The sequence below is a fragment of the Homo sapiens genome, chromosome 6 (assembly GCF_000001405.40).
Source record: "Homo sapiens chromosome 6, GRCh38.p14 Primary Assembly".
NCBI lineage: Eukaryota > Metazoa > Chordata > Mammalia > Primates > Hominidae > Homo > Homo sapiens.
The window spans coordinates 105,084,813-105,206,708 of record NC_000006.12 but is presented as its reverse complement, the minus strand read 5'-3'; the positions used below and the strand labels follow the sequence as shown (position 1 = coordinate 105,206,708).

The 121,896-nt window shown below is 40.5% G+C and overlaps 2 protein-coding genes and 1 long non-coding RNA gene across 9 annotated transcripts, besides 3 other annotated features; 2 read left to right on the top strand and 1 right to left on the bottom strand.

Annotated features, from left to right (window-relative positions):
* Positions 249 to 449: a silencer, noted in NCBI's record as "peak5993 fragment used in MPRA reporter construct". NCBI's record gives its function as "represses an SCP1 promoter by STARR-seq MPRAs in K562 erythroleukemia cells {active_cell/tissue: K562}" and the evidence as "EXISTENCE:reporter gene assay evidence [ECO:0000049][PMID:32103011]".
* On the top strand, positions 26,695 to 48,809 carry POPDC3 (popeye domain cAMP effector 3). 5 transcript variants are annotated; one of them, XM_047419251.1, is made up of 6 exons: positions 30,454 to 30,516; positions 32,022 to 32,159; positions 42,946 to 43,046; positions 44,549 to 45,284; positions 46,890 to 46,998; positions 47,958 to 48,809. In XM_047419251.1, exons 4-6 carry the CDS (start codon positions 44,800 to 44,802, stop codon positions 48,237 to 48,239), a joined length of 876 nt encoding a protein of 291 aa, XP_047275207.1. In that variant the 5' UTR covers positions 30,454 to 30,516; positions 32,022 to 32,159; positions 42,946 to 43,046; positions 44,549 to 44,799; the 3' UTR covers positions 48,240 to 48,809. The 5 variants fall into 5 exon arrangements, 4 of the variants coding, with proteins under 4 accessions (NP_071756.2, XP_047275207.1, XP_047275208.1 ...); XM_047419252.1 differs by lacking the exon at positions 32,022 to 32,159; NM_022361.5 differs by lacking the exons at positions 30,454 to 30,516; positions 32,022 to 32,159; positions 42,946 to 43,046 and adding an exon at positions 26,695 to 26,876.
* On the bottom strand, positions 36,764 to 69,022 carry POPDC1-AS1 (POPDC1 antisense RNA 1). The gene is made up of 4 exons (NR_037157.1): positions 68,786 to 69,022; positions 59,329 to 59,433; positions 40,007 to 40,165; positions 36,764 to 37,978 (listed from the first exon to the last, which is right to left on the bottom strand). It is a non-coding gene; the product is annotated as a POPDC1 antisense RNA 1 (long non-coding RNA).
* Positions 69,514 to 69,623: a silencer, noted in NCBI's record as "silent region_17427". NCBI's record gives its function as "represses an Ori minimal core promoter by ATAC-STARR-seq in GM12878 lymphoblastoid cells {active_cell/tissue: GM12878}" and the evidence as "EXISTENCE:reporter gene assay evidence [ECO:0000049][PMID:35858748]".
* Positions 69,552 to 109,887, top strand: POPDC1 (popeye domain cAMP effector 1). 3 transcript variants are annotated; one of them, NM_001199563.2, is made up of 8 exons: positions 69,552 to 69,740; positions 73,121 to 73,357; positions 77,206 to 77,330; positions 81,131 to 81,318; positions 82,054 to 82,162; positions 89,841 to 90,008; positions 90,882 to 91,023; positions 105,496 to 109,887. In NM_001199563.2, the coding sequence occupies exons 2-8, from the start codon at positions 73,132 to 73,134 to the stop codon at positions 105,618 to 105,620; spliced, it is 1,083 nt and encodes a 360-aa protein (NP_001186492.1). In that variant the 5' UTR covers positions 69,552 to 69,740; positions 73,121 to 73,131; the 3' UTR covers positions 105,621 to 109,887. The 3 variants fall into 3 exon arrangements, with proteins under 3 accessions (NP_001186492.1, NP_009004.2, NP_671488.1); NM_007073.4 differs by lacking the exon at positions 69,552 to 69,740 and adding an exon at positions 70,041 to 70,116; NM_147147.4 differs by lacking the exon at positions 69,552 to 69,740 and adding an exon at positions 70,361 to 70,508.
* Positions 69,634 to 69,753: a silencer, noted in NCBI's record as "silent region_17426". NCBI's record gives its function as "represses an Ori minimal core promoter by ATAC-STARR-seq in GM12878 lymphoblastoid cells {active_cell/tissue: GM12878}" and the evidence as "EXISTENCE:reporter gene assay evidence [ECO:0000049][PMID:35858748]".

The following is a 121,896-nucleotide window of genomic DNA, read 5'->3' as shown; positions in this document are numbered from 1 at the left end:
ATAAGTCAAGTTAGCTGCACTCTAGGAGGGTCGAAAGTTAGCTTCCAGTGTGATGGTCAGGTGAGACGCAATGGTGAGATCAAACCAAAATGCATGAAACAGAAGAAGAAACTTTATCACTTACAGACCCAGAGAGGTTAGGAGGGCTGACGAAAAGTCTGGAGGCAGCAGGGAGCTCAACCATCGGGTGGTGAGTGAGAGAGAGGCGCTGTGGGATGACGCCTTTATTAAGGCCCATGAGCCTTAGCAAGTGCGTTTTCCCAAGGGAGTTGTGGATTGGCTAATTTAAGGAAAGCACGTGAGAAGAGGGAAACTTATTTGAATGACTGGTGTTGACCACTAGGTTTTATCGAGGTTAGCAGCTGTGGAGGTTTTGGGTGAACAGAATGAGGAACGAGTGGGCTCACTAGTATACAACCACATAGGGAGGGGACGTTTTAACTGGGCCAAGGGTGGTGCAGTACCACTGGGTTTGAAACAACTTAGGGCTAAAAATGGATGCGGAGGCAGCAATGATATTAAAGTTATAACAGAAACACAGTCAAACACATGGTTCACTGAGATTCTAGGTTAAAAGCAAGTCAATGCTTCCAAGAATCACCTGTTTTAGTAGTGAGATCTGAGGGGAAACACCTTCAAGGCAAACCAGCAGTTGCATACAGAGAAAAAGGAGGCTTAGAAGAGGGGCTTTCATTAGAGATGAAGATGTGGGAGCCAAGGAGTATGGGTGCTAGTGATGACCACAGGCACAAGGAGAGTGTGTAACAGTAAGAAAAGGACCAAAGATGGAACCCTAGGCAACACTGGCATTGAAAAGGAAAGCTGAAGAACCAGGGAAAGAGAAAGAATAGGGAAAATTAACCTGCCCAAAGTATCACAGCCATAAGAATTGCAGATATAGGCCAGGCACGGTGGCTTACGCCTGTAATCCCAGCACTTTGGGAGGCCAAGGCGGGTGGATTACCTGAGGTCAGGAGTTCAAGACCAGCCTGGCCAACATGGTGAAACCTTGTCTCTACCAAAAGTACAAAAATTAGCCGGGTGTAGTGGCGGGCTTCTATAATTCCAGCTACTCAGGAGGCGGAAGCAGGAGAATCCCTTGAACCCAAAAGACAGAAGTTGCAGTGAGCTGAGATTGTGCCACTGCACCTGGGCAACAAGAGTGAGACTCTGTCTCAAAAAAAAAAAAAAAAAAAAAAAATGCAGATATACTGTTTGGGAGTACTTGCAAGTATATTTTATTCCATTCCATTGTCTACCAAATGAAAGCAGAAACCATAGTCTTGAAATCTACCAATAATAGCCTTCAAATGCTTGTCTGGGGAAAAAAATTCAGCAGTCTCCTATCTATCTTCAAAAACACAGGAAAGGCCACTGTCATTAACATAACCTCAAATACAAAGGAATATTAGATTATATCAATGATACCATGGTTATTATGATACGACTAAAGTAACTGGCAGTGGCAGAATGTCTATATAAATTATTAATAGTTGCTATCTTAACTCTGATTTTAAAGTAAAAGATTTTATGTTCACTTCAGGAATGACTGAGTCTTCAGAAAACAATATTTTTAGGAATAAGTTTCTTCCACTCTGCTGTCTTAAAAGTATAAAACTTTTGTTCAGTGTTTTTTATTTGCCCCACAGATAAATTCATCTCTATATCCTATATAACAAAAGAATCACTAGCTATATCTATGGATTAGCTGATAAATGAAATCACGTGATCTCTGCCCTGCGGAAATGTGAGACCTGCCTACTCTGAGAAAGAAGGCTTGTGGGAATCAGTTCAAGAGGTCACTGTAGGCTCTGCTTTCTTTTAGCAGTTGGGGATGAGATACCATGAAACACAAAGACATAACATAAATAAAAATGATAGCGCCTCCTTAATCCAAATAGTTTCTGATAAGTCTTCAGCCAATGAAAATGTCGTGGGGAAAAATACACTATTTTACATCAGATTTTTAAATAGAAAATAGGAGTAGGCTGTGTATCTTGTATGAGAAAGGAATGAACAGATGTAAAACAGGCAACCATATGAAAAGCCCATTGGAGAGAACTGGATGATTAATACTGTACAAACAGGTTGGGACAGCATGATTGATCTCCATCTCAGAATGAAAACCTATGATGCAGAAAATGAGGTTAAAATGAAAAATGAAGGAATCCTGACAAACAGCAGAATAATGGATAATCTGTGTTTAAAGTAAGGACATAAATTAAAATGTAGAACTGAACTATTCTTTAAAGGAATTCAAGAATCTACAGACAAGTCTTGGTGAGTAAGCAGACGTGAAATGCTTCCTTAGAGAACTTGGAATTTTTCTCTAGCACAAGACAAACCATAGCTCTTGAATCAAATGACCCACTGTATTTCTTAGTAAGATGATGATGCTTTACTAGGAAAAACGACAAAAAATGTACAGAGAGACCAAAGGCAAGGAATGGAAGCCACCTAGATTTTTCTTTGTGGTAGATGCAGAGGAATAATTTAGGGTTCCCAGGAAAATAGTTGTGCTCAGATGAAATTATTTGCAGAAATTAAATAAAAACAAACTAGAACCAAATGATGTTTGATAATATTCCAATAACATTATTAATAATCAAAAGATCACCGGCCGGGCGCTGTGGCTCACGCCTGTAATCCCAGCACTTTAGGAGGCCAGGTGGGCAAATCACTTAAGGTCAGGAGTTCGAGACCAGCCTGGCCAAAATGGTGAAACCCCGTCTCTACTAAAAAAGATGAAAATTGGCCAGGCGCGGTGGCTCACGTCTGTAATCCCAGCACTTTGGGAGGCCAAGGCGGGTGGATCACAAGGTCAGGGGATAGAGACCATCCTGGCCAACATGGTGAAACACCGTCTCTACTAAAAATACAAAAATAAGCTGGGCGTGGTGGCAGTCACCTGTAGTCCCAGCTACTCAGGAGGCTGAGGCAGGAGAATCACTTGAACCCAGGAGGTGGAGGTTGCAGCGAGCTGAGATTGCACCACTGCACTCCAGCCTGGTGACAGAGCGAGTCTGTCTAAAACAAAACAAAGCAAAACAAAAACACAAAAATTAGCCAGGCGTGGTCTTGCGTGCCTGTAATCCCAGCTACTTGGGAGGCTGAGGCGCGAGAGTCACTTGAACCCAGGAGGCGGAGGTTGCAGTGAGCCGAGATCGCATCATTGCACTCCAGCCTGGATGACAAATTGAGACCCTGTCTCAAAAAAAAAAAAAAAAAAAAAAAAAATCACCTACCAGCTGCCAGGCAGGGTGGTAGGTATGACTTTCCTTTCTACAGATGGAGAAACAGGCTTAGAGTGGACAGTCAATGAAGACAACTGTCAGAGAATAGGATTAATTACTATATGGGTCAGACTTCTGATGGCCTAAAGGGCACAGTGTGCTTCATAATCCTACAGTATATCTTAAAGGGAAGGAGTGTTTTCCTACCCTTAGAAGAATAAGTATCTTCATTTCCCTATTCCCATTTCTCAAGATTAAGACCATTAGCTTTCTGGAAAAAGTTATTAAAAGGCTACAGTTTCATTCTGTTAACACTTTCTGTTAGCACAAACCTTTTTTAAAAAAAATAAGAGCAGCATCAGGTAGATCTTTTCTTTATTTACTTAAATTTTGTGGCTATTATATTTCACTTTAATTTTTTGTAATATAAAATTTTATTGAAGTATATATACAGAAAGTACACACATAAAGGATACAGTTCAACGAATTTTCACAAAATGAACACACATATGTATAAGCTTTCAGATAAAAAAGAAAAATAGAACACAACCAGATCCCCTGAAGTTCCCTTGTGCCCATTCGCTGTCACTAATCTCTCAAGGGTAACAGTCACCTTGACTCCTAACACAATTGTCTTAGTCTGTTTTCTGTTTCTATAACATAATACAACAGACAGGATAACTTATAAAGAAAAGAAATGTACTTCTTACAGTTTTGGAGGTTGGGAAGTCCAAGAGTATGGCATCAGCATCTGGCGAGGGTCAGCCCGTGACAGGAGGGCAAGAACAAGGGAGCCAAAGAGAGCTCGCCTTTATAACAAAGCCACTCCCACACTAACAAACTCACTCCTGTGACAGTGACATTAATCCATTTATGAGGGCAGAGCCTTCAATAATCCGTTAATCCATTCATGAGGGCAAAGGGAATAACTTTCTAACACATCAACTTTAGGGGAACACATTTAAATCAAAGTGACAATAAATTAGTTGTGTCTGTTACTGAACCTCATATAAGTGCAGTTGCACAGATTTACATATTACTATATTGAGCTTCTTTCATTTGATGATCTCTGTATTTATGAGGATTTATGGATATGGTTATAGTTTGTTCATTTTCATTGTTATATGGTATTCCACAATTTACCTATCCTACCATTAATAGATATGTGTTGTTGTTGTTTTCAATTTTTGACAGTTAGGAAAAATGCTGCTATGAATACTTCTATGTCTTTTTGGCAGATATGTGGGAGTCATTTTGCAATCATTCAGATACTTTTGAGGACTTTGAATGGAACTTAAAAGCATACAGTTTGTCTTTTCAATGTGCATTCCTCCTGTGTTATGTACCTAGACAATATATCTTGCACATGGTCAAATGATAAATCGAGGAGTGGAATTATTTTTTTTAATTTTAATTTTAATTTTGAGTTCTGAGGTTCATGTGCAGGATGTGCAGGTTTGTTACACAGGTAAACATGTGCCATGGTGATTTGCTGCACCTATCAACCCATCACCTAGGTATTAAGCCCGACATGCATTAGCTATTTTTCCTAATACACTCCCTCCCCCAACTCGACCCCCCAACAGGCCCCAGTGAGTGTTGTTTCCCTCCCTGTGTTCATGTGATCTCATTTTTCAGCTCCTACTTAAAAGTGAGAACATGTGTTGTGGCTTTCTGTTCCTGTGTTAGTTTGCTTCCAGCTTCATCCATGTCCATGCGAAGAACATGATCTTATTCCTTTTTATAGCTGCATAGTATTAGGAGTGTAATTATTAATATATACTCTGATCAACAACGTAGGAAGGTTTTTTATCATGAATTCAATTTATTTAGGAGTGTTTAGGTATTTCATTTGTTTTTGAGTCAGTTTTGTCAAGTTATAGACACACTCCTAGGAAATTATAATCGTAATTATGACAAGGCTGGCCATAATTGATGGAGCTGAGTGATAAGGTAGAGGTGTTCATTATTTCACCCTCTTCATTTTTGTATAAGTTTGAAATTGTTCATAACAGAATTTTTTAAGGTTCCCAGCAATGAGAACCAAGACTTACATATATTTTATAAGTATACTTTTGATCTACTTAATAGTTAATTTTAAAAATTAAAAAGTGGGCTGGGCATGGTGGCTCATGCCTGTAATCCCAGCATTTTGGAAGGCCAAGGTGGGCAGATCAGTTGAGGTCAGGAGTTTGAGATCAAGCTGGCCAACATGGTGAAACCCCGTCTCTATTAAAAATACAAATATTAGCCAGGTGTGGTGGTGTGCACCTGTAGTCCCAGCTACTCAGGAGGCTGAGGCAGGAGGATCACTTGAACCTGGGAGGATGAGGTTGCAGTGAGCCGACATCATGCCACTGCACTCCAGCTTGGGCAACAGAGTGAGACTCTGTCTCAAAAAAAAAAAAAAAAGATTAAAAAGTGAATTCAGGAGCCAGGTGAGGTGGCTCATACCTGGAATCCTAGCACTTTGGGACACCAGGGCAGGAGGATTGCTTGAGGCCAGGAGTTCCAGACCAGCCTGGGTAACATAGCAAGACCCTGTCTCTACAAAAAATACAAAAATCACATGCCTGTAGTCCTAGCTACTTGGAAGGATTAGGCAGGAGGATCACCCCAGGAGTTCAAGGCTGTATTGAGCTATGATCATGCTCAATGACTACACCCCAGCCTGGGCAATACAGCAAGATCCTGTCTCAAGTAATAAATACATACATACATACACACATAAACTCAGCATTGACAATATAAACTTGATACAACTTCTTAGATAATTTGGATACTTCCCATATCTATGTTTCCAGGGAAATACTTGGCAATTTTACCTTTGAAGATATTTCAAATACTTTTTAGAATGAAGTGAATATGAAGAAATTATTTATGCCAATTGCTAAAACATCATCTAGCAAAGAATTTTAACAGCATGAAAAATGTCAGAATCTCCCATCTTCTTGCCAAGACCAAATTCTTAAGTCCTTTAATGCAAACTCGGCCTCTTCTGAAAATAGACACTAACACTCACAGCAATTCCATGTACAATTTCCTGTCTCGATTTCCCTGCTACATACCCACTACAATGCATGTCACTCCCTTCAGAACCGGGACCTCACTGTATTACCTTTATATTCGTGATCCTGCTAGAGGACCTGGCCCACAGCTTACTGTCCATAAATGGAAAGGTTAAGTATTACATTATGCCAGCTCCCACCTTCTTCACTGGCTTATGCGGAGACTTAAAGGAGATGATGAAAGTAAAGCCTTGTAAATTGGATGTCTAATTGTGCTTACATCTCTGCCCCACGTAGAAAGCAGACAGTTCTCTTCTTTTGATTTTTCTTTTTTTTTCTTTTTCTTTTTTAACTTTCCTATGGTGCTGAAGTTCTTATCTTTTGAAAGAAGTTTCTTTGAGTTGAGGAGGAGGCTCCTTCCCTCACCCAGTCCACCACCACGGGCCGATGGAGAGGCTCTCTGCTTTCTTTCTGTCTCTTTACTCTCGGCTAGTTGGGTCTGCCCAGAATGGAATAAAGAGGCTGAGGTCAAAAGAGCACATGAAAAGCCCGGGCTTGCTGCCACTCATGCCACGGCTGTCTCTGCAGGGACATGTTACTCAGATTATTTTGGCATGAACTGTCACCATGAGGAGAGTGGTGGGAACGCATGGGCAGGTGCTATATCATTACTAAAGGGCATAAAATAATGGGGATTATTCTCTGTGGCCTTATTCAATTTAAGGTACAGCCATACCTTGAAGATATTGTGGGTTTGGTTCCAGACCACCACAATGAAGCGAATACTGCAATAAAGTGAGTCACACAAATTATTTGGTTTCCCAAGCATATAAAAGTTATGTTTATACTATACTGTAGTCGAAGTGTGCAATAACATTATATTTAAAAAAAAAAACAAGGTACACACCTTAATTATCAAATACTTTATTGCCAAGAAATGTTAAAGATCATCTGAACCTTCATCGAGTTGTATTCTTTTTGCTGATGGAGGGTCTTGCCTTGATGTTGATGGCTGCTGACTGATGGAGATGGTGACTGCTGAAGCTTGTAGTGGCTGTGCAATTTCTTAAAATAAGACAAAAATGAAGTTTGCTGCATCTCTTGACTCTTCCTTTCAAAGATTTATCTCAGCAGCTAATGCTGTTTGATGGCATTTTACCCACAGCAGAACTTCTTTCAAAATTGGCCGAGTGCAGTGGCTCACGCCTGTAATCCCAGCACTTTGGGAGGCCAAGGCGGCGGATCACTTGAGGTCAGGGGTTCAGGACCAGCCTGGCCAACATGGTGAAACCCTGTCTCTACTAAAAATACAAAAATTATCAGGCTTGGTGGCGGTCACCTGTAATCCCAGCTACTCGGGAGGCTGAGGCAGGAGAATCACTTGAACCCGGGAGGTGGAGGTTGCAGCGAGCAAAGATCGTGCCACTGCACTCCAGCATGGGCAACAGAGCGAGACTCCATCTCAAAAAAAAAAAAAAAATTGGAGTCAATCCCCTCAAACTGGCCACTGCTTTATCAATTCAGTTTATGGAATGTTCTAAAACCTTTGTTATCACTTTAACAATGTTCATAGCATCTTCACCAGGAGTAGATTCCATCCCAAGAAACCACTTTATTTGTTCATCCCTAAAAAGCAACTCGCCATCCATTCAAGTTTTATTATGAGAGTGCAACAATTCAATCATATCTACAGTTTCCACTTCTAATTCTAGTTCTATTGCTATTTCCGCCCCATCTGCAGGGACTGCCTCCAAGACTCTGAAATCTTGAACCCTTCAGAGTCATCCATGAGGACTGGAATCAACTTCTTCCAAACTCCTGTTAATGTGGATATTTTTACCTCCTCCTATGAATCATGAATGTTTTTTTTTTTTTTTTTTTTTTTGAGATGGAGTCTCACTCCATCAACCAGGCTGGAGTGCAATGGCATGATCTTGGCTCACTGCAACCTCTGCCTCCTGAGTTCAAGCGATTTTCTTGCCTCAGCCTCCCAAGTAGCTGGGATTACAGGCATCCACTACCACCCCCCAGCTAATTTATTTTATTTTTTATTTTATTTTTTGTATTTTTAGTAGAGAGAGGGTTTCACTATGTTGGCCAGGCTGGTCTTGCTCTCCTGACCTCAAGTGATCTGCCCGCCTCAGCCTCCCAAAACGTTGGGATTACAGGCCTGAGCCACTGCACCCGGCTGATTCATGAATATTCTTAATGGCATTTAGAATGGTGAATCCTTTCCAGAAGGTTTTCAATTTACTTGCCAGATCCATTGGAAGAATCACTACCTATGGGAGCTATATCCTTGTGAAATGTTTTTTTGTTTTTTTTTTTTTTTTTTTTTGAGACAGAGTCTTGCTGTGTTACCAGGCTGGAGTGCAGTGGCATGATCTCGGCTCACTGCAATCTCTGCCTCCCAGATTCAAGTGATTCTTCTGCCTCAGCCTCCCAAGTAGTTGGGACTACAGGTGCATGCCACCATGCCCAGCTAATTTTTGTATTTTTAGTAGAGACAGGGTTTCACCATGTTGGCCAGGATGGTCTCGAAATGTATTTCTTAAATAATAAGACTTGAAAGTCAAAATTACTCCTTGATCCATGGATGCTATGTCAGCAGGCATGAAAACATTTATATCCTTATATATCTCTGTCAGAGCTCTCAGGTGTGCGGGTGCATTGTCAATAATCAGTCATCTTTTGAGAAAGTTATTTTTTGCTAAGCAGTGGGTCTCAACTATGGGCTTAAAATATTTAGTAAAGCATGCTGCAAACAGATGTGCTGTCATCCAGGCTTTGTTGTTCTGTTTATAGAGGACAGGCAGAGCAGATTTAGCATAATTCTTAAGGTCCCTAGGATTTTTGGAATGATGAATAAGCATTAGCCCCTAACAAGAGAGTCAAGCTTTGAAACCAGGCATTGACTTCTCTTCTCTAGATGGCATCTTCTTCCAATAGAAGGCTGTTCTATCTACATTGAAAATCTGTTGTTTAGTGTAGCCACCTTCAACAGTGATCTTAGTTAGATCTTCTGGATAATTTGCTGCAGCTTCTACATCAGCACTTCCTGCTGCAGCTTGCACTTTTATGTTATGGAGATGGCTTATTTCCTTAAACCTCTTGAACCATCTTCTGCTAGCTTCACACTTTTGTTCTGCAACTTTCTTTTTTTTGTTGTTTTTTGATTTTTGGTTTTTTTTTGAGACGGAGTCTCGCACTCTCGCCCAGGCTGGAGTGCAAGTGGCACCATCTTGGCTCACTGCATGCTCTGCCTCCTGGGTTCACGCCATTCTCCTGCCTCAGCCTCCCGAGTAGCTGAGACTACAGGCACCCGCCACCACGCCTGGCTAATTTTTTATATTTTTAGTAGAGATGGGGTTTCACCATGTTAGCCAGGATGGTCTCGATCTCCTGACCTTGTGATCCTCCTGCCTCAGCCTCCCAAAGTGCTGGGATTACAGGTGTGAGTCACCGTGCCCGGCACTTCAGCAGCTTCCTCACCTCCCTCAGCCATCATAGAATTGAAGAGAGTTAGGGCCAGCTGTGGATTAGGCTTTGGCTTAAGAGAATGTTGTGGCTGTTTTGATCTTCCATCCAGACCACTCAAACTTTCTCCATATCAGCAATAAGGCTGTTTCACTTTCTTATCATTTGTGTATTCACTGGAGTAGCACTTTTGATTTCTTTCAAGAACTTTTTCTTTGCATTCACAACTTGGCTAACTCTTTGGTGCAAGACGCCTGGCTTTCAGACTATCACACATTTTTTTGAGACTGAGACTTGCTCTGTCGCCAGGCTGGAGTACAGTGGCGCCATCTCAGCTCGCTGCAACCTCGCCTTCTGGGTTGAAGTGATTCCCCTGCTTCGCCTCCCAAGCAGCTGGGATTACAGGCATGTGCCACCACGCCCAGCTAATTTTTTGTATTTTAGTAGAGATGGGGTTTCACCATGTTGGCCAAGACAGTCTCGATCTCCTGACCTTGTGATCTGTCTGCCTTGGCCTCCCAAAGTGCTGGGATTACAGGTGTGAGACACTGCCCCCTGCCCCTATCACAAATTTTGACATGCCTTCCTCACTAAGCTTAATTATGTCTTGTTTTGATTTGAAGTGAGATATGTGACTCTTCCTTTAACCTGAACACTTAAAGGCTATTGCAGGATTATTAATTGGCCTAATTCCAATATTGTTATATCTCATGGAATGAGGAAACTGGAGGAGAGAAAGTGAGTCAGGGGAAAGGCTGGTTGATGGAGCAGTCAGAACACACACAACACATTAAGTTCGCCATCTTATGTGGGTGTGGCTTGTGGTACCCCAAAACAATTGTAATAATAACATCAAAAATCACTGATCGCAGGTAACCATAACAGACATAATAATAATGAAAAAGTTTGAAATATTTCAAGAATTACCAAATGTGAAACAGAGACAAGAAGTGAATACATGCTGTTGAAAAATGATGTCAATAGACTTGCTTGAAGTAGGATTGCCACAAACATTCACTTAAAAAAAAAAAAAAGGCCAGGTGCAGTGGCTCACACCTGTAATCCTAGCACTTTGGGAGGCCAATGCAGGTGGATCTCTTGAGGCAACCTGGCCAACATGGTGAAACTCCGTCTCTATTAAAAATACAAAAATTAGCCAGGTGTGGTGGCAGGCCCTGTAGTCCCAGCTACTTGGGAGGCCGAGGCAGGGGAATCGCTTGAACCCAGGAGGCAGAGGTTGTAGTGAGCTGAGATTGCACCAGTGTACTTCAGCCTAGGTGATAGAGCGAGACTCTGTCCCCTGCCATAAAAAAAAAATGCAGCACCTATGAAATGCAATAAAGTGAAATACAGTTAAGCAAGGAATGCCTGTATCTTCTTCCATGTTCAATCTTTACATAGAAATACTACAAATCTCTACATCTCAACCTCTCTGATCCCTTTGTTTTCTTTTGTTCTTTGACAGGTCTCTTTCTGTCACCCAGGCTAGAGTGCAGTGGCATGATCGTGGCTCACTGCAGCCTCGATCTCCCAGACTTAAGCAATCCTCCCACCTCAGCCTCCCAAGTAGGGACCACAAGCATGTACCACCACACCTGGCTCATTTTTTAATTTTTTGTAGAGACAATTTCGCTCTATGTTGCCCAGGCTGGTCTTGAACTCCTAGCTTCAAGCAATCCTCCCTCCTTGGCTTCCCAAAGAGCTAGGATCACAAGTGTGAGCCACTGCACTCAGCCTTTGCTCCTAATGAGATAAGAGAAACTTGAGAGAGAACTTTTTATTTCTCCTTCCTTTGCCCTTCCATCTTCAAGACAAAATAAAAGAGTGAATATTATATTTCACAGGGATATGGAATTATTGCAGTTAAATTTGAGGTTGGTATTTAACATTCCAGTTTGTAATTTAAATTGATTTCTCTGTGCAGCTCAAGAAACAAAAGAGATTTTTGGAATGAATTCCAATGGAGTTCAATAACCAGCCATACTGGGAAGATTTTTTTTAAAGCCCCAAGTAAGAAGTAGTCCATACATACTGTTTTTGAGCTGTTCAGATGAATTTTTATGACTTCTCCTTTGTCTGGTAGATATTTGTTTTTCTATGTGGTATAAAGTGGATTAACTCAAGAGTTTTACACCCAGGAGCAGCTAAAGGATAATTTAACATTTGAATATACTGACGTCCTTAGGGCCACTTCTCTCCTTCCCACCACTGTGACAGCTCTACTTTTCATTTCCTCCTGTTGTGATTCTGGCCACATTCTCTCATCCCACCCTGAATACACGTGCACAATTTTGCCAACTCTAGATCATAGGAGCTGATCATATATCCTTGTAGCTCAGAAATGTTATGATAGCTTCCACAGAGGACCTCCTCAGCCCCGCTTTAGCCCCAAGATCAATTTACTCTTTAAGCCAAAAATCTCAGTTTATCAGGAGAATCATGCACCAGATACACTTTATAAAATGTACCTGGCTATCACATATATCTTACTTGAAGTGTGTCGTAGGGCCACATACATGTTGACAAGCTCTGTTTTCTTTCTCAACAGGTCATTAGTGTTTTCTGAAAAACTGGAGAGAGAAACAACCTCTCTTCCCACCCCTTTCCACCCATCTCTGTTCTCTAGGTCTACTTTGTCAGCTGAGTGCTGGCAGAGAATTGCTACTGGCTGTCTACACACATGGCAACCAGATCTGACCCATTTGTTTCTGTGCCTCTGAGATGGAGAGGAAGTAGGAGCTGTTCAAACTTAAGATTAGTTGCTTTGGTTCCCATTTCCAGTGTAAATTGGTTCATTTTTGTTTTCTTCTCTCACCCATTTTAGTTAGTGAACAGAAGGTCACACAATGAAGAAATTCATATGTCCTGAAATGGTATGTGTCTATGCAAATGTATGTATATTATATGTGTTGTTTAGGTAACTTAGAAAAAGCATACTTGAAAGATAAACCAGTAAGAACCTGGAACTGATGTCCTGTAACTTGTTTTCCTGTTGCATTAAACATTGACTACAATCACATACTTGTCAGTGGCCAACTGAATCCAAAAGCAAAACATGCATAGCGTAGGCTAATATAGTCCTTTCCCAGATTCCAGAGAACAGCTTGTGGTAGCTCTGTTTCATTAAAGGAAGGTTGGCTCTGTTGCAAGAATGGCTTGCTCATTCTGCTGATGAATTAGTTGTATTAATGTGCCAGAAACCAAACAACAATCTGGGGATGATTTCTATAAAACTTGGTGTTTCATTGAAATGTGATTAACACAACCAAGATTTTTTTTGCCCTTGCTACTGTGAAATAACTCAGAGTCAGAGATTGAGTTCATAAGGGCTAATCTTCTGTCCACATTTGAAGAAGTGTACCCATCGATTTTCCTTCCTTTGTGTATTAGTCTGTTTTGCATTGCTATAAAGAAATACCTGAAGATTGGGTAATTTATGAATAAAAGAGGTTTATTTTGGCTCACAGTTCTGCAGATTGTACAAGAAGCATAGTGCATACAGAAGCATAAAGCTAATGCTTCTATGACGGCCTCAGGAAGCTTACAATCATGACAGAAGGCAAAGGGGGTCACAGGTGTTTCACATGATGAGAGATGGAGCAATAGAGAGGGAGGGAGAGAGGTCCCAGACTTTTTAAACAACCAGCTCTCACGTGAACTAGCAGAGTGAGAACTTGCTCATCACCAAGGGGAGGGCACCAAGTCATTCATGAAGGATCCATCCCCATGACCCAAACACCAGGCTCCACCTCCAACACTGGTGATCACATTTCATTCCAGTTCAACACGAGAACTGGAAGGCATTAATATCCAAGCCATATCACTTTGGATACTAGTTTTTGAGAGAGCCATAAATAAGCCTCTTATTTTTTCAGTTTGAAGATTTGTTAGTGAGGATCAGAGTTTGGAATCTGCCACATCGGAGAGTAATCTAGGGATGCAGCATACTCAGGGATCAACAACTATGCACATTTTGTAACAAAATAGCTATAAGACAGATACTGACTTTTAAAGCTGTGCTGTGGCAAGTCAGAAGCTGTAAATATAGCCTTGTCTTTATACTTTGGGAATCAGTAGAGGATTGTGGTTAAATACTCACACATGGGCATCAGGATGACTCAGTTTTAACACTGCCTCTATCACTTTAGATTCTACTGGGAACTGAAGCTAGATGCTGGAGACTGCTCTATGTGTCAATTTCTCATCAACCAACCTCGCTAAGAAATTGAACAAGATAGTTTAACCCTTTTCCTGTTTAGAAAAAAAAAAGTGCGGCTCGCTGCCAGCACTCATTTAATTTTATATAAACATGCTCTTTGAGGCTGAAGCACATCTGACTGGTTTTCAATGTGAAAATAAAATATAAAAACTGTTCTTGGAGTTATTTCTAAACAGAACTAACAACAGAATTGTCTATTTTGGAAAAATCAGGTTCATCAAATGAATCTTTGGCCAACAACTGTTCGAGAATGATGCTAACATCCTGTGTAGGAATACTATGTTTTCTAGGATTTGACATTTTTAGCAATTTAGAATTACTGTATTTTGTATATGGAAATACCACTACTAAAAACAGAATGCTATAGCTGTAATCCCAGCACTCTGAGAGGCCAAGGCGGGCAGATCACTTGAGGTCAGGAGTTCGAGACCAGCCTGGCCAACATGGTGAAACCTCGTCTCTCCTGAAAATACAAACATTAGCCGGGTGCAGTGGCTCATGCCTGTAATCCCAGCACTTTGGGAGGCCAAGGCGGGTGGATCATTTGAGGTCAGGAGTTCGAGACCAGCCTGGCCAACATAGTGAAACTCTGTCTCTACTAAAAATACAAAAAATTAGCCGGCCTTGGTGGCGGGCACCTGTAATCCCAGCTACTCTGGAGGCTGAGGCACGAGAATCGTTTGAACCCGGGATACAAAGGTTGCAGTGAGCCAAGATCGCGCCACTGGGCAACAGAGTAAGACTCTGTCTCAAAACAAACAAACAAAAAAACGCAGAATGCTATAAATAGAATGATACGTTTTGTTTCCAAAGTTGATATACTAGAGTGATGTGAAAATAATAATAAAAGCAAGACATTTAGTGGCCAAGTTATCTCAGGGTAAATGCTGCTGCTCTTAGCACTGCTGGCAAGTATTCTCAGGGAAAAGGGGAAAGGGTTTTAAGTAAAGCTCCTAATTCAAAGTAAGTGCTCAACAAATGGTAGCTACTCCTACTAGCTGCCTAACTATTAAATGAATATAATAATTATACTTTAGGTGATAGTAAAGATTTTGCACTGAGTCAGAGGAAATAGTGAGAATTTATCTTATTTAAGTTAATGTTAATACACAAATTCATTTTCTCCATAATTCACACGCCTTATTCATTGCATTAGTAGATTGCATTTAAAAAAAAAAACACCACTTAGTGATCTGAAACAGCTGATGTACAGGAAGCTTTCTGAATCAAGCTGACTCAGAAGGTGGCAAAACAACTCAGTGTTTGGGTACAGAACATGATTTCTATTTTAAATATCTTAATCCTTTAGACTTCAATTTCTTTACCAGCCAGGATTTGAGATGGAAGGAGCAAGGAAATTCATCAAATTGCCCTTCCCTGATTCTCCATCAAGTGGTGGAGCCAGGGGTAAAAAGAAAAATTATTGATTCAGGTTGGGGCAAAAGTAATCCCGCTTTTTGGCATTACTTTTAATGTCAAAAAAACTGCGATTACTTTTGCCCCAACCTAACAGATAACCCCCAAATGTGTATTTAACTACTGTGCTATACTGCTTCCTACTTTAGGATAAAGACAGGCCTGTGCTAGAAGTTCCCAACCAGCAACACTCCAGAAGAGCAACATGGTACAGTGGTGAAAGGTGTGGCTTCTCAGAGCCTGCTGCCTGAGTAGGAATCCAGCTCTGCCACATGTGCTGCTGTGAAACCTTGGGGAAATCAATCTTTCTATGCCTGAGCTTCCTTATCCAGAAAAGGCGAATGGAAACAATACCTGCTTATAAGTTCACAGGAGGATTAAATGCCTTAATACATGTAAACTGCTTAGAATGGTGCCTGATTATAAGCGGTTGTTATCTACCTTATTGAGCATATGGAAAATATCCTAAGGTTTTAGGTTTTTTTCTTCATCTGTTTCTTATTAGATCTAAAGAAACTTGCCCATTTGCAACACATTTTTTTCTTTGTTTTAAAAATCTGGGGATGTACCTTTTATCTCATACATTGACTACTTCAAACACTGCTCATATATGTTTTGCTGGATTTTTTCTATTTCATAGGGATTTCCAGTGATTGAAGGAGATACTTCTAAATCAAGTTCTCTTTCCTTGAGGCCTATAAACGTTATTTATCTTTGGGGCAATGGTTCCAAAATCACTAAACTTAAAAAAAGAAAAAAGATTATAGGAACTGCTTTGTAAGCTGCAGAGAACTGTAAAATAGTAAGGCAAACTCTTACCCAGGGGAATTGCAGTTTATCGTGGAGCTAGGCCCAGCATTTCAGGCAAAAATTAAAGACAGTTAAAATTACCCCTGAAAATCCCTTAGAATACAGGACAGTTCTGTTTTTCAGTAAGTTCACGATAGTCACTTTTTTCTTCAGCGTTGGAAAAGATCACATTTCTTCCATTGAACACTTGATGATGTGATTGTCTTGTATGTAAGCATCTTTTGTATGAAAAAATATATACAAGATAAACCAAGCATTTTCTATATACCACCTCACTTACTCCTCATAATGACCTTATGAAGTATTATTATTATTATTATTTTGGAGACAGAGTCTCAATCTGTCGCCAGGTTGGAGTGCAGTGGCGCAATCTCGGCCCACTGCAACCTCCATCTCCTGGGTTCAAGGGATTCTCCTGCCTTAGCCTCCTGAGTAGCTGGGACTACAGGCACACGCCACCACACCCAGCTAATTTTTGTATTTTTAATAGAGACAGGGTTTCACCATGTTGGCCAGGATGGTCTCAATCTCCTGATCTCATGACCCGCCTACCTCAGCCTCCCAAAGTGCTGGGATTACAGGCGTGAGCCACCGTGCCCGGCCATGAAGTATTATTATTATTCCTCTTTTACCTTTTGAGAACTGAGGCAAAGTAAACTCCTTGCCAGTGATCACCAGCAGGCAAACTGTGGAGCAGAATCTTGTTTTCAATTCTCTTAGCCATCGAAGCCCCTACTTTCCCTCTACAGAGTGCTCCCGTGGCCTAGCATCACTGTTACATGGCATTGAGGGATACAAGTTGCCTTTTCCTCTGCTCAAGACTGCTTAGTATCTATTGGAGGAAACACTGAGTTCAGAGCTCCTCAACTTCAATTCAAGACAATACGAAGTAACTGGAGACAGTCCAGAGAAGACTAAGGAACTGATTTTTCTGAAAGAAGTCCCAAGAGGGATTCTGTTTAAGAGTGGAAAGATTTAGAGTGGAATAGAAGGCATTACTGGGTTTTAGGTCCATAAATAAGTGATGCAAGGAAGCTGAGGAAGAATCAGCGCTGGCAGCCTTCCCTGTTTGGTTGCAATCCTCCTTGAAGATGGGCTGGATGGGCGCCCTACAAAGACATCTTTCTATCTGGCGATTCTAGGAATCCACCCCCGGACATCACTAATAAATGTGGCAAAGTGAGAGAGATCAGATACACTCAGCTGATTCCTGGAAAGCCTGTATAAAGGGGGAACAGACATCACTGTCTTCCTCTCATTTAACGATGAGGAAATGAGACCCAGAGACACAATTCACAGGAAAAGTGACTGTTCAACAGGAATGTTTTCAGGCCAGGCAGCCCCAAAGGAGCTGCTTCACATGTGCAGGGTTCTAAGGACGCTACTGAGTGAGAGAGGATACCACTACCTACATGCCAAGTGTCCAGACCTCCCCTCCTGGCCTGGAGGAAGTGCAAGGAGGGTACTTAGTCACCCGAATCAGTGGGTTGGTGTGACGAGGGGGTTTGTCAGTTGTTTCTGATGGCTGGTGCCAGCTACCTGTGACCACCGGACAAGCCCATCTCCTCTATAGAAATAGGCTTGTGAAGGAGACCAATTACTCGAATTGCCTGGTCCATAATAAAGTCAGGATCCTTTCTTGTGGCCTTGCTCTCTCTAAAGAGTTCTTTGTCTTTCAATTGCTTTTATCGAATTATACATATAGTTCAAGATTAAAAAAGGAAAAAACAGAAGGCGTAAAAAGATAAATATCACTTCTAATATCAAAGATCATATATTTAATATATATAATTTTTCCTTAAGAAACTCATATATATAAAAGTCTATCATACAGATAATGGTAATAACAACAATAATGAAATAAACTATGTGCCAGTTGCTGTGCCAGTGCTTAATTTGCATCACCTTGCTTATAAAAGCCAACCTAGAGAGGAAAAGTCTGACACTTCCTCCAGGTCCAATCTAGTATGGCATCTTTAAGGGGTCAGACACTTTTTTTTTGCTTTTCTTGAAAAAAAAAAAGAAGCTAAATATCTAATGATGCTTAACATTTAAATCATCTTATCATCTTAATTATAGCCTCCGAGCTTGCGGTTAATATTAAAACCTAAGAAGAACCAATGCAAATTAACATGAGTGATAAGCCTCTGATCAGTAAGGCCCCTCTGGGCTCTAAGAATATGAAAATTCAAAAATTGCCCACCCCACTTAACCACCAGGCCAATGGTAAAATTAGCAGCCTGATCTCAGAACTGTTTCTAGAGCTTGTGTTTCAGCCACACTTTGTTTTGATGATCTTCTGTAAGATCTACTGTTCTTTTTAGTTCTGTAATTTTTAGTCTTGTAACTGTTGAGGGTTTTTGTCTTGTACCTGTTAAAGATGATACTGGTACAAATATTCTATAAACATTTATGAAAGTTATAACTTTAAAAAAGCCAACATGTCTAAACAAAAATGTTTTCAACTACAATTTCTTAATAGAATTGGGTTTGAAGCATACTATAATATGGAAAAATAATCAATAAAAATCTTAAAGTCCTTACAGAGGAATCCACCTTTTCATCTTCTTGTTTTCTCTTCACTTTTGTTGGTTTGTATTTCTATTTTTCAATGACTTCCCATTTCTCTACTAATTCTGAACATTAATTCTCCCCTCTAGAACTCATATATAATTTGTGATTCAAAAATCCCTTTAGGCTACTGAATTACTATTTTTTTTATTTTATTATTTAATATATTTTGAGACAGGATCTCGCTCTGTTGCCCAAGCTTAACTACAATGATGCAATCACAGCTCACTGCAGCCTCAACCTCCCAGGCTCAAGCCTCCCATCTCAGCCACCCAAGTAACTGGGACTACAGGCGCACACCACTGCACCCGACTAATTTTTGTGTGTTTTGTAGAGACACGGTTTTGCCGTGTTTCCTAGGCTGGTCTCAAACTTCTGAGTTCAAGCAAACCACCCACCTCAACCTCCCAGGGTGCCGGGATTGCAGACATGAGCCACTGGTGACCGGCCAGGCTACTAAATTTCAAAATGTGCTTTCTTAATGAAAACCTTAGCAACAAGCCAACTATTACTTATAAGGTAGAAAATTAGACATATTCCATTCACCACTCCCACATATTAAAGCAACTTCTACATCAGAGTGACTTCATATAGTAGTGTGCTTTACTGAACTGCATCTCAAAAGGTTTCCTATTCTCCTGACTAAATCTCCGGCTCAGGTCCTGCTGCCCTAAGGCCTGCTGGGCTCCTACCTACCTAAAAAACAATTGTCACTCTCAGTTCTGGAAGCAGCTCTGACAGCCTTGCCTCTGACGTGTGTGAAGAGGAGAGAAGCTCAAGGACTTTCTATGAGCAAGATTGCAGGAAGAGTAAGGAAGTGGATGGAGTCTTTACAGCAACAAGAAGTGCTTTGATCTATAGCTATGAAATGGACTTGATATTTTAATGAGGGAAAGAGTCAGCTTCTGAGACCAAAAAAGGAGGGGGGCAGATAGATGGACACTGAAAACAAAAGCAAAAGGGTTAGAAACAAATTTAGTCAGGAAGACACAAGACTGGTACATTGAATATGAAAAACATTGCAGAAAGAAATTAGAGAAGACCTAAATAAATGTTCATGTATTGGAAGACTTAAGATAGCAGTATTACCCAAAGTGTTTTACAGATCTTTATAATTCCTATTAAAATACTAATGACCCTTTTTAAGATGTGGAACAAATCATAACATTCATATGGATTGCAGGGGACCACAAATAGCCAAAACAATCTTGAAAAAGGAAAAAAAAGTTTGGAAGACTCATAATTCCTGATTTCAAAACTTACTAGAAAAAAAACAAAAAAATTACTAAGTAATCAAAACAGTGTGGTACTGGCATTAAGAATAGACATATAGGCTGGGCAATGCGGTGGCTCATGCCTTTAATACCAGCACTTTGGGAGCCTCAGGCGTATGGATCACCTGAGGTCAGGAGTTCAAGACCAGCCTGGCCAACATGGTGAAACCCCGTCTCTACTAAAAATACAAAAATTAGCCAGGCATGGTGGCACGTGCCTGTAATCCCAGCTACTCAGGAGGCTGAGGCAGGACAATCGCTTGGACCCAGGAGGCAGAGGTTGCAGTGAGCCAAGATCATGCCACCGCACTCCAGCCTGGGTGACAGAGTGAGACTGTGTCCCCCCCAAAAAAAAAAAGAATAGACATATAGATCAATATATGGAATAAAATTAAAATTGAGAGTCCAGAAATAACCCATATATCTATAGTCAGTTGATTTCAATAAGGGTGCCAATATCACTCCATAGGAAAAGAATAGACTTTTCAACAAATATTGCTGAGACAACTGGATATCTACGTGCAAAACAATGAAGTTGGGTATATATAAATATATAAATATAGATACAAAATGTATCCACAAGATATACACAAACTAACTCAAAATAGATCAATAAACTAAATATAATATTTTAAACCATAAACTTCTAAAACTCTTACAAAAAACATACGGATAAATCTTCATGACCTTGGATTTGGCGATGAATTATTAGATATGATCCCAAAAGAAAGTACAAGCAACAAAAGAAAAATAAATACATTAGAAATCAGCAAGATTAAAAAACTTTTGGGCATTATGGCCAGGTGCAGTGGCTCACGCCTGTAATCGTAGCACTTTGGAAGGCCAAGACGGGGGGATTGCCTCAGCTCAGGAGTTCAAGAACAGCCTGGGCAACACGGTGAAACCCCGTCTTTACTAAAATACAAAAAATCAGCTGGTGTGGTGGCATGCAACTGTAGTCCCAGCTAATCAGGAGGCTGAGGCAGGAGAACTGCTTCAACCCAGGAGGTGGAGGTTTTAGTGAGCCAAGATTGTGCCACTGCATTCCAGCCTGGGTGACAAAGTGAAACTCTGTCTCAAAAAACAAAACAAACAAAACAAAAAACTTTTGGATATCAAAGGACGCTATCAAGATAATGAAAAGACAACCCGCAGAAAGAGAGAGAACACTTGAAAGTTATATATCTTTTTTTTTTTTTTTTTTTTTTTTTGAGACAGAGTCTCACTTTGTTGCCCAGGCTGGAGTGAAATGGCATGATCTTGGTTCACTGCAAGCTCCGCTTCCTGGGTTCAAGCGATTCTCTTCCCTCAGCTGGGATTACAGGTGCCCGCCACCACGCCCAGCTAATTTTTGTATTTTTAGTAGAGATGGGGATCACCATGTTGGCCAGACTGGTCATGAACTCCTGACCTTGGGTGATCCTCCCACCTTGGCCTCCCAAAGTGCTGGTATTATAGGCGTGAGCCACCATCCCGGGCTGAAAGTCATATATCTGATAGAGGTTGTCTGGTATCCAAAATATACAAAGAACTCTTACAACTCTACAACAGAAAGACAAGCAACCCAACTGAAAAATTGGCAAAGGACTTAAACAGGCATTCCTCTAAAGATATGCAAATGCCCAACAATCACATGAAATGACATTCAACATCATGAGTCATTAGAGAGATGCAAATCAAAACAATGAGATACTACTTCACACCCACTAAAATAGCTATATTTTAAAAAAAGAAAATAATAAGTGTTGCCAAGAATGTGGAGAAATAAGAACACTCATACATTGTTAGTAGGACTGCAAAATGATACAGTTGTTATAGAAAACAGTTTGGTAGTTCCTTAAAAAAATAAACATGGAATTACCATATGACCCAGCAATTCTTCCCCTAGGTGTATAGCCAAAAGTATTCAAACAAAAACTTACACACAAATGTTAATAGCAGCACTATTCACAATAGTCAAATGGTGGAAATACCCAAATGTTCATCAACAGATAATGGATTAACAAACTATGGCATAATAAACAATGTAATATTATTTAGCCATAAAAAGGAAGAAGTTTCTACATGCTACAATGTGGATTAACCTCAAAAACATGATGCCAAGTGAAAGAAACCAGACATACAATGTCATATGTTGTATGATTCCATTTATATTAAATATCTAGAATAGGAAAATCCATAGAGACAAAAAGCAGGTCAGTGGTTCCCAGGGGAGAAAGGGGAATTGGAAAGTGAAGGCTTTATGTGTATGGAGTTTTCCTTTGGGGGGATGAAATGTTTTGAAGCTAGATAGAGGTGTTTGGTGCACAACACTCAATGTGCTAAATGTCACTGACTTGTACATTTTGAGATGGTTACTTTTATGTTATGGTTATTTTACATCAAATTTTTTTTTTAAAAGATGGTTGGCCGCTAATGTACAACCCACTGCAGTCGTTGGCAGTTATTTTATAAATGTATATTTGCTGACAGATATTTTCATAATCGTCATTATGAATCAGGTTATAAAATAAATTATAAATTAAATTTTAAAGATTATAAATGTTAAATTAAAACAAATTATAAATTTTTACAAAGCAAAAGAGCAAACCAAAGAAGAGAAAAAACTGAGAAAGAGAGGGAAGAGAGGCAGGAAACATGAGAGAAGAGAGAGAGAAGGAGGAGGAAGAAAAGGAAAATGCAAAACAAGAGAGGAGAACAGGAATATGAAAGAGAGTTAGAGCAAAAATTTTAAAGTTGGGTAATATCAGGTGTCACTGGGGGTTGTGAAGAAAGGAGAGTGCAGGAAGGAGCACTCTCCTACATACCTGGTAGGGATATAAATGGACACAGACACTCTGGAGCACGATTTGTCAGCAGCAAATAAAATGAAAATGAACATACTCAGAGCCCTACTTCTGAGCATATATTCTGGAGAAATCATCACATATGTGTCCAAGGAGCATGCACACAGCATTTGTTTGCTATATCAAATGCTAGAAATAGGCCCAGTGCGGTGGCTCATGCCTGTAATCTCAGCACTTTGGGAGGCCAAGGCGGGTGGATCACTTGAGGTCAGGAGTTCAAGACCAGGCTGGCCAACATGGTGAAACCCCATCTCTATTAAAAACACAAAAATTAGCCAGGTATGGTGGCAGGTGCCTATAATCCCAGTTACTTGGGAGGCTGAAGCAGGAGAATCGCTTAAACCCAGAAGGCAGAGGTTGCCGTGAGCCAAGATTGTACCACTACACTACTCCAGCCTCGGTGACACAATGAGACTCTGTCTCAAAAAAAAAAAAAAAAAACTACAAAAAACCTAAATAGTTAAGAGGATGGATGCACTGTGATATGTTTGTGAAAACAAGTAAAAATCTAAGCTGTTGGAACTTTAAAACATTTTGAGCCTTAAGGGAATCTGATTATGGGATCTGAGTCACATGTAAACAGGCAGCTATAAAGTAGGCAGCTGTGACCTTTTGTTTTTCTGATTAAGATTAGCCTTTGTCTTTACCTATGTTGTTTTGTAAAATGTTATAAATGACTAAAGGGTACCAGGGAAGACCCCTTCTCTCTTAACTGTTGATCTTCATTATAGAGTAACTTCCCTCTTTCCTCTCTCACACAGACTTCATGACTATCACATTGTCTAAGATGGAATGTTAAATACACTCTTTTAAATAGGAAAAGAAAACAAGCTGTATGGAAAAGAAAACAAATTGTAACTAATTAAATTGTTGTAAGTCATAAACCAGCCTTGTATAGAAAATGTTATAATCCTACTAAGTTTCTTTGTTTTCTGCTGGTATATGCAAGATCTTAACTTTGGAGCACTAACTCCATTCCTTTGGAGTCTGTGTTATCTGAATGGCATTCTCAGCTTTTCACTTGGAAAAATGCTTTTAAACTGGATTCTGATCCTTTCCATTATTTCAGGTAGACATACTAATAATATAATAGTATATAGTCATTTAAAAGAAGAATTTTATATATACTATATATGTGAAAAGATAAATGAACTTCAAGGTATTTTGTTGTCTGGAAAAGAAAGTTGGCAGATACAGTATAATGCCAAGCAATATATCTTAGTATATTGAATTATATTCATGTATTACTTATACAATAAAATGTATAATAACAAAAAATGAGGGATACAGAGAAAGAGAACTCTGCCATGATCAAGGCAAGAAAATACATGTGAAGGAGTAAGAAAGAGAAAAATCAGAATGCAGCAGGGCAGCAGTATTTAACACAAAATTTTCAAAGAGGGATCGCACTCTGTATATACTCTCAAAATTTGGGTCGGGGGGTGCATTTAGGAGTCCAGGCATGGATTAAGTAGATCCTCTGCTCAGGGTTTCACAAAACTGCAATTAAGGTGTCATTGGTTTGTGTTCTCATGTGGATGATTGACTGGGGAAAGATTTACTTCCAAGTTCACTTAGGCTGTTGACAGAATTCATTTCCTGGAGTTTGTAGGACTTCTTGCTGGCTGGCTATGGGCCGGAAGCTGCCTTTCAGCTCCTAGAGGCTGCCCATGGTTCCTCACCATGTGGACTTTCCAAGCATGGCCACTGCCTTCATCAGGCCAGACCGGACAGTCTCTAGAGAGAGTCTGTTCATAAGAGACAGTCTTTTATAATGTAATGTGGTCATGGGAGTGATATCCATCACCTTTGTTATATTTATTTTCAGAAGCAAGTCACAGGTCCCAACCCCTCTTAGGAGGAGGGGATCTAACACAGGTATGAACATGAACAGGTACTGGGAATCAGAAACTATTGGGGCCACTGAAGAATCTGTCACACAGGGATATCTTTGTTGCATTGAGACAGGAAAGCTATTTTAAGATGGTGTGGTGAAAAAGGATAAAAGCTCCTTACTCAAGCTCTAGCTTATCTAACTCTCAGTCAATAGGTAACAAAACACCCAAGAAGCTGTTAACTGCAAGCTCCTATTTCAGAGGGCTAGGGACTTCCCCAGATCCCCGCCTGTACAGTTAGACTTAAACTCCAACCTACATTTACCCCTTCCTCACTTTAATGCTAAAAATTACTCCTGGGGTGGAGATTTAAAATGCTAATGCTACATATGATGTATGAAAAAGCATATTGGGCCACTGTGCAAGCACTAGAAAAACTCCTCCTATAGGTGCCCTGATGTAACCCTCCCCTATAGAAAGACCCTATAAAACTGACCCACACACTATCCTCAGAGCAGTCCGTTCCTTTGCCTTTCTTGGTGCTGACTCCCTTGCGCACAAGCTGAATACACTTTCCTTTGCTGCTATGTTTGGTGATCTCTGTTAATCTCTATCATGGGAGATCATAAGAATCCAGGGCAACAGTAACAGCTTCTGAGTTTTTAAATTAAAAATAACAGTAATATAATCCTTAAATTTTTAAAATGTAGGACACTAAACAAGTAAAATCTAAATCCAGAGTACATCTGACCTCAAAGTTCATGGGCTTCTCACTTCCCTGGCCATAGTTTAAAGGTGTGTGTGTGTGTATATATATATATATACATATATATACACACACACACACACACACACACACACACACACACACTATGGACTACATCCAGTTCAAACTGGATTTCCAACATTTGAGTAAATCCCTGCAATGAAGAGAAAGAGCAAAGGCCTAGGAGTCAACTGGTTTCTAGCCATTTCTGGGGTGTAAGAATATGTGTATTTCTTGATCCTCAGTTCCAGCATCAATTAAAGGGAGTTAATTTTACCATCTATATTCACTGTTTTTGTGGTTACCCTGGGGCTCAAAAAAGACACTGATTGCTCAATAAATTCTTGTTCCTGGAGTCGCTGTTATCAATATGGTTATATAAAATGAAAGCGAACTAGAAGACAGGAGATGACATTCTTAAATTAGTGGCGTGTTTTACTGGTCGTCACCAACCCTCACATTTGTTTCATCACAAAAACAAAACAAAACTTTGCTAATTGCAAAGGAAGAAAAAATGCACCTGATCATTGCTTTAAAATTGTATGCATTTGGTTATTACTGATATGAGCTTTTTGTCATTTGTGTTTTTAAATTTTTTCCTTTTATGATTGTCTATGCCCTTTACTCATTTGCTTTTAGAGATGTTCATTGATTTGAATATAGATATTTTATTTTTCATGCAACAGTCCGTATTTATTGGTTGGGTGCGGTGGCTCACATCTGCAATCCTAAGCTTTAGGAGGCTGAGTCAGGAGGATGCCTGGGCCCAGGAGGTCGAGATTGCAGTGAGCCGTGATCACCACTGCACTCCAGCCTGGGTGACAGAGCGAGACACCATCTCTAAAAAAAAAAAAAATACTATATTTACCTCTCTCTCTCTCTCTCTCTGTCCAATACACCCTAATATTCCCGTCCCCACTATGGTGATTTACCTCTTCATTTTGTTTACGGTGTGTGTGGAGCGGGGGTGAGAGAGCAGGCGTGCAGTTGCCTTGGTTCAGCAGCCAGCCCATCGCTCCTGCCTAGTGTGACTGTGAATACTAGGTGTATGTTACAACCGGGAGCGGTGTACACTCGGGGAACCGCATCTTTGGAAACTTCGGTCCGTAGCGGCCGCTAGGATTCTCCGCAGCCCCGCACCCCGGTGGCCGAACCGCCTGCCCCGGCCCAGACGCAGCCGCCGCGCCCGCCCACCCGGCTGCGCCCCGGGGCGCGCGCCCGTGCCCGGCACCCGCCCGCGCCGCCGCGCCGCTCCGGAGCCCGCTGCGGTCACGCTGCGCCCGGCGCCGCAGGGTGGGCGGCGAGGCACTCACGAGGGGGACGCTGAGGGCTTCCGCGCGGGCCACCCGGGTCAAGCGCGCTCCGCCGGGAAACTTCTGCGGGCGCCGGGCTGAAGCTCCGGGCAGGGCTGGGAAGGAAAGGTAAGAAGGTGAGCCCGGGGGCGCTGCGTCCGCCGCCTTCCGGTGCTGTCCGCACCCTCGCACCTCGCGGCCGCTTCGGGCAACTTAGCGGGCGCGGCTTCTGCTGGGCCGCCGACCCCTGCGAGCGCTTGCGTCTCGCTGCCCCGCGCTGCCCGCGCCGCTCCCTTCCCGGCTCCGGTCAACTCCGCGCCCTGGGGTCCGGGGTCTGGGGTCCCGGCTGTGTCGCCGCTCACAGCTCGGAGGTCTAGGGGATCCTTTGCTGCGGTTCCTATCCGCGCCGACCCCTGAAGAACGCGAGTCGTATGCCCTAGAGGCTTCTGGGCGAATATTCCTCCCAGATCTTTTCCTGCAGGTCCTACTCTGGCCCCAGGCACCCTGGAGCCGAAATAAACAGGCCAGTTTTGCAAGGGAGAAAAGCCGTTCCTAGGGGCCCTTGTCAGTCCTGGGGAAGTCATGCCAGCGCCGGGAGTTTCCTTCCCCCCTACTCCCGCCCCCGGTCTGTAAGCAAAGGGCCTGACTGGTGTCAGTGCTCTCACACTGTTCTCACAGAGTTGGGGGTACAAAAAAGCTGCCTCATCAAAGGTCGCGCGGACCTGTTTTCTCCATTTGGGGATCCCCCTGCCAAAAAAGAAATTTGCCAACCCCTAAATTGTCTTATCACCATGTCGGTTACAGTGGTATAGTTTTGAGGGTCTGTATTTTAGGCAAAGATGAAAGGCACAACCAAAATACAGTAAGAGGGGCAGTGCCAAAAATTTAGCCAGAAGACATTTGCAGAAAGTGAAAAATTCTGTTTGTAAATAATAAATGGAAAAGTAGAATTAGAAGCCCACTTTTGGACGCAATTTGATTTACTAAACTTCGTTGCTTCCTGACTTTTCACTCTAATTCCGGTAGTTAGATATTTTGAATTTGCAAGCCTACAAACTGCAATTGAGTTTTATAGCAGCCTTAAAAAATTATTGTTGCCTGTTCATACTAAGTTTAGTGGCTATTTTTTTTCCTTCTTGTTTTTAATTCTACGGACTGTTGCATGAAAATATCCTCTTGTGAGAGTACAATAACTTGGCATTGTTCTTTGTGACAATAGAAAACCAAACAAGAACTACATGAGACAGAAAATATAAACAAAAAATTGGATCTCAGTTTCCATATTCGCAAAATGAAGAGCTCTGGCTGATCCCAGATTCCAGATATCTCTGAGGTTCTGTCCTGAAAAATCTGTGTGTGTGTGTGTGTGTGTGTGTGTGTGTGTGTGTGTGTGTGTGTCTTCAGGAGTTTGGGATACAAATATTAATTGAAATCTAAGATATTCTCTGTCCTCAAAATTTTATACATTTAAATGGGAAATATTTGATAGTTGAGTTTCTTTAATCATATCAGTCCCTCAAAATAGCTGAATCATGGTGCATCTTCTGCCTCTAAATGGTTACATTCTATGCTATTAAATAAAAATGTGTCATGGGAAACAAAAGTCCCATACTTTTCACCACAAGACTGACTAATACGGTTGACACACTAGAGCACTGATGCCTGCTTATTTTGAAACAGTCTCCAGGAAGAATTAAGAATGTTATGAAGCATTTGCTACAGTATGTGAGCATAACACATAAGCAACATGGCAGGCAAGAAATTTCAAAACTGCTTTGGAAATATCCATGATAGATCTGAAAGTCTGTAAACTGCAGTTGAGATCACATTTTGTAATTATGGTCATTGGTCAGTTGGGATTATGAGCTCCCTCGAGAGAATGTCCCTCCAATTAATAGAAGAGTATATCGAATCACCGATTCGATTGTTTTAAAGGAAGAGAGAAAATGTTTCTCCCTTTTATCTAAGTAGTTATAAGAAAAAGTCTTACAAGGAAAATTACATCAGGTGTTTTCTAAATTAAATAAATAACCGAAAGTTCCTGACTGAAATTACCTATAAAAATGCAGGGTCCTCCTCCAACCCAGAGAATCCAGGGATTGATTCACACAGACTTTTAGCGAGACTTTCTTACTTTGTGTTCTTCAACAGAATAATAACCTCCAGTGACTCTGGCACACTGAAATTGGCTAGGATGGGATCATGAAGGAAGGTGTTGTGGGGTAGTATTGGAAGGACAAGCAACTGGCTAAGCTTACAGAAGAATCTCCATCCCTCTGAGCTTCATCTTCCACTCTGAACAATGCTGACAATAGTATGTAGGTTTCAGAGTTGCTGTGACTCCTAAATGGATCTGTTTTAGGAATTAGTACCTGCACAGAGAAAGAGCACAGCTGATCTTGGTTCTTCCTGTCTTCTTTGGAAGGTGTTTGTTTCCTAGCTGAACAAATTGCAGCTGAACTGTAGATAACAGCTTTTGCTTTTAATTTCAAAATTCTGTGTGGCAAAATCTTGATAATTGTTGAATCTGGGTAACAGGTATATGGGAATTTGTTGTATACTATTTTCTCTATTTTTGTATGTGTTCAAAATTATCAGAAAAAAATTTAAGTGTGAATCTGAAAAAAAAACCCCACACTTTGAGTTATTTCTAGTCCAGGATTTCATTTTACATTGTCTGTTTCATTTTACATTGTATTTTTTAATTAGTGAATATTTAAATATAGAGAAATATAAATTATGTACTATATAGGGAGTGGATGGGCAGCGACTGGTCCTGGAGAACAATCCATGGCAGTCTTCAATTTTTTGTGTGGAATATTTTTTATTATGAAACAATCTAAAGAAAATATGACAGTGTTGATGGTTGTTAATTCTGGTTGTTGGGTTCATGGATTTTTTTAAATGTTTATATTTAAAATTTTTTTACATTGGTATAAAATCACCATATTGTTTCCCAAAATCATTATAAGAATACAAATAATGCAGCTGTTTTTAAAAAGGTAAAAATAGTTTCTATCCCACTATCAAGATATATTCATCTTTAACATGAAGTGAAAATCATTGCGTATGTCTTTCTATTTTTACACAAATAGGATATGTTGGTCGGGCTTGGTGGCTCACGCCTGTAATCCCAGCACTTTGGGAGGCTGAGGCGGGCGGATCACCTGAGGTCAGGAGTTTGAGACCAGCCTGGCCAACGTGGTGAAACCCCGTGTCTCTACTAAAAATACAAAAATTAGCCAGGCGTGGTTGCGTGCGCCTGCAGTCCCAGCTACTTGGGAGGCTGAGGCAGGAGAATTGTTTGGACCTGGGAGGCGGAGCTTGCAGTGAGCTGAGATCGCGCCACCGCACTCCAGCCTGGGTGACAGAGCAAGACTCTGTCTTAAAAAAAAAACGATATGTCAAAAGATTAAAAAGAAATGCTTTTATAAAAAATAGAATTGTTAAATAAGCAGGAGGCCATTAGCCTGAGTCTTTCTCCCTACTTTGAGTCCCTGTGTGAAAAACTAACTTTGTACATAAACGAACAGAAAACTAACTCAACAGTGTATTTTTTGTAATAGCCAGGTTTCAGCCAATCACAGGCGGCCAGCTCATCACATTATGCCCAAATAAAGCAGATGCAGAGCTGTAGCCAATCGAGTGATTTTGGTTTTTTACTTCTGTCATCAGTGTATAAAAACTGCAGCTCATGCTGCTGGATAGAGCTCTGTGAACCTCTTCTGGTTGTGAGTGCTGCCTGATTCGTGAGTTGTTTGTTGCTCAGGTAAACTGTTAAATTGAATTTATCTAAAGTTTTTCTTTTAACAGGATGATACTATATATGCTTTTTAAAATAAAAAAATTATATTTTAACAGAAGAAACTGTAGTGAAAGTGAAGGAATTGCTGAACTTGACATCAGTATTTCTTCATTCTTAGAGATAAACAAGTCTTCCAAACTAAGAGAAAAGTTTCTGAATACATCTTGAGATCAAGATTTTTTAAACATACATTAATTTAGACAGTCAGAGGCTCCCTGTTATAAAGGATGGAGCACTGGGCACTCTTACATTACCTATAGTTTCACTTCTACTCATATCCCAGTTTTTATTCTTTCTTTCTTTATTTATTTTTTGAGACAGAGTCTCACTCTGTCACCCCAGGCTGGAGTGCAGTGGTGCGATCTTAGCTCACTGCAACCTCCGCCTCCTGGATTCAAGCAATATCCCTGCCTCAGCCTCCCAAGTAGCTGGGATTACAGGCATGCACCACCATGCCCGGCTAATTTTTGTATTTTCAGTAGAGATGGGCTTTTACCATGTTGCCCAAGCTAGTGTCAAACTCCTGACCTCAGGTGATCCTCCCACCTCTCCTCCCAAAGTGCTGGGATTACAGGCATGAGCCACTGCGCCTGGCCTATTTTTTATTTTTTTAATTTTGGAGACAGGGTCGCATTGTGTCACCCAGGCTGGACTGTAGTGGCATGATCACAGCTCACGGCAACCTCAGCCTCCCAGGCTCAAGCAGTCCTCCCACCTCAGCCTCCCATGTAGCTGGGACTACAGGCATGCACCATGGCACCCAGCTTTTTTTTTTTTTTTTGGAGAGTTAGGGTCTCACTGTGTTACCCAGGCTGATCTCAAACTCCTAGGCTCAAGGCATCCTCCCACCTCAGCCTCCCAAAGTGCTGGGATGACAGGCATGAGCCACTATACCCAGCCCCAATTTTAAAAATATGTTTATATTGTGAGGATCTATAACATTTGCATTGTGTTTTGTAAACTTCATTTCAGATACAATTTTTTTTTTTTGAGATGGAGTCTTGCTCTGTTGCCCATGCTAGAGTGCAGTGGAGCATTGTTGGCTTACTGCAACCTCAGCCTCCCGGGTTCAAGTGATTCTCCTGCCTCAGCCTCCTGAGTAGCTGGGATTACAGGCGTGTGCCACCACGCCCGGCTCATTTTTGTATTTTTAGTAGAGATGGGGTTTCACCATGTTGCTCAGGCCAGTCTCGAATTCCTGACCTCGTGATCCACCAGCCTCAGCCTCCCAAAGTGCTGGGATTACAGGTGTGAGACACCACGCCTGGCCATTTCAGATATAATTTAGTCTTAGTTTTATAACTAAATGAAATCACGATGAATCACTGGTTCTTTTACCATGGCATCTCAAGTATCAACTTTTGATTCATCCTTTGATTGGCTAGATTTTGTCAGTGTGTCTGTTTGTTTCCAAGAAGGGCTCATTTCCTGTGTCTTTTTATGTTTGAAATGCCCATGTTTCTTTCCAGACAGTCCCTGACTCACAATGGTTTGACTTAACCATTTTTCAACTTTATAATGGTGCAGAGACAATACACAGTCAGTATGCTCAACTTTCGGTGTGGTTACACCCAAGTAAACACATCATCGTCATAAATTGAGAAACTGTAAGTCAAACGTGTGTTTTCAACTTACGATATTTTCAGCTTACCATGAGTTCATTGTACATTGGGGAGCATCTGTACTTGAATGACCATTTGGCTGGCTGTACCATTTTTGAGCCAGTTTCCTTACCTCCGGATTATATAGCCTTCGCTCCATTCACTGCTAGCATCTAATGTAGCTGTAGAGAAGTCTAAGTTTGGTTTCAAAATTTCTGGCTGGGCGCAGTGGCTCACGCCTGTAATTCTAGCACTTTGGAAGGTCAAGGCGGGCGGATCACTTGAAGTCAGGAGTTCAAGACCAGCCTGGCCAACATTGTAAAACCCCATCTCTACTAAAAATACAAAAAATTAGCCGGGTGTGGTAGCGCCTTTAATCCCAGTTACTTTCGAGGGTGAGGCAGGATAATCGCTTGAACCCGGGAGGCGGAGGTTGCAGTGAGCCAAGATTGTGCCATTGCACTCCAGCCTGGGCAACAAGAGCAAAACTCCATCTAAGAAAAAATTTCTTCCTTGCAATTGATTTGCTTTTTCTGCCCGGAGTCCTAAAGTATCCTTTATATTCCTGAAGTGTAGTAATTCAGGCTATATCCTTGTTAAGTTCTGTATCAATTTTTCATGGAACCTGGTGCATTCCTTCTATTTCTGTTCTTTCTATTGGAATAATCTGTTGTTCTTAATTTCAGGGTTTTTTTTTTTCCCATTATGAATGCTTTTTCTTTCCAATTTTGTAATTCTCTACTTCAAAGACACCAATTATTCTCACACTGTCTCATCTTTATTCTCCATAATGATTGTTATCTTGTTTTAATTTCTCCTGTTTTCTTCATTCACTGTACTTGTCAAAATGATTAAAATGTAACTGATTTATAAATGAAAGTGTAGCATGGTATAAACAGAAGCAGGTTAGATATGAGGATATTTGGATTCTAACTCGGCCAAGTCTTTCTTAAAGAGGTTTTCTTGCTTGAAAAATAGGAAAATAACTACCCCTTCCTCCTGCCCCCAGTATTTTTGGAGCTATGAAATAATATACATGTAGTAGTTCACACAGGTTCTGACACAGGGTTGCTACTCAACAGATGCTGGTTATTATTACTTACTCCTCCATTCAAGATGCAGGAGGGGTGGTGTTAGAATTCAAGTTCCAAACACATGTTACATTATAATTGTTCTGGAAGTCACAATGCATGAAGGAGAGCTAGTACCTTTTCCTCTATGTTATAAAGAAAATTTAACCTCCATGAGAAAAAGAGATAAACAGAAGCACTTTAAAACATTCTGTTTGGAATTTATTTTGTGGAATCTCAGCTTATTTTCTGTTGTTTGAGTTCATTTTCAAGTTTATATTAAATCTTGGTAATGCATGGAAACCCACCAACTAGTGGAGCATCCTTGATCAATACTTGGTCAGATATGAAAGGAAATTTAAGATAATGATTCTAATCTCATTAAGACTTTAGACTGTTTTAAAATGTAGCATTTCTTTAAAATTTAGTATGCAACAACTGACTTTTTTATTATACTTTAAGTTTTAGGGTACATGTGCACAACGTGCAGGTTTTTTACATATGTATACATGTGCCATGTTGGTGTGCTGCACCCATTGACTCGTCATTTAGCACTACGTATATCTCCTAATGCTATCCCTCCCCCCTCCCCCCACCCCACAACAGGCCCCAGTGTGTGATGTTCCCCTTCCCGTGTCCACGTGTTCTCATTGTTCAATTCCCACCTATGAGTGAGAACATGCGGTGTTTGGTTTTTTGTCCTTGCAATAGTTTGCTGAGAATGATGGTTTCCAGCTTCATCCATGTCCCTACAAAGGACATGAACTCATCCTTTTTTATGGCTGCATAGTATTCCATGGTGTATATGTGCTACATTTTCTTAATCCAGTCTCTCATTGTTGGACATTTGGGTTGGTTCCAAGTCTTTGCTATTGTGAATAGTGACGCAATAAACATATGTGTGCATGTGTCTTTATAGCAGCATGATTTATAATCCTTTGGGTATATACCCAGTAATGGGATGGCTAGGTCAAATGGTATTTCTAGTTCTAGATCCCTGAGGAATCGCCACACTGACTTCCACAATGGTTGAACTAGTTTACAGTCCCACCAACAGTGTAAAAGTGTTCCTATTTCTTCACATCCTCTCCACTGGACCTGTTGTTTCCTGACTTTTTAATGATTGCCATTCTAACTGGTGTGAGATGGTATCTCATTGTGGTTTTGATTTGCATTTATGTGATGGCCAGTGATGATGAGCATTTTTTCATGTGTTTTTTGGCTGCATAAATGTCTTCTTTTGAGAAGTGTCTGTTCATCTCCTTCGCCCACTTGTTGATGAGGTTGTTTGTTTTTTTCTTGTAAATTTGTTTTGAGTTCATTGTAGATTCTGGGTATTAGCCCTTTGTCAGATGAGTAGATTGCAAAAATTTTCTCCCATTTTGTAGGTTGCCTGTTCACTCTGATGGTAGTTTGTTTTGCTGTGCAGAAGTTCTTTAGTTTAATTAGATCCCATTTGTCAATTTTGGCTTTGCAACAACTGACTTTAAATGAGTTTTAATGGCTGGGCACAGTGGCTCACGCCTGTAATCCCAGCACTTTGGGAGGCCAAGATGGGAGGATTACTTGAGTCTGGGAGTTTAAGACCAGGCTGGGAAACACAAGGAGACTCCATCTCTAATATAATAAAATAAACGAAATAAGTGTTAGGTAGTTTATTTGTAGATAAGGTGTATTTTTAGTTAGTAATATTTAAAATAGATCACAGTTTTGAAAACTGGACTTAAATAGTGTTAACATTGGAATTTCACTAAAATGCAGGCTCCATGAGGACAGGTTTTTAATTAATAATAATAATTATTATTATTATTATTTGAGACAGAGTCTTTCTCTGTCGCTCAGGCTGGAGTGCAGTGGCGTGATCACAGCTCTCTGCAACCTTGACCTCCTGGGCTCAAGTGGTTCTCCTGCCTCAGCCTCCTGGGTAGCTGGGAATACAGGTGCATGCCACCATGCCCAACAAATTCTTTTAATTTTTTTGTAGAGCTGGGGTCTCACTTTGTTGCTCAGGCTGGTCTTAAACTCCTGTGATCAAGCAATCCTCCCACCTCGGCCTCCCAAAGTGCTGGGATTATAGGCATGAGCCACTGTACCTGGCCCTGAATTATTGCATATATTAATTCACAATATTTTTAAGGCCATTTGAGAGCTAATGATACAGTTAATTATGTTATAATGCATGTTTTGAAAGTAAGCATTATTCCAAAAAATTGACGTATTAGGGAACGATTTGGGCATAATACAACTTTCATGTTTGCTTACGCATGTTTTACCCAGAAAAAACAATGGGTGAATTCATTAAATTGCAACTAGCTGACCTAAGCCATGTAGGGATACACAAAATGCAAAATGCAAAATGCAAACACATACCTCTCAAACATCTACCAGCTATCTTGGTTTGCCATGTATTATTTTGAAAATTTACAGTTTGCTATCCTTTCACACTTGTGAACTTTCCTATATAAAAACATGCTCATTCTAGGATTTAAGGGCTGAGAAAGAGCACAGTTTTTATTCCTTCTTCCACCGCTTCACCATAACTCACAAATGGCAACCATTCCCATTCCACCTCCCTAGCAAGTTTTTGGCCTTTTTTTAATATCAAGTGCCATATTTGTGTATTTTTAACCATTTAAGATAGATAGATGTAACTGTGCTATTGTTTTTATTAAATTCCTATCTTTTAAAGAATGTGCCACTGATGAAGATTTTAAGTGTTATATCACTAACCCCATTTTCTTGTGAGCCCTGTGGTTGTTATTGCACAGTTTAGTATAGTGCAGTGACTGTTTAGGATCACATATGTTGTTGTGTTACAGTGGAATTGACTCTAGTTGATTAAAGTGGCGTAGAAGTGCTATTAAGTGTCATGTTGTTGAGACAATAAGCGTGATATCTACATCTGGCATTCTCTCTACTAAAAGAGTCCTAATGTGACTCCCCTGACCCAAATGTGTGGTCCACCTGGTTATTTAGCCAGAAAAAAAGAAAAGGCAGAGATTATGGCCAATTAACTATCATACATGATCTTGTTAGGGTTGTTTGCCAGGAAGTAACTTGAAAACTTGATCTAAACATAGGAAAAGTGAGTTCATTTTCTGCATATAGGTCACTTAGAGTAAAGGAAAGCAAAGGTGTCCCATTGATTCATATAAAGAAACGACTGCTTAATGTATCTAGTTTCTCTTGCATCTTTCATCAGGAATCTCTCTTCAGTAAACTTACTGCATGATGTCATAGCAGCTCATCAAAAGGGAATGGCTTCCTGCTTATGCCTTTAACCATTTCCAGGATATGGAGAAATCAGAAGAACTTGAGCAGAGCCTGTCAATTATTTAAAACCATCTAATGGCAAGCTTGAGAAGTAGAGACTTTACTGCTGCTTCTTAAAATTAAGGATTTTCACAACTATAGGGCTGAGTGACTCAACTGGTAGGACCTACCCTCCTATCCCTCTGTGCCTCAAAAAACTGTAGCTTCTTAAGAAGACATTTAAATTATTTAATCTAAACTGAAGAAAGAAAATAAGAATGTTGTTGATTTGTTTTGTTCCAGTAAGTCCAGATATTTATTGAAATTGTACATGTAGCAGGATATTTCGGTGGTAAAGAGAGCAGACACTGGCATCTGCCTGCCTGGGAGTGAATCTGGGCTATATCTTCGTGTTTCCCTAGGCAACCAACTTAACTTTCCTAATACCTCAATTTTCTTATCTTTAAAAACTGGACAATAAAACTATCTGCTCAGTAAATGCTAGATGCTAGTAGTAGCATATGAGGATCAAGAAGATGACAGCTGGATATTGCCTTCCCAATGCTGAAGTCATCTGGCCTTGGTGGCGTCACACAATTTGAAGAAATAGAGTTAATTCTTTTGAGTTTCTCTGGGCTGTATTTTGAGGGTCAATCTCTGAATATATGTAAAACATTAAGTATTTGCCCTATCTTTATGGCTCAATGTTACAAAGAACTGACTGATTTGAAGGTCAACCATGAAAACATGGTATTCTAGGAATTTTGGAGATTGGTATATCAATGTCATAACTATTCTGGAAGTTGCCCATGTGTTCAAATGCTTAACAGTATGGTGACTACCTGACTATGAAAGGAAAACCTCTTCAGTGACACTGGGAACCACAGTGAATTTAATGTAATTCCCAGGGTCTCTCATAGGGTCTTGTTTTCCAGGTTCTATCAAGGAATGATTCTCAGCTGATTTTCCTGATTTAAATCTAGCAAGGATTGAGTGTCTTCAGCTTCACAGATCTATATTCTAATTCTATTATAAAATATAGATTATTAATGAAAAGCCTCATATACAGTGAGCACTTATAACTGTTTATGTGTGTGTTTAGTTTTCTGTTGCTGTATAAAAAATGACTACAAACTTAGCATCTTAAAACAATAAATATTTGTTATCAGTTTTTGTGGATCAGGAGTCCAGGCACTGTTGAACTGGATCTTCTGCTCAGGACCTCCCAAGCCTGCAGTCAAGGTGTCAGACACACTGAGCTTCTTATTTGGAGTTTGGGGTCCTCTTCCAAGCTTCTCAGATGGTTCACAGAATACTGTTCCTTGAGGTTATAGGACTAAAGTCCCAGTTATCTTCTTTAAGCTCATAGAGGCTGCCTGCCGTTCCTTTCCTTGGAAACCCCACAGGCAGTTCACATATGGATGTTTGCCTTCTTCCAGTAGGAGCACATCAATCACTCTGACATCCAATCTCTCTCCAGTCCTATGATGGAGTCCTGTATAACTTAACATAATCATAAGAGTGACTATTCCACCACCATTTGCCATATAATGTTACCTAATCAAGGGAGCATCTATCCCATTCCATTCACAGGTTCTGCCCACACTGAAGGAGAGGGAATGATACAGGGCATGTATACCAGGAGGTCAGGAATGTTGAGAGCATCTTAGAATTCTGCCTACCACTGTATGTGATAAAATGAGAGATCAATCATGGGTAGAGATAAATGTGATGTTAGCTGAAACATGAGAACAGAAAAAAGTCCGGTGTAGCCTGTCGGCATGTTCTCTGATTTCTTCAAGTCTCAAGGAGACTCCAAGATCTCATTGATAAGGGGGATCAAAAGCATGCTCCAGCCTAAGAGATTAGTGGTACATGAAGAGTCTCCAAGTATTGTGTGAAAGCAAAGGCTGGTGTGAATATACTCTGGAATCCATATCAGAAGATGAAATGAGAAAATTAAACCATGTAATATAATTGTTTGGGAAAGGGGAACTGTCCTCAGGCAAAAGGAAAAAGGTGATACTTCCCTTGGTAGGATAAAGGAGCCAAGTGCTGTAGTGGGGTTGGCCACCCCTGTAGGCAGAAACCAGATGGTGACATCTATGCTTTGGGTAACATCTGACTGATGGCAGCATATGAATGTTGTAACCAATACCATTTACATTTCCATCAACACTCTGTTCTGAATCTTGGATAATTCTTCCACATTTATACACTTATGCATTATACATATGCAATGTTTGCATAGCATCATGCCAAGTCTTTTCATTTCTTCTCTCTGTTACTTGAGAGACTCTAGACCAGCACTGTCCAATAGAAATATAATGCAAGCCACATAAACAACATTTTTTTAAAGTAAGAACCAGTGAAGGCAGCTTTAATAATAGGTTTTACTTAACCCACTATTTCTAAAACACTGTCATTTCAATATGTAATCAATATAAACATTAATGACATATTCTTTACTTTTTTTTTTTTTTTTTTGAGGCTGAGTCTCGCTCTGTTGCCCAGGCTGGAGTACAGGGGCATGATCTCAGCTTATTGCAGCCTCTGCCTCCCAGGTTCAAGCAATTCTCCTGCCTCAGCCTCCCGAGTAGCTGGGATTATAGGCACCCACCATCACATCTGGCTAATTTTTGTATTTTTAGTAGAGACGGGGTCTCACCATGTTGGCCAGGCTGGTCTTGAACTCCTGGCCTCAAGTGATCCATCCTCCTCAGCCTCCCAAAGTGGTGGGATTACAGGCGTGAGCCACCATGCCCAGCCTATTCTTTACTTTTGTACAGTCTTCACAATCTATTGTGAACACTTTCATTTCTCCCTATGCTCTTTTTCAATAATCTTAACAACCCTAGTTTTTATTTAGCATTGACCTGTGTGATAGTAACTGCTAAATCTCTCTCCCTTTATCCTACCCCTTATCCTCTGCTGTAAATTCTGCTACTCAGAGCATCAGATTAAACATGGCTAAAACTGAGTTCCTTTTTCCTCTGACTTTTTCCCTAACTTCAAGATCTTGTATAACCCCAAAATGTCTTCAACCCTTCTTCGTTCCTCTGTTTCAATAGATCCTTTCACCTCTTCCTCATAGTCTAATACATGCTTCCCTTTTTTTTTTAATTCAACATCTAAACTGTTGATTCAGGAGCTTTCTGATTTATTAAGCCTTATCCCAAGCTTATTTCAAACACTGTTTTTCTACCTGTGCACTCTTGTCTTTATTAGTGAATGTTTACTAAAGACCACTTTGTGCTAGACAGAGGAAAATTTCAAATATATTTATATAAATATATATATACACACACACAATGCTCTATCAATAAAGCTGTTATTCTACACACACACACACACACACACACACAACCATCTATGTTCATTTTTTTAAATGCTTGAATATGTAACCCAACTGAAAAAATTAAAAAATTGTGATGCTTTAAAAAGGAAAAATATACATAATGGTCAGTATGACACAATCTATGATGGAGGCTATGTAGACAGATAATAAAGGCCATTAAAAACTCAGCTTACAAGGTGCACTTCAGGCCACCATGGTCAGGGAAGGCTGCTGCAAAATTTCCACAAGCTTCATCCCTCTTGGACTGATGAGTGTACGGAAGGAAAACGTCTTTTCACCGAGGTAAAGGATGGAAGTGAGAACACATGAAGAGGAAATGTACCTTTCTGGCTCTTTAAAAACAAGGATTAAAATCCAGATCCTTTATTCTGTGGAATGTTCTGGTGTCTCTTTTCCCTCCCCCACCCCCACCTGTCACCTCCTTCCTATCTCTTAGATTTGTTCGACACTTCTTAACCCTGGTTGAACATCAAAATCCCTGGGAAGTTTGTGAAAAAAATTCAGTGCCCCGGCGACAAAACAGGCCAGTTAAGTAACAGTCTCTGGAGCTGGGCCCCAGTCAAACACCTGGTGTTAAGACCTGCAGTCTTAATTCAGTTCTGCCACTCGGCTCTATATTTTGACCCATGTTTGGAATCATCTTCTACTCCACATCATACAGAGTCATGTCATTTTAGAGCTCTTATGATGTTGTCCAATTCTTTCATTTTACCAATGAGGAAACCAGTCTAAGGAGATGAAAATCACATAGCTATCTAGGGATACAGCTAAGACTAGAACCCTTCTCTTGGGTGGAATCTTAGTTCCATTATAAGCAATGTGACATTGAACAACTTAGTTTTTTGCTGAATTTAAATTTTCTTATGTGTAAAATGGAGATAATAGTACTTTCCTCCTGGGGTTGTTAAATGAGATAATTTTAAAAATATGCCTGGCACATAGTTGCTGGGTAAATGTACCACCTCAAGGACAAGTCAAAAAAACTAAGAAAATGATAATTTAGCTTAGGGAACACATGCCAAAGTTGAGAGCTGATCCCAATTAATGAGTAGAATATTGATGGAATTTTCAGTTTGTGGGTTGCTTAGCAACCAAAACTCACTCAATACCACTGACTACCCAAGTTGTTGTTTTTAATCAAAGCAATAAACTGTTCTTAAGGAGTTCAAGGTTGTGAACAGACAAAAGGATTCCCTTATGCATTTGGGGTTGTGCCAGGCATTTTGAAAAAGTGATGCCCCAGCTCCTCTGTGTTTTTGCACTTAAACATCTTGGACATTTGGAGCCCCCCAATTCTGTGCCCATAGATGACAGAAGATGTTACAATATCTGTTACATTGGATAGAGAGTGAGAAGGGAGAAGGCAGAGTGCTTGCACTTCTGTACCAATGTATTAAGCCAAACTTATTGAGTGCTAAGGCTCAGAAATACAAAAGCATTTGTCTTTGCCCCTGCTGCCCCTGAGAATTTCAGTCTAGGAGAGGAAACCAGTCAATATTGAATAATACAGCAAATTATTCATGAGCGGCTCTCTGTGTCTCCAGCAGTATTCTAAGAGTTACAGACTGAACAGTACAAGAACTTATAGGGTAAGTCTGAAATATCCATGGTTAGGATTTTTATTTTCTTGGCAAAGCAGCCCTGGAAGAATATCCCACTTGGGTTCCCCAAAACATTAATATTTGATTCACAGTCTTGAGAGCTGGCACTGAATGTTGGAGAGGGTCTAAAGAGGGGCGGACGGGAATTGGAGCTCCATGCCACCACCTGTTTTACCTGAAGCCAGAGACTCAACCAATCTGTGCCCTTCTTTTCTCATTTGTAAGCTGGACATGATGATTTAGATTCTGCCTCCCTCGTGGCAATGAGATAATAAATGCAGAAGTTCTGTTGCAATAAATGCAGTTTCTAGCTAATTTGCCAGCAGGTTTACTTTGCATTTCATTGAGCATCCTTGTATCTTCATTTACATTTCCTATTCCTTTATAACTCGTAATCTTAACAATTTAAAGAGAAAAAAACCCAGATGAGCTTGGAACAACTGTGTTTATTTGCACTTAAGTTTGTCTTCATCATTTGTAGCTCAGTGTGCTAACTTACTTTGCAGTGAAGATCAACTCTAGTGCTTAGGAAAGAAATCCATTGTGCCACTTTGGCATGTCAGCATTTATTTACGCAAAACATGACCTCAGGCTTACAGGCCTTTAAGGCAGACAGCTGGTTGATGAATCATGTTGGACATTCATATAGTGCTGCTGGCACATGTCAGAAGGACACTCCTGCTCATCACCTGCCCCTGTCAGTTCTTCCACTTCTAATAAAGCATATCTGTTTTGGTGACCAAATAAAAACACAAGTGAAGAAGGGCTGGGTGTGGAGTAATTTAATCAGGGCAAGTCAGCACGCTGCATTGAGCAGTACAGTATCAAGGATAAAAAGATGGTTTGGTAACAGCTGAATGAAACGAAGTAGATTAGTAAAGATGGAAGCACAGTTCCCCTTATAATCATAATGGGTCATGACCCTGGAATGCAGAAGCCCCAATATATCCTACAAATCAAGATTTTTAAGGAGACAGGATTCCCAGAAGTTCCCTTCTGAATTGCCACGAACGTTTTACATGGCCTTTCTCTATTAGCATCATTTTAACATTTCGCTGAGGATTATAAATTTTTAAGGAAGTTCAAACCAAAGTTCAGAGCTCCACTAGCAAATCTTTTTAAACTGGCTTTCGTGGGTGTGTTTGGTATCCTGAAGAATTGATTGATTTAAAATACCCTAGTTTTGAAACAGCAGGGAGACTGACATTTGCAGCCTGGTATTTTGCAGTTCTCACTACTCATTGTATTTGAACAATAATTTTTCTTTGTTGTAATACCCAGTAGAATAAAATTTTGTGCTTTGTTTAAAAGAGGAGAAATTGAACATGTTCAGGATGCTGGCCTGTCTTCAATTTCATCACCATCATCTCGTAGATTGATTGATGGGGAGAATAATTAGGGATATGCAGCATGTTTGAAATGTATTTGAAAACAAGCAAAAACAACAATATGACTATAAGTTGTAAGTCTAAGCTTTTTTTTTCTTTTTTTTTAAATGATTCACCTGGCAGTGTTCTTGAAGTCATTACTTACTGAGAAAAGAATCACTATCCAAGATGAAAAATCAGGAACTTCAACAACAGCTCCTTTATTTCCATTTCTACTTCTGTTGGTGATTACACTGTTCCATTTTTTACTCCAGCTAAGTCATTTTCACCTCTGTATTTTTTCTCCTATGGGGCAAGATCTGTGATATCTGATAGTTTATTAACAGGTGTGCTGGAAATAATCTATTTCAAAAATAAAACACTAAATATAGCACACAAGTTCAAGGCTTTTGAATGTTACCATGGTTTTAAAAAATCAATGTCATGAATGCTTTACACTGAAATCATTTATTGTTAGGAAACTGGGTGGCAAATGATACATATATCCTGTAGCTCTGTCATCATGGCTAATGCTCTCCTGACTCAGATTACATATTAGCATTTCCACCATATGGCTGAAAGGGTAGAGAATGTATGTGCAGAGGAACAGAGTTGGTAATATTTTTGACCATCTGATAAATAAATATGTAAGTAACAGGAATATTAATATTTATTTCATCATATGATGCAAGCTTTAACCTGAAATAACCACTAATACAACAAAGTAGTACATTTGTTTCTCAAATAATTTCAATCTAATTTATTAAATATTTCCATAGTCAATTAATGCTCTTAGAATGTGACTTCTAATTATGTTTCTTATGTTTATTGATATAGTAGGGTTCCTTATCATGCCAAATTTAAAAATCTTTCCTGAGAGGCCACACGATTGGACCCAGCATATGGGCATGAGCGCCAAAGTTCTGCTCTGCCAGTGACCACTGTGTGGCCTGGGATAAATTACCTGACCTCTCTAAGCCTCAAATTAATGTGTAAAGAGTGAATAATCTATTATCAGACAGTATCCCTCAAAGGGTGGGCCATGGAGGACCATGGATTAACACATCAGAATCACATGGGGAGCTTAAAATACAAACATCTGGGCCCCACCCGCAATGATTCTGGTTCATGTATCTGGAAGCAGTCCATGAATCTGCAAATATATATATGTATTAATACAGAGTCTTACTCTTTTCGCCTAGGCTGAAGTGCAGTGGTAAGATGATCTCGGCTCACTGAAGCCTGTCTCCCAAGTTCAAGTGATTCTTGTGCCTCAGCATCCTGAGTAGCTGGGATCCCAGGCGCACGCCACCACGCCTGGGTAATTTTTCTATTTTTAGTAGAGACAGGGTTTCGCCATGTTGGCCAGGCTGGTCTCGAACTTCTGGCCTCAAGTGATCCACCCACCTCAGCCTCCCAAAGGGCTGGGATTCCAGGCACACGCCACCTCGCCCGGCCCGCATTTTTAGTCACTGTCCCGAGTGATTGTGAGGTACACTGAATCACTCCCATAGAGACGAGATTAATATAGAGCACTTAGCTACCTTGAAAAATATGTAGCTAATTTTAATAAATATACTTTTTATACCATAGAAATTTAACACCCAACAGCATTTGTGCTTAAAATACTCTAACTTCATAGAAAATGGGAGGTCAGCTTGCTAAGTAATGCTGCTGATCATTAAATATACCCCACAATTCTCCTTTTTGTTTAATTAGATCCTTTATCTTTTTTTCTCTTGCATAGGAAATACCAAAATATTTGCAGACTGGATCCAAATCAGGAGCCCAGATGAACTTAAAGAAGCGAGCATGGGATTCTTAGTTTTTCAAGATCCGTACACACGAAGCCTTTAATCAGCATCAACTCCAGTGTCCGTTTTCTCTGGTTTTGTGAAGACTGCACAAAACTCTCATGATGGAGAACCAAAGGACTTAGTTACCTGTTTCAGTGTCATCTAAAGTCAACTGAAAAGTGAAGCAGGCAGTAATACAGCCATGGAAAGAAATTCAAGTTTATGGAAGAACCTAATAGATGAACACCCAGTCTGCACAACCTGGAAGCAAGAGGCCGAAGGAGCCATTTATCATCTTGCCAGTATTTTATTTGTAGTAGGTTTCATGGGTGGCAGTGGATTCTTCGGGCTCCTTTATGTCTTCAGTTTGCTGGGGTTGGGTTTTCTCTGTTCTGCTGTCTGGGCTTGGGTAGATGTCTGTGCAGCTGACATATTTTCCTGGAATTTTGTACTGTTTGTCATCTGCTTCATGCAATTTGTTCATATTGCATATCAAGTTCGCAGCATAACCTTTGCCCGAGAATTCCAAGTGTTGTACAGCTCCCTTTTCCAGCCCCTGGGGATCTCTTTGCCTGTCTTCAGAACGATTGCTTTGAGCTCTGAAGTGGTTACTTTGGAAAAGGAACACTGTTATGCCATGCAGGGGAAAACTTCCATTGATAAACTCTCCTTGCTTGTTTCAGGAAGGTTTGTACCTTTGGTGCTTGCATGTCTTTCCTCAAGTATTAGTTGTTTGTGTTTCTTTCCACTATATTTTTCCATCTCAGTATCACATAGTCCTGGGTGGCATTTAGCACCCTGAGGCTTGAGGAAGTCTTTGATACTTGAGTCACAGACATAGCCATTTAGAATATATGGCATTATTTACTTGAAGCAGAAAATAATCAAGAGCCTTAATATTTCATCTTAGAAATCAAATTACATAAAGTATGAATTTGTTTATGTGATATGATATTTGTTTCCTAATTACTGAAAGTCGAGAAGAGGATGATGTCAGCTTGAATTAATAGAATACTTATATTGGCGTGCAAAATATTTTAAAGACTCTTTGATAGGGCTTTCTTTTAAGTAACAGAAAACATTTAAATTTTATTATTATCTTTTTTTCTTCAGTAAATTCTAGCAATTGCCCATGAGAAGCAGGCTGGGGAGACACTTCAGGAACATATATAGAAATCTAAACTTTGAAAACAGGCCAGGTGCGGTGGCTAACACCTGTAATCCCAAAAACACCTGTAATCCCAGCACTTTTGGAGGCTGAGGCAGGATAATCACCTGAGGTCAGCAGTTCAAGACCAGCCTGGCCAACACTGTGAAACTCCCATCTGTACTGAAAAAATAGAAAAACAAAATTATCCAGGCATGGTGGCACATGCCAGTAGTCCCAGCTACTCGGGAGGCTGAGGCAGGAGAACTGCTTGAGCGTGGGAGGCGGAGGTTGCAGTGAGCTGAGATCGCGCCACTACACTTCAGCCTAAGCAACAGAACGAGACTCTATCTCAAAAATAAAATAAAATAAACTTTGAAAACAAAGTTTGGGAGAGGAAACAATAATGGGATTACTCATGGTTTTCAAAAAGTTAAAAATGTGGCTTACAGGCCAGGCGCGGTGGCTCACGCCTGTAATCCCAGCACTTTGGGAGGCCGAGGCTAGTGGGTCACTTGAGGTCAGGAGTTCGAGACCAGCCTGGCCAACATGTTGAAACCCTGTCTCTACTAAAAATACAAAAAACTTAGCTGGACATCGTAGTGCACGCTTGTAATCCCAGCTACTCAGGAGGCTGAGGCACAAGAATCGCTTGAACCTGGGAGGAGGAGGTTGCAGGGAGCCCAGATTGTGCCACTGCACTCCACGCTGGGCGACAGAGTGAGACTCTGTCAAAAAATAAATAAAAAATAAAAATTTGGTTTACAGAGGTATTTGCAGAACTCCTCTATGTTCTTAAATGTTTCCCTACTTAATTTAAAATCTGACAAAGTCCATTAAAATGTTTTATTGAAGTATAATATGCACACATAAATGGACATATATAAATGTACAACTTGATGAATTTTCTGATGAATTTCACTCAATATTCCAGAATCCTGACTGTATAAGGAACATGATAACATGAATCTTACAGGACATTATGTCACTTATTATAATGTATGAATTTAATATTTTGCCTTTCAAAATCATAAAGGGCAAGAGTCATCAGGGATCTGAAATACACTTCCTCTACCCCCCACCCCTCCCCAATTATGTGCTCTCTTTCTCCTTCCCTTATAAATGTTGTTCTTGTGTTTTGATAGGATCAGAGTGACAGTTGATGGCGAATTTCTGCATTACATTTTCCCCCTTCAGTTCCTGGATTCTCCTGAGTGGGATTCACTGAGACCCACAGAGGAAGGCATTTTTCAGGTAAGGGATACCAGAACACACAGTTAGCACTCCCTCTTTCAAACAGATGTTTGTTTAAAAATAAGTAAACAAATAAACAACAGTGGATAAGACAAGAATATTTTAAGACTTTGGAATGTACTTTGCAGCATACATGACTTTCCCAATTCTGCTGGACTCTTGATGATTAATGCCACTTTATAGGTCCAGCGATGAGAAGAACAGGTGCTACATATGACAGGAAGGAGGCTGTGATCAATACTTTAAGCTTTACTTTGCATAACTGCGTATTTAGGAATTAAAATATAATTGAGATTTGACTAAACACTGCTAATGCGACGTCTAGAAAACATCAAGAACAAAAAACTGCACTTACTAAAAAATAAATGATTTTTAAAATTTAAAATGCCAGTGGATTTCAGTTGTTTTACAGCAACAGAATGCTAAACTTACTGTCATTACTCTGCTGCCACGTCTGGCAGTTTTGAAAGATAATCATTTCAGCAGGTTTCATTTATTTTGTTACACAGTTTTCTAACAAATATATGTGTGTATGCAACAAACTCAAATATGTATGCAAATTAGGTATATAAATTCTGTTTTCTACTGCAGAAACTGCATTAGGGTTAAATGTCCACAGTCTTCAGAAGTGACTTGGAAATATTTCTGTAACATCAGCCAACTTTTTTTTTTTTTAAGATCAAGTAGTTCTCCCTTCAATAAAAGAAATGTAGATACTGGAACTTAGAAAAACAGACAGATTGAAGATGGCTAGAACATTGTGATTATTCATATTATAAATTACGTATGTAGTAACGAATTTTGTAGTTTCTATTTTTGCAATATATTGTAGGTCAGTGGGCTTTTTCAACCTAAAAAAAAGGCAGCACGTGAAATTAATTTAACAATTGGGGTACTAAAAATGTGGCAGAAGTTTTCTTGCTTCCACATCTGTTTATGTGTGGTCTTGTGTTTTTTAGGTAACCCTCACTGCAGAAACTGATTGTCGATATGTGTCTTGGAGGAGAAAGAAATTATATCTGCTCTTTGCTCAGCATCGCTACATCTCCCGCCTTTTTTCAGTGCTAATTGGCAGTGACATTGCAGATAAACTCTATGCCTTGAATGACAGGGTATATATAGGAAAAAGATATCACTATGATATTCGGCTACCCAACTTCTATCAAATGTCAACTCCAGAAATACGCAGATCACCCCTGACACAACATTTTCAGAATTCCAGACGATACTGTGATAAATGACATCAAAGTCTGAAATTTATAAGTATAAAAAAAGACTCTCTCTTCATCATTCCCCAGTGAAATAGCAAAATACAAAAAAAGAGCTCCCTAATGTTTTTATAAATCAAATTCAGAAGCGAGATGCCATTGCCAACTGTTTTATTCCTTTCAACAACTGCATTGTGAATAAACTTTACAAATTTTTCTTGTATTTCTCATTGTTATAATTGGGGAGGGGGTGGATAACTATGGGCAGTTTGCCCTTTTCTGCATCAAAACTGGGAGAATGAAATTCCACTTTCTCAATTCTTTTCTCACATTTACTCAAATGCATTGTCTTGCCCTATAGACTCAGGAGTTGCTTCTCAAGAAAGAGCCAGCAAGTATTCTCAGCCTGAGGGTGGGTTGCTACTGTCCACATAGGCATTTCCGGAATTCACTTTTTTGCTACAACCTCCAGTGAAAGCAATTATTTATTTTAAATGTGCAGTTACTTGATGCGACTAAAAAGTAGAATAAATGCAAGAGATAATAATATGTGAATCTTGAAGCCTATTTTATTGCTACAAATAAAATAACATTTAAAAAGAAGCATTTCCTGGAAAACAAAGCTGCCTGATCATTACTAAGTCAAAAGAGTACTCCTGAACCAATAGTAAAAATGTTGCACGGTGTTTCAGTTTCACGTGTTCAGCAGAAAGAGCTTTCAGTGGTGTGAATGGGCAGCGAGGGTTCACAGGGAATGCTCAGCCCACCGCACAAACACAAGGGTCTGCCTCACAGCGAGTGCTTCAGCTTTGTGAAGAGCTTAAGAAAGAACCCTAGTTGGAGATCTGATCCCTTCCTTTGGAAAACTGGTTTTCTGAAGATCACATGCAGACTATGTTCTTTGATACAGAGATACATTATCAAATATTTAACAAGTGTGTATTGAGCACCTTCTATGGCTGACATGGGCATGGGGATACATCAGGTAACAGATGGAGATCCCACCCCTCATAAAGCTTACATTCTGGGGATGCGGGAGACATAATAAAGTAAATCAGTAAATGTTTAGAAGGTGATAGTACCAAGGGGAGTGATAAATTAGAGAAGGTGGGTAAGAAAGGGCATTGCAATTTTAATAGGGTGGTCAAGGAAAGTATCCACAAAAAGGAATGTCTGAATGAAGACCTGAAAGAGGCAATGGAAGAATCCATGCAGATATCTGAGGGAAGAGCAATTTGGGCAAAGGGGACAGCAACTGAGCAGGCCCTTAGGCATGAACATGACTGGCCTGTTCCAGGAGCAGCTGGAAGGCTAGTTTGGCTGGCACAGAATGAACAGAAAGTAACCGTGGGCAGACTGGGTAAGGCCTAAATAAGTCATGGTAAGGACTTTGATTTTTTTCTAAGAGTGACCAGAAGCCATTGTAGGGTCTGAAGTAGAAGAGTGATATGATCTGCCCCATGGTTTAATAGGATCACTCTGGCTAGCCTGCTGAGAATAGACTAGGGGGAAGAGAGAAAAGAGTGGACTTGGAAAGTAAAATGAGGATTAAGAGTGAGATGCCTGCTAGACGCTGAAGTAGAGTAGACAGCTGGAGATATGAGCCTGGAGTTTCAAAGAAAAGTCTGCGCTGTAGAGACAGCTTTGGGAGTATTTAGCATATACATGGTATTTAAAGCCATGAGTCTCCATGAGATGGCCAAAAGAGTGAGTGTAGATTCAGAAGAAAAATGGTCTGAGGCTTACCTTGGAGCACTCCATTGTTAAGGGGACAAAGCGATGGGGGAAGAATCAGCAAAGGATCTGAGGAAGAGCAGCCAATGAGGTAGAAAGAAAATCAGGAGAGCCTGGGATCCTGGAAGCCAAGCAAAGAGAATTTCTGGGAGAAGGGAGTGATGAACTGTCTCAGATGTGGCTGAGAGGCCTGAGAATGAACCATCGGGTTAAGCAACATGGAAGTCACTGGGGAACTTAACAAGAGCAGTTTTGGTGGAGTGAGCAGGAACAAAAACTCGACTGAAGCAGGTTGAAGGAGAATGAGAGGCAAGAAGTTGGAACAGTAAGGGTAGGTAAGTTTTTCAAGGAGTTTTGATGTGAACTGAAATAGAAATGATCAGTAGCCTGGGCAGAAAGTGGGGTCAAGAGAGGGGGTTGTTATTGATTTTCAGATAAGATGGTGCATTTGCATGCAGATGGAAATAATCCATAAGTGAGGAGTGAACTGCGGGAGTGATGACCTTGAGCAGGTGATGGGATCCAGTGGCCTTAAAGAGAAATATGGACAATTCTTCATGAATGAAAAGAGAAGAGTATCTGTGAGAGTAGTTGCTGGCAAGTGGGAGATGTGGTGAGAGATTGTGAAAGTTCTCCAGTGATTTTCATTTTCTCGGTGACCTAGGAAGCAAAGTCAGCAAGGAGAACGGGAGAGGAAGTACTGGGGTTATGTAAAGGACGTTGCTTTTCCTGTATGTTAGCATCTACCATAAGTGGGACAATGTGACAAGATGTAAATCATTAGTCTGGATGAACTACTGAGCTATTCAAGTTTAGCATGAACTAAAGGAATCACTGGAATGGTTTCTTCTATTTCTTGGCCACACATTGCCATCATGGGCAGCTCTTCCAAGCAGACACGAAGGCAGCTGTCTGCCAGATGCAATCAAAGGCCTTCAGGAAGCACCCACTGGCTTGTCAGTGGGCTTTACAATGGCTCTGGGAGAAATTCATTTCTTGAATCTTTAAGACTTTGAGATATTTATAAAGTATTAAAATGCAGAGCATCCCAGGTAGAAGTCACATCTTAAGTTAGTACTACCAGGTAATAATTTTACAGGGATTAATTATCAGATAGCTTTCTAACCATTAAAGTCAGCAGAGAACAAAGCCACATAGAAATGGGATGTAGACTTTTGGCTCAACTCAGTGGCAGAGGGGACAAGATTTTATATGTAAGTTTCCCAGAAATCTATTTTTACTATAAGGAGAAAGGGGTACAAACATAATGGGATAAAGGGATACTGAAAGAGGAGGTAAAGGGATGCTTTGAAACTTCACAGTCTTCACTTCTGTATAGGGCTGGCACTGTTCCTTGGTGTTAACAGATATGCTATTATCCAATACCTAGGTTTGCACTCAGGTTTTCTCACTTTATTAAAAAAAAAAATCAAAAACCTACAGTGACTTTTAGGTAGCTGTATTGTATGTCTGGTTTGAAATGTCTAGCAAACCACATACTATCTCAAAATAATCAAACCAGATGGAAAGCAGAAATGACACATATCCTAGAAAAATACCTCTGACCTCTGTATCATAGTGCCCCTAAAATTTAATTTTTATTAAAAATTGGGCTCATTTTAGTCTTAGCCTAATTATTTCCATCCTTTGGTTCTCTTGTCATTGATAAGAGTGCACTAAGATGAGCAACAGCTTGTGTTCTTGTGCTAAAAATGCTTTATGGCTTTGTATACAAGATCTGGATATTCATAAATAAATGGACTCTTTGTTCAAAGAGTCTTAAGAATTTCAAGATGGAGATGGCAGAGCATTATGCCAAGTGCGGGGCTCTTGTAAGCCTGGAGCCCTTTGTGACTGCACAGGTCGCATGCCCAGGAAGCTGGCCCTAGCTGAGTTGTTCCTAGACTTTAAGAAATTGGGGTGACTGCCTTGTGATTTTCTGTCCTAATTTTCATGGTCAGGAGGGACTCTGAGAAGTAGTGAGTCCGGGAAAAGAGAGTGGCTTTGGCACAAAATGAGGCCGTAAACACCCCACACCCCAGTCGCCAAAGCAAGTCCCTGGAGGCTGCAGGCTTCTCTCTTGCATGGCCTTTCCTTTACCTGCATATCTGGAGGCTTCCCATCCCCATGGGGCTATTCCTCTGAACTTGATTTGACCCCTGTGCAAATATGAGAAAGGATCAGTGGGATTTGCCTTGGACTCTGCAGCCCCTAGGAACTCATGGTCTTGAGATTAGTCTACTGTAAAGAATAGTATGATGCTCTCTGAGCACTTACAGCTTGAAGAATTTTTCTCTCCTCTTCAACAGGGGAGCAGAAGGAAATTCATTTGCTCTCCGCTCATCTGGATAAGCTCTGGATGCCACATTGTTACACTGCTCAGACCCAGAAAGGCAGAATTAACAGGGCAGTTACAAAGTGAAATTTCCTCAGCTGACAAGAGCCATAAGAAAAACAAACTAGGCAGACAGTACATATTATTGTAAAAGCAATACGTTTACAATTTTATGTATGTGAGATGCTTGGTTTGACAAAAGCCATAAATATACATGCAGCATTGGATGGCACTTTCTAATCGGGTTCCATGTTCTTCCTATACTGCACATTGTTAGAGAAATTAAACTTCAGAAATGATGTGCCAATTTAGTATTACTTGTTAGTAAAAGACAGTTTTTATACAAGTTAAAGAGATCAATGGGTCCAATTAATTCCACTGTTTTTCTTCATTCTACTAAAATTTAACGCATACATATCAATCAAAAATACAAATAAGCATTAGTATGATATAGACCTATTATAATAAAATGCAGGTTTAATTTGATAGAACTGTGTATTATTTCAAGACCGGAACTCTCACAGCTGTGAAAAGATGCAGCAAGACTGAAACACTGGTTACTTTAACTCTTAGTCATCTCATCGTAAGTATTACCATGACTGTAATGCTGAATTGTACATTTGCATATAATATCAGCATGATTTGAACATAACTTCAAGTTTTATTGCTATGCTAAATTTGACTAGTTTTAAAACCTACTAGCTATTAAAGATTGGCAGGGAACTTTAAAACACTTTTCTCCCTAAGAACTGATAATTTGTGTCTTGAACTGTAATTGTCCCCTTTTTTCTTTTATTCCAATTCAAGCTTTAGTGATCTTAATAAGAGTAATTTTATTTTATTTATAAGATTCTAAAATATTTGTTTTTACATAATTTCATAGAATTTTAGCTCCACTTGATATAATATCAAGTGTCTCAGGCCATCAGAATTGAGATTACTACTCTTATTAAATGTAAATTTACCTCACAAATTATATAATTACAAAACAATGTCTTACATTTATTTAACACTTCATAGTTTATGAAGCACATGCCTACATGTGATTTCATTTGCTTGTTCCTTGGAAGGATCCCATTTTATGGATAAAAATCAGAAAGACTGAATCACAGTTAGTAAACAGTGGTGACACTCAGCTTAAGCCTAATTCTTCTAAATCAGTGTCCTTGCATTTTTCATGCTGCACTGACCATGTTCTTGACTGTGTTCCTGACTTGGAGAGTACTAAAATGTCCCCAGTCTGACTTGAAGGAAAATTCAATGCCAAAATGCTAGTTACACATCTTCCAAATCTGTTAGTGACAGCATGAGGAAAAATTATTCAAACATGAACCTTTCTTCTTTTGAATCATCAGCAGTAGCTTGAGCTCAAATGTGGTTTACAAGTAAAATGTGTCATTAAGTGTAACTCTATTTTAAATGGCTATAAGTTTACATAATGAAAGAACAAGGCCAAGTTTCTTTGATGCAGTTTAAATCAGTTTTTAAAGTTTTGGTTCTGTCCAATTTCATTCAGATATTATCACAGCTCAATTGAGGTCTCTCTCTAGGTATCCTAGAGAGAAGCCTTCATTATCTCAGCCCATCATGTTTTATGTGCCATCCACTCCTTCTTATAAGAAAATTAATTCAGTGCCCCTTGTAGTGCTACTTCTCTTTCTTCTCTCAGGTAGAATAAAACTTTATGTACAATGAAACGTTGTAAAAGCTGAAGTTTTTTCAAATAGCACCAGGTAAGGGTTCCAAGATGTGGAAGAAATTTTTGGTGTAATACAAGTGGGGTTTCTGAAGAACAGGATATTACTGCAGAATATAAGTTGGTTCCTTTGAGATAAAAGTTTAACCAATGCACAAGCACAATGTCCATCTTATGAGAAAAGGAATTCTACTCTGAAACTCTTCCACTAGTCTATATCTTCTTCACTGTTAGAGAACAATGCCTGGCACATGGTAGCTGCTTTGTAAATATTCATTGCATAGAAGGAAATTAATTGCATCTTTATTTTTGAGACAGAGTCTCACTCTGTCACCCAGGCTAGAGTACAGTGGTGCCATCTTGGCTCACTACAACCTCTGCCTCCTAGGCTCAAGCAATCTTCCCACCTCAGCCTCCCCAGGTGCTGGGATTACAGGCGTGAGCTGCCATGCCCAGCCAATTGCATCTATTTTTGTATTTGAATTTTAACATTGAATTCCCTTCTCAAGTTGATTTCAATTATGCAGTGCCACTAGTAGTTTCTCATGAAATAAAATGTAAGAACTATAATAATAGCATTTTTTTATGATATAGAATTATTATTTCCTTAAATGACTTTCAAAGTCACATTTTTTCTTGCTGATACTGTTGAAGTGAGTCTGAACAGCACTTGTTCAGGATGCACAGTTATTAGTCTTTAGGTTCCAAGATCATTTATTGAATTGAAAATCTACAAAATGATTTTTGCTTAGAGATTCTTTGTTGGGAATGTTAAAAGGTAAACTTAGGCAAAACAAAATTTTGAAGAGTTTATTTGGGCAGACAGCAATTCATGAATCAGGCAGCACTAGGCTACAAGTGGTTCAGAGCTTCACTGTAGGGGGACAGGCAAGAGAGAAACTTATAAGGTCCAGAAGCAAGACAAAGAAAATATACTTCAGTGGTTAGTGTGGAAAGTCCCTAGTTAGAGGCTGGTTGGCAATTTCTGATTGGTTAAGCTTAAGTTTTGTTTTACTGTTTACACTGGGCTTTGGTTTTTTTACATAGGAGCCCAAGGCACTGGAGCCACCTCAGCCTAATGGCCTCCCAATTAAATTTTCTTTTTTAACAGAAACATGTAATGGATTATCATGTCCCTCATAAGTGCAGTCAGCCCCCTGTATGTGAGGGTTCCACAGCCACAGATTCAACCAACCTTGGATCCAAAATAAAATGTAAGGCCTGTAATAATAGCATTTTTTTTCCTGCATGATGTAGAATTACTATTTCTTGGAAATAATAATTTGGAAAAAATTTAAAATAACAATACAACACTACAAATAATACAAATAAAAACAATATGGTATAACTATTTACATAGAATTTCCATTGTATTAGGTATTATAAGTAATCTAGAGATGGTTTAAAGTATATGGAAGGATGTTTGTATGCTATATGCAAATACTAGGCCATTTTATATCAAGGACTTGAGCATCCTCAGATTTTGGTATCTGAGGGGGTCCTAGAACCAATCCCCCACAATACCCAAGGATGACTATAATTCCATTTTAAATGATAAATTAAATAATATGGCTCTCACACCCTTTTCCCAGGGATGGCAGAAAACAAACATTTGATCCTGCCATTTAAGAGACATTTCTACAACCCACAGAATGGAAGAAAATATTTGCAAACTATTCATCTGACAAGGGATTAATAACCAGAATATATAAGGAACTTAAGCAACTCAATAGGAAAAAAATCAATCCAATTTAAAAACGAGCAAAAGATCTGAATAGACATTTCTCAAAAGAAGACATGCAAATAAATGGCTGGCAGGTATATGAAAAAATAGTCAACACCACTAATCATCAGAAAAATGCAGCTCAAAACTACAATGAGGTATCATCTCACCCCAGTTAAAATGGCCTTTACAAAAAAGGCAGGGAATAACAGATGCTGGTGAGGATGTGGAGAAAGGTTGGTGGGAATGCAAATTAGTACAGCCACTATGGAGAACAGTATGGTAGTTCCACAAAAAATTAAAAATAGAAGTAACATATGATCCAGCAATCCCACTGCTGGGTATACGTCCAGAAGAAAGGAAATCAGTATATCGAAGAGAATCTGCTCTCCCATGTTTACTGCAGCACTATTCACAATAGCGAAGATATGGAATCAACATAAGTGTCCATCAACAGATGAATGGATAAAGAAAATGTGGTATATAGACAAAATTTTCAGCCACAGAAAATAATGAAATACTGTCATTTGCAACGACATGGATGAAACTGGAGGACAATATTTTAAGTGAAATAAGCCAGGTACAGAGAGACAAATATTGCATGTTCTCACTCATTTGTGGGAGCTGAAAAAAAAACTGAATTCATGGAAATATAAAGTAGAATGATGGATACTAGATACTGAGAAGGGTAGTCGGTAAAGGGGATATGAAGTGGAATCATTAATGGATACAAAAATACAATTAGATAGAATGAATAAGATCTAGTATTCAGTAGCACAATAAATAGGGTGACTATAGTTAACAATAAATTATTGCATATTTTTAATAACCAAAAGAGTGGAATTATAATGTTCCCAATACAAAAAAATGATAAATGCTTGAGGTGACAGGTACTCCAATTACCCTGACTTGATCATTACACATTGTATGCCTGTATCAAAACGTCACATGTACCCCATAAATATATACAACTATTATGTACCCATAACAATTTTTAAATGTTTTAAAAAGATGTTTCTTTCCATTTTAGGCAGTTATTATATTTTATTTTTTAAATTGTATTTATTTTTGCAATGAGGTCTCACTCCATCACCCAGGCTGGAGTGCAGTGGCACGACCCGGCTCACTGCAGCCTAGAACTCCCAGGCTCAAGAGACCCTCCCACCTCAGCCTCCCCAGTAGCTGCAACTACCATGGTATGCGCCACTACACCCAGCTAATATTTTTTTAAGAGATGGGGGTCTCGCTATGTTGCCCAGGGTGATCTTGAACTCCTAATTCCTCCCTGGATCGAATGCAATGTTGCTTGGGTAGTTGGTCTCTGGGTATCTGGGCTGATGGCACCTAGAGTGTGGTTGGCTCTGCTGCTGCCTCTGACTTGGAGGCCTCTGCATTCTTCCCCTATTGCTACGGTCTGACCCCAAGCATTTCCCACCTATCAGACCACTCAGTGTTTCTGAATGAATGAATGAATTCTGAATGAATCTCATGGTTAAACCTTCCCTCTGCTCCACCAGCTCTTTCCACTCCTTCCAAACGTATCTTTTTCAAGTTGTTCCTGTTCCATCATTAATCAGCTAGACAGGACAGGGGAGGAGAGGACGCTGGTGATGGGGAGTATGAGGGTGGGCTGTGGGGTGGGGTGTCACTGTCATGGTGAGACGTCACCATAATTCTAATAAAGTAATATGACCTGGTAGAATATTAAGTGTCACTTTGTTATTTATTCTATTAGAAAAATAATGTATTATAAACAAGTTAGAATAGAAAAAAGAAAAGACAATCATTCCACTATCCTAACCCAATTTCTATTAACATATTGGTATACATTTCTTCTACTGTTTTCCCCATTCATAATAATTTAAGTTGTAAAACATGATTTTTAAAAAGATTTACTGTTTGTTCTATTGGAGAATTTACCGAGTTCCAAATATATGTAAATCATGTGCTAAGCACCACGGAGATACGAAAGATAAATCAGATACACTTCTTATCCTCCAGAAACTTTTGACCTGGAGGGAGAAAAAGTCTTTTACATAAATATGTAAAAGGTAGCAAGTAATAAAGGCCATAACAGAGATAGAGAAAAATGGCTCTAGGGAATCACACATCTGTAGCGTCACCTTAAAACAGCTGGGAATCACATGCCAGCATGTTAAGTCATCAATAATGTAAGTACTGAATGCCAAGTCATTAATAGCAATATTTTATTTTTCCCATTCAACATCAATTTTCTAGGTATTACAAGTTTTATTTATTTATTAAACCAAGTCATTTGAAACCTTCAAAACGTGAAAAATTTCCTGATTCACACTGTAATACTCTATTGCTTTTAGATGCCATTTTCTGAGCTTATAATATATTCATACACTTCTACTCAGATGACTTAGTGTGGCTGAAAGATATTAAGAAATTCTGTGTTGTGGCATGCAGTAAAACTGCATAATAGTTCTGTATATCTCGTATAAACCCAAATCATCTTCTGTCAGAAACTGCTCTGTCCAAAGTACTTCTATTCTTCCCATACTCTAAAAAGAGATTCAATGGCTCTAAAATCTCTTTTTCAAAGCATGATCTTTTTGTTCTTTCAGGGGAATGTGTGAGGGTGCCCTATAGTTTTCAAACTAAATAGCATTTGCAATCACTTTGTGTGGTTCTAAATTATATCAAATATGTTTGATCTTGGATTAGAGAAATGTTTCATCATGTTTACCAATTTTTTATGCAAAATGCTAAAACTGCTGGATGTGGCTCATAAATATTTTATTAGGTTTTATATATGTATTAAACTAGAGAGGTGTCTTATTTTCATGAATTTATTACAACAATTTAAGTAGTACTAATAATACAAATTTGCATTTAAATAATTCTTTTCTCCTGGGAACTGAGTGCTTTTGCACATCAATTAACGCCGGATGGCAGCGTCATTATTCCCAACTTTTATTTTATTATTCCATCTTTATGATGTGCTGCTTTGGGTTTTTGTTTCTAGCCTTATGTCAAATTACTTGGCTGGCTATTATCAGGCCTCCTATTTGCCTCCCAAACCAGCCTTTTTGGAGGAGTAATTGTATAAAATGATACAGAACTCTATGTCACATAGTAGAAACTCTATGATAATTGAAAGTTCTGCTTTCACCAGATAAAGATTAGAAGTCCTTACATGGCTTCACTTTTTTTTTTTTTTTTTTTTTGAGACAGAGTCTCGCTTTGTCACCCAGGGTGGAGTGCAGTGGTAAGATCTCAGCTCACTGCAACCTCTGCCTCCTGGGTTCAGCAATTCTTCTGCCTCAGCCTCCTGAGTAGCTGGGATATAGGCGTCTGCCACCACACCTGGCTAATTTTTGTATTTTTAGTAGAGACTGGCTTTCACCATGTTGGCCAGGCTGGTCTTGAACTCCTGACCTCAGGTGATCCACCCGCCTTGGCCTCCCAAAGTGCTGGGATTACAGGTGTGAGCCACTGTACCCAGCCTATAGCTTCACTTTCAGTCAATCAAAATCTTATCTATACCACTAAATTACATACTATTAAAAATTGCCAAAAGTTATTTTTCTACCTTTAACAAGTTTTCCTTTCTAACCACTAAATACCTCATATAAAGAAGTTGTTTACACACTAAATAAAACAGTACCTTTAAAAGTGTTGTCCTCAGAGACTAAATGGTTGTCAGCATTTCTCTTCTCTGAAAGTGGACATGCTTGAGATTTATAGATGGGCTTTATAGGTCTGCAAATTCCTAGAAGTTCCCAACAGGGAAAGAACAAAAGACAAGAGAGGTTGTCACTATAGATGGCGCCAGACATTTGAATCTGCCCTTCTTGGGGTATCTACCTAGGCCCCTGATCCAGTTTTGTTTTGAAGATCCTATCTGGCCCAGAGATTGAATCCTTCTGGTTACAGGTTGAAGCTTCTTAGAGAATTGAGTGGAATTCAGGGTCACTTCTCTGATCCTCTTTTCATACTTACCTTTTTTATTTAAAACACGATTTTGTTATGCCTGCTTACTTACAATAATTTCCTTCTCTTTGAAACAATTTCCAAAAGGATTAGGAAACCCTATGAAATGCTTCATCTGTGGCCTTTGTTTGTTATAATTAATATTTAAAACAAATATTAACAAATGTAATTCTTCTCTTTCAGAAGAAAAGCTATGTGAAAAAGAATAGACAGAGGGAAGATCAGGCCTCTGGTTTCTGACAATATAGTTACTGTATGCACATTTCTGCCAACCCCAAGATGGTGAATTACTGTAACTTAGCTCTGCCAACTGCCCAGTTTATACAATCTAGACTGTTGCATATTTCATGAGTTTGCTTTTGAAGCCAGTATCTTTTTTTTTTGAGATGGAGTCTCGCTCTGTTGCCCAGGCTGAAGTGCAGTGGCACGATCTCAGCTCACTGCAAGCTCCGCCTCCTGAGTTCACACCATTTTCCTGCCTCAGCCTCCCGAGCAGCTGGGACTACAGGTGCCCGCCACCACGCCCAGATAATTTTTTTTATTTTTAGTAGAGACAGGGTTTCACAGTGTTAGCCAGGATGGTCTCGTTCTCCTGACCTTGTGATCTGCTAGCTATTCCAGGGAAATCCCAAACTACTGGAAATTTTAGCATGCATCAAATTCTTATAATGTATAAGCAAGTTTCATTTAAAATACCTTGTGTATTCTGTATTCCATCTATTTAAAACTGGCAAATATATAGAAAAATGAAACTACATTTTAGCTACTTCATGTGTTCATAGGATAGTTCAACTATTTCTTCAGACTAGGGAATTTTGGTGATTCAAATTCATTTCCATTAAACAATTGAACTAGAATTCAAATAATTTTTATGAATTGTGAACCATGTGCAGGGCACTATTAGGGGCATACAAGAGATATGCAATTATGCTACCAAGAACTAGATGCTAGGCATTTTAAAAAACATAATCTCTAAAAGTCAAAATCATCTTGGTAACTATGAGTTATTTTCCCAGTTTTATAGACAAGTAAATTGAGGCTCAGAAGAGATAATTATCTGAATACACATACAGCCTATTAAATGTAAAACCATTGTTCAAATCCAGCTGCTAATTCCAAAGCTACCACTCTTTGAACTGCCTTCATAATTCACTATCTTCTTAAAGTTCGGGGTCACTTTTTAAAATTTTGGTGTTGTGTGTGTGGGTTTTTGTTTTTGTTTTTTTTTTTAGACCGAGTCTCGCTCTGCCGCCAGGCTGGAATACAGTGGCGCAATCTCAGCTCACTGCAACCTCTGTCTCCCAGGTTCAAGCAATTCTCCTGCCTCAGCCTCCCGAGTAGCTGGGACTACAGGCATAAGCCATCATGCCCAACTAATTTTGTATTTTTAGTAGAGACAGGGTTTCACCATGTTGGCCAGGATGGTCTCAATCTCTTGACCTCGTGATCCACCCGCCTCGGCCTCCCAAAGTGCTGGGATTACAGATGTGAGCCACCGTGCCCAGCCGTGTGTGTGTTTTTTAAATTTTGTTTTGTTTGTTTGCTTGCTTTTTGAGACAGGGTCTTGCTCTGTCACCCTTGCTGGAGTGCAGTTATGTGATCACAGCTCACTACAGCCTCTACGTCCCAGGCTCAAGGGATCCTCCTGCCTCAGCTTCTGGAGTAGCTGAGACTACAGGCGCCAAGTCGCCATGATGGCCCATTTGTAGAGATAGGGTTTTGCCATGTTACCCAAGCTGGTCTCAAACTTTTGGGCTCAAGCAAACGGCCTGCCTCAGCCTCCTAAAGTGCTGGGGTCACAGGCATGAGCTACCACGCCCAGCCTGTGTGTCATTTCTTTTAGGAGCTGTGAAGCCTTTTGGTGAAAGTTTATTGTCCAATGATTAAACTGTTACATGACTTTAGGGAGCTTCTCCCTGAATTTAACATTAACAGTATCTGGACACTGCATTTTTTAGACGGCGGGACTTGCAAAACAATAATACAAAAGTTTAGGCCCTTTGCTTTGAGATGTTGTTTCCAGTTTTCCATCTAGCAAAAATATAGACCTGTTGAGTGCATAACCTGTTTGGTTATTTTGAACAAATTAAGTAATTGAATCAATTTATAAAGTAAAAAACACACCTATTAGAATGGCTAGAACTCCCCACCCCACCCTACAAAAAAATGATAGTATTAAATGTTAGTACAGATGTGAAGCAACAGGAACTGTCATTCATTGCTAGTGAGATTGCAAAATGGTGCAGCCACTTTGGAAGACAGTTTGGAAGTTTTCTTACAAACCTAAACATAGTCTTACCATATGATCCTAGGTATTTACCCAAATGAGTTGAAAATATGTGTACACAAAAAACTCCACACCAATGTTTATATATGTTTAGACATAATTTGCCAAAACTGGAAGAAACCAAGATGTCCTTAAAATGGTAAATGGATAAATGAACCGTGGTACATCCAGTAATAAAAAGATATGGGCTATTAAGACTCAAAAAGACATGAAGGTTACAATTGATACCACAGAAATAGAAAAGATCATAAGACACTACTATGAACAATTATATGGCCACAATTGGGTAACCTAAAAGAAATAAATAAACAACTAGAAACAGACAACCTACCAAAACTAAATCATAAGTAATAGAAAATCTGAACAGACCAACAATGGTGAGGAGAATGAATAGTAATAAAAAGACTCAACGAGAAAAGTAAAGGACCAAATGGCTTCACTAGTGAGTTCTACCAAATATTTAAAGCTTCAATCTTTAACTTTTAATTTAACGTCAGTCTTTCTCAAACTCTTCCAGAAAGCCGAAGAGGAGAGAACACTTCCAAACACGTTTTATGGGCCCAGAATTACCCTCATACCAAAGCCAGATAAGGACACCACAAGAAAAGAAAATTACAGGCCAATATCCTCAATGAACATAGATGCAAAAATCCTCGACAAAATACTAGCAAACTAAATTCAACAACACATTAAAGATTTCACACACCATGATCAAGGGGGATTTATCCCTGGGATGCAAGGATAGTTCAACATATACAAATAAATAAATATGATACACCACACTGACAGAGTGAAATACAAACACCATATGATGATCATCTCAGTATCTGTGGAAAAACGTTTGACAAAATTCAACATCCTTTCATGATAAAAACTCTCAAAAGGAATGTTCCGCAACACAATAAAGGCCATATATCACAAGCCCACAGCTAACATCATACTCAATGGTGAAGGCTGAAAGCTGACTGGGCATGGTGGCTCACACCTGTAATTCCAACACTTTGGGAAGCTGATGTGGGAAGATCACTTGAGGCCAGGAGTTTGAGACCAGCCTGGCCAACACAGTGAGCAGTGAGATCTGTCTCTAAAAAAATATGACAATTAGCGGGCTGTGGCAGCACACAGCTATAGTTGCAGTTACTCAGGAGGCTGAGAGAAGAGGATTACTTGAACCCAGAGTTCAAGGCCACAGTGAGCTATGATCATGCCACTGCATACTAGACTGGGCAATACAGCAAGACCTCGTCTCGAAAAAACAAAGAAAAAGAAAAAGGAAAAGCTGAAGTCAGGAACAAGACGAGAGTGTCTTGTCTTCTATTTAAGACAGTACTGAAAGTCTTCGCTGGGGCAGAAAAAGAAACAAAAGCCTTCCAAATCAGATAGGAAGAAGTAAAATTGTATATTTGCAGAAGACATGATCTTATATATAAAAACCCTGTATACTCCACCAAAAATTATTAGAACTAATAAGCACATTCAGTAAAATTAAAGGATATAATATCAACATGTGAAAACCAGTTGTATTTCTGTATATGAATAACAACCTACCTGAAATGAAGTAGCAATCTCATTGACAACAGCATCAAAACAATAAAATATTTAGCAATTCATTTAACCAAGAACATGAAAGACCTATACACTAAAAGTATAAAACATTGATGAAATAAATTGAGGAAGACACAAATAAATGAAAATATGTCCTACGTTCGTGGTTCGGAAGGATTAATATTGTTAAAATGTCTATACTACCAAGAGTAATCTATAAACTCAATGCATTTTCTATCAAAATTCCAATGGCATTTTTCACAAAAATAGAAAAAAAATCCTAAAATTCGCATGGAACTACAAAAGGCCCCAAATAGGCCAGGCGCTGTGGCTCACGCCTGTAATCCCTTCCAGCACTTTGGGAGGCCGAGGTGGGTGGATCACTTGCGGTCAGGAGTTCGAGACCAGCCTGGCCAACGTGGAGAAACCGCGTCTCTACTAAAAATACAAAACCTAGCCAGGCATGGTGGTGGGCACCTGTAATACCAGCTACTTGGGAGGCTAGGGCAGGAGAATCACTTCAACCCTGGAGGCAGAGTTTGCAGTGAGCGGAGACTGTGCCACTGCACTCCAGCCTAGCCAACACAGTGAGACTCCATCTCAAAAGAAACAAACAAACAAACAAACAAACAAAAACCCCAAATAGCCAAAGCAATCTTGAGAAAGAAGAACAAAGCTAGGGGCATCACATTTCCTGATTTCAAGCTGTATTACAAACCTGCAGTAATCAGAACAATGGTACCAGCATAAAATCACACGTCTAGACCAATGAAACAGAATAGCCCAGAAATGAGTCCATGTGTTTATGATCAAGTAATTTTTGATGACAGCACCAAAAATATACAATGGGGGAAAGATAGTATCTTTAATAAATTGTTTTGGGAAGACTGATTATTGGACCCTTATCTTATACCATTCACAAAAATTAACTCTGAATGGATTAAAGACTTAAATGAAACCATAAAACCACTAGAAGAAAATGTAAGAAAAAGTATTCTTGACATTGGTCTTGGCCATGACTTTTTGGATATGATACCAAAAGCAAAAACAAACAAGTGGGATTCCATCAAACTTAAAGGCTTCTGCACAGCAAAGGAAACAATCAACAAAATGAAAAGGCAACTTATGGAATGGGAGAAAATATTTGAAAACCATATCTCTGATAAGGGGTTAATATCCAAAATATGTAAGAAACTCATATAACTCAACAGCAATAAATAAATAAATAATAGGTAAAGGACCTCAATAGACATTTTTCCAAAGACATACAAATGGCTAACAGACACACGAAAAGGTGTTCACCATTACTATCATCAAGGAAATGCAAATCAAAACTACAATGAGATAATCACCTCACACCTGTTAGAATGGCTACTATCAAAAAGACAAGAGGTAACAAGTATTGGCCAGAATATGAAGAAAAAGGAGCCCCTGTGCATTGTTGGTGGGAGTGTACACTGGTATAGCCATTACGGAAAACAGTATGGAGGTTCCCTGAAAAATTAAAAATATAATTACCATATGATCCAGCAAGCCCAATTCTAGGTATATATTGAAGGAAATAAAATCAGTATCTCAAAGAGATGTCTGCACTCCCATGTTCATTGCAGCAATATTAACAACAGCTAAGACAGGGAAACAATGTAAGTGTCCACTGAGGAAGGAATGGATAAAGAAAATATGGCATATGTACACAGTGAAATATTATCCAGCCATAAAAGAAGGAAATTCTTTCATTTGTAACATGAATAAAAATGCAGGGCTTACACTAAGTGAAATAAGTCAGAAAGAGATAGACAAATGTTGTATGACCTCACTTATGCATGGAATCTAAAAAAGTTGAACTCACAGAAACAGAGAATACAGTTACCCGGGGCTGAAGGGTGGGAAAACCGGGGAGGTGGTCAAAGGGTACAAACTTCCAGTTATAAGATGAATAAGCTCTGGGGATCCAATGAATGGAGTAGTGACTCCAGTTAGCTATACTTTATTTTATAACTGAATTTGCTAAGAGAGTAGATCTTACATGTTCTCACTACACACATAAAAATGGTAACTATCTGAGGTGATGGATGTGTCAACTAATTTGATTGTGGTAATCATTTCACAATATATACATACATCACATTAAAAAAAGAAAAGGCATGGAAGAAACTTAATGCATACTGCTTAGTGAAAGAAGCCAATCTGAAAAGGCAATACATTATATAATGCCAACAATAGGATATTTTGGAAAAGGCAAAACTATGAAGACAGTAAAAAGATCAGTGGTTGCCAGGGGTGTGGGAGGAGGATAGACAGAGGGATGAAGAACTGCAGCACAGTATATTGAGATTGTTCTGTATGATACTGTAATGGTGGATACATGACATTATACATTTGGCAAAACCTGCAGAATCTACAACATGAAGAGTGAACTGTAAAGTAAACTACAGACCTTTGTTAATAATGATGGATCAGTTTGAGTTCTCCCTTTGTGACACACATACCACACTAATGCAAGGTGTTAATCATGAGGGAAACTATCTGCTCAGTCATCTGTAAACTTGAACTGCTCTTTAAAAAAGTCCATTAATTTTTTAAAAATCAAAAGAAATGTAAAAACAATCAGTGAGGATGGTTGTCAAACTGGTCAGTGAAAAAGTTAATGCAACAATTAGTGAGAGGAATGTGGGTTCAGAAACCAGTCGTGACCAGAACTGTCTGCTATGAGAATGTATCAGAAACTGCTATAGTCTCCATGCAATTAGTAATAACAGTTGAAATAAAGTCTACACTGATGTATACCATGGGCAGATTTGTAGATAAGGAATATAACGCTACTTACTGTTATGTGAGTACTTGTTTTTTTGTTTTTTGTTTAAGACAGAGTCTCACTCTATTGCCCAGGCTGGAGTGCAGTGGTGTGATCTCGGCTGATCGCAACCTCTGCCTCCCGGGTTCAAGCAATTCCTGTCCCTTAGCCTCCAGAGTAGCTGTATTACAGGCATGTACCACCACACCGGGCTAATTTTTGTATTTTTAGTAGAAATGGGGTTTCACCATGTTGGCTAGAACTCCTGACCTTAGGTGATCCGCCCACTTCAGCCTCCCAATATATGTGTACTTTTAAAACAAGTGACTCCCTCAGATCTTGTTTTATTTTCACAAAACTTATTCTATCTGAACTTTGAAGTCTCATTAAGGTTTTATCCAACTGGTAAAAGTAGACTAGGATGCCTATAGAGAAATAAAGGTAAAAATAATTATGTCAATCTAACACTAGCCAGAGTTTTTACAGAGGAGACAGACTGCCTTGTATTTTGTTATTCATGCTTCTTACCCTTTTCATTCTACACGTATGTGCAAATTAGCTCCTTGCTTCATATTAACTTTCAAAATAGCGCTCGGAAGCTTTCAATCTGACCTTTCTGTGGCCAGCAGGAGGAGACCAGGGAGCTTAAGGCATTCCCATATCCTGGGCTATGTGTTTAGAATTCTTGCTTTGAATTTTATAAAGCTACTATTCATACATCTGGGATAAGAAATTAAAATACAGTAAGATACTCATTATAAATAACGGTTTCAATCCTAGATGGGTTATAGTGAGGGGATTAGGTTTTTTCCAGTCTTCACTTCCTATAGAACACAGACTCAAAGAAAACACAGACTCTGTGAAAGGCTAGAACTCAAATCTTATGATAACTAATTCAGTGCTCTTTTCATAAAAATGTGCAATCTTTATAAGATCTACATGCCTTACAGGTATCCTATCCTGAAGGTAAGGAGTGGGTGTGTAATAGGTGACAATATATCTAAGTTACTTATAACACTGCCTGACACAAAGTATACTCTATGTGAGGCATCAGTAAGCTTCTTCTGTAGAGCCAGAGAGTAAACATTTTAGGCTTTGTGGGCCATAAGGTTTCTCTTGTAACTAATCAAAGCCGCACTGGCAGCATGAAAGCAGCCATAAAAATGAACGTGACTGGGTTCCAATAAAACTTTATGGACACTGAATTTGAATTTTATATAATGTTCACATATCATGAAATATTCTTCTTCTGATTTTTTCCAACCATAAAAAATGTAAAAATGGGTATACAAAAACAGGCAGTGGGCTGGGGTTTTGGGGGCATAGCTTGCTTTATATAATTAGTAGACATTATTATGATGTCTATAATATCTTTCTAGAAATTATTTTTAATGGTTGTTTAAACATAGAGTCTGTTTCTATGTTTTTTATTTTTAATGGCTGTTTAAACTGGTAGGAGAGGGGGGATTCAAACCCAGCTTGTGTGACATCAAGGCCCATGCTCTTTCATAAACAAGACTGTCTGGATGTTCTATAATTTACTTAGTCCCCTGTGGTTAGAATTTAGGCTATTTCCAATATTCATTATTATAACTCACCCTCCAGTGAACATCTGTGTAGTTAAGTCTTTACGCACACATGTATACCCACACCTTAAAATGTATTTAGTGGTAGCTATCAAAACAGCTGGTAGGGACGTGGGCACACCTGTAATCCCAGCTACTGGGGAGGCTGAGGCAGAAGAATCGCTTGAACCCGGGGGGCGGAGGTTGCAGTGCGCCCAGATCGCGCCATTGCACTCCAGCTTGGGCAACAAGAGTGAAACTCTGCCTCAAAAAAAAAAGGCTGGCAGAGCATCTAGAAAGAAACAGACTCTAAAGAAGTAATCTCAAAAAGTAATCTTTTATGGTTATAGGAAAGTTCAGACGTATTAGAAAAGGAGTTTTATAAATACAATATATATACATAGAACTTATGTCCCAAACACCATTTTAAGACCCTTATATATAATTACACCATTTAGTCCTCAAAACTATACTATGAAGTGCAGGTACAATTATCATAATTATCATCATCATCATCATCATCATCATCATTATCCCCATGTTCCAAAAAGGAAACTGAGGCACAGAAGGGCTAGGTAACTTCTCCAAGGTCACACAGTAAACTGGTAGGAGAGGGAGTATTCAAACCCGGCTTGTGTGACATCAAGGCCCATGCTCTTTCTTACTAGGCTGCACCATCTCTTCAACCAGAGACTTGTCCAGTGTGCACCTCCAGGTACTCTTTATAATGTACCTTCACACAATCGGTGGTGGTATTTTTTATATTGAGATCACATTTCACATGCATGAACGATCTCATAATCTAATAACTGATGCCAATTTTAACCAATAATGGGACACTTTTGGTGGAAACTGGGTACCCATCTAACCTTCCTCTATTGTCCTACAAGACAACTCCCAACAACGCCAATTCTTTATTAAGTTTCCTTGCTTTTCTTACCCAAAATAGTTGTCCAGTGAACAGTAAAAGTTGATCGGAGCATACTCTCATGTCTTATTTTCCAACGTATGGCCCAAATCTACATTCAGGTAGTGCTTTGCCTACGATGGAGGGCCTTGTACCGCCTGGGATTGCTAGTTTCGGTTAAGTACCCCTGTTTGAAAACAAAAACAGTGGCGCGTGTCAGAAGTCCCTCCCGCGCGGCCTCTTCCCCCTCTTCCTCCGCAGCAGGAGGCCTGACCCCCGCGTCCTGCACCCGTGTGGACCAAACGTTCAGCCTCCCCCGCCACAATCGGACGGGAACTCGCGCGCTTTCCGGGCTATTCCCTGTTTGTGCTGAGTTATGGGCGAATCTCCCAAAAAGGAGATATACGAGTGGGTCGTCCAACTTTGAGGGGAAACGAGGATTCTCTTTCTCATTTTCTCTCCTGATTTCTCTCCCTACCCGGACCGCACTTCTCGAATTATCCCCGTAAGGAGGAACGACGAATGCCGCCGGTCCCACGAGACTGCCGCCCCCCACTCATGCCCAAACAAGGATAGAATCTTGTAGCGAGGCGACAAGAAAATAAATAAGCGGGCGTTTCAAACCGAGTCCTCGGGTGTGCAGACCCGCAGCGGAGTCGCGGGAGCGAGGTGGGAAATCCTGGCCGCGGCGCCGGGCTCCGCCCGCCGGGGGGCGCGGGGCGGCGGGCGCATGCGCGTGCGCGGTGCGGCCCCAGCCCTGGCTGCCGCCGCCTGCCGCCGCCGTCGCGATGCCTATTTTAGTCAAAGCGGCTGCGGGCTTGGGGACCCGGCCCGGGCAGCGGAGCTTCCGGACCCGCCGACCCGCCGAGGAGCGCGCGTCGGGCTCCCGTCGAGCAGCTGAGCCCGTGTGCCCCGCGTCCCGCGCCCCGAAGCTGCCGCTCCGAACTTTGGTCGGCGCTGCCCAGGCTCCCCGCCAGGGACCAGCCGGGTAAGGATGGGAGGCGCAGCTGCAGCCGGCTTTCCCCCCGCGCCGGGTTGTGTGCGGCCTCGCGCTCCCCTGGCTAAATCGGGAAGCGAAAGTTGGATCTCAGCCCCTCGGGGAGCAACTTTGTCGGCCCTGGCGGCAGCTGCTTGTTCTACGCGCCCGGGCAGCCGGGGGCGCCGCCCTCTGTCCCTCCTCGCTGGCCGCGCCCTCGAGGGGCTCCCGGCCCTTGGAGGCCGCCCTTCTCCCCGGGTCTGGGCGCTGCGGCCACAGAGACCCTCAACGGTCAGCGGCCGCCGCTCAGGTCAGGCAGCCCCAGCGTCCCCGGGCCCTCGGCCCCACCGAGTGCCGGCTCCCGCGCTCTGCGGCGGCAAGCCCCTTGGTGAGCTCCGTCTCTGCTCTCTCCGCCGAGTCTCCGGGGTTCCTCCTCGCCCCCTGTAGGGCCGCCTCGAGCCGCGCAGAGCCTGCGTGCAGCCGGGCGCGCGGTGTCGCCCACTCCGTCCCCGCTCGGAGAGTAGGGTGGGCCACGGCGCTCACTCCTCACCCCCGCGTCCCGAGAGCGCCTGGCCGAGGAGGACCGTTGCCACGGACCCTCCTCCTTTAAGGAGCGAGGTCAGAGGGCCCCGGGAGAGCGCCGATGGCTGGGGACCCGAGGTCCGCGCCACCCACCCGCAACCTCCTTCCCCGAGCCTTTGGGAACGGGTTGTTGGCCAGACAAGTCCCAGAAACTGCCTGCTTTGAAGCATGAATAAGTGCGAAAAGACTCTTAGCAATGTAATGCCATTTGCCATTCGGGAGATGTGCGAAGATTCAGTTAGAATTACAGAATGAATTAACTCGACTAGCAAGACGCTCGTTTGCAGTTATCTTTTTCATTTTTTTAGTTTGGTAGAGGTTTAATGTTAGTTTCAGCATTTAGCTATTTAGCCCTACAATCACCTATTTGAAAAACGATAAACAAAACTTTACTAGTATAGGTAATTTAAGGACTTCAACTTTGATGATCTGATGAGGGAAAAATAATTTCTCTTGATTTAGTCAAAATTAATCTGAAAAGTTTACCAATTTAGCAGTCTAACCTTTCTCTTTCCACCTATTCTCTGTATAAGAATTGTTAAGTGTAAGCCACTTAACGATTAAGTGGTAATCAAAGTAAACTGATCTGATCAATATTTTCGACAATAGGTAACTGGCATTTCACAATAGACAATTATATAGATATATAGATACATATATCTATATATATCTCTCTCTCTCTTTAATAAGGTGTCGTGCGTCAAAACATGTTTAGGATGACCGTACCTTCTAAAAACTGCTAATAATATTTTCTGGTTCTTGGGTCATAATAGTAGTTTTCCTGTCATTTTTCTTGGACCAGAAATTGGTACTTTTAGTGTCACTTTAAGAACTTGTAAAAGCCTGATATTGAATTATAGTGGATTAATAGGCAATACAGGTGAAATTGGGTGAACTCGAGGGGCAACATGTATTGATTGATTGATTATGTAAATGTGTATTATAGAACCATAGGCTATTAAAGTTTTCCCTATTCCAAGGAAGAAACAGACCCGAGGAGCAGAAGTGGCTTTCCCTGGCTTATGTAGCACCCTGGTGGCTTGTGGTGTAGAACCTCACTCAACCTCAGGAAGGCTAGGCACTCCTCTGGCTTTATTACTGAGATCTGGGGAGACGGAACAGTGATTTCTGAAAGTGTTTATCAGGTTGACGTTCCTTCAGAGTGGCTTTCATCCCTGTCTCAGTGGCCTTCTCTACAGAGGCTAGGCCTTGGAAGTACATAGATGAATAAACATTGTCCCTGCCTCCTAGAGGACAAACAGGACAATGGGAGTGTAGGTACATTCTACAGTGCTGTCGAAATGATAGTTATTATTAACCTATGTAATGCTAGGGTAGGTGATGTTGGGTTATGAGTGATAGAGGATACCTCATATCATTCTCTGTCCTGCAGAAGTTACGAGATTCATTCTCGTTTGGCCTTGAAAAGCAAATTTTGTATAAATGGAGTTATTAAAATAATGATCTTCCCCCCCGCCATCCTGATAGGCTTATATATTTGCTGATTTCAGACATTTGGAAAATAGGTGAATTTTTGTTTCTTTCCTTTTTGTAGCAAATCAATATCTAAGTCAACTATTACTATTAATATTTATGAGCTATTTCAGAATTATGTAAAAAGATCTTCAGTTGACTTGATCATTTCATTCACAATTTGTAAATTGGTGTGCTTGTTTTTTATCATCTTTAAGCTGTGGAATTCTTTCACATTTGTCTGTTAACATCCTTTCAAAATACCCATTTTGTACCAATTAATTATTCTACTACCTAAAACCTTTAGTATGTTAAGAACAAGCAGTAGAAGAGTAAGATTAATTGCATGACCTTATTTTGAAAGAAATACATATTTCTAAATTTAAATGTATTTAGGGTCCCCATTTGGAATTTTGCTGAAACAGAATAATTCATATAATCTGTAAACCTACATAGTGTTTGGCAAGGACCAAATTTGTGCAATTAATAATAGAGTGTTTTTTAAGGACCGGAGACCGAAGACAGGTAACATAGGAAATGGTTTTATATAAGCATGTGTAAAATGTATATTCTTTAAATGTACTTGCTATGGATTTTCATATGTATAAGTAAACTGGAAGTTTACTACTTTTAAATTTGTGATATGCTACCAGGTAGAATTATTATGGGAAATAAAGTAGAGATTTAAATAAGACAATAAAAGTTTCATGTTGTATCTCTCTGTGTATATATAAATGTTTATATGGCTATATATTATTTGCATATATGATAATGTATTATGTATGTATGATACAGTGATTTAATGGTGGTATAAAAATAGAGCCTTCTAAATATCCTAAGCCTTCAAATAGATGTGAGGGTATTCATATTTTTTAAGTATTCAAATAATTAGTTTTCTAGTTATTTTTCCTGTGTTTGGATTCAGTCACCAGTGGGAATTTGATGGAAGACTAGACTAAATAACTTTGTAATTACCATGGTTTATGAACATTGGTGATTATCTTAAAGACTAATTCCCTCACTCCTCCCTTCCCTACAAGTGTTTATACGTATATATGTGCCTATGAGGGAATAGTTTTGCACTATGCTAAGTATTTTATGTATTTCATTTCATTTGATCATAAGGCAAATGAGGTATTATTACCATCTTTTAACAGGTAAGGAACTGAATACATTTAATATGTGACAGAGTTGGATTTGAATCTGGGTCTGTCTAATTCATAAGCACTAGAGAAGTCTATTTAATTCACAGAAATAATTTTGGTATAATACCTATGAAGGTAAAAAGATACAATTGCCATTTTTACGATTTTACTTTTGTTTACTTGTTTTTACAGGAATTTTCAAAATGAATTATACAGAGTCCAGCCCATTGAGAGAATCAACTGCCATAGGTTTTACACCTGAGTTAGAAAGTATCATACCTGTGCCTTCCAATAAGACCACTTGTGAAAACTGGAGAGAGATACATCATCTGGTTTTTCATGTAGCAAATATTTGTTTTGCAGTTGGGTTGGTTATTCCAACTACTCTTCACCTTCATATGATATTTCTTAGGGGAATGTTAACTCTAGGTAAGATACCTAACTGATACTTTATGTAACTTTTCTGTAACTGACATAAGATGGGCTTTACATTGAGAGCTTCAGAGTATTCTTTGTCAGGCCCATAGCAAGCCAAAAAATGTAAGTCTTTGTTAATGAATTAGCAGTATATCAATTAGCTTAGAGCATAGGCCTTCACATGCCATATCTCTCCCTTACTTACTTTGTTTATATGTGCTTTCATATGTTGTTTAGGTTTTCCAGATACCAGAACATTCATTCATGTGTAAGAGTATGAACTTTAAAGCCAAATTGTGTGATTCAAATCCTGGTTCTATTTCTTGTCAACTGTAACTTGGGCAAGTGATTTAATCTTTCTACTGCCTCAGTTTCCTCATGTATCAGATAAGGGTAAAAATAATACCACCTCCCAAAGTTGTTGTGAATTAAATGTGTGTCATATATATATTTAACTTGGAATATTGCCTGCCCATAGTAAGTACTGTATAGTTTTAACTATTATTACTTGAAAAGATATTTGCTGTGGGCAGTAAAGAAACATTGGGAACAAAAACAATTACCAGATACAGTAGTTCAAATAAAACAAATTTTTTTTGGTCCCAGTAACCCTGATGAAGCAAGTTAAATTGATTCACATCAGAACATTAAAACAATTGAATCTGTTATATTAGCCAGTGATTCTTGACAAATTATTCTCTATGTGATTATTTCCCTGATGGCCCATTTATTCAGGTGCATTTTTTAGCACCTGTGATGTGTCCAGACAAAGACTGAGGAAGGCCGTCTTCATCCTTGAGAAAGACACTCTTGTGGGGGCTGGTGGAGAAACAGATGGGCAATCCCAGTATGGCGTATCAGATGCTGGGATGCAGGTGTGCACCCATTATCCAGGGGGACACGGAGAAGGTGATAGGCTTAGTAGGAAGGCAGAGCAGGGTCCCGCTGAGGAGGTGACATGGGACCTGGATTTTGGAAGATGAGCAGGATTTATCTGAGTAAATGGGTATAGTATCCAAACAAAGAGCACAGAAGAGAAGGAAATTGAGCATATTGGGGTGAACGTAGAGTAGTGCATTGTGCTTAAAAATATAAATGGGCTGGACACAGTGGCTTACGCCTGTAATCCCAGCACTGTGGTAGGCCGAGGTGGGTGGATTACCTGAGGTCAGGAGTTCGAGACCAGCTTGGCCAACATGGTGAAACCTTGTGTCTACTAAAAGTACAAAAATTAGCCAGGCATGGTGGCAGGCACTTGTAATCCCAACTACTCGGGAGGCTGAGGCAGGAGAATTGCTTGAACCCCGGAGACAGAGGTTGCAGTGAGCCAAGATTGTGCCACTGCACTCCAACCTGGCGACAGAGCTAGACTCTGCCTCAAAAAAAAAAAAAAAAAAGTGATAAATGACAAGGAAAAAGAGGCTGGAAGGTTAGTAGAAGCTTGTGGGACCTCTGTGGCTGTGTGACCTGTGAGTAAGGTGAGGATTACAGCAGTAGGAACAGGGAGTTGAATGGAAAAAAAAATACCGTACCCTATAAAAAAGCAAACATCAATTATGAATTTTAAGACAGAGTTTTGGAGGTGGAATGAACCAAAGATATTATCAAATCTAACACTTTATTCTGTAAATGCAGAAAGAGAAATCTAGGCCAGGCATAGTGGCTAACGCCTGTAGTCCTAGCACTTTGAGAGGCTGAAGTGAGAGTATCTCTTGAAGCCAGGAGTTCAAAACCAGCCTGGGCAATGTAGTGAGACCTTCTGTCTACAAAACATTTAAAAATTATCTAGGCATGGTGGCATGCATCTGTGGTCCCAGCTATTTGGGAGACTGAGGTGGGAGGACGGCTTGAGCCTGGGATGTCGAGGCTGTTGCACTCCAGCCTGGGCGACAGAGCAAGACCCTGTCTCAAAAAAGAAAAAAAAATTTTAAAAAGTGAAACCTAGACAAGTAAAATGACCCATCCAAAATTAAGATGGAGAAAAAATGGCCAAACCAGGACTATAATTCAGGTCCTCCAGTTTTTCTCTATCCTCCCATTATATACCTTGTCTCCTTTAAATTAAAATATTTTAAATTGCTTCACTATTTGCTATGAAATATTACTTAAAGAATATTTAAATTTTTACATTTTGGGCTTTATTCAGGTGCATCAAATCATTCTTATGAAATAAAAAATTGCAAGTGAGTAACTTTTAAAGTGGGTGGTTAGCTTTTGTGAGTATGCGTGTGTCAATGATTTATATCTTCATGATAGTTTTATTTTAAATGTATATACTGTATTAACTCTCCTATCATAAAATTGATCAAAAGAAACTGGGGATATTTTATATAAGGTAAGAGAATCAATAAGAAAACACAGGAAGATTCTCAGAGATAAATGGATAATCACCAAGGGAAAATTCAGATGGCTAAAACATTTTGGTAAAATATGCAGGCTCACCAGTAATCATGGAAATGCAAAATAAAGTATACATAATTCCTCACTATCAAATTAGGAGTTTTCACATTTTATAATACAGTTATGCATCGTATAACGAAAGTGGTCCCATAATATAGTACCACATGTTCACCTTTTCCATGTTTAGATATATTTAGATATACAAATATTCACCATTGTGTTATAATTGCCTGCAGTATTCAATATTCAATACAGTAACAAGCTGTACTTTATTGGTTTATACCCTATAGTGTAGTAGACTATGCCATCTGGGTTTATGTACGTATAGTCTCTGATGTTCACACAGCAACAAAATCATCTAACGAAATGTTTCTCAGAATATATCCCTGTCATTAAGTGACACATGACTATACTGACAACTTGATATTAGCATTTCTAACTAGTAGGATTGCAAATTTGTACAAACCTTTTGGAAAACAATTCTTCAATATTGTAAAAAACTATAAATTTCATTCCCTAGATTCACCTTCAGGTAATCCAGACTAAGTAAACAATCACAAATACAGAAAAATTTGTATGTATAAAATTTTTTTTCCACTTGTCAAAAATTATACCCTCAAAATATTGTGTTTCCGGCAGTAGGGGGATGGTTAAATAAATTATGGTTTAATCAGCTGCAGTCTTTTAAAACTATGCTGGCAAAGAGTTTAATGAAATGGGAAAATCACTGGAATAAGTCAAAAAGGAGATTTTAAAATTGTATGTGTGCTAGGTTTGCCATCAGGTAAAACTGTATGAAAACTCTGTAAGGCAGAATTAAATTATTTGATATTTAATGGCTTTCTTAAAGTAGTAGAATTATGGATTTTTCCCCTTTAAAAATATTTTTAAACTTTGTATTTCCTATATATTTTTAATACAGATTTTATTCAACAAAGCATATATTTGGGGTTTTTTTGGTCACTGGACAAAAAACAAAATGAAACAACATGATATTTGGCTTAGGTAGTTCTAAAATGTGTTTGATTTACAGTAGTCCCCACATCCATGGATTCACTTTCTGTGGTCAACAACAGTCCAATAATATTAAATGGAAAATACCAAGAATAAACAATTCATACATTTTAAATTGCAAGACATTCTGAATAGTGCGATGAAATCTTGCAGTGTTTTGCTATATCCTGCCTGAGATGTGAATCATCCCTTTGTCCAACTTATCCCCACTATCTGTGTTACCCACCCAGTGATTGCTTATTAGCTGTCTTGGGTATCAGATCAATAAAACGTAGTGTTTATAGAGTTGTATACTATCCATGGTTTCAGGCGTTCACTGGGGGTCTTGCAAAGTATCACCTTCAGAAAAGGGAGGACTACTGTATATATAGAGGATATCAAATTTATTAAGCTCCCCACTTAGGCTCTTCTAGATTATCTAACGTGTTAACTTTGCTCTTCAACAGGATGTACCCTTTATATCGTCTGGGCCACTCTCTACCGATGTGCCTTGGATATAATGATCTGGAACTCTGTGTTCTTGGGTGTCAACATTTTGCATCTGTCGTATCTTTTATACAAGAAGAGACCGGTAATTATTAAAATTAATTAATAAGGAAGTGATTTTAAAGCTAAAACTTTGAAAGGTACTTTGTTCAGAGTTAAGAGTAAGTATCTAGCATATTTAGTCACTTTAATATAATTTCTCTGAAGTTTAGGCTTTCTGTTTACATTATGCCTGAAAGTGAAACATTTTAGTACCACGAAATTTGTTCTACAAATGAGTTTTTAAAACTTTAAAAATCATTAGCATATGAGAGAACATGAATAATATTTTCCTTTTTAAGTCATATTACTTGATTTTTTATATTGATATTCAGATGTTAACCTGGAAATATCATTGCCCAGTTATAAAATTACTTACTAATAGGCAACTTCTTAAACATTCTAATGATTTACAAATAGTTCATGCTATTTTTTAGTGTAATAACTGTATATTTTTCTAATGCCCAAAATATTCATCTAAGGAAGTCACCATATTTGGTGGGTTGCTACCAAAACACCAGTCTTTAACTTTTTCTTTTCAACTCTGATTTATCTTGTATTTGTTGATCATACCAAGAATAGAAAGAGTAGGAAAACAGCAGGGGTCCTAGAAATCACCCCATATATATCTACTGACTTTCCTAAGCACAAACAAACATTCAGTAAAGTAAAAGATATAATGCTTGCCTTAATCTTATGTTTGGGGCCAGATTTGCATGTAGAAAACTATCAGAAAACAAGATGATTCATAGAAGATTCTAATTTGAATGATGCAGATGATATATAATAGGCATTCAACTAGATTGTAACCTCATCTAAACATAGTGAGTCAGTCTGTGTTGTTTTACTGTAATATTCAGTTTTTTCCAGGTTATGCTATGTAATAAATCTCAATGATATATAACAGCAAATGGGCTTTTTTTCTCACCCACCTTGTATCTTGCCTCTGGCAGCTATGTGTCAGCTGTGATTCTATTCTATGCATCTCATTCATTTAAGGGTCTGTGCTGAAGCAGCAGGTTCTATTTGGACCATGCATTCTCATGGCAGAAGAAAAAGTACTGGAGAGCAAAAGAGAAACACCCAATGTCTCTTAAAACTTTTGCTCAAAAGGGACATATATTGTTTCTGTTCATATTTCATTGGCAAAAACAAGTGACATGGCCCAGTTTGATAATATGGGGCATGGGGTGGAGTAAGGGGATGTACAGTCCTCTTACAGAGGTTGGGAGCAGTGAATAATTGGAAACAATAATCTAACACACTTATTGTTGTATCCACTTTTCCTGTCAACCATTATTGGCACACAGTAGGTGCTCAAAAAAACCTTTGATGAGTAAATGCTTTCAAAGAGGAAAAGTATTAGGCAAGGTGCAGTGGCTCACGCCTGTAATCCCAACACTTCGGGAAGCCGAGGCGGGTGGGTCATCTGAGGTCAGGAGTTTAAGACCAGTCTGGCCAACATGGCGAAACCCTGTCTCTACTAAAAAATACAAAAATTAGCTGGCATGGTAGTGCACACCTGTAGTCCCAGCTACTCAGAGGCTGAGGCACAAGAATCGCTTGAACCCAGGAGGCGGAGGTTGCAGTGAGCCGAGATTGTGCCACTGTACTCCAGCCTGGGTGACAGAGCAACACTTTTGTCTCAAAAAAAAAAAAGAGAGGAAAAGAATTAAGAGGGCTTCATGAGGCTGGGCGCCATAGCTCATGCCTGTAATCCCAGCACTTTGGGAGGCCTAGGTTGGAAGATCTCTTGAGCCCAGGAGTTCGAGACCAGCCTGTGCAACATAGACCCTGTCTCTACAAAAAATTTAAAAATCAGCTGGATGCGGTAGCACACACCTGTAGTCCCAGCTTCTCGGGAGGATCACTGGAACCCAGGAGTTTGAGACTGCAGTGAGCTATGATCACACCACTGCACTCCAGCACAGGCAACAGAGCGAGCTCCATCTCCAAAAAATAAATACATAAAAAGGGCTTGATCTGAGAGTTACGGGATGAGCAGATCATGAATAAATCATATTAAATGCTCATTAATAGAGCTTTGGAGTAGAGGAGGTAGATAATGATTGCATTTTCTGAATGTCAGAACTTGCTGGAACCCCAAAATGTAAGGTTCAGAAGTTGCTGATATGATCATAGCACCAAATAGGTAAATCGCTTAGTGTCTGTGCTTTTGTTTCTTCTCATACTATAAATCTACTTTTTTGAAAAATATGAATGCTGGATTTTCCTCAAAATGAAACAGCAGGACAAGTAGGAGCACTGCAAATGCTATAGTGACATTGGTTGGAGCAGCTGTCATGATCTGGGTCTATAGGCTTCGTATAGTGCCTGCCAGAGATACAGTGCAGTATGGTTTTCCATCCACCCAATTAGTATGACTTCCAGAGACTAATGCTGGGCCCAAAGATGGGGCATGACCTGGGCTTTGGAGAATCTGACAACAGAAATGATTAAGCCATTTTGTTTTTCTCTTCCTCCAGTAGCCAGCCTTATTTGCCAGTGGGTTCTCCATTTTACAGAGTTCATTTTAGCTTACAATGAAACTTCTACACTAAAACTCTTTTACACCCTTTTATTTTTCCTTCACTTTACTTGAGAGTATATAAATGTGAAGCAGTGATTGCAGCTGTGCATATTTGTTTTTCTATATTGGTGCATTAAGTAATTACATGGAGATAAAATGCTTAATGTATGTGTTACCTTTGTAAATTTGTTTCCTCATTGATTCCTATTTTGTGTTTATTTTCTTGCTGCCATATTTAAAAGTTAGTAAATTTTTTGTGTGTGTGAAACAAAAGGTTTCACAGAAAAGGTTTTCTGTTATTTATAGAAGGTGCTAAGATTGGGAAGATGAATGTTGTGACAACATTGAAAACCTAAACAGTTGCATTATAGCTAATAGGAAGAGGTTATGATGAATAGTGCGGATCTTCCCCTTATGCTCTGAGTTCAGTTTAACTGCAAAAGTTTTTTGATTTTTTTTTTTTTTGAGACAGTGTTACTCTGTTGCCCAGGCTGGAGTGCAATGGTGCGATCATAGTTCACTGCAGTCTCAAACTTCTGGGCTCAAGTAATCCTCCCACCTCAGCCTCCCAAGTACCCAGGACTATAGGTACTAATTTTTTTTCTTTTTCTTTTTCTTTCTTTTCTTTTCTTTCTTTCTTTTTTTTATTTTTATTTTTATTTTTTTTTGATACCGAGTTTCGCTCTTGTTGCCCAAGCTAGAGTGCAATGGAGCAATCTCAGCTCACTGCAACCTCCACCTCCCGGGTTCAAGCAATTCACCAGCCTCAGCCTCCTGAGTAGCTGAGATTACAGGTGCATGCCACCACGCCCAGCTAATTTCTTGTACTTTTAGTAGAGATGGGGGTTTCACCATGTTGGTCAGGCTGGTCTCGAACTCCTGACCTCAGAAGATCCACCCGCCTCGGCCTTCCAAAGTGCTGGGATTACAGGCGTGACCACTGAAAGTGCTGGGATTACAGGCGTGACCACCGCACCTGACCTTTTTCTTTTTAATTAGAGATAGAGCCTCACTGTGTTACCCAGGCTGCTCTCAAACTCTTGGGCTCAAGTGCTCCTCCCACCTCAGCCTCCCAAAGTGCCAGAATTACAGGCATGAACCACCTCACATGACCTAACCATACCCTTTTAGCATCTGAAGTATAAACTTCTATCACCATTTCACTTGCTGTGTAAGATTCTATTGGCCTAAATACAGAAGGGTGATGGTATATATCAAAGATTTGTTAATTATCAAAACCATATTTAGACCACAGAAGTCAGTGTTTTGGGATTGCTGCTGCATTGGTGAAGCATCTAGTCATTGCTGCATTTCAGGTAAAGATTGAAAAGGAACTCAGTGGCATGTACCGGCGATTGTTTGAACCACTCCGTGTGCCTCCAGATTTGTTCAGAAGACTAACTGGACAGTTTTGCATGATCCAAACCTTGAAAAAGGGCCAAACTTATGCTGCAGAGGATAAAACCTCAGTTGATGACCGTCTGAGTATTCTCTTGAAGGGAAAGTAAGTGTTCTGTGGAAATCAAAATTCCTAGTTTACCTTTAATCTTTTCATGGCCTCTGGGAAGGAAGTGAATGGGAGGAAATGTTGCCAATGAATGGAGAAAGCAGTCACAGAGTTTGTTGTTGGTGGAATTTTTTGCTACAACTATACTTTACAATGCTATAGAGCAACATGTTAAACCCAGGTTGAGTGTACTGCTCTGAATCTTGATGTCAGGATTTCAATTGCAAGTATTTTAACCATTTTTGACGTTTTATTAAAAATATGAGTCAAAATTGTAGTGGATTTAAATTAGACATTGAAATTCAAAAAGCTTATGCATGCTCCAGAGTTAATTTGTCTTGAATATCACAAAAATACAACTTCTAGGAATATCAGCCTTTTGGGGAGAGAGTCAGTCTCTGTTGTGCTGGCATTGTTATTAATAACACCTCTTTCCCTCTCAGAAGTGTGCCAGTTAGAGTTACAGATTATATGGTCACTTCTGTTAGAAGAGCAATAGTAACCACTAGACAGCATACCTCTGGCTCAATACTGGACACTGTTTTTTTCTTTTTCTAACGTTATTTTTTGAAATACTTGTGCCTCAAGAAGTGCTTTTAGTTATGTCCATCATCTCTGTGGAATTTTTAAAACTGTACTACAAAATAAAATCGCATAAGATGATAGCAGTTTTAAGGATTATCATGGTATTTGTGAAATATTGCTTTTATTAACATTAATTTCTGTTATCAGAATGAAGGTCTCCTATCGAGGACATTTTCTGCATAACATTTACCCCTGTGCCTTTATAGATTCTCCTGAATTTAGATCAACTCAGATGCACAAAGGTGAAAAATTCCAGGTATGTTTTCACATGATTTTTAAGGAGATTGAAACTAGTTTGCATCTCATTCAGAATCCAAAGGATATTAATAGAAACACTGCTATGAATTATTGGGGGGAAAAACAAGTTACCATAGGGCATATATAGTATTGTCTCTTTTTTTTTTTTTTTTTTTTTTTGTTTGAGACGGAGTCTTGCACTGTCGCCCAGGCTGGAGTGCAGTGGTGCAATCTCGGCTCACTGCAAGCTCCGCCTCCCAGGTTCACGCCATTCTCCTGCCTCAACCTCCTGAGTAGCTGGGACTACAGGTGCCTGCCACCACCCCCGGCTAATTTTTTGTATTTTTAGTAGCAACGGGGTTTCACCATGTTAGCCAGGATGGTCTCAATCTCTTCACCTCATGATCTGCCTGCCTCGGCCTCCCAAAGTGCTGGGATTACAGGCATGAGCCACCACGCCTGGCCTAAAAAATACTGTATATATGTACAGAAAATGTTATAGAAAGATATATTCTAATTTTGTCATAATGTTATTTCTAGACTGTGTTTGCTTTTTGAATTTTTTTTTGCTTATTTGAATTTTTATAATTTTTTCTATAGAAAACATCTTATGCTTTATTAGCGAAAAGGAAAATGTGAGCTGTAGATAATCAGTGTTCTTAAACCAAGTAATTGACATTTATTGAAGAAAACCAGAAAACTGGCTTTGCCTTAGGGAATTTATTTTGTTAATTCTTATGAATGAAATGTAATCACTAAACTCTTTTTACTTAATGAATATGTTTAAGGGGAAAGAACGAAGTTCTTCGTAATGGCAATAATTTGAACATGGACTACTTAGTGTGATTCCTTTTGTGTTAAAACAAATTGCTCCAGCCGGGCACGGTGGCTCACACCTGTAATTTTGGGAGGCTGAGGCAGGCAGATCACGAGGTCAGGAGATCGAGACCATCCTGGTTAACATGGTGAAACCCCGTCTCTACTAAAAATACAAACAATTAGCTGGGCGTGGTGGTGGGCACCTGTAGTCCCAGCTACTCGGGAGGCTGAGGCAGGAGAATGGCGTGAACCTGGGAGGCGGAGCTTGCAGTGAGCCAAGATCACGCCACTGCACTCCAGCCTGGGCAACAGAGCAAGACTCCGTCTCAAAAAAAAACAAACAACAACAAAAAACAAATTGCTCCATTATGTGACACTGTTCTGATTCTTTCTGTAAGTGTCCAGCCCTCCTATGTTATTCATTCACCTTGTTATTGGAAGGAAATTAACCAAGAAAATAAATGGGTGAGAGTTTCCTTTAGTCTCAGCCTCTGGATTAACAGCAGTAAGGTAATATCCTGAGAATGGGATTGCTTGTGGGCAAGAAGGTAAATCTATTTAGGTAAGAAATGGAAACGAAGAGGCTATTACTACCTGAGGGAGGAAGGAATGTTAGTGTTTCTTGATGACAGAATCTTATTTTAGAGTCTCATTTTGAGATGTTATACAATTTGGGATGCCACAAAATTGGAGATAAAAGAACACTTTTAGACATACAGTTTAGTTTTTATCATTTACGGTGGTTTCAATCCTGCCCTGCTCCCGCCCTTCCTGAATAACTGGCCTGAGTAATCATGCAGCTTGTTAGTTATGTGCATTTACTAAAAGGTTGCATATAGATTCACTGTTATGCAACATTCTTCCCAAGCTGGCTGGACTTACAATGCAGAAGGAGACAGCTAATGCTGTGTCCTGGCTCCTGTCTTTACACTCTCACCTTGTTGTGAGGGTCAGCTTTGATGTGAGATTTATGTTCTTAGTTTATCTTTAATCACCGCGATCTACAAACGTGCAGGGCCGCATCTTCTTTCTCTCCTTCTTTGCTGTGACCTTTTTACAGTTTCTTCTTCCAAAGCCCAACATTTATCTTTTGCCTGTATTTCTCTGTGTATAGTAGCAGGTGGTTTTGTGTGATAACTATCTCATATAATCCTGAAGAGACTGGGATTTGAGGATGGGGTGGGAATTGAACCTGCTTTGTTTCCAGAATCAAGTGGTTCCCAAGAGGCCAGAAATACTAATATACTATCTTTTCTGGACTTCAGATTGTATTTATAATTAAGTCAACAAAAAAGGAATTCCTACCACTAGCTACAGTTCTCTTTCTTCTTGGGGACTAGGGATTGGATTTTGGTAGTTGAGAATTATTCCCGGTAATTAGAAAGATTCCAAAAACATGACCAAAATTTTATAGTGCCATAGCTGGATGAAGAAAATGTGTTCAGCTTTTCCTAATGCCAGTCAGCTTTTCTCTGCATAGAGTCTCGTGTGGCATTTCCTGATTGGCCAGTAGATTAAAACTAGCATCATGAAGCCTGTGTCCTGTATAGCTGGAGCCATCAGAGTAAGCCCTTGGGAGAGACTGTACTTTGATTGTTTACAAAATGTTCCTGTTGGCAGATCCTCAAGAGTAATAAATAGCTGTTACACATCTGTGTAGGAGTATGTATATTGCCACTTACCTATGCAAGTTCCCAAATGAAAAATGTCACATTCTCCCAGAGCCAACTTCTCACTACCTGTGTCAGTGGCAGAGGACGCTTGATCATCAGCCATCAGGCTTCTCCACCCTCACACTTTTTACCTGCTAAGCTCATCTTTCCCTAACTCTGACCAGTTAAACATGTTCGATGAGGATCTACTTCCTTTGAGTTTCTCTTTCTTTAAATTCGTTCTGTGGTCAGGGTGCTCATGAATTGTACAGTACGATGAAAAGGAGGAAAGAGAAGGCAAGTGGACTCAATGACTGTCCCTTGAGATTGCATAGCAGGTGTTGCTCAGGTAAATATGTAGTAATTATCATGATAATAAGCATAGTGATAGAGCTGAGAAAACAGATTCTGAACTTACAGTTTGTTATCCCTAGGTACTTATAGTGATTTTGGTACTTATAGCCCAGAGTTGCTGTTTATAACTATTGATAGAATCTTGAGTAGTATTATTACAAAAGATGAAAGTAGGCCAGGCGCGGCCGCCCACACCTGTAATCCCGGCACTTTGGGAGGCTGAGGCGGGTGGATCACCTGAGGTCAGGAGTTTGAAACCAGCCTGGCCAACATGGTGAAACCTGGTGTCCACTAAAAATACAAAAATTAGCTGAGCATGGTGGCAGGTGCCTATAATCCCAGCTACTCAGGAGGCTGAGGCTGGAGAGAATCACTTGAACTCGGGAGGCGGAGGTTGCAGTGAGCCGAGATCACACCCCTGCACTCCAGCCTGGGCAACAGAATGAGACTCCATCTCAAAAAAAAAAAAAAAGATAAAAGTAGTGTTTTGTTTGGTTTCTTGTTCTTTATGTAGATGTTTTATATTAAGTGAGCTTTACTGTTTGCAAGCTTTTCTTTTGTATTCTATCTCATGCTGCTGCCTTCCCATAGCCAATAGCATGTCCTGGTGTTGCAAAGCCCAAAAATCAAAGTTTTATTGACTTCAAGGGGAGAGGGATGTCTTGCAGGCATATGTCCATGCTCTTGTAAAAGAAATGAACACTAAGTTTTAATGGTATTGAAAGAAAACATTATCTTAATATTAAGTAAATATTTTGGTGGAGCTGTGAAACAATTTCCTCTGCCACTTTTGAATCTGTGTTATTTTAGTGCTTAGGAGAACTCAATAAGCATCAGTGGAATAGACCACTTCTAGGATATTTTAGTGTTTGGTATATGAAATGCAGTATGATGCATGCAAAAAGTATTAAATTATTTCCTTAGGACAGTCAGCCAGTCCTATTGCCACACTGCGGTTTCTGATTCTAGCACATGTGGCAGATCCCTCAGAGACCTTTGTTTCCTACGGTGGAGCCCAGTGTCTTCTCTTTATGACAGGCTGTAGAATTGGTTTGGAATCTAAAGGGAGGAACTGATCCAGTACCTTGTGGTAATCACGGCAAACCTGTTTGCAAATGCTTAGTCTAATTCTCGACCTGAAAGATGTCCTTTTATGTATTCTGTTGCCGTATTTGCTTTTATTTCTTCAGTAAAATTCTTCACAAGGACTCAAGCATAGCACTACTGAAATGCCTAATAAGAAGTAAATTTATTTTATGGAAACTTTTAAAATTCTTATATTGCTTTATAAGATATTCTCATAAAAAATACACTTTGCTTGACTGTTGTGACAGGAAATCATTAAATAAACTGTCTATTTGGTAGAAATGAAACATTAGGAATCAAGTAAAATGACCTCAGTCAGCACTCTAACTACTGGCTTCCAACCAAATCCATGTTTTTTTTTTTTTTTTTTTTTTTTTTTTTTTTTTTTTTTTTTTTTGAGACGGAGTCTCGCTCTGTCGCCAGGCTGGAGTGCAGTGGCGGGATCTCGGCTCACTGCAAGCTCCGCCTCCCGGGTTCACGCCATTCTTCCGCCTCAGCCTCCCAAGTAGCTGGGACTACAGGCGCCCGCCACTACGCCCGGCTAATTTTTTGTATTTTTAGTAGAGACGGGGTTTCACCGTTTTAGCCGGGATGGTCTCGATCTCCTGACCTCGTGATCCGCCCGCCTCGGCCTCCCAAAGTGCTGGGATTACAGGCGTGAGCCACCGCGCCCGGCCCAAATCCATGTTTTTATGGGCCTGTAAGTTACTCATATGAACTAAGTACGGCTTATTATTTGAATACTATTATTTTATATTCAATAATAACTTAAACAGGTCGAAAGTAATTTTTTAACCATCAATAAAAAGTGAATTTGCTAAGGAAATTACAGTGTCATTGTAAAAGTTTCATTGCCTCAGTGGAAACTTGAGGTAATTCAGATGGCTGAAGAAAAGTTAACAGCCTTATGTATCATCTAAATATAATTTCTTCATCTCATAGATGATTTCCATCTCCTCTTTTAACTCCTTCACCCACTCTTTTCCAGAGTCCTGGGTGACATCTTTGCACAACGAAGGAACATCAGTCCTAACTGTCTTTAGCACTTAGGTGCATGGCTGGGCCCTCATGAGGACACCATGCTCACTTTTCTGTTATTACTCCAGGAATATTTTTCAGTTGCCTTCCATTTATGCACCCACCTCATACCGTCTGTGGGAATTCCCCAGGGTCAGTTTGCTTATACTCCTCTTCCTGTAAATCTTGCCATGTTTTTGATCCTACTTCTTTATTAGCAGCCTCCTCCACTAGAATGTAGGCTTCATGGCATGTGTTCAGCCTTTCTCTGTATGAGGGGCTCTTGATGGACTGCACAGCCAACCTTGTAGTCACTAGGCAGAAATACTTTCTATGAAATGGTATTGATGAGTATTGGGTGTATTGGGTAGATTTTGACCTGGTGGGAAAATAGATTTGGGCTGAAAGTCAAAAGTGCTCACTTTACCACTACTTTTTTTTTTTTTTTTTTTTGAGAGGGAGTCTCACTCTGTTACCCAGGCTAGAGTGCAGCGGCACGATCTCGGCTCACTGCAACCTCTGCCTCCCAGGTTCAAGGGATTCTTGTGCCTCAGCCTCCTGAATAGCTGGGATTACAGGCGCCTGCCACCATACCCAGCTAATTTTTTTTCTTTTAGTAGAGACAGGGTTTCACCATGTTGGCCCAGGCTGGTCTCGAGCTCCTGGCCTGAAGTGATCGGCCCATCTTAGCCTCCCAAGTAGCTGGGACTGTAGGCACATGCCAGTATGCCCGGCTAATTTTTGTGTGTTTTGTAGAGCCACTCTACCACTAATTAATATGTGTTTGTGAGTTTTTTGGTCCTTCTCATTTGGCATCTGAAAAATGGGGAAGAATATTACTTGTCTTATTTTAAACGGATTTTTGAGGATCCACTTACATGATAGATATGAAAGCACCTTAAAGTTTAAAAGTACATATACAAAGTGAGTGGCATTATGTGCTATTGTCACCCCCAGTCATTCTCGACCACTTTCCCCTGTTCTATAGTTGTCAAAACACTTACTGCCACCTGAAATTGTCATATTTCTTTATTAATTATCATCCTTCTCCACTAGAATGTAAGCTTCATGGGGCAAGCATCTTGTCTTTCTTATTTACCATTGTAACTTCATACCTTGAAGAGTATCTAGCATAAAGTACATGCATAGTAATGTATCGAAAGAATGAATGAAATTTAGTGTTTCATCAAGTCTTAGATGCTGATGCATTTCTTAAAAACAAATACGTTTGGTTTTGGAAATTCCTACTTTTGATATAATAAATAAACACAAGCTTTTTTTCCTAGGAATGTTGACACCACTTTTTAAAGTAGCCAGACATTCTTAATTTGCCAGCAATCAGATTTCAGCTTGTTGAAGTAAGGAGACAAGCTGGGTTTTTCATTTTCTGTCTTGGTAGATGTACATATCCCCTTGTCCTCTGAAATGTGTTTACTTTTGTGACAAAGGGGACAGAGCTTCTTTAGAAACATTTGCTCTGAGGCTCAGATAGGACTGGATGTCAGTTTAATGGACATTGGTTTTTGCCTACTGCGGTATTTGTGTTCATTTGTTTTGTTTTTGTTTTTGAGATGAGGTCTCGCGCTTGTCACCCAGGGGTCTCCTGCTGCCACTGTATGATCGAGTGTAGTGGTGTGATCATGGCTCGCTGCAACCTCGACCTTCCTGGGCTCAGGTGATCCTCCCACCTCAGCCTCCCAAGTAGCTGGGACTACAGGCACATGCCACCATGTCCATCTAATTTGTGTATGTTTTATAGAGCCAGGGTTTTGCCATGTTGTGTGTTCATTTGCTTAAGTCCTTCATACAACAGTCATGCATTAAGCACCACTCCATGTTGGAAGTCAGGCATTCAGACAGACGTGAAGATACACAATCCCTGCCTTCACAGTGCTTGGAACAGGCAGATGTGTCAGCTGATGAGCTTGGATTTAATGATAGGATTTAAGCCATAATGAAGCTTGCAGTTGTGTTAACTGATGGAAGTGTTAACATGGGAAGAAGGGCTTCCTGGCACTGAATGGTGAGGGCATGGCCCCTCACTCTGGCAAAGGGATTTATTTGAGGGATACTTGAGCTCTGTTTCGTGCAGTTATAGTACCTTTCTGCTTTCCTACATACAATACTGAAGGAAAGGGGGTATGATTTCCAGCTCTGAGCTAATTTGGGGATGTCTGTGAATATCTCTAATGGGCTACCCTGGATCTAACCTTGAAATGTGACACTCGAGAAACACCTATGACAGAAGGACCCTCACCAGCCGTATTCATCAGCAACAGCCGAGGGCCCTTGAAGTTTTCTCAGTCTTTAGTGTATATTTGCAGAGATGGATGGGCAGAAGGTCTTTCACAACTTGCCTCATGAATCTTAGTTCATCTGCTTGAAGCTGTATTTTTGAACTTCATTGTAATGTACAGGGTGTAAAGAAATATTTCATGTAAGTCATATGTCCAGTGGCATCCTCAGTTGAATACATGCTCCAGCAGCGGTATCAATACAGTGGCCATTCTTCTGTCACCAGACCTCACAAAACAAAACAACAAGGAAACACAGAGAATTTGCTTTTATTTAGTCTGCAGATTGCTTTTTTAAAAAACATAATTTTATACGTGTAGAAGCTTGTGTGCATTGAGTCTCCTTTTTTTTATAATTTGACAAATCATTGCTATGATAATGTCCACTAAATCATTCCTAGTTTTCTAAATCACTATAGTCATAATTCATATACATAGATGTACTTTATTCTTTGCATGCTTGTTTCTTTGGCAGGTCACCATTATTGCAGATGATAACTGCAGATTTTTATGCTGGTCAAGAGAAAGATTAACATACTTTCTGGAATCAGAACCTTTCTTGTATGAAATCTTTAGGTATCTTATTGGAAAAGACATCACAAATAAGCTCTACTCATTGAATGATCCCACCTTAAATGATAAAGTAAGTGTTCTCTGAGTTTATTTTGTTAAATAAATATGTATATGAGGTATATTTCACTTTATGAAATATGTTTTCCTGAATTTTTAGTAACTAGCCATATGTTAAATGTACTGGGGATACTTGTAATCTTGAGAGGAGAAAGTATTTTGTAATGATTAGATTTGCTGTTACTTAGTAAGGAGTCTACAATTGTCAGGGACTAGCATTTATGGTGATAAGGCACCCTCTTCATCAAGAGCATTTTAAGGAAGATGGTAAAGGAGTAAGAGGGGGTGGAGGATGGAGTAAGTTAGGGAGGACAGGGCAGCTGGAGGTTTGCAGACAGAGAAAGGCTGACAGACCCCAGCGATCAGGAAGTTGGCCTTTGAACCCTGCTGTCTTCCAGTCTTGCATATCTTCAGGTCAGGCGAGAAAGTGAAAGGAGAGGTGTAGAGCTGCATAGATCTTCAGCAATTTGCAATTTGATCTTAATTTTCCCGTATCTTTTTAGAAAGAAATTAAAATGATTACAAGAGAGAATTTTTAAAAACGTCGTTTCTGTGATAAGTACTGTTACCCAGTGACAATTGAGTATATGTGCCCTTTCAAAATCATCTTATCTGGACTGTTTATCAAATTAAGCTGGTGCTTATTTCAGTTAATTATTTAGCTTATTATAAATAGGCTACTAAGTATATTTGATTTTGTATAATATATTTATAGTAATAGCTAATAATAAAAATCATAGCTTATGTTTATTGGCCACCTAATATGTATCAGGTATTCTTTTTTTTAAATGCACTAACGTATTTCTAGGAAAAGTACATGCTGCTTAAATGGAATGTATGATTCAACTCCCATAATTCTCAGAAAGCTTAAAACTTTGCTTTGTAGAAAGCCAAAAAGCTGGAACATCAGCTCAGCCTCTGCACACAGATCTCCATGTTGGAAATGAGGAACAGTATAGCCAGCTCCAGTGACAGTGACGACGGCTTGCACCAGTTTCTTCGGGGTACCTCCAGCATGTCCTCTCTTCGTAAGTTATCCCAAAACTGATACTACTCCAGAGTTCTGATGGGTATCTCTGGACATAGACAAATGACAACTTTGATTAGAAAAATAACTTTGCAGGTAACTATTTGAAAGGCAACCTAAAGGTAACAATAAAAACAATCAAATTTTGTTTAGCATTTCCCCCATATTGCATATGAGCTAAAAGCCAACTTTAGAACTATTATTTCTGTTTCAGAAATTGAAATTGTTCACTGGTTTTGCCATATACTTTGCTTAAATAGTGGCTCACTGGCTGGGCATGGTGGCTTACGCCTGTAATCCCAGCACTTTGGGAGGCTGAGGCGGGCAGATCAGCACTTTGGGAGGCTGAGGCGGGCGGATCACGAGGTCAGGAGATCAAGACCATCCTGACTAATACGGTGAAACCCCGTCTCTACTAAAAATACAAAAAAAATTAGCCGGGCTTGGTGGCAGGCGCCTGTAGTCCTGGCTACTCGGGAGGCTGAGGCAGGAGAATGGCGTGAACCTGGGAGGCGGAGCTTGCAGTGAGTTGAGATCACGCCACTGCACTCCAGCCTGGGCGACAGAGCGAGACTCCGTCTCAAAAATAAAAAATAGTGGCTCACCAGAATACTCTAAGAGTCCACATGGTTTGATTTTTTTGCTTTGGTTTTGTTTGTTTTTGTTGCCATTTGGCTTTGTTACTTTCATGACTTTAGTTAGAGTGAAAGCCTAGACCCAGAAATGTTTTACTAAATGGTAGACAAATAAATGCTGGGTGTTCTGCTGCTGGCTGGTTATCTCAGTATGAGTGCCGTGAGTTAAAAAGTGACTGAGAAATGGATTATTCCCAAAGATGAAGGAGATCACTCAACACCCTTGTGAGCTACCTCATTCACACGCCTGCCAAGAGGCACATTTTCCGGTATTCTTCCATAGTTTAGATTGTTTCAAAACATTTTAAGTAACACAAATAACCCAGATGTTGAAAATTAGTAAGTAAAATGAGAAAAACTAAATTAAGAATTAAATACTTTAAGAATTATTCTAAGAATGATGGTATAAAAACTTTGAACAAATTCATATGAAATAGCAAAAAGGCAGACATTCTTCCATTGCATGAATTAAAAACTATTCATATTTCCAATTGTATTTTAAACCAAATTAACTTTTAAAAAATGCAAACACATTCAACAATTCTTTATGTAAATGATTTGTAACTTTGTATGCCTTTAGATAAATTATATTAGGGATTTTAAGTATTGCATAGTCAGGAGAGGCTGGAATTTACAAGGCCATATAATTGGTGTGTAGGAAAGAAAAAACTTTACTTCTTCCTTTTTAGGGTTGTTTTTTGGCTGGACCTGAGAATTAAATTGACATAAGATAGATTAACAAGAGAAAAGGATACAAATTTAATACAAGTTGTATGAGTTTGTGTTAAAAGCTCATACAGGTTTTACATGGCACAGAAGCTTTTGTAAGGAAATGAAGACCTAAAGAAGCAATTAAACAGTTTATAGTGAATTGGACAAAGAATAGTAAGTTATGAAAAGGCAACTAAATTGTGTTGGAAGACTTAAAGACGAGTTATTTTAATAAAGGCTTGTACAGAATTCTCTCTGCCTCGACATCTTGTCCTTGATGATAAGCATGTTGTTTTCCTTTTAATATTTTGGGAGATCACCTTTCATACAAGAATTTAATCTCCTGTTTTTTTTTGTTTGTTTTTGTTTTGTTTTTGTTTTTTTTGTGTGTGTGTGTGGCGGGGGGGATGGGAGTTGGTCTCACTTTGTCACCCAGACTGGAGTACATTGGTACAATTACAGATCACTGCAGCCTTAAACTCCTGGGCTCAAGAGAACCTTGTCTCTATAAAAAAAAAAAAAATGCCAGGCATCGTGGTGCAGGCCTGTAGTTCTAGCTACTCAATAGGCTGAGGCAGGAGGATCCCACCCGCCTCGGGTGCTGGGATTTCAGGCGTGAGCCACTGCACCTGGCCTGCATAGTAACTTTTTGAAGGTATTAACTAAAGCTCACATGAAGGTCGGGTGCTGCACTTCCCTACTCTTGGGGCTCAGCCAAAGGACTAGCTGCCATCTGGGTCACTGCCATTGTAACTGCAGAAGGAAGACAGTCGTGGCAGATTCACAAGATGGCTGGCTGTTAAAGCTCCTGCTCTAAAGGAGCAAGTACCACTTCCATGCATGTTCCCTGGGCCACAGAAGTCACTTGCCAGAACCAACATCAATGGATAGATCATTTAACCCTTCTGCAGGGACTGCTCAGGAAGGGCCTAGTGAGAAACAGCAGGTGGAAAGCTGGACTGTAACACAGTCTACTACAGCGGGTGTTAGGTCATTTTATAGATGAGGAAATTGGGAATATGAGATGCTTATTCACTTGCCCCTCTTCCATGGGGGCTGGTTCTGTGATACAAACCTAGGGATCCTATCTGATTCCAGAGCTCATGCTTGGCCAGGCACAGTGCCTCACACCTGTAATCTCAGCACTTTGGGAGGTTGAAGCTGGAGGATCGCTTGAGCCCAGGAGTTCAAGACCAGCCTGGGCAACATAATGAGACCCCATCTCTACAAAAAATTAAAAAAATTATCCAGGCATGGTGATACATGCCTGTGGTCCCATCTACTTGGGAGGCTGAGGTGAGAGGATTGCTTGAGCCGGGGAAGTCAAGGTTGCAGTGAGCCATGATAGAGCCACTGCACGGAAGCCTGGGTGATAGAGTGAGACCTGTATCAAAAAAAAAAGAAAAGAAAAACAAAAGCTCATGCTTGTAGACCAGATTACCTCTGTGTTTTTTTAAATGCAAGTAACAGTTGACTAGTGTTTTTCCATATACAGGTCACCTTCACATCTGTTCTTGCATTTGAACCGACAGCTATGTGAGCTAGGCACAGGAGCTGTTATTATTTGCCTCTTTGCAGATGAGTCCACCTAGAGTTGGTGAGAAGGTAGTGACTTGCCCCAAGCCACTTTTTCTCAACTCCCACCTACTTTTCTGGGGAAACCTGTCATCTCCTGATTCCTTCCTTGTGATCAAGTAGTGCTGCAGATAGGTTTTCATAGATTGGTTAATGTAATCCATTTCAATTAAAATTTTTGCCTTATTCTTATCACTGGATTACTAGGGTTCTACTTAGGAATGTGTGAAATTATCCAATGATAATCTCCAGTGTCATTTAGCTTTTAGTTAGATTACTTCAGAATTACAAGCAGTGTCACTCCATACCAAATTAAATATACCTTATGTATTTCCTTAAACCTTTTTACATTGTTCCACCTATTCATTAACCCAAATCTAGGTCGATTTAAACATTAACATGCATACGAATATTTATAATTATTTTTCGAATCACGATCTGAACAGCATGTGCACATCGCATTCAGCCACTACACCTCAGGGCTCCCTTTCCATCTCTCTCTGTCTCTCTGTCTCTGTGTGTGTGTTTCTGCATATGTTTTTGTTTTGGTTTTTTGGTTTGTCCTGTAGAACAACAGATTCTTAAATGTGCATATGAATCACCTGGAGATCTTATTAAAGATCCTGATGTAGCAGGCTGGGGTGGGGGTCTGGGAGTCCACAGGTCTAACCAGTGCCCAGGTGATACCAGTGTGGCTGGTCTGTGAACTACACTTTGAGTAGGAAAGCTGTAGAATTTCCCACCTTCTGGAATTTTGCTGAGTTCATCCCCATGGTGGTGATTATGGTGTTCTTGTCTTTCTCATCTGCCGGTAGTTGGGTGTAGAAGTTTGCATAAATTCTGGTAAAGGCACTACTTTAAAGATCTCAATCAGTAATGCGACAAATATACTTCATAACTTTACACAGCAAATGTTCAGTGAAACAGAAATACGGACAGAAAAAGGTGGAGGGAAACTAAGTGACCTGTTTTAATGGAATTGCTGCTGCTCCCATTTCTCATGTTGTACTCTGCTTTTATACATGCCACACAATGCTAAATCCACAGCAAGGTCTCTACTCCTTTCCACATAGATTCTGTATTCCCACTCCAAATTGTGGGAAGAAAGTGAAGTCATGAGACAGCCTGAGAAAAAGTCATTCTCTCTGTTTATTCAGTAGTTCATAATTCAGTTCATTTAACTCTTTCACTTTCCCATTGCTTCATTTACTGGGTTTCATGTTTGCAAACATGGAATATAGCGAGATAGGAAGAGAAGAAGGGACAAGATGTGTGAGAGGTGTGAGAACGCTTTAGTGCCAGTGTATGTAGGAAAGCTTTCTTCTCTTGGCTCCTGGACCAAGGTGTTGCTCGTCAGGGCACCTTGTTGTCATCTTTGTGCATCTTCTCTCCTTCTTAGCTCCCTTCATGTATAAAACATATGCATTCACACAGATGGATTGTATTGGCAATTCCATCACTAGTAAGTGCTGCCCAGCTCAGGCATTGCTATGGTAACAGGAAGACATATGTTTCCTTGAATGTTACAGAACTGTATTTTAGTTAATTGGGGTTAAATAACCTATCATTTGGATTTTTTTTTAAAATCACAAGACAATGTAGGCAATGCAATCAGTTGGAACTCATCTTTGAAAAAGCTTGTTAGTTTAAACCGTGTCTTTTTTCATGAAATAATAATTATGTTGTTTTTAAAAATGCTGTGAGATCTTTAGAGAGATGTTTCTTATTAAGATCTTTGTAAGTATTTTGTTTGTTATTAGTGTCAAGACAGTACTACACTGGCCAGGTACACTGGCTTACACCTATAATCCCAGCACTTTGGGAGGCCAAGGCAGGAGGATCTCTTGACCCCAGGAGTTCAAGACGAGCCTGGGCAACATAGCGAGACCCCCTCTCTACAAAAAATTTGTTTTAATTATCTGGAGGTGATGGCATGCGCCTGTGGTCCCAGCTACTTGGGAGGCTGAGCTAAGAGGACCACTTTAGCCTGGGAGATCTAGGCTGCAGTGAGCCATGGTCTTGCCACTGCACTCCAGCCTGGGTGAAAGCGTGAGACCCTGTCTAAAAGAAAAAAAAATGCTGTTGTGGACAGCCTACTAATGTCATATGACCTAGTTTTACAAATATTTAGTTAGCTTGCAGTCTGAAAAGACTACCAGTATGTCTGAGAGAAACTAATGAGTTTCTCTTGGTTCTCTTCTATATTTATTTACCTGGAAAGACGCAAAAAGCCATTATAGCATTCTTAGTTTCGAGGCTGGTTTCATGAAATAATCTGTTCAGCTCAATTTGTGTTTCATTCCCGTTGTGAGCAACCATAGACTTACAAACAATAAGCTTTACATGAATTGTACAGAGAGGTAGAAAGATGTGTGATTAGGCAGCAGGTTTCTGGGAGATGAGTCTGAACAATTCTCAGACCTACCAAGATGGCTAGAGAAAGCAATACCCTCATTTTATAGATGAGTAAAGTGTAGTTTAGGGAGATCAATGTGAGCATAAACTTGTTTGGGATATTCAGCTACTGCTGTAGCAGCTGACACATCCTGACCACTTTCAGCCAGGTTCTCATTTAATCCTCACAACCACCCTACGAGGTGGGTGTTTCATTTTCCATTTTTAGGCTTAGGAATATGACCATGTCTCCCCCAGCCAGTAGAGGCTGTGCTCTCTCATGCCAGTACCCTGCTCCTCGCCCCAGGAGGGGGCCTCTGTCCTCACACAGCATTTTCTTACCTGTAAAATCTTACCTGAAGGTATTTTATACAGTTGTACATTTTTAGTCTGTTAGTCAAAATTGTTTAAATTATCAAGTTAATATACATAGATATCACATGGTTAAAAAACCTTACAGTGAAAAAAAAAGAACTGACCCCCCTCCAAGCTAATTTTAGTCCTGCTCCCAAGGAACAGTCACTTTGAAACAGTTGTTAACCACAGTGCCAAATGATGTGCCGTTATTTATTGCTTTATACACTTAATCTTTTTTTTTTTTTTTTTTTGAGAAAGGGTCTCACTCTGTCATCCAGGCTAGAGTGCAGTGGCATGATCACAGCTCGCCGCATCTTCCGCCTCCCAGGCTCAAGATGTCCTCCCGCCTCCCAGGCTCAAGATGTCCTCCCGCCTCAGCCTTCTGAGTAGCTGGGACTATAGGTGTGTGCCACCATGGCTGGCTAATTTTTGTATTTTTTGTAGAGACCACGTCTTGCTATATTGTCCAGGCTGGTCTCAAATTCCTGGGCTCAAGTGATCTGTCCGTCTTGGCCTCCCAAAGTACTGGGATTATAGGCAAGTGACTACCTTCTCACCAACTCTAGGGGGACTTAGTAACCTTTATCTACTGACCTACGTAGATAGCTCACTTCTAACTTCCCCTCCACTTTCTGCTCAATATGATGAAGTCACTAGTTTTTGTTCTTTTATTGTTTAACTTTGTAACATTAAACAATACACCTAAATCTCCATTTCTTTTTCTTGCTGCACTAATTTTAAAGGTGAGGACATTAAGGGCTGGGCCCAGTGGCTCACTCCTATAGTCCCCGCACTTTGGGAGGCCAAGGCGGGCAAATCACTTAAGCCCAAGAGTTCAAGACCAGCCCAGCCAGCATGACAAAACTCTGTCTCTACAAAAAATACAAAAAATAGCAGGGCATGATGGCCTGCCTGTGCCTGTAATCCCAGTTACTCAAGAGGCTGAGGACACCTGAGCCCGAGGAGGTTGAGGTTGCAGTGAGTCAAGATCACGACACTGCATTCCAGCCTGGGCACAGAGTGAGACCCTGCTCAAAAAAAATAAATGTTTTAAAAGGTGAGGACATTAGCATCCCTACTTTCTTATTCTTCCCCTTCTACCTTCAAACTGTTGTGGGTCTCTTACTTTGAAACGGTCAAGTTATATGTTCTCTTTTATAACTGCAATTAGCCTTTGTCTATGAATTGTTTCACAAAGTCTAAGACAAATAAACAATGTTGAGATTATTGTGCTTTACGTAGAACCAAGTAGTGGGCAGTGCTTACATTTATTTCTGTTTCCAATGTCATGACTCTTGTTCTGTTCAAAGGAGACTGTTCTAAAAATCAAGTTCAAGTGGATTCTTCTTTCATATACAACATGAAAATCATGCCACGGTTTACTTTATGCCTTGACTCTCTTTTTTCCCCTAAAGTTGTTTCATTGCCTTGCTGTTGTGGGACACATCTTATTCACCATATCCCTGGGATCTTCAGGCTTCTTCCTCATTCTGTCTTTTAGGTGAAACCCATTTCATTTTTTCTTCAAGTCTCTGAGTGGTTGTCCTCTATTTGAACCCTGCCTTTTCATACTGCTTATTGTTTCTACGGGCATTTCTAGTTGCCTTCCTTTTTCCTTATCGTTGTCTTTTCTGTCCTTATATCCTTTCTCCCAGTTCTGTGTCCCATTTTTCCCAGAGACTTTCCTTACAGAGCCTGCCGTCCTCCAGCCTCATCCTGGATGGATTATTCTCTGAGCTGTTGCATGGCTGCCAGCCTGAATCCTGCCCTCACTCTTCTCCTGGGTTCATTCACCTTCTCCTCTACCCTGTATCTTCTTCTTTGTGAGCAGGAAGAGGCTGCGGGACTTTTGCTCCTCCTTGGCTGCTCACACCACACCTTGCGCGCTGTACAGCTCACGGCCCTGATGGTCCATCCGAGTAGTTAGGGACTGCTCTGAGAACGTGCTCTTGGGGCAGAGTAGACCTCATCACAGGAACCACTAAGCTACTTCAACCTCCGCATTTGCCCTAATTTTGTACGCTTTGCCTGAGTTCCTCAGTGCTGGTGCTGAGTGTATTAAAGGAAACATTCGGTGCACAAGCCAAAGCTACTCTTTAGTATTATTGTTCAGAAAGCTTCAATTCAAACTCAGTTTCCTCAATTAAAAAAAATCTTAGGATATAATAAGCAAAGACAGGAAAAGAATTCTTTCCAGGAAAAAAAAAGCCATTAAATCCTTCCACATTCCCATTCTTCAAAAATTGTACAATCTAATTAAATTTTAAACTCCTGTAGGTTTTTAATTACTTGCTAAAGCAGTTGGCCAGATGGTTAAACATAATAAAAATAATAACATTTTGAAAGAAATGGAGAAAACGTCATTAAAGTTAACAGGGGAGAAAAGAAAATCTTAGCACCTTATATTAGCTTACAGAAATGTTGCTCCTTTTTAAAAAGTGTATTTCTTAAGCAAGGATAAAAGTCACCTGACAGATTTCACATCGTGGTACTCCACTTATTTGAAGCTCAGATTTGAGGTAGTTTGTTCATCCTCTGGAACAGGCATGACCTTCACTCTGGATTTAAGAAAAACAAATATGTCTGTTTACTTTTACTTCCTAGGAGAGGCCTTCAGGCTCTCCTGTAATTAGAAGCACACTGAAATAGAAATAAGCTTAATAGGGACAGAATCTTACCTCATTTTTTCTTACCCTGTATGCCAGAGATTTGACTGATTGTCATGTAAGAGCTCCCTGGTTCATGTATGAAAAGGCCTCCTCTCATTATGTTAAGTGAAATAAACCAGGCACAGAAAGACAAACTTAACATGTTCTCACATATTTGTAGAAGTTAAAAACTAAAAGAACTGAACTCAAGGACAGAGAGAGTGGAAGGATGGTTATCAGAGGCTGGAAAGGGTAATGGGGGTGGGGGGAGGTAGAGGGGAAGTGGAGATGGTTAATGGATACAAAAAATAGGTAGAAAGAATGAATAAGACCTAGTATTTGCTAGCACAACAGGATGACTATAGTAAAAAATAATATACATTTTTAAAATAACTAAAAGAGTAAGTTGGATTGTTTGTAACACAAAGGATAAATGCTTGAGGTGATGGATAGCCTATTTACCCTGATATAATCATTTCACGTTGCATTCCTGTATCAAAGTATCTCATGTAACTCATAAATATATACATCCACTATGTACCCACAAATATTTTATACTAAAAAAAAGGTTTTTAAGGCCTTCTGTGGTTCTTTAACTCAAGACTCTGGAAGACAGAGAAGGATCTGCAGGGCAGCCCAAGCCCGCCCTCCATGGAGGTCAATGTTTTGTTTGCCCTTGCAGCCAGTGACCCTCAGGGACATGCAGTGGGTCTTAACAATGGGCTCCCCTCCTCCCTAACCAGCACCCAGCCCTGGCTGCCATCTGAACAGTTCTGCCCAGGAGAGACTCTGCTGGCCGTATCTGAATCCCCTTGTGGGAGCCCACGGTGTGGTCACCCCCTGCCATCTGGCAGGAGCAAAGGTGTCCACTGTTTCGCTCAGGACTCTCGCTGCTGTCCCAGTCTTCCGCATGTGCTCAGGGTCCTTGACTTGGAGTTTTTCTTTCTCACCCTCAGCACGGCAGCCTGGTGCTACAGTTCTCTTTCCCACCTGAACATACTGCGAGTGTGGCAGACACCCCAGAGCACAATTGTGCTCCACTGGCTGCACCTTCTCGATGCCTTGGTCCTTATGGAAGTCCTTTGTGCAGAGGACTTTTTTGCCACTTGGTGTAATATGAAACATCCCTCCAGCAACAGTAACTCTTGACGTAACTGTTTAACAGTTTCACACCTGTTAAGTCTGGGTTTCAGTTCAGTATGATACTGTTTATATACTTTTATAATAAAATGTATTAACTGGTAGGTGGAAGGTGATTATAGCTAACAGAAAAAAAATTACTACAGAAGTCTTTTCCTGATCACAATAAATACAACAGGATGGAGTTAACCACTCTGCCTCCCAACTGTAAAAATAGTTTTAATAGAAAACTAAGAATCAATTTTCTGGGAAATTTATGGATATGAAATTATTTGCCCCTCTACAATTGGCAATAAATGAAAAGTAAAGCATTCTACAGAGATCATGAACCTTACAGTAACCTCCTTGAAGAACAAAAGTGATTTGAAAAATCACTTAACTAAAGATAAGCTCTATTTCTTCCTCTCTCCTCTCATGTTCTCACATCTCTGGAAGATAGTTGGGCCTCTGGGCAAATTTCTGATATCTATCAGTACGTAAAATTAATGAAAAACCAGGCAAACCTGTAGAAGTTATTTATTAATGTTCAACTTGTGAAATGCAAGAGCATTCCCTTGAAATATAATATTCCCTCTTTTTCTTGTTCTTACTACAAATTGGTTTTGGATGTATTAGGGGTTCAAAGAAATAATTTCCAGCTATATAGGGATGGACTCTGAATCTTTCCATTGAACCAGTAAGTCTCCTGATGAGGCCAGAGAGCCCCATGTCTAGGGGCCAGGTGAGCCCCTCACTCCTCAAAGCTGGGCTTTCTGGTGGCCATGACAGTTGCAGATTCCGAGGCAGGGCAGGTGATCCTTTTGTCTTCCTGGATGTGAATGTTATACTTGGCCCTCAATGGTACAGAAGGCCAGGCTAACTGGGGCTGGTACAAAGAGTGGACACTCTCCGTGATTCTAATTCCAAGCGAGGGGTTGGCAGCCAGCTGGCACCAGGTAGTCCCTGGAAGTGACAGGTTGGGCTGTGCTCCTGTCTGCCAGTGTGTCTACCAAGGTGGAAAAAGAGCAACAAGGCAATGTTGTTATAAGGACAGGGAGTTGGGGGGGGATTGCAGATTCTCAGCCACAAAGCTTGAAATGAAAGTGAATCAAGAACTTTTGCAGAAAAATTCCATCTTTCCAGGCCCTTAGGACTCCCTGGTTTATCCTCCTAGGATGTGTTCTAAGTGGTTCACACCCTGGTAAGAAATAAGCTCATTCATGGCAGCCACCCCTCTCTGTTTTCTTTCACGGATGTCTTTGTTTTAGCTTCTGAATATACAGTAGAAATAATAGTACAGATGTGGTGAGGGTGAATTGCTCTGAAAAGTGCTTTGAGTTTCTGAGAAATAAAATAAGACAGCATGAAAGACTGGGTGTGATTCCTTTTTATTTCCCCAACATTTAACCCATTGTCCTAGCACCTTGTGGTCACTCCCTGATTCCTTTTACTGATTGGATGAAAACATTGTAGCAGGTGATGGTGCTATTAAGCCTATTGATATTCCTTTGAGAGAACGGTGTTCTTGTCCATGCCCTAAGCAGTGTCGAATCAATTCTACAAAAGTGATTTCCTTCAGGGGACATGCTACAAAGTAGAGTGATGACAGTCCCTTTTCCTAATGAGGTTTACTGGACCCTGAGGCCTGCCTGCGCTTGAGGAATGCTGGTGGTGCCCCACTGGGAGACCCGCCAGAAATTAAAGGTGATGTCCATGTCTTTTTCCCTCATCCTCAGGATCCTTTCTGAGGTTCCCTATGTGGCCTTTCAGAGGAGGGATTTTTTCATCACTGTGTACTTAAGGACATTATCAAGGTCCTGACTATGTGTGGAGTAATTCTGTGAGGCTGCAGGAGGAAAGAGGCCTTGGTTACAGCACTCAAGATGCCTGTTTTCTAATAAGGAAGAGATGCAAATGCTATAACCACAATGTTACACAGAATGTGGAAGGGCTGAAGTTATTGAGATGAAGAGGGTAGAATCTTCCCACAGGAGTCATGGAGGGTTACACATGAAGGAGGTGGAGTTTGAATCCTGCTTGAGGAAACAATGGGAATTTGGTGGTTAGAGATGGGAGTGGAGGAACCATTCCAAGTAGAGGGAAAAAAGGCAAGAGGAAAAGAGGAGGATGGGCTGGATTTGAAGAGCAGTGAGTTTGCAAGAGCTTGGACTGGAAGAGGGAGGGAGACCCAACTTGGAGAACCCTGGATGTCACCCTAAGGATTGTGAATCACTCTCATTATCCTTTTAATGTTATATAGTAAGTTCCATAGCTCTTCTTCTGCCCCAGCAAATATGGTGGGAGCAGAATAAATTCTTTCACAGAAAAGCTGAAAGCTCTTGGGAAGTTCTCACTTAACCATTTCCATTTGTGTTGAGTCCTCCCTTCATTTTCTCTCAGTGAAAAAAAATGCAAAGTATAGGTGAGAGAGTTGGGAGGGTCAGATACCATTGTGGCTCCAGAGTATAGATACCTGCCTCAATATAACTGTAGGATGTCCTTCCTGGTATGATAGATGAGCTTAAAAACTAGAAACCAGTTAGTCCTACTTCCTCAGACAGAATAAACTGGGTATGTTTCTGTTAAGCGTGTTACACAATTATGTCTATATACTATATATTATTGACTTGATTTAATGCTCTTAGACATGCCATCTTATTGTTTGTTCTGAGAGTTTTGTCTCATTGTAGATACTCAGCCTAAGTTAATATTTATGAGACCCAATGATAACTTAAGGCTAAAAATATGATGGAAACCAGGGCTTTTTTTTTTTTTTTTAAAGACAATTTTGCCACACTCAAGAGAGCTAAGATTGAGAAACACAAACCCACATTTGAGCACAAGGCCCATTTCCTTTATTGGCCATTCTTATGAGCAATGATGAATTTTAACAAATTTTCTCATTATTAAGTCCATAGCCTTCCAAAGACCATAGTAATTGATTTTTATGTTCTTACAAATATTTACAAAGTGGTTATTACATCCCAGGCACTGATCTAATAACTTTACAAATATCAAGTTGTTTTATCCTTATAACAACCATATGAAATAGGTGCTGTTCTTATTATTCCTATTTTACAGGTAAGGAAATTAAGGCACAAAGAAGTAACTTGTCCAAGGTCGCACAGATAGAATTCATTGCCATTTGAATAGACATTGAAGTAGAGGTTGTGTTTCGTGTGTTTGATGTCACCTGCATGGGAAAGGGGAAGAACTCGCCTGAGAACTTCCCATGCTGTGCCCTGTGCAGAATTGGGTTCTTGGACCATTTTATTAGATGCTTCTTTTCTACAGTTTATGTCAATAGTTGTCATTCAAGAGACTCAGTATTTTTGCTGTAAATGTCTGTAAGTGAACAATTTCCGTATATATACAGCGAGTATACATTAGCTGTACCACAGTCTAGCCCTGCATATTTTTTTATGTTAGAGGATGTGACTGGTGGTAGCATTTCCCCAGATGTACGGCAGTGACTGTACAGTTAATAAGAAATGACATTTAGTCACATGTTCTATAGGCCCAACACCCTGCTAAGTACATCCTATGCATTATTCTGTTTAATCCTCCTAACAATCCCATGGAGCAGATCCTAAGAATATCCCCTTTTTATAGATATGGAAACAGAGGCCTAGAAAGGTATAGTAATTGAGTGCAGGTTGCAGAGTAGGGATTTGAACTCTGGAACTGTTTGCTGAGCCTCTGGTCTTGACCACTCTGCATGCTCCCTCCCCCTGTGCCATACCAGGGGCCAGGAATGACCACTCGTTCATGGCTGAGTGCCAGGGCAAAGCCTTTGCCGCTGTCTCAGCCTCCCTCCAGGAGCAGCCGTGTGACATGCTCATAGCCCTTGGCCCTCCTTGCTGGTTGTGGCATTCTCCCTGTGCTGGCCAACCCAGCTGTCTGCTCCTGACTCCTGCCAGTGAATGACAGCTGATCTTGACAAACTTCTGTGGTCATCTTGTAGCAGATCTGCTTCATGTCTTAATAGATCCTCCACTCGCTTTTGCTGTGAGCATGTATTTAAAGAGCCAGGTTTCACCCGGTATCCCTCCACCATCAACCTTCTCCCCAGCTGAGTTCAGCATTTGTGGGCTGCCGGAATGCCACTCCACCCTGTGATTGGGTAGCGAAGATATGGGTGTGGGCAGAGCAGGTGGAAACCCGGACAACATGGATCCTGACAGTGATGGTGGTGACTGTAAGGAGGGGAGTTTATGCAGTCACGTTAGCTGCTCATTAGGCACCTTGAGAGGCCTTTTGATAATGACTTCTACTCTTACTTTTAGATAGTATTTTCTTCTACATCAAGCATGGTATCCATTATATGGTAGATGCTTGATAACCATTTGGTGAATGCATGAACCAGTGAGTGACTGAATGAATGAATTGCTGCCTGGTTCCTTTGATTAAATGGCATCCTAAAAGGCCCTGGGGTTGCCTTTTCTCCTGCTGCTGCCTGGGATTGCGTTTCCTCTACTTGGCTTGTCCCTCCTGAATGCCTGGCCTTTCTTCCTCTTCCCCTGTCTCCTTTGCGTGTAAGCCCAGTGGGTGGCTGGACTCCATGGTGGAGGCAAGAAATGTTTTAGGTGATATTACAGATGGTGATTAGGTTCCATAATTTTGGAATAGAAGTATTCTTTGGGGAAATTAGGAGTTAAATCAACTTTCAAGGGCTAATATGAGACTCAAGCCCCCATGTATGATATTAATGTAGGAACATGCGTTCTGAGTCCTAAGCAGACTGTGGGGCAAACCCCTGGGAACTGAATATATTTGAGAAGCTCAGATCATCCAAGCACATGCGGTGGAATCTGTCCCTCATCTGTGCTCCTGACTGAGAGTCTCTTCTTGACTTGGTTATTTTATTGAGATGCTGGATTGAAATAGAATGGTTTATGGAAATTGTGTTCTTGGTGCTGCTAGTGATAGATTCCTACAGTTTTATTTTCCAGTTGGAATTTATAATTGATATATCACACCAGGGTCTGGGTAGATTGTGCATTCAGTGGTTTTCCCTCCTGTATCTTTCCACAGATGTGTCATCCCCACACCAGCGAGCCTCTGCCAAGATGAAACCGATAGAAGAAGGAGCAGAAGATGATGATGACGTTTTTGAACCGGCATCTCCAAATACATTGAAAGTCCATCAGCTGCCTTGATCAGAGAGAGAATTCAGGTTACCAAGACGGAAGGTGTCTTGAAGAGATCCTGAAAAATACCAGCACTTTTTCATGGCTTTTAGGTTATTCTGCTTTAGTGCATCCAGACTGGTGGAGTCGGAGGGAGGAAGTGAGGAAGGGTCAAGGATGGAAGAGTTCTTTCACTTACCCTTTTTATTAGTCAGCTTTTAAAGTAATTGTTTTACTGAGCCTTCTGACTATGCCTTGTTCTCTTTTGAGATATATATTTTCACAGTCTTTTCTAGATATATTATTGTTTTAACTTAACAAATCTTAGCAATCTCTCAATGCCTTTTCACTTATTTTTTTCCAAGTTATGATTCTTTTTCCTCACAGTCTTTTTTGTTCCATAGCAATGAGGTTGTCCATTTGATAATTTTAACAAACAATGTAAGTTTAAAATTGAGGCTAAGGTAACATGAAAAAGCAGGGAATCTCAAACTTTATTCCATATATACACACACACACACACACACACACACACACATACATACATACATATATATATATATATACATATATATACATACACACATACATATAATTTTTTTTTTTTTTGAGATGGAGTTTCACTCTGTCGCCCAGGCTGGAGTGTAGTGGCACATTCTCAGCTCACTGCAAACTCCACCTCCTGGATTCACGCCACTCTCCTGCCTCAGCCTCCCGAGTAGCTGGGACTACAGGCACCTGCCACCGCGCCCAGCTAATTTTTTTGTATTTTTAGTAGAGATGGGGTTTCACTGTGTTAGCCAGGATGGTCTCGATCTCCTGACCTCGTGATCCGCCCACCTTGGCCTCCCAGAGTGCTGGGATTACAGGCGTGAGCCACCGCGCCCGGCCTATTCCATATTTTTTTAATGGGACATTTTAGAGAAAGGTGTGATTTGACTGGTTTTATTTTTCTCCCAGGCCAGAAGTATTACTCCACTAGATCACCTTACTTAATTGGGCACTGTGTGGATAACTTGATAATGAACAAAACTCTCAGATTTTACTCACATTACCCTTGTATTATGCCATTTATAAACTGCTCTGAAACCTGAAGCTGGAAAGATAACAGATGGGTTTCTGAGCACGGGGTTAACCTCCAGCTAAACTCAACTTCCTTGGGATTTGGAGTCACCATGTTGTGCACACTCTGGTGTGGGAAACACTTTATGTAGGGTGGGAGGACAGGGGAGTTAAATGGCTGGGCAGGTGCCACAGGATGAGGCCACTGAAAGATCTGCTTCATTCTTTGATCTGTATTCTGAAGTTCCAGATTGTTCATCTAGAGGCAGAGACATCTCTTTTAAAAAAGTGCCAGATGCCCCAGTGCCAGAGCTGCGAACGTGAACACAGTGGAAGGCAGAGGGTTTACTACAGGCCAGGCCATGGACACCCCACCCAGGTACTGCAGTGAGGGCCTTGATTCCAGAGCTCTTTTTCCTACTGAAATCATGGTTTAGTAAACAGTGGCATTTGGCTGGTGGGAAATGCGTAACTGGTCAGTGTGTCTGGCCAGCGTGGCTGTGGCACTTGGCCAGGACGCTCCGTTGAATGAAGCTCATTGATTGGCCATGCTGGTCATGTCTATTTTGCTTCATCCACTAGAACCAACTTTGAGTCAGTCTCCTGTTACGTTAAATGGCTAAGAAAAGTTCCAAATGAAGTTGTTCTCAGGTGAACTGAGCCAAAAGAAGCAACTCTTACCATGAGGTGATTTCTGTTAGAGGAGACATATAAATAAGCTCATCTAGGGTCACCTCATTTTCCTAAATATGTTTTTAAAGCAATTATTGTAGTAATTTCATTTGAGTTAAATTTACATGCTCGGTCACTCATTGAGAAAATTTACACAGACTCTGAATCCAGTTCCTGTCATCTTCAGATGTTGGTTTATTGACATCACAGTAAAAAGGCTACTGTCGACTGGACACAGTGGCTCACACATGTAATCACAGCACTTTGGGGGGCCAAGGTGGGTGGATTGCTTAAGCCCAGGAGTTCAAGACCAGCCTGGGCAACATGGCTAAACCCCATCTCTACAAAAAAAATTAGCTGGGTGTGGTGGTACATACCTGTAGTCCCAGCTACTCAGAAGGCTGAGGTGGGAGGTTCACTTGAACCTGGGAGGTTGAGGTTGCAGTGAGCACAGATCACACCACTGCACTCCAGCCTGGGCAACAGAGTGAGACCCTATTTCAAAAAAAGGCTGCTTTCACTGTACTGCTGCAGCAGTCTCTTCAGGTAGCTAAATTAGGAGCTTGTTTTGGAGAAATGAAGCAAAGGTGAATGACAGCCTAGGCTTGAAATTATAAAGCTCTCTCAGGTTGAACTCTCTCGTGCGCTCTCGCTCTCACTTTCGCCCTGTACCTGAGAGCACAGGTGTAACTGTGATGTCATAGTGCCGAGACTACTTTCCTTTAACCATTGGGGTTAAGTTGGGCAGCCCATTTAGTTTACACGCGCATAAGACTAATTTACAAAATCACTCTATACAGTCATTAGATGTAACATCCTTCCCTGAGTAGAAAGTAATGCATGTGTTTGGAGATTATTTTCTGTAATGCTGGGAACAAACCTGTTTTAAAAGCACACTGCTAAAAGTAGGTGATATAAGACCATTTGCTGTTTTTATTAAAGTATGTGTGTGTATCAGTGTCTCAATGTGAAGATTGTAACCTCAAGATTAGGAATCTTAAAAGAGCCACTTAGCCTGAATGGGAAACGTGAGACTATTTTTAAACACACACCTCTAAGGAAGAAGCCTCCCATATAGACTTGATCTCAAAGAAGCAGATAAGAAGACAGAAAAGTGTTTTAAGTGTAAGATCTCCTATGGAGTACTTTAAATTCATTTATACAAATGAATAAGTGTATCTTTGTATAATGCATAAATACATAGATAAAAACATGTTTGCTGCCAAAGTTCCCAATAAGATGCTTCCTGTGTTTTTTGGCCTTTACTTAGCTGAATGATCAAAGTTCAGAAAATGGTCTGCAAAAGTTACTCCATATACAACCCCAAATCTACTACTTTAAATGTAACATCAACTCAGTTGTATGAATCTGGAGTGTAATATTTATATTAGAATGTATATGTCATTTAAAATATTTTGAAAGCCCTCATAAATATTTATATTTACTAAACTAATAGCATAGACACTATATAAATCCGCAGTGATGCTTATATATCTTAAATTAGTAATAATGGGTGCTATATAATTATTTTCAGTTACTATCCCTGACACTCTGGAATCTTCTCCATTTCTCCCTATCACTCAATTTCATTTTAATCATTGGACACCTTTGCGTTTTGCTGCTAACAGTGTGTGTATGTCACCCTCTTTATATCTGGTTTTCCCACTTGTCTGAAGCTCTCCTGATCTTAGAACCTGGAGCTGCAGATTCCTCCATGTCAGCTCCCATCACGGCCCCAAAGACAGAGTCACTTGGTTGCTGAGTCACTTGGTTGCTGGAAAAATCTTTGGGGAAAGCTGGTATAAGCTACACACTGACCTGTCCCCAGTGTTTCCAGGTAATGACTTGGCACTCCAGAGAAAGTTTCATGCTGTTGCGTGTGGTGGCTCCAAGCCAAGCACCTGGCATGCAGGTCAGCCCTTCCCAGCGGGCGTGGCGTCGTCCTCTTCACAGATGCCACGTTGCAGCCCCAAGGCCTCACCATTTTGCGTTTTTTAGAAACCCATTTTCTTGGTCATTTATAAAGCTGCTTTATAGATATCTTTGATCCTGGCATGCCTTGGTTTCCTCTCCCTTCCCTCTTTCCAATCCTGGTTTCCTAACCTCCTCTTGTAGTAATTCTCAACTCAACTCAAAGTCCCAAGAATTTGGAATGGTAGGATGCTGTGCGGGGAGCTCGAGGCTGAGGCATAATCACTGCTTCGGTTCTGCTCATCAGGGGACACGCTCCCTTACTCATGGCAGCCATGTTTGATTGTCACAGAGCCCCCCGAATACTCTGTCTATAGTGACACACTGTAGGTGTCATAAATTTTAAGAAACCTGCTTTTAAGTACTATTTATAGGTTTTTCTGTTATACTTGCAACCTAGTTTTAAAATACATGAGGATTTTATGAAAGCTTTATACAGACATTTATAGGAAACTCATTCTTTGATTTTAGGTGCCATTTAAATTGATAACACTTACTTTATAAAAAGATGCTTTTTGTCTGGATAGAGCCTTATAGTTTAAAATATCTTCATATATTGCCATTTGATCAAATAAATTTCTTACTTAGAAAATGTGTGTATTTTTTATTTCATTCCTCTTACATATATCTAGCTTGTTCGAATGTCATGCCCAAAGGCCAAGGTTGTGGGGATGGGCCTGGTGCAGGCCATTGTATTCTGAGCAGACCAGCAGGGGCGGTGCTTGTGGGTCGGTCATACCTGACTTCAAAGGTCCTGCCATCTTGGCTGCTTTGACTGTGAAAAAAAAAAATGGCCAGAAGGCAGTGTAGACAGTGTTGACTAGATGCAGCAATGGAGAAGCCTTCAGAGTTTTATTGATGGGACTTAGTGGGCTTCAGCTTTTTTTCTATTGCATCTGAACATTCACTCCCTTCTAGTTTCCTAAGATTCAACAATATGAGGAGTCACATGAAGGAGTCAGAAAACCTCCCTGGATCTGTTCTGTGGTGGATGAGGGGGACAGTCTTTCTATTCTTTGAGAAACCCACGTTTTCTCCCATCAGCTGTCCTAGATATTGGAATGGAAACTTGACAGCCCATCTTTTGGCCTTGAGTGGCAAGTCCTTGGCATCTAACACACCCACCCTAGTCAGCCTCAATGATAGGCCCAAATGGAAGGAGCATCTTATACCATGAGAGGAATTAATTCTGTCACTCAACAGGCCATGGCATCTAGGCCTGATGTCTGGGTTTCCAGCCCTGAACTTCGTGCTGAGCCAGCTTTTGGTCAGCTTCCCCTTACCTAAGGCTGTGCTGTAAGAGCTGGGAGTTTCCAGTGATGTCCACTTGGGGGTTTTCTGTAGACAGACATGGCTACAGCCCACCAGAAGATAAAGCTGACAGGACTTGGCTATTTGTGGGAGCAGAACTGGTGGTGAGTGAGAGGAGCATGTCGGAGATTTCTGGCTTATGTTACTGCTGGTGATTCTCTGGCCAGGAACATCGCAGAGCGCCAGGTTTGAATGCAAAGCCTGAGTATGTTTTCTTCATGCTAAGTTCTAGGGGCCTTGAGAATAATGAAAAGATGTCAAGCAAGCAATTGGATAAGTCAGCCTGGAACTCAGTGAAGGGATCTGGGCTGAAGATACAGATTTCCAAGTTGGAGACGTCACTGTGAGTTCACCAGCTTCCTAATACATAAAGATTTTTCTAGTTAAGGTTTTTTCTTTTCCTCATCCCTCGCCCCCCCATGAATGAATGAATAATAATAAATGAGTGAATTTTTGATCTTTTATTTCGAAATGTGTTAACATTTGAAAGATCCGCATAAGTGAGCCAGTATTTTTTAAATGGTCAACACATGATGTTGTAAAGTCACACACATGGATATAAGATCTATTCCAAGCACAAGCTAGACCAGTGCAGCAGCACAAAACTGCCATTAACAGGGTTTTGGACTCCACACTGCAAACAACCTTTAAGAAAGATTGTTCCTTTTCCACTCCCACTGCTTCACTTGACTAACCTTAAAAAAAAGAAAAACGAAACTATTATAGAGTTTTCTGTAGTATCAAGAATAGCCACAGTTGGCCCAGCATGGTGGCTCACACCTGTAATCCCAACACTTTGGGGAGCCTAAGGTGGGTGGATCACTTAAGGCCAGGAATTCAAGACCAGGCAGGGCAACATGACAAAACCCCACCTCTACTAAAAGTACAAAAATTAGCCAGGTGTGGTGGCATGCGCCTGTAATCCCAGCTACTCAAGAGAATCTGTGGAACTCAGGAGACGGAAGCTGCAGTGAGCAGAGATCATGCCACTGCACTCCAGCCTGGGTGACAGAGCAAGACTCTGTCTCAAAAAAAAAAAAAAAAAATCCACAATTATCTCAAGATTATTAAAGTACTTAACTCTGTACTCCTCCCTTTTCCAAAATTTGTGTGAGGCTAGATTTTCTTCATATACTTCAACCAAAACGATATATGTTACAATCTACTGAATGCAGAGCAGATGTGAAAATCCAGCTCTTGTATTTAGCCACACCTCTAGAATTGCAAAAGCATAAAACAATGCCACTCTACACTTTTTTGTTTTATAAAATAGTAATTTTATAAATTTTATAAATAGAAAAACGTTCTTCATGTTAACATGTAATAAGTTATTATTTTTAAGCAGAATGATGAATTTCATCATTCTCTAAGTGCCTCTGTTTCTAGCCCCTGTGGCTCTCCCCTGGTTCCTGCAATAGAACCCCACCTTGTTTCTCCACCTCTGGCCTCACTTTTTCCAGTCGACCTTTGTGCTGCTATCAGAATAATCTGAAAATTTGCCAACAGAATTGAAAACCTTCTGATGGAGCTTCCTTTCCTGCAGAGAAAAGGCCGCACTCTCTGCACGGCCACCAAGGCCCTTCCCATACCCAGTCACCCGCACCCAGCCAAGACAGTGACTTCTCCATCCCCTGAACTCATCACACGTGAGCCCACCTCTGCCCAAAATGCCCGCACTTCTCCATCCAGCGGTACCCCCAGGGTAAACTCCCACACCTCTGTGGATCTGCTCTTCCCTCCTTTGCTGCCCTCTGTGGCCAAGAATTTATGCACACAATATGGCTGGTTGTATGGCAGCCAAGGCAGGGACGTTTGCTTAGGTCTCAATGTCTCTTCAGATCATCGTTGAATCTAGCAATGCTCTTTCACTTATCTATTTGAACCGTCAACAGTACTGTCAATGTGGGAGGGCAGGCCCTGTGTCCCCTTTTTAGAAGGGAGAGAAGGTGGGTACAGAGACGGTAAGTGACTGACCCAAGGTCACATTGTCGGCAGGTCCCAAACACATGTGGTCTGTTCACTTTCCTAGTTCTGCCTTACAACCCTGGTTAATTTTTTTTTTTTTTTTAGAGACAGGTTCTTGCTCTGTTGCCCAGGCTGGAGTGCAGTGGCACGATCACAGCTCATTGCAGCTTTGAACTTCTGGATTCAAGTGATCCTCCCAGATCAGCTTCTCCAATAGCTGGGACCACAAGGGTGCACCACCATGCCTGGCTAATTTTTTTTTTTTTTTTGGTAGAGATGGGATCTCACTATGCTTCTCAGGCTGTGTCTTCAACTCTGAGAAACCGACTTATTTTCTACTTATTCTACTCCTACTCTATGCTTAGGCCTTGTTCTCATTCCAGTTTTGGGCCATGTTCACAGTTCCCATGTCATCTATAGCAGCGTCCTCTTGGTTGCTCTACCACTGGGTCTTGGATTTTGTTTTGTGTTTTTTGTATTTTGTTTGTTTGTTTTTGAGACAGGCTCTTGCTCTGTTTTCCAGGCTGGAGTGCAGTGGTGCGATCTCAGCTTACTGTAGCCTCGACCTGCCAGGGTCCAGTGATCCTCCCACCTCGGCCTCCCGAGAAGCTGGGACTACAGGCGTGTGCCACTATGCCCCGCTAATTTTTGTATTTTTTGTTGAGATGGAGGTCTCACCATGTTCCCAGGCTGGTCTTGAACTCCTGAACTCAAGCGATCTGCCTGCCTTGGCCTCCCAAAGTGCTAGGATTATAAGTGTGAGCCACTGTGCCCAGCTGGATCCTGGATATTAAACACTACGTTAATATTTTCTTGCTATTCGCCAAGGACAAATATATCCCACTGACTTCCACGTTCTCCCAGCCTTCTTCTTCATCCTGTCATGAGAAAATTTACCTCTTTCCCACTTTTAGTTATGTCTTTCTGATTTTCTTCGTCTATTCGCTCGTCCCAGCTGCCTGTTAAATGCCATGGTGCTTATCATTGCTGGGCCAGTGCACAGGGCCTGCTCCCAGGAGGACAACTTGATTCAGGATTTTACCCTCTGACTCCTTGATTGGCAGGCCAACAGAACCAAAAGTGGTTTGAACTGAGCTAAATTATGTCACATCTGAGTCAATGGAGGTCCCACGACTGTAAAACAGCTCTTATAAAAGGGACCTTGGACAGGGAGGTGATGGTAGCCATTTAATTCTTGATATTTATCTGCAAATAATGAAAGCGTACTGAGCTGTTCACAACTGTTGGTGACTACATTATAATTATTCCATTTGTGTAGAGACTGGCTGAGGCAAGACCGCAGAAGGATCTCAGACAGGGAACAAACCTCAGGTTCAACCTCCCAGCAGGCCAGCTACACTGTGCAGAAAACAGAACTACAATTCACTCATCTGCTATGACATTACTTCTCTTAAAATTGTTTCTGTAGGCCGGGTGTGGTGGCTCACGCCTGTAATCTCAAGGAGGTGGCTTTGGGAGGCTGAGGCAGGGAGATCCCTTGAGCCCAGGAGTTCAAGACCAGCCTGGCCAACATGGCGAAATCCTGTCTCTACAAAAAAAATACAAAAATGAGCCAGGCGTGGTAGTGCATGCCTCTAATCTCAGCTACTTGGGAGGTTGGGGTGAGAGGATTACTTGAGCCTGGGAGGCGGAGCTTGCAGTGAGTCGAGATCATGCCACTGCACTCCAGTGCACTCTGGGCAACGGAGTGAGACCCCATCTCAAAAAAAAAAAAAAAAATCGCTTCTGTCGTCCTGGAGACCTAATTTTTTTCAACGTGCTTCCCACTACTTTTGTTGTTCTCACCTGATCTCTTCTAACTTTTCTTATTAGTGCTGATATGTTTTGTTAGTAAGAACAATTAGGTGTAATGGGAGATAGTGAGAACAGCATGTATTGAGTGCCTATTATTTACCAGAGGCTGCATTTAAAATACATGATTTAGTATTTTCACAACAATTCTGCAAGGTAGTTATTATGATCACCACTTTGCAGAGGAGGAAACTGAAGCTCAAATAGATTGAGTTTACCAAGACAATTCAAGTCACAAAGCCGGGACTTCCTCCTGGACCCCTCAGACTGAGGCCTGCCTGTCTGCAGCCCTCTTTCTCTCCCGTGCCCCTGGAGGTTGAGTGTGAGGCCACCAGTGTATCTGGTTCCCAGCTCCTTTCCTTAGGTTATCAAGGAGTTTTCATGCTAAAATAGAAAAAGGTAAGACTTTCTATTCTTTGTACATGTATTTATATAGAGGGGCATTTTCTTAGGAAAAAAAATTAAAATCTGACATTGGCCTTTAAAATGATTACCAATTCCTGTGAAAAAATGGGGTCCTAGTATATTTTGTCCCAAACTGATTTCTTATCTACATTGTTTACCTCCACTTGCCTCATAGATGGAAGCAGCTGAAAAGCACAGGCCTGAAAAAGGAGGCAGAGTCCTGTCCTGGACGTGGCTTGGAGGTGGGACAGAAGCGGTTCTGAGTGCCGGCTCTGACAGTGTGATCTTAGGCAAATTGTGAAGCCTGCAGAGCCACTGTGTCCTCACATGTACACTCGAACCTTTCCTAACACATAGCTTGCACCCAGTACATGTTTGTCCTCCTCTTTCCCTTTTTCCTTTGTCAAGTCGAATCCTTAAGCCTTCTGGAATCTTGGCAGCCACAGTCCTTGTAAAGAGCCTTGTAAAGGTCAGTGCCAGGACCCACAGGACGGACAGGGCAGGGGATTATTACCAAGGCTCCTTCTGCTTACAGCAGAAATGGCTGGAGGCATGGGCGGCCCACACTCTCAGCTGCAATCGCTCTGGACCTGTTTGCCTGGGGCAGAGAGAAGAGCCAATTCCAACTTAGACAAGTGGCTCCAGAAAGCACTGGGCAGAGAGGAGGCTGCAGAGACCTCTCTGAGGCAGCCAGTGGATGGAAAGCACTGGTGTAACAGTGAAACAAGAAAAGAACTAACACAACTAACTCCATTTGTTTAAAGGGCCTGTACCCATTCCTGCACGTAGCCTAGGATAATTTTAGAGAACTAAGATAAAACACAAAAACAGCAATCCTGTAGCTTTTGAAACCAGCTCTGGGAATAAAGGGGAAGTATATATATTTTAAAAAGCAAATCAACTATTTTGTTAAAGGTTTACAGGAGCATTGTGACCTGACCAAGGACAAGGAAGTTCTGAACCTCCTCAGACCCTTGCTAGCACTCAGACGTCTGTGATTATTGGTCACCTCTTGATCCAAAAAAGTTATGCTGAGGATAACTTTCTTTTTATTTTGAGACAGAGCCTCCCTCTGTTGTCCAGGCTGGAGTGCCGTGGCGCTATCACAGCTCACTGCAGCCTTGATCTCCTGGCTTCAAGCGATCCTACCACCTCAGCCTCCCAAGAAGCTGGGTATACAGGCACGCACCACCACGCCTGGCTAATTTTTGTATTTTTTGTAGAGATGAGGTTTTGCCATGTTGCCGGGGCAGGATGCTGCTGCTGCTGTTAAGGACCACATTTTGAGGTCCTCTTGACCACTTTGAGGTCTGATTGTTTGAGTCCACCCCCTGCCCCCATTGGGCAGATGAAAAACACAGCCAGGAAAATTGAACCCAAGAAAAACTAGAACCCACGTATTCTTGTTCACAGTCCAGTTAAAAGCAACTTGTATTTATTGGCTCCTGGCCAGTAGTTTTCAGACTTTTTATAAAACGGTCACTCAGGGAACCAGTTAAAAGTCTAGCTCCAAGAGCCCACCCTCACAGATACTGACACAATGCACCTGCCGGGACAGTGGGTTTAGCCTGGGCTGCACGTTGGGATTAAAGATTCTGATGCCATTCATCTGGGCATTGGGAGTCTTAAAAGCTCCCAGGTGATTCATATGGATAGGAAGGTTGAGAAACTCTGGTCTGGGGTGAGGTCCAGGAGCTTCCCTTGCACAAACATGCCAGGTGATTGGGTGGAACTCCTGGCAGGTCCAGGCTTCGCAGGCTAGTGCATTCATAGCCTTGCTTCCCACTGTAAGAAACACGGCCAGGCGCAGTGGCTCACGCCTGTAATCCCAACACTTTGGGAGGCCGCAGCAGGTGGATCACTTGAGTCAGGAGTTCCAGACCAGCCTGGCCAACATGGTGAAACTCCGTCTCTACTAAAAATACAAAAATTAGCCAGGCATGGTGCGCACCTATAATCCCAGCTACTCAGGAGGCCGAGGCAGGAGAATCACTTGAACCTGGGAGGTAGAGGTTGCAGCAGTGAGCTGAGATTGCACCATTGCACTCCAGCCTGGGCAACAAAACCAAAACTCTGTCAAAAAAAAAAAAAAGAAGAGGCCGGGTGCGGTGGCTCACTCCTGTAATCCCAGCACTTTGGGAGGCCAAGGTGGGCGGATCACGAAGTCAGGAGATTGAGACCATCCTGGGCAACATGGTGAAACCCCATCTCTACTAAAAATACAAAAATTAGCCGGGCATGGCGGCATGTACCTGTAATCCCAGCTACTTGGGAGGCTGAGGCAGGAGAATCGCTTGAACCCGGAAGGCGGAGGTTGCAGTGAGCCGAGATTGTGCCACTGCACTCCAGCCTGTGCAGCAGAGTAAGACTCTGTCTCAAAACAAAAAACAAACAAGACCAGAGAAACACAGTGGAGCAGGATGAGAGTGAGAGTGGGTTTGGAGAATGACTAGTAGAAATGGGTGGCATGGATGGAAACATTCAGACAGAAGCAAATGTGGGCAATCACATTGGTGTGTGATTTTGATCCTTTCAACTCTCCTACTCACTTCCTTGTCTTCTTGGCACTTCCTAAAGAGTCAGAAGGAAGCTTACTGCCTGGTTCTGGTGACTGGAAGAAGAGAATGATTCAAATCAGAATTCTGAGGTGTCTTTCCTAGCTAGCTCCAAGCCAGGTTATAGCCCAAGTAGTTAATGTAATCTCCCTGAACCCATCTGTAATATAGGAATATTGATATCTGCCATCTTAATCTTAGGAGGGTTTTGTGAGAATTAAATTTTAAAGCACCATGTCACCGATAAAGCACTATAAAAGTAAAAGCTATTATTACATTAATCAGTGATACATAAATGGAAGCTGAAGGTAAAAGATGTATTTCTTCATTAAATTATACCTGAAAACTCTTTTCAGAACTTGTATCTAGAGACACACATTTAAATCAAATACTTAGAATACCTGGGTGTGATATCAGCATTTTGACAAGATATTGTTTCTTCTCAAATAATGGAAGTATGGGCAGCCCTATTAAGATGTCTGAGTGAGAAGAGGAACATCAAAGTTTTCAGTAATAAAACCCCAATGAAGAAGTCTTGCATTTCTTTTTTTTTTTTTTTTTTTTTTTTTTTTTTTTTAGTGACAGTCTCACTGTGTCTCCCGGGCTGGAGTGCAGTGGTGTGATCAAAGGCACTACAGCATCGAACTCCTGGTCTCAAGCAATCCTCCTGCCTCAGCCTTCCAAGCAGCTGGAATTACTGACACAAGCCATCATGCCCAGCTAAGGTTTTGTAGAATCAGGCTGTATTCGTCCGTTTTCATGCTGTTGATAAAGACATACCTGAGACTGGACAATTTTACACAAGAAAGAGGTTTAGTGGATTCACAGTTCCACATGGTTGGGGAGGCCTCACAATCATGGTGGAAGATGAAAGGCATGTCTCCCATGGTGGCAGACAAGAGAAGGGAGCTCGTGCATGGAAACTCCCCTTTATGAAATGATCAGATTTCGTGAGAATTATTCACTATCATGAGAACAGCATGGGAAAGACCCAACCCCATGATTCAGTTATCTCCCACGGGGTCCCTCTCACAACACCTGGGAATTGTAAGAGCTACAATTCAAGATGAGATTTGGGTGGGGAAACAGCCAAACCACATCACAGGGTCTCACTATGTTAATCAGGCTGGTCTTGAACTCCTGGCCTCAAGAGATCCCTCTGGGTTGGCCTCCAAAACACTGGGATTAGAGGTGTGAGCCACCATGCTTGGGAGAAGTTTTATATTTCTTATAGCTTGAAAGGTGGGGGAGAAACATATGGGGTAATAATGCAGTATGATTATTTAATGTAATTGAATGTTTACAGTCCTGTGGTTTCTTATTACAAGAAGACTTTTAGAAATACTTTTTTCTAGACAAGTTACAAATACCTGATTATCTCTTCAGTATTGTGAGCTCTGTGTTGACAGCCCCTGTCTTCTGCATAAGAGCTCAAAAGGCATTACTTATAATTACACATTTTTTCAGTCAGAAATTTTCCTAGGTAAGTTTATCAATCATGTGGATATTCAGGTACTCAAAAGAGTATTATAGCTATGAGGGGATGTAAAAGAAAATCTGTTTCAGAGAGCAAGTGAAGAGTGCCCTCTGGTGGTGTCAAGCAACAACTGAACTGTATCATGTTCAATCTTTATTCAGAATTACTGAATTCCAGTTCTTCTACATTCTTAAAAGTCGGACTTTCACCTTAACCATAAGGAATTTTTACACTTCTAAAGGCCCACTGCACAGTGGAGTACATTATGACATACTTTTTAGATTGTGTTATTTAGGACATCTTTTACATAAGCCTTGAAGATAATTTTAGTAAGGACAGTGTTCCATTAAGAAATAATGTCTTACTAAAAAGAAACACTGCAGGTTGTCAATATGGTCCCTTTAAATGGGATCTCTTTTTAAATTATGTTTTAGTTTTTGTGGGTACATAGTAGGCGTATATATTTACAGGGTACATGAGATATTTTGGTACAGGCATGCAATGCGTAATAATCACATCATGGAAAATTGAGTATCCATCTAAATGGGATCTCTTGTATAATCTGACATTGACCCACAGTCTTTTATTACTTATTTTTGTTGTTGTTGTTTACTGATTCCATTCTAAAGGAACTCGTGGACTCTCCTCCAGCAGATTTTGGGAATAACCATCTAGGATGGTCAGGTATGATCCTAGATGGAGACAGACTATTGAACCAGATGCCAGTCCAGAGTCCCTTCCCACTGTTTGGTTTTATGTTACATTTTCCCCGGCAATAAGTTTCCCCATTAATGCTGTGCAGCCTCAACAAACAAAAGCCCACCTAAGGAAGTAGAGCGTGGACCGGGCACATCGTCAGAACACCACAGCAGGAGCTTCTCACACGGCAGCCCCTCCTCTGCATTTTCCAAGATTTTTACTGTGAGGAAATTATGATTGTAATTAGGTTTTTATTAATATAGTTTTAAGTGGATTTTTTGGGTCTGTTTGATTGCTTTTGGGCAGAAGCAGTTTAACAGGGGACTAGAAAAACTACTATCTGAACTAGTTAATGAAAGTTGTGGAGAATTAATTTCATGAAGAAATGAGAGAACTTGAAGAGCCAGTGTGGAGATTGATAACTATAAGGGCTCAATATGTGGCCCGATGATCTCAATGAAAGAGTGATAAATGACCACGCGCAGTGGCTCACATCTCTAATCCTAGCACTTTGGGAGGCTGAGGTGGGTGGACTGCCTGAGCCCAGGAGTTCAAGACCAGCCTGGGTAACATGGCAAAACGCTGTCTCTACTAAAAATACAAAACATTAGCTGGGTGTGGTGGCGCGCACCTAAAATCCCAGCTACTCAGGAGGCTGAGGCACAAGAATCACTTGAACCCGGGAGGCAGAGGTTGCAGTGAGCCGAGATCACACCACTGCACTCCAGCCTGGGTAACAGAGCGAGACTGCGTCAAAAAAAAAAAAAAAAAAAAAAAGAAAGAAAGAAAGAAAGTGATAAATAACACTTGAAATATCTGACATACTGGCAGTGAGGGAGAGGCCACACTTCTAGAAGGTAGAAAAGCAGTATGAAAGGACAGGTCAACAATATGTCTATTTGCACCAAGTCAAACAGAAATGTGGTTTGATTCTCAAGTGTGAAACAGTCTTTCCCTGGACTTTGACTTTGGGCATTGTCCTTACGTTAATAGGTGTGGGTCCAGCCTCTTCTTTCTTCTTGACAAAAGAAAACCAACCATGTGATTTGGGGTGTAAGCAAAACCTCCAAGGTTGGAGTTTGTGTTTTAAAGAACTTTTACAAACTGGAGCAGGCGGATATAGCTACAGATGCTGAGGAGCTCAGAAATTAAGTAGAAATGGAGACCCTTGACCTTCAGAAATAGCCCACATCTTCAAGAAATTTTGAGTAATTTTAGAAACAAAATACACTATAAATACAATAAACTATCCTATATTGTGTTAAGAAACATGCCTGCTATGCAGCCACAGAAACATTTACCATTTTCCAGGCAGTCCAAATTAATTCAGAAAGTGTGTGTGTGTGTGTGTGTGTGTGTGTGTGTGTGTGTGTGTGTGTGTGAGAGAGAGAGAGAGAGAGAGAGAGAGAGAGGATTAGAAAGGGCAACATACTGGTTTCTAAATTGAGGATGACAGAAATTACATTTGAGCAACTGTGAAAGTTTTAAGAATTTTCAATTATTTCTAGAAAGCAAAGCAAACAAGAAACCCCACAGAGTTTTTGAGGAATGTTTTACAAAAATAACAGGCAATCAGGAGCAGAATCGATCACAAAATGGTGGCTATCACACAGCACTGCTTTGATTTAGTAGCCTAGCAAGCAAAAGCTTCATACAAAGGTCCTTACAAAAGGCTTATAGACACAGACAGGGGTAGGAAACATAGTACTCTGTGTACAGAGAAGGACAGCCTGGGATTCTGGCTGGGTCGTCCTGTTATCCTAAATGTGACTTACAGCTATTCTTTATTTGGAAAAAAAAAAAAAAGCAGCATTAATTACATAAGCATATTGGACTATTTAATGATCAAATTATTCTATGTATAAACACTGGCCAGGCGTGGTGGTTCACATCTGTAATCCCAGCACTTTGGGAGGCCAAGGCAGGTGGATCGTCTGAAGTCAGGAGTTCAAGACCAGCCTGGCTAACATGGTGAAACCGTCTCTACTAAAAATACAAAATCAGCCGGATGCAGCGGCACATGCCTACAGTTCCAGCTGGAGAATTGCCTGAACCAGGGAGGTGGAGGTTGCAGTGAGCAGATTGCCCCACTGCTGCACTCCAGCCTGGCAACAGAGTGAGACTACATCTCAAAAAAAAAAAAAAAAAAATCACCCGCATGTGTATGTATCTCTGTGTGTGTGTGTGTGTGTGTGTGTGTGTGTGTGTGTGTGTGTAACCAGAAGAAAATTAATAAAAAAATGCTAATGGTTATTTCTAGGCGATGGGATTATGTATAATTTTTTCTTTTTTTAAGATTTTCAGCCAGGTGTGGTAGCTTGCACCTGCATTCTCAACACTTTGGGAGGCTGAGGTGGGATCCTTGAAGCCAGGAGTT

Coding starts and splice junctions, on each gene's coding strand:
- POPDC3 (NM_022361.5), top strand. CDS start 44,800: ATGGAAAGAAATTCAAGTTTATGGAAGAACCTAATAGATGAACACCCA. Junction 45,285..46,889: donor TCCTTGCTTGTTTCAGGAAG/GTTTGTACCTTT, acceptor GTGTTTTGATAG/GATCAGAGTGACAGTTGATG. Junction 46,999..47,957: donor CAGAGGAAGGCATTTTTCAG/GTAAGGGATACC, acceptor TGTGTTTTTTAG/GTAACCCTCACTGCAGAAAC.
- POPDC1 (NM_001199563.2), top strand. CDS start 73,132: ATGAATTATACAGAGTCCAGCCCATTGAGAGAATCAACTGCCATAGGT. Junction 81,319..82,053: donor AGTATTCTCTTGAAGGGAAA/GTAAGTGTTCTG, acceptor TTCTGTTATCAG/AATGAAGGTCTCCTATCGAG. Junction 91,024..105,495: donor CTCCAGCATGTCCTCTCTTC/GTAAGTTATCCC, acceptor ATCTTTCCACAG/ATGTGTCATCCCCACACCAG.